The sequence below is a fragment of the Lepus europaeus genome, chromosome 8, assembly GCF_033115175.1.
Source record: "Lepus europaeus isolate LE1 chromosome 8, mLepTim1.pri, whole genome shotgun sequence".
Taxonomy (NCBI): Eukaryota; Metazoa; Chordata; class Mammalia; order Lagomorpha; family Leporidae; genus Lepus; species Lepus europaeus.
In genome coordinates this window covers 66,807,805-66,951,983 of record NC_084834.1, presented here as the reverse complement: position 1 = coordinate 66,951,983, position 144,179 = coordinate 66,807,805, and the positions used below count along the sequence as shown (strand labels likewise).

The 144,179-nt window shown below is 41.4% G+C and overlaps 1 protein-coding gene across 1 annotated transcript; it reads left to right on the top strand.

Moving 5' to 3' along the window:
* Window positions 1-30,580: 30,580 nt before the first annotated feature.
* Window positions 30,581-111,918, top strand: ENPEP (glutamyl aminopeptidase). The gene is made up of 20 exons (XM_062199737.1): window positions 30,581-31,485; window positions 46,432-46,573; window positions 48,518-48,649; window positions 62,167-62,287; window positions 67,249-67,403; window positions 69,212-69,325; window positions 73,372-73,506; window positions 76,453-76,518; window positions 83,288-83,353; window positions 83,479-83,630; window positions 89,625-89,704; window positions 97,075-97,211; window positions 97,340-97,395; window positions 99,399-99,549; window positions 101,212-101,285; window positions 101,395-101,499; window positions 101,592-101,762; window positions 102,637-102,777; window positions 110,629-110,707; window positions 111,572-111,918. The coding sequence occupies exons 1-20, from the start codon at window positions 30,845-30,847 to the stop codon at window positions 111,722-111,724; spliced, it is 2,871 nt and encodes a 956-aa protein (XP_062055721.1). The 5' UTR covers window positions 30,581-30,844; the 3' UTR covers window positions 111,725-111,918.
* Window positions 111,919-144,179: the final 32,261 nt, after the last annotated feature.

The following is a 144,179-nucleotide window of genomic DNA, read 5'->3' as shown; positions in this document are numbered from 1 at the left end:
CCATTGTTTTCCCAGGCCATTAGCAGGGAGCTGGATTGGAAGTGGAGTAGCTGGGACTCCAACAGGCACCCATATGGGATGCCTGTGCCATAAAGACTTAACCTACTATGCCACAGTGCTGGCCCCATTTTATAATTTTTTTAAAGATTTATTTATTTATTTGAAAGTCAGAGTTACACACAGAGAGAAGGAGAGGCAGAGAGAGAGAGAAGTCTTCCATCCACTGGTTCACTCCCCAATTGCCCGCAAAGGCCGGAGCTGTGTCAATCTGGAGTTGGGAGCCAGGAACTTCCTCTGGGTCTCCCACGTGGGTGCAGGGGCCCAAAGACTTGGGCCATCTTCTACTGTTTTCCCAGGCCATAGCAAAGAGCTGGATTGGAAGTGGAGCAGCCAGGACTCGAACAGGCGCCCATATGGGATGCCAGCGCTGCAGGCGGCGGTTTCACCTGCTAAACCACAGCGCCACCGCCTGCTCCCCCCCCCCCCCTTTTTTATAATTCTAACAAGAAGCTGAGTGTCCAGAAGATGCCATGGATACTGTTCCCTGTTCTTGCAACTGGAACAGGTGTGAGGAAATTCTCCATTCATCACAGCTGGCATGGTATCATGTACTGCAGCCCTCATAATGACTGTTGCCACAATTGTCAGAATGGTTCTTTTAAGATGCAAAATTATGGTAAACTTTATAGCCAAGAATATCAGAATCAATACTGGGCTGCGCCTCCAACATGACGATCCTTTGTTTCACTCAGACTTCCATTAAGTGCAAAGATTTTCCACCCTTATCCCACAAAAAAAGGTAGATGTCTAATTTGGTAGTGGTTCTAGTGTGTGGCACCCCATTAGCCCAAATTCATGGCTCCCCTGACTGCATGCTCAGAGCAAGGAAAAGTTTACCATTTTGTCTTTTTCCAGCCTCATGGAAACTTTTCTCCCAAGAGCTTAGTTTCAATGCTTTCCATGACCAAGTCAGGATAGCTAGACCCATTAATTTTGAGAAGTTTCTGTTGCCATGCCTTCACATTCACTGACCTTTTCTTTTACAATGCCCAAGCTACTATTAATCCCATTCAGTGTGTTTTTCAGCTAAGACATTATAGTTCAATCTCCAGAAGTTCAATTTGGATCTGCTTTGATTTCCTCCATGTTTAGTTGATTTTTGGACATGTGGAATGTAGTTATAATAATTATTTTAATATGTTGGTCTGCCAATTCTAACATATACAAGGGTTCTGGTTGGATTGATGGATTTTTCACCAGTTTAGGAATTCTATTTTCCTGGCTTTTTGTATGCTTGCTAATTTTTGATGGTATGCTTGATGTTGTAAATTTTATCTTGTTGTATGCTGGATATTTCTGTGTTAAATGTTCTGGAGTTTTGTTCTGGGACACTAAGCAAATAGAAAACAATTTGATCCTTTTGTATCTTGCTTTAAAGATCCAGTATGTGGGACTGGAGCCATATTTAACCTCCGGCTTATTATTCCCCGCTGCTTAAACTCAATTCTTCTGAGCACTCTCTCCAACGCCCCGTACACGATTAAGTTTTCCAATCTGGTGAGTAGAAGAGAAACTCAGCCCAGTCCTATACAAGTGTTGACAATGTTCCCGCTAATCTTCTTGGGTGATTCTTTCTCTCATCTCTGACAGTTTCCTTACATGCATGCACTAATGAGTATCCCGCTGCAGTCAGGAAAGGGATTTTGTGCTGTCCGCTGCTCTTTGGTACTCTGTCCTACAAACTCTAGCCAGATTGGTCTCAATGGATTCTCAACTTTATCTGTTTGGCTCAGGAAGTCTGCCAGAGTTCTCCTATGTTCCCCTTTTTGGCACCACGGAGCTGGAAATATTCTCAAAAAGTAGGCTAAGACCAGCCTAGGGCTCGTCATTTGTTTCCTGTTTTTCAAAAATTTCTCTCCCCATTTTTTTTGTTTTTCAAGTGGGAGGCTAAATCTGGTCCTTGTTACTCAGTCTCGGTTGAAAGCACAAGTCCACCAAAATCCATTGAGACAGACTTCTATCATTTTCCATTCTGGGGAGAAGGATTTGGGTAAGTGATGGTTTGAGAATTGTCTAAATAAGAAAAATTTAAGGATGGCAATATCAGGGAAATAAGGAGATTAAGGCTTTTGAATCATATTTTATCAGAATATTTGCAAAAATACACATTATATCAAAGAATGAGGGAGATAATGGGAAGGGGGCTTGGTATTGCCATTGGGTTGGAGTCCCAATCTCTTTTCTGCTAATAAGGCTCTTAGGATTCTCAAACAAATTTATCCTAAATATGCACAGCAGATTCAAACACCATATTTGAAAATTTTTTATTAACACATACTTAAAATCCTCCCTACCTCTTCTCATTTCTTCTATCCATGGGAAGGAAAACACTTGGCAAAAAAAATTTATTTATAAATATGTATATTTAATAGTAGATCATTCTGCTTTGGAACTTTGTATGTTCTGGCAGCTTCTTGTGGATCTGGGATGGAATATGCATGGGAACGCACTTAGGGGTAGGGCAGGAGTGGGATAAAACTACACCCCAATGATAACAGGTAATTACATTTGGGAAACTTACTGCACTATCTTTATATCATGTGAGTACAGACTATGATGTCTAGGTGCTTTCCCAGAGTAGGGTTATAGGGACCATGGTAGAAAGACACAAGGCTTACTCTCCCTTCTATGAGTGAGAATGGACCAACCTAAGAAACGCTCACCTCAGTTCTGAAGGAGACCACTGTTTCTGGCTCCTCCAAATCAGAGATTATATGTTCAAGAACCTACACTCCAGTCCCACGTGGAAATAAATTCATATTTTAATTTTTCAAGTAACTTTTTTTTAAAAAAAGGACAGCTTTAGATGCTGCAAGGACTACAGAAGTGCTTGAACTGGAAGTGCTTGTGATCTAGTAGGGATACACACCATGGATTTATTAAAAGTCACATGGGGAGAGGAAGCGTAAATAACAAGATCGAGAGCTAGGAGAACTGTCATGAGATTATCAAATGAAGAGTAGGGAAAGTCAATGGTTTTAAGTTCAGAGGAATTGCAGCACGTGCTATCACTAGTCTGGGATGGGCTAGAATGGCCTCAAGACCTCGCGGAACCTGGGGGACTTGCACTGTGCATGATGAAGTCGCACTCAGCAGATCTGGAATCCTCTCACTCCGTTAGATTCAGTGTGGCTTATTTTCATCTAACTTTATTTAAAAAAAAAAAGATTTATTTATTTGAAAGGCATAGTTACAGAGAGAGAGGGAGAAAGAAAGAAAGAGAGGGAGAGGGAGAGAGAGATCTTTTATCCTCTGGTTCACTCCCCAAACAGCCACAACAGGCCAAAGCCAGAAGCTAGGAGCTTCTTCAGGGTCTCCTACATAGGTGCAGGGGCCCAAGCACTCAGGCCATCTTCCCCTGCTTTCCCAGGCCATTAGCAGTGAGCTGGATTGAAAGTGGAGCAGCTGGGACTGGAACTAGTGTGCATATGGAATGCCAGCATCACAGGCAGAGGTTTAACCCTCACCTAACTTTCCCTTCATGACATCACTCTCGGAGGTAAAGTAAAGTTTCAATAAAGGTAAGGTGGCAACAAGTACAATATTCAACATTCCTCTCTGCAAACATGGCAAAAAACGACTTCCCAGAAAAAGCTGAATCCCAACTTCTCCTGACTCCTCCAAGTAGGCTAATGCCATAAAATTGCTTCTAAACTCTCCTTTCTCCATGGTGAGGAGGGAGAGCTGTCGTTCATAACTTGGGCACTGGTTCATTGAGGAGGTGATGGCAGGCAGAGTGCCCATCGTTCAGGTCATTACATGAGCCGGTGAGCATGACTGCTGGACAAGACACAGGCTGCTTCACCTGCTGGGTTCATTCACCCATGATAGGTAGCATCTTTTTCTGCTGTCTGAAGTATCTTACAGGCTGACGTTAGGAAACATGCTTACCAGTGAAGGAGAGGGTGGTAGCTATTCCCACTGCCCCCACCTCCTGCCTAGAGCACACAGAACAGCAATCATGCTCCCTGTGGATCAAGGGAAGTGTTAAACAGAGGTAGCAAAAGTGAGGACTTAGGAAGTGGACAAATGAAAAGTAAATTCATGAAGAGGGAGCACAACCCCATGTGACCTCCTTCAGCACAAAAATAAAGCTGGGCAAATTAGACAGATACACATCCCAGTGGGGGAGATGGAGGGTAAGGGGTCTTTACACCTGGAACTTTATACTGAAAGCAAAAACACTTCTGCAGTGTTTGTTCATATGACTTGATCATCCCCTCAAGAGATCATGACTCGAGATATCACCCAGGCCATGCCAGCAGGAAGTAGCTCTAGGAGAGAGATCATCATCCCCCCACCTCTCCTGGACTTTGGGGGCTGATGTAATCCCATGCAACTCTTGCTTTATCAAAAAACAAAAGGGGGGAATGTTAGTGACATGGTGCTTCTTATCTGTGGTGCTAGCTTAAGTCCCAGGTGCCATTTTAGGCTCTGGCCCCATCGCCACCTTGCACAGGAAGCTTCAGTCCTAAGCCCAGCCTAGCTGGCTAGAAGTTAGGTGACCAAATGACCCCACCACCAACGTCAGCTCCATCCCACCCTAACGGGATTCACTGTTCCCACTCCCTCCTTACCACCTACAAGACTATAACAGGGCCTGCTTCCTGCACAATGCTCTCTCTCTTTCTCTCACTCTCTCGCTCTCTTGCTCTCTCCCTCTGGCCTATCAAGTTTCTCCCACTCAACAATAAAACCTTTAACTCCAGTGTATGGTGTGTTTTGTTGTAGCTGTACAATGCCGTGTCACAAGCAGAGGCTTAATCCACTGTGCTACAAAACTGGACTCTGGGTCAGCGCCGCGGCTCACTAGGCAAATCCTCCACCTGTGGCGCCGGCACCGCGGGTTCTAGTCCCGGTCGGGGCGCCGGATTCTGTCCCGGTTGCTCCTCTTCCAGTCCAGCTCTCTGCTGTGGCCCAGGAGTGCAGTAGAGTATGGCCCAAGTGCTTGGGCCCTGCACCCGCATGGGAGACCATGAGGAAGCACCTGGCTCCTGGCTTCGGATTGGCGCAGTGTGCTGGCCATGGTGGCCATTTGGGGGGGTGAACCAACGGAAAAAGGAAGACCTTTCTCTCTGTCTCTCTCTCTCTCACTGTCTGACTCTGCCTGTCAAACAAACAAACAAACAAAAAAAAAAAAAAAACAAGAAAAAACAAAACTGGACTCTGCACATGGCTCACAATTTTTTGCACAAAAACAAACTTTCCTCTTAATTCCATTTTCCATGGACTGTTTGAGGTGCCTCCATACAGACAGTTGTGTTATTGTGACAGTCAGATGGGCTAAACCAAGCTAGAAAGGGGTCCATTGAGACTGCTCCTTCCCGGGGCGGGCATTGTGCCTCAGCAGGTTAAGGCCCTGGCCTGCAGCGTTGGCATCCCATATGGGTGCCCGTTCTAGGCCCAGCTGCTCCTCTTTCAATCCAGCTCTCTGCTATGGCCTGGGAAAGCAGTAGGAGGTGGCCCAACTCCTTGGGCCCCTACACCCATGTGGGAGACCCAGAAGAAGCTCCTGGCCCCTGACTTCAGATCAGCTCAGCTCCGGCCATTGCTGCCATCTGGGGAGTGAACCAGCAGACGGAAGACCTCTCTCTCTGTCTCTACCTCTCTCTGTAACTCTGTCTTTCAAATAAATAAAATAAATATTTAAAAAGAAGATTGCTCCTCCCCTTCTCAGTGACTAATGTATAACCACTACCTTTGTTCCTTGGAGATAAAGTGTTAAGGACATACAAATACCCCTAGACCGCGAGACCTCGGTGGCAGCTTGGTCTTTCTTTGTACCAGCCCCTCCATTTGTTCAGAGTTTTTATTCTTCTTAGTTAAATAAAACGTCCCTTCTATTCTCACTGCTGTGTCCTGTCTTGGAAATTGTCATCGACACCAGGACAGGAACTTGGACTTAGCTCACAAGTGTTCCTGCAACGGTCTGTTTACGAGTGTACAAGAAGCTCGCGTCTCCCCCAAAGCTGCCTTTAGCAAGACAAAATGCCAGTCCCACTCCTCTGAGTCTCCAGTTCTATCACTAGAACAGCAAGGAAGTTGTGATTCTACTCTTCTGAGTTTTTGGTTTATCATGAGACTAGAAAGGAGAAGTTATGAATCACACCATTCTAATGGCTTTTTTTTTTTTAATCATGAGCAGGCTAGACAAGATTGTAACTGCAGCCCTCTGATGGGTTTTGTCCATGCCCTTTGATTGATTGTTCCCTGAATTATGCTCCACTTCCACCTGTTTCTCAGACCCTTCTCTCTTGGATCCCCTCTCCTGGCTGCTGCAGAAGGGCGTTTCTGACTTCTATAAATCTTTGCTCACAGCCATGTCTGCATAGAAATTCTTCTTCTAACCTGTGAGACAAGAACCGAGGTCTCCATCAGATGTGAGCAAAGCCAGGAAGATAGTTCATGAGCTGGAGGCCACACCTTCCCCTCCCCCCTGCAATCCTGACATCGATCAGATGACCCCTCCCCAGGTTGTACCTCTTACCTGGGACCTGGGGGCAGTACTGTGTAACCACTCCTCTTTTCAAAGCTCATAAAAAGCGTGGTGAAGGGGAGGGGGCTCTCCTTCTCTCTCTCCACCTCATGGACTCAGTACAAGCAGAGCAGGGTATGAAATTCCTCTTTTTACCTTTCCTGGCCCCCTCTCCCTAAAGGAAGCCCTCACGTGCCTGTGGAGTCTTCTCACATTCTAAATAAACCTTACCATGCTGCATGCTGTGTTTGTGTCTATGCTTAGAATTCTCTGTGCAACAGGCAAGAGCCTGGAATGTTCATTTAAGCCCAACCTAGCCCACAACACCTCCTTCATCACCATCTTACCCCTAACATTAGGAATCCCCACATGGATTCCAACATGGGGGCACAGGATGTGAACATCAGGCAGAGCTGCCTGGGGAAGGAAAAATGAGAGAGACGGCTAATCATATAAATTAATACTTCTGAAGTCACTGCGTATGGTAGTCATGGTTGTGTTTTGTATCCTCAGACTACAAAGATAAATGAAAAGCACCAAAACTTTATAGTCACAGTTTGAAATGGAAGCCAAATCTATAAACTTAAAAATGTTTTAAAAAGCTTTGTATCAGGGCCGGCGCTGTGGCGCAGCAGGTTAAAGCCCTGGCCTGAAGCACCAGCATCCCATATGGGCACTGGTTCTAGTCCTGACTGCTCCACTTCCCATCCAGCTCTCTGCTATGGCCTAGGAAAGCAGTAGAAGATAGCCCAAGTCCTTGGGCCCCTGCACCCACGTGGGAGACCCAGAAGAAGCTCCTGGCTCCTGGCTTCGGATTGGCGCAGCTCCGCCATTGCGGCCATCTGGGGAGTGAACCAGTGGATGGAAGACCTCTCTCTTTGTCTCTACCTCTCTCTGTAACTCTTTCAAATAAAATAAAATAAATCTTAAAAAAAAAAAAAGCTTTGTATCAACTGTTTGTTCATTTATTGCCAATGTTACCGGTCACCTTCCATGTATCTGGCACCGTGACAGAGAAGCAAATATCAATATTATAAAATAGTTGAGCCTATCTAAACATTCCATTTCATTAGATGTATTGGGAAGAGTGCTAGACTGGGTGTCTAAAAGTGGCTTTGCCTTTTCATGTCTTGGTGACCTTTGGAAGATTCCACAGCCTCACCGGGGTTTTAGTTGTGTTAGCTGTTAACCAGATGATATCTAAATGATACTGCAGTTCTCTGTTTCAGTGTTCTTATTAAATACAAATTTGTCTTATTTTTAAATCAGTGCAGGCATAATTAGTATGGTTGATAAAATTTTAGGATAAGTTAGAACAATCATGTCTCTAGCTCTCTCTGTAACTCTGTCTTTCAAATAAATAAAATAAATTTTAATGAGCATGCTGATGCAGCCATGCTCAGAATCCCCGTTTTGCCCTAAGTTTGAAGACACTGCCCGGGTCCTGTTGCCCAGCCCTGCAGATGAGTGCCCTGATTCAAGGTTAGGGCAATGGTGTGGTAAGTGTTATGACAGCAACTTGGCTAGATAAGAGATAATTCTACTAAAAGCACATACTCTGCTGATGATAACACTGTGACCTTTGTAGATCAGAGGTCAGTATAGATATATTGATAAGGCTGATTGTCTTTTACAGGAACTACTCGTGGGTGGGTGGGTATGGAATCCATGCCATCGGCAGTTTAGTTTGAGAATCTGATGAAGAGAAACCAAAGGGACTGGGAGAAAGCGCGTTCTCTGCTCCAGGAGGGAGGGTGGGCTCCTCAGGTTTCTGGACAGCAGATCATGCTCCCTTTCAGGAGCAACCCAGGCACTGGTACTGACTGTGACTCAAAGATAGTTTTTATATAAACCCTCATAAAAAAGGCATTTATGATGTGCCTACTAAATACCTGGCACAATTGTCACCTCCTCTCCCCCCAAGAAACCTTTTGTTAAAGGAATACAAGCTTCATGCATTTCATAAGTACAACTTCAGGAATACAGTGATTCTTCCAACCACACCTGCCCTCCCACCCACTCTCCCATCCTTCTACCTCTTCCCTCTCCCATTCCCAGTCCCATTCTCCATTAAGATTCATTTTCAATTAACTTTGTACAGAAGACCAACTTTATACTAAGCAAAGAGTTCAACAATTTGCATGGGAAAAAAAGCTGTTTCTCAACAAGGGCTGTTGAAAGTTGTTGCATCTTGAAGTTCATTTCACTTTTTTTTTTTTTAAGAAAATTAAACTTAAAGAAGCACCAAAGAATGACACATCTTTTGCAAGCACTTAGAAATAACTATAACACAACTCTTTGAGGACTGAGATCCTACATGGGAAGTTAGTACACAGTGACTCCTGTTGCTAATTTAACAATTAACACTCTTTTTAAAATTTATTTTATTTATTTGAAAGACAGAGTTACAGAGAGAGCTAGAGACAGAGAGAGAGGTCTTCCATCCGCTGGTTCACTCCCCAGATGGTTGCAACAGCTGGAGCTGCGCCAATCCGAAGCCAGGAGCCAGGAGCTTCTTCTGGATCTCCCAAGTGGGTGCAGGGGCCCAAGCTCTTGGACCATCTTCCACTGTTATCTCAGGCCATAGCAGAGAGCTGGATCGGAAGTGGAGCAGCCAGGACTAGAATTGGTGCCCATATGGGATGCTGGTACTTCAAGGAAGGGGTTTAACCCACTGCGCCACTGCGCCACAGCGCCAGCCCCAAGGGAAAAAAAATTTTTTTTGGCAGGCAGAGTTAGACAGTGAGAGAGAGAGACAGAGAGAAAGGTCTTCCTTCCATTGGTTCACCACCCCCCCCCCCCACATGGCTGCCATGGGCAGCACTGCACTGATCCGAAGCTAGGAGCCAGGTGCTTCCTCCTGGTCTCCCATGGAGGTGCAGGAGCCCAGGCACTTGGGTCATCCTCTGCTGCCCTCCCAGGCTGCAGCAGAGAGCTAGACTGGAAGAGGGACAACCAGGACAGAATCTGGCACCTCCACTGGGTCTAGAACCCGGGGTGCCGGCGCCGCAGGTGGAGGATTAGCCTATTGAGCTGTGGCACCAGCCGAACGATTAACACTCTTAGGTATGATATCAGTGATCACCCAAGGCTGTTGAGATGAGCTACCTAGGCTATGGAAGCCTTTTGAATCCACAAACTCCGTCAATATTTAGATAAGGCCATAAGCAAAGTGGGAGTTCTCTCTTCCTTTCAGAGAAAAGTACCTTCTGCTTTGATGACCCCTTCTTTCCACTGGTGTCTCACCCACCAAGATCATTCACGTAGGACATTTTTTGCCACAGTGCCTTGGCTTTTCATGCCTGAAATGCTCCCATGGGGTTTTCAGTAAATACCTTGCACAATTCTAGGGATACAAGAAACAGGTCTCTGCTTGGTAGAGCTTACATTCTAGTTAAGGAGAGATAATCTGCATTCACAAATAAGTGAAACAGATTGGTCTGGGGAGAAACCTGTGGAAAATGTGAAGTAATTTAATGGGATGAAAATGCTAAGGAGGAGGAGGGCAGTACCTGGGAAGTTAAGGGAGTCAGCAAAATCTCCTCAGTGGAGGTTACATTGCAGATGAGATCTGACTGGTGAGAGGGAGACAGCCTTGCAAAGATGTTGGGGAAATGTGCTTTTAGCAAGCAGAATAGCCCAGAAATGGGACTCCAGAGAGTTCCAGGGACAGAATGAAAGCTTAAGAGAATGAAGCCAAGAACACAGGAAGAAAAGATTTTGTAGGTATTTGTAGCCACAATTTACATTGAAAAGCCATTCAAAGTTTTAAATAGGAAGTAATGTCATTGCTCTTTTTAATAGATTACTAAGGCTTCTGTGTCTACTGTATTTTTCTAGGTAAAGTTTCTTTTTCCTATAAATATTACATGGAAAAATGTCATGAAGTTTTCTTGAATAAAATATAAAGTCAGACCAAAAATGTGAGACCTTTGCTTTATCTGCATGTGTATCTGAATGCCAGACGTATTTGATAAAGCCTTGATAAGGTGTATTGCCTGTCCTACAGTCCAGGGTGTAAAGACAGCCTCCAAGGGAAGAAGTAACATGTAATAATGCCCTAAAGGGGGCCAGTGCTGTGGCGCAGCAGGTTAATGCCCTGGCTTGAAGTGCCAGCATCCCATATGGGCGCTGGTTTGAGACCCGGCTGCTCCAACTTCCGATCCAGCTCTCTGCTATGGCCTGGGAAAGCAGTAGAAGATGGCTCAAGTCCTTGCACCCCTGCACCCGCATGGGAGACCTGGAAGAATCTCCTGGCTCTTGGCTTCAGATCAGCACAGCTCCAGCCGTTGCGGCCAACTGGGGAATGCACCATCTGATGGAAGACCTCTCTGTCTCTAACTTTCCTCTCTCTGTGTAACTCTGACTTTCAAATAAATAAATTAATTTAAAAAATACCCTAGAGGGTCTTGGGAGAGGTAGGGTGGATGGGAAGTGGAAAAGATGATTAGAGGGGGATGGAAAACACATGCATTGAAAATCTCAGCACAAAGAGGTCAACAATCTAAAACAATGTGTGTGCAGGCCGTTGGCACAGCAGTTAAGATTCTGCCTGGGACACCGGCATAACATCCTGGAGTGCCTGGTTTGAGTCCTGGTCCATCCCCGTTCCAGTTTCTTGCTAATGTACACCCTGAGGGGGCAACAGGTGATGGCTCAAGTCACCCATGTAGGAGACCTGGACTGTGTTCCCAGCTCCCAACTCTTCTGGGCATTTGAGAATCAAACCAGCAGATGGGAGTTCTCAGTCTCTCAAATAAATAAGCAAAATTTTTGAAATACAATTTATGAAAAATTGAAAAGGAGGAATTCAAATAAGGAATTAAACTGGCAATAACTTAAATATATGGGAAATAGACCTGTGCTTTTTAGGGACAGCATAAACATCTTCCTTTAGTTCATTGAGCTTACTGGATTGAGATTTGGAGGAGGGCTGTTACTATAGTACAGGGAAGAAACAAATGCTTATAAATACCTAGATTTTTTTTTCAGGTGATCTTCGATCCAGTATAATGTGAAGTGTGTGTGTGTGTGTGTGTCTGATTATTTTTAATGGAACTCTAAAGATGTGCACCTCCAGTAAAACATTCTAAACAAGAACAAAATAAAAAACAATACTATAAAACTGCAAAAATTTTCCCATAACTCTACATTGCCAAAGAAAATAATTTTAAGATTTTAATTTATTCTTTCCTGTCTTTTTTGTATACATGAATATGTCAGTATTTTTGTAACAGCAGTTTCATAGAGTACATGTCATTTTGTTATTTGCTTTTCTAATTTTGTGAAAACTTACAAGAAGATACTTTAAAAAGTTTAAAATGGAATTAAAAGATGTTTATTTGGTCAAAACAATTTTTAAATCTATACATACAAGGTATCTTTAAAAATTCATGAGAAATGCATATTTGAAAAAAACTATGCATGGATTTCAAAACTGTTTTGTGTAAAAGTAGAGTTATCTTTAATTCTGCTTTCCTATGAACTTTTTTCTTTTAAGATTTATTTTATTTATTTGAAAGACAGAGTTACAGATAGAGGTAGAACCAGAGAGAGAGAGCGCTTCCATCCACTGGTTCACTCCCAAGATGGCCACAACAGCCAGAGCTGAGCTAATCCGAAGCCAGGAACTTCTGAGTCTCCCACGTGGATGCAGGGGCCCAAGGACTTGGGCCATCTTCCATTGCTTTTCCAAGCCATAGCAGAGAGCTGGATTGGAAGTGGAGCAGCCGGGACTAGAACTGGCACCCATATGGGATGCTGGCACTGCAGGCAGCAGCTTTACCTGCTATGCCACAGCTCCAGCACCTCCTATGAACTTTTTGAAGGATCCCCATATTACATTATTTTTATTTTCTTCTTTTTCTGCAATGAATCTCTATTGGTTTAATTGAAAATCTTAATTAGAATAATTAAGTACAGCATCATAATAAGAATCAATTAATATATTATAGAGAAAACATGGTTTAATACTATTATATGAACATAATGTTAAATATATAATTAGAAGAGGAAATAATCTTTTCTTTCAACTTAAATTTTACCTGGACATAATTTTATCGACTCATTCCATCTGCTTTATATCTTTTATGAATTTGGTGCCATATGATGCAACGTGGGGAATACAAAGGGATGAGAAAACACAGTCAATGATCACAAAATACTGTCTTCAGGGGGAAAAGATACATATTATGTCGAGAAAGTAGAACTGATTTTAAAGCAGCAAATACAACATGCCATGAAAATTCTGTAGCACTCTCGAACAAACAGAAACCAATTCCATGAAAGTGAGTTTAGTCTCTTTGACCAAATACACGTGTGTGCCAAATTTCATGAATACAAACAAGCATGAGATAAAGTTCCAGAGCTCTCTAGAGTTCTGCCCATAGCCACCTCTGATAATGATTCCTTGGAATGGATCCAGTCCAAATTGAGATGTGCTATTACCCTAAAACATACTGGGTTTTGAAAGTATGATAAAGTGTAAAATATATTACCTGTTTCTCTATTAAGTACTTATTTTTATCTTGCACACGTTAAAAGGTAATATTTCAGGTATATTGGTTTAAATAAATCATATTATTAAAATGAATTTCAACTGTTTTTTTCATTTTTAATTTTTTTATAGAAAGTTTAAAGTTGCATATGTAGCTCATCCTATATTTCTATTAATCAATACTGCTCTGGATTTTAAAAACCTAGATAAGAATATGGCAAATTAAATCTGCACAAGATACTAAGCACCTAGAGATTGGCAATCAGAGTTGTAGATTACCTCTGATTGACAAGCCCTGACCTCAGGTAAAATTTCAGTGACTCAGTAAAGCTCACATGCAAGGTTAAAAAGTATTAATTAGCGGTGGGCTTCATGGTACAGCAAATTAAACCACCGCATGGCATACAAAGTGTTGGTTTGGGTCCTGCCTCCATGGCTTCTGATCCTGTGAAGTAGTGGATGAATATCTACGTACTTGGGTCCCTGCCACCCATATGGGAGACCAGGATGGATTTCTTGGCTTCTGGCTTCAGACTGGCCCAGCCCTGGCTGGTGTGAGCATTTGGGAAGAGAACTTGTGGTTGGCAGATCTCTCCTCTCTCTCTCTCTCTCTTTGTCTCTCTCTGTCTTTCAAGTACATGAAAATATGTAAGTAAACATAGAAAGGAGTATTAGCAAAATCATGCTAGATGGCCACTCCTTCAGTTCATGGTAACTCGATACCATGACTATTTCATTATTGCTCACATAAGGATCAGTCAAGGGTGTGGTGTTGGGTTGTGTTCATTTGCAAGTCCAGACCCCTTAAATCTGGTTGTTCAGTGTGTGGCCTTCGCAGTTTCCCTGGGTGTTAACATCTAGCTGCAGGCAAAGGTGAGTTTTTGTGGATGAGATGGGGAAAACAACACATATATATGACTTTTCTCACACATTCTACTAGCTGAAACAAAATTACATTTTCCTGACAAAGAAGGATAAGAAACCCTGTCCAGCTATGAGTTCAGGAGGAGAGGAAACACACTTTAAGAACAGCTTGCCAGGAACTACAATGGGCTAAAAAGCTTATACCCCACACAGAATTTTGCCCTTGATTATCAAATTTGAATGTCTATGTAAGTCAAATGAGTAAAATTGCCAGGTGACTCTCCATGTTCTTATGGCCATGTATAGGCATTCTTGCTTTAGAGTCAGCAGTATGGAGTTTCAATTGCTGAGAAAACGACGTAACAAAGAATTCTGAACCAAAGAACACACACTGATTATGCAATTACTTTATAAGCAGTTGAGGGGAGGGATGGGTCAGGAATTAGCACTGCTAGCCTTGAGTGACACGCAGAACAGAACAATTAACTGTTGATAGAAATCACAGGATTTGTTTAGAGCTTGAACTGTACCCAGAGTTACCACTGGAAAAATGACACAGTCACCTCCCTGAATGTAGACATGGGTGAGGTTCCATCACTGGAGCTAAAAATGAAAATTCAATGAGAAAGAAAATGAAACAACCTTTGTTAAAGTCATCCAAAATGATCACTCACTCAGACCTCATAGTCAGAACTTAAGGCATTCTGATCAGGCTGAAAAACCTACAAGAGCATTTCAGGCATAGAAAGCCAAGACACTGTGGAAAAAAGTGTCCTACATGAAGGACCTCGGTGGGTGAGACCCCAATGGAAAGACGTATGATGTCATGAATACGAGTCTTAATTATTAAATTAGTAACAGGAGTCACTGTGCACTAGCTTCCCATGCAGGACCTCTGTCCTCAAAGAGTCGTATTATGAGGGTTAATAATAAACCTTGTTCTTAAAGAATTACTTCATTTTAGTGTATTAAGTAGAGGACATTCTTATGTCTCAAGTTACAGTTATTTCTAAGTGCTCGCGAAACATGTATCATTGTTGGGTTCTTCTTTAAAGATAATTAAGTTCCCCCCTCAAAAAAAATGCTTAAAAAAAAAAGAAGTGAAATTAACTTTGAAATGCAATGACTTTGAAGTTGTCTGGACTGTTGAGGAACAGTTTTTTGTTTTTTTTTTTTTTTCTTTTTCTTTCTCATACAAAGTGTTGAACTTTTTTAAAAAAAAAGATTTATTTATTTATTTGAAAGTCAAAATTAACACAGAGAGAAGGAGAAGCAGAGAGACAGGTCTTCCATCCACTGGTTCACTCCCCAACTGACTGCAATGGCCAGAGCTATGCTGATCCAAAGCCAGGAGCCAGGAGCTTCTTCTGAGAAGTACCATGTGGGTGCAGGGGCCCAAGGACTTGGGCCATCCTCCACAGCTTTCCCAGGCCATAGCAGAGAGCTGGACCAGAAGTGTAGCAGCCAGGACTTGAACCGGCACCCATATGGGATGCTGGCACTGCAGACGGCATCTTTACCTGCTATGCCACAGCACTGGCCCCAGTGTTAAACTCTTTACCTAGAATAAAGTTAATCTTCTATGTATAAAGTTAATTGAAAACAGATCTTGTAAAAAATAATACAGAATAGGATAGGGAGGAGGAAGAGAGGTGGGAGTATGGGTGGGAGGGCGGGTATGGGGGGAAGAATTACTATGTTCCTAAAGTTGTATTTGTGAAATGCATAGAAATATAAATAAGTAAATTCGACTTTTCCTTATACAGTTTTCCTTATACAGCAGCAGTGTATCACACTTCCCTGTCTTACTCTTTGGTTCTTAAGCGAGCCTAACATTTGCCATAATTTCTGTTATGAGAGCAGTGGTACTGAACCTACCTAGATTACAAGAGTGCTTTCTGAATTTCCCAAATAAATTGAAGATCCTCCAGGATGTAAGGGGATAAAACATAATGCAGTGGAGCTGGTGCTGTGGCGTAGTGGGTTAACGCCCTGGTCTGAAGCACCAGTATCCCATATGGGTGCCGATTCTAGTCCTGGCTGCTTCTCTTCCAATCTAGCTCCCTGTTATGGCCTGGGAAAGCAGGAGAATATAGCCCAAGTCCTTGGGCTCCTGCACCCACATCTGGCCATCTGGGGAGTGGACCAGCAGATGGAAGACCTCCCTCTCTGTCTCTACCTCTCTCTGTAACTCTTTCAAATAAATAAAAATAAATCTTAAAAAAAAAAAAACAAAAAAACAACATAATGCAGTGTTGATCCCAGCTGAGCACATTTTTGGGAAAAGACACTCCCAGTGTACTGATCAACTTAACACCCCAATAAATATGTCTGGTATGTTGCATCTTGGAGTGTATTTCCTTTTAGAAACAGTATTGGCTGGCACCGTGGCTTAACAGGCTAATCCTCTGCCTTGCGGCGCCGGCACACCGGGTTCTAGTCCCGGTTGGGGCGCCGGATTCTATCCTGGTTGCCCTTCTTCCAGGCCAGCTCTCTGCTATGGCCCGGGAAGGCAGTGGAAGATGGCCCAGGTCCTTGGGCCCTGCACCCCCATGGGAGACCAGGAGAAGCACCTGGCTCCTGGCTTCGGATCAGCACGATGAGCCGGCCGCAGCAGCCATTGGAGGGTGAACCAACGGCAAAAAGGAAGACCTTTCTCTCTGTCTCTCTCTCTCACTATCCATTCTGTCAAAAAAACAAACAAACAAACAAAACAGTATTATAAAAGTGATTTGTTGGCTGAGTTATCTACAAAGGTTTGTATAGCCCATAATGTAGCTAATGTACCCAGTTATTCATGGAGAGGTCTGGGTTAGGCCATAAATAGTACCAAATTCCTTCTATTAGATTTGAAGGCAGCATAGTGGTAAGTGGCAGCTGGGGCTCCCCATGAGGAGCTCAAAGCATCGTTGGATGCACTAAAATGACAACAAATAAAAGACATCTGGCTCCAAGTGTGTACCAGGAAGACCAGTTTTATTTCATTCCATTTCCTTCCTCTTTTCTTCCACCTGAATGCAATTACCTCTACATGCAATTGTTTCTATGGGCATTCAAATGTGCAAAGAAAATGGTCTTTTGGAAAATAAAACACAGTGTTGATTCTAGAAGGAGCATACTTTGCACGTCCTCCCCTAGTAGTAAAACAAATCTCCGGAAAAATAAGTTACCATGGATAACCAGAGCAGCCATGATGGGAAGCAAGCATAAACCATGAGCAAGTAGTCAAACAGTTTCCCAGGTGTGTCAACAGAGCAGATTTAGCCTTGGATACACTTAGGCTCCTATACAAATTTGAACAGCAACAGAACTTCTTTTTTTATGACCTGAATCACAGCAATGCACCAGCAAAATAAATCCTAAAATGTGGGGGAGAGGAAGGCAGTATAGGGCAGAGATGCTAGCTAATCACCAAGATGCCTGCTCCACCCTCGAAAGGTAGAGCTGTTGATGCCTGTGTGTCCCAGGCCCCTTGCTGTTAAGAGTAATTACGCAGGGGTGAGCAATTGTCCTAACAGTTATGACGCCTGCATCACATGTTGGACTGTCTGGGTTCTGCATCTGTCTTCGGCTCCTGCTTCCAGCTTCCTGCTACTGTAACTCTGGGAGGTAGCAAGGGTGGCTTAATTAGTGGGGTTCCTACCTACCACCTGGTAGACCTGGTTTGAGTTCCCAGAACTTGCTTTTGGCCTGGCCCAGCCCAGGCCATTGCAGGCATTTGGGGAGCGAACCAGTAGATGGGAGCTCTAGCTGTGTATCTATCTGTTTCTCTCTGCCTCTCAAATAAATATATTAAAAAAAAAAAAAAAAAAAAGAGCAGTCTTGGGGCCAGCGTTGTGGCATAGTAGTTTGGGCTTCTGACTCCAGTCCCAGATGCTCCACTTCGGATCCAGCTCCCTGCTAATGGCCTGGAAAAAGCAACATAAGATGGTCTAAGTGCTTGGGCCCCTGCCACCCATGTTGGAGACACAGAGGAAGCTCCTGGCTGTTAATTTTGGCTTTGACTGCCTGCGCCTCCAGGGTCTTTTCCAGGAAGTCTTTGCCAGTGCCAATATCTTGCAGGGTTTCTCCAATGTTCTCTAATAATTTGATGGTGTCAGGTCATAGATTTAGGTCTTTAATCCATGTTGAGTGGATTTTTGTGTAAGGTGAAAGGTCTTGCTTCATGCTTCTGCACGTGGAAATCCAGTTTTCCCAGCACCATTTATTGAATAGACTGTCCTTGCTCCAGGGATTGGTTGTAGATCCTTGATCAAATATAAGTTGGCTGTAGATGTTTGAGTTGATTTCTGGTGTTTCTATTCTGTTCCATTGGTCTATCCATCTGTTTCTGTACCAGTACCATGCTGTTTTGATTACAACTGCCCTGTAGTATGTCCTGAAATCTGGTATTGTGATGCCTCCGGCTTTGTTTTTGTTGTACAAGATTGCTTTAGCTATCTGAGGTCTCCTGCGTCTCCATATGAATTTCAGCATCATTTTTTCCAGATCTGAGAAGAATGTCTTTGGTATCTTGATTGGTATTGCATTGAATCTATAACTTGCTTTTGGGAGAATGGACATTTTGATGATATTGATTCTCCAATCCATGAGCATGGAAGATTTTTCCATTTTTTGGTATCCTCTTCTATTTCTTTCTTTAAGATTTTGTAATTCTCATCGTAAAGATCTTTAACATCCTTGGTTAAGTTTATTCCAAGGTATTTGATTGTTTTTGTAGCTATTGTGAATGGGATTGATCTTAGCAGTTCTTCCTCAGCCGTGGCATTGCCTGTGTATACAAAGGCTGTTGATTTTTGTGCATTGATTTTATATCCTGCTACTTTGCCAAACTCTTCTATGAGTTCCAATAGTCTCTTAGTAGAGTTCTTTGGATCCCCTAAATAAAGAATCATATCGTCTGCAAAGAGGGATAGTTTGAGTTCTTCCTTCCCAATTTGTATCCCTTTAATTTCTTTTTCTTGCCTAATAGCTTTGGGACTTAAAATACTCTTATACTACGATGTCAGCCACTCCAGATGCAAGGAGCCTAAGTGCCCGGAGTGCCTGCTTGAAGGAGTGTCATCCAGGAGACTTCCCCGACAAAACACCACTGAGGAGATGGCCCGGGGGAGAAACAGATTTCTATGGTTGTTCTGTCTCTCATGCTGGCACTGCTTTGGGCAGTTAGCCTACCCCTATATGCTACAGTTATATAGCTATGCTACACAGAATAATTAGGGGGCCGCTCTGTGTTGTAGTGCATTAAGCCTCCGCCTGTGGCACCAGCATCCCATATGGGCACCAGTTTGTGTCCCAGCTGCTCCAGCTCTCTGCTGATGGCCTGGGGAAGCAGTGAAAGATGGAGCAAGCACTTGGGCCCCTGCCCGTACTTGGGAGACTCAGAAGAAGCTCCTGGCTCCTGGCTCAGGATCAGCCCAGCTCCTGCCACTGCAGACATTTAGGGAATGAACCAGCGGATGGACGACCTCTCTGTCTCTTCCTCTCTCTCTGTTCTGTAAGTCTGCCTCTCTTATAAATAAATAAACCTTAAAAAAAAATGCACAGCATAGTTGACCAGATTGAGGTTGGTCTGATAAGTGACTAAGGAGTGAGATCAGGTACAAGTGTTTTCAGGAGTTTAAAGGAGCATTGCTCGTTGGGATCTGTCTGGATCACAGAGGGTTTTCTGGAGAAAGGTGAGCTGGGTCCTGAGACGGTGTTTGGAAGAGAGGAAGGGAGAGTGGTTACGGCCATTGTAATGTATGTTTGCAGGACAACAAATACAACAGTTAGGCTTAGGGGGGAATTTGAAAATGGATTTGGGCGATTACGAAGCTTTTGCAGAGGAGGGAAGTGGGACTTTCGACACCATTCAGGACCTCTGAGCTTGTCAGTGCAGTGCTTGCAAAGCGCAGCGGCACCATGGGAGATGGTTTGAGGGAGAAGGAAGATCAGAAACAGAAGAGGCAACACACACACACAGAGACCCCCAGCAGTGACGGTGCTGGGGAAGACGAGGAGCTGCTGGCCAGCCTCAGGTGTCTGCTCCTCCTCCCACATGTTATATATGCAGGCCACACTGTGCTTCCTGTAGGATATCAGCCGTCTTCATCGCCAACCACAGCCATATCCCCTTCTTATTTGCCAACACATATTTTGACTTTGTCACCAAATGTGCCTTTCTGGAGAGGAATTGGGGTTATTCAAGTTGAACATCTCTGTTACATTCCTCTCTACCAGTGGAAGCTCCAGAAGGAACATGAGTCAGACCGGGCTAAGCAGATATTAGGGGAAGCCTGATGAAGGCTTCTGGGAAAAAAGTTTTTTGTTGTTGTTGATAAGAGAAAAGAACTGCTTGAGGGAAAACGCTTCCTTCTACTTTCTACTTTTGGATTTTTGGATGTGATTGTGATGGCTGGAGCTATGGCAGCTAGTTTCGAATCCCTCAATAAAGATGGTGGAGTGGAAAGACAGATAGACCTTAGTTTCTTGATGACCTTCCCAAGCTGCCAAACTGTGTTGATACTCCCTATATCTAGACTTCTTTTTTTTTTTTTTTTTTTTTTGGACAGGCAGAGTGGATAGTGAGAGAGAGAGACAGAGAGAAAGGTTGGTTCACCCTTCCAATGGCCGCTGCGGCCAGCGCATCGCACTGATCCTAAGCCAGGAGCCAGGTGCTTCTCCTGGTCTCCCATGTGGGTGCAGGGCCCAAGCACTTGGGCCATCCTCCACTGCACTCCCGGGCCACAGCAGACTGGACTGGAAGAGGAGCAACTGGGACAGAAGAATCTGGCGCCACAACCAGGACTAGAACCCGGGGTGTCGGCACCGCAGGTGGAAGATTAGCCTAGTGAGCCGCGGCGCTGGCCTTCCCCCTGGATTTGTAACATTATTGACAAAAAAAGAAAAATCTCAAAGCTTCAAAATCAGAAATAAATATAAATTTTTCCCCAGACAGAAATGTAGTAAAGAATTCTAATAAAATCAATGGGAGTCATGTTGTTTGTACAGAATGGCATATATTATAGTCACTGAACAATTTATCAATCCTGTTAACAATATTTGCATGGTGAAGGCAATTGGAAAAGAAACAGATTCAAGTCCCTAAAATCCTAGAGCAAAATCTATTCAATACTCCCAAATAATAAAATCGGAATTCTTCAGTGTATCTTCCCAGAGTTAAAAGCGAATCAAAGAAGAGAGTGCGCTCTTGTGCATAAAGCCAATACTCACTGTAGATGAAGAACACTGTTCTGTCCTCAGACTATGTTTTTATTTAGTGTTTTTTTCCATCACCTGAAGTTCTTGGCATATTACAGTTCTCAATAGATGCTCATTGAATGACCATCTAAAATCTGCTGAATTAGTGTCCTGTGGCTGCTGTAACAACTTGTTACAAACTTGGTGGCTTACAATAACAGAAATATATACTTTCACATTGTTGGAAGCCAGAAGTCGCAAACCAATGTCCCTGGGCCCATAGTCTTGGTGTCAGCAGAGCCACACTGCCTCTAGGAGCTCCAGGGGAGAATCCACCCCTTGCCTCTCCCAGCTTCTAGTGGTTGCCAGCATTTGTCTGTGGTTGCACCAAAAGATCAGCACCTTGAACGCTCTCTCTGCTTTGTCCTCACATTGCCTCTGTCTACGTGCACAATCTCTCTCTGCGCCCCTCTGAGAGGAATACAGATTGCATTTAGGACCTACCTCAATGATCCAGGTAACCACCTATTTCAAGATTCTTAACTCAGTCACGTCTGTAAAGACTTTTTTTTTTTTTTAATCATGTAAGGTAGCACAGGTTTCAAGGATTAAGATGCAGATATGTTGGGGGAGTGAGGCAATATTGTTCAGGTTAACATAAAAAGATTCTATAATAGCGATCTACTGGAAGCAGATGAGGTGCAAAGACGAGAGAGCTCCAGGAAGAGAAGCAATGTTCCTGTTTCTCCTATGCATGACTTTGGTCATCTCAGTGCATCTACGGTCTTTTCTTCCAAAGAAAATAAAAAATGAGGAAAACTTTATCTGCTCAAAACTAATGTGGCCATGAAAAAACTTTCAGTTTGAACAATGTTAATAGATAAAAGCTGGAAAATTACAGGCATTTCTTCTGAATGAAATAATTAATATCATCTAAGGTGAAGAATAAATCTTTTAGGATTTTTATGAAGGAACTTATTCCAAAGTCATCATTGCTGGTCTAACTCACTTGCACTCTTTATGGAATGAAAAAAACACTGGGTGTGATAGTTTCCCTATACCAATTATATTTTTTGTAGACTTCTGCAGTTGGAAGAGAAAAGAAAATATTGCCAAGAATTCTGACACTACAAAGGCTCAAGTGAAATGTTGGCTAAATTAAGCTTTTTGGAAAGTTTTAAAACTCTCTCAGGATGCAAAGCCATTATTTAGTGCATTGAGAAAGTACAGGAAGATAATTTTGAAACTCTTAGACCAGAAATCTGGTTGATATTATCACTATTTGTTTTCTCGTGCTGCTTCAATATCTAGCCACTTTCTCCCAACGTGTTATTGCACATTTGGGAACTGCATTATAGAGGCAATTTAAAGTCATGGGAATAATAAATCTTTTAGTTTTATTTTGTTTGCTTTTCTGAACTTTTTTTTCAAAACTTCTACATACTGAGACCACAGCAGGGGTTTACATAAATGACTAGAAGAGTATTCTCTGATATTTCTTATAATGTCCCCATTTCAAAGTTTATCTTAGAATTGATTTCTTAATAAATATGTGTTGAAAAGTAAATATTTGGGGCTGGCGCTGTGGTGCAGCGGGTTAAAGCCCTGGCCGGAAGCCCCGACATCCCATATGGCAGCTGGCTTGAGACCCGACTGCTCCACTTCCGATCCAGCTCTCTCTCTCCAGTGGCCTGGGAAAGCAGTAGAAGATGGCCCAAGGCCTTGGGCCCCTGCACCCACGTGGGAGACCTGGAAGAAGCTCCTGGCTCCTGGCTTCAGATCAGCACAGCTCTGGCCGTTTCGGCCAACTAGGGAGTGAACCAGCGGATGGAAGACCCCTCCCTCTATTTCTCTCTCTCTCTGTTTCTCTTCTCTTTGTGTAACTCTAACTTTCAAATAAATAAATAAATCTTAAGAAAAAGAAAATTAAATATTTATGGAGTTATGAAAAATTTGATGACTGACTGAATGAATGAATGAATGGTGGCCTAGGAACTCATCTTCTTTGACATCTTCCTTATTCCTCCCTCTCCCCTTTGCCTGCCCCGCTCTGTCTCATTCTCTATTCCTCATATTCCCTACTATTTACCTTCCCATGGTGTGTTGTTCCCATGTGGAGAAAGACATCACTTACTAAGCAAGACACTTAATGTGGCATGCTGAACATTTTCTGCTTTCAAACTACTGACACCTGCAGCAGTTTTTAGCTGTTAGAAAAAGTTTATCTCTTTGACTTAGTTTTAAAACTAGATGAAGTTTTAAAAACTGTTACTGAGGCCAAATTAAAGATAAAGAATAGGGCGCAAGCATTGAAAGTACAAACTAATTGACTGGGCTCATAAAGAATGACCGGTATGGATTTAGAACTCAGGATGAATCAAGTCAAATAGAATGGTGCGCTCCTTTGTCAGCTCTCCACCTTTAAAATTTGGAGATGTCTAGCCAGCGCCGTGGCTCACTAGGCTAATCCTCCGCCTTGCGGCGCCGGCACACCGGGTTCTAGTCCCGGTCAGGGCGCCGGATTCTGTCCTGGTTGCCCCTCTTCCAGGCCAGCTTTCTGCTGTGGCCAGGGAGTGCAGTGGAGGATGGCCCAAGTGCTTGGGCCCTGCACCCCATGGGAGACCAGGATAGGCACCTGGCTCCTGCCTTCGGATCAGCGCGGTGTGGCCGGCCGCAGCGCACCAACCGCGGCGGCCATTGGAGGGTGAACCAACGGCAAGGGAAGACCTTTCTCTCTGTCTCTCTCTCTCACTGTCCACTCTGCCTGTCAAAAAAATAAAATAAATAAATAAATAAATAAAATAAAATAAAATTTGGAGATGTCTGGATCCATCGTGAGGATTTATAAATTTTCACACTTGCATATAAGGAGATTGTAGCAAGATAGAGAGACTTATTTAGATCCTCCTTGTTCCTGGATTAAGACAGCCCAGTTTGCAGGTTCTGCTTCTTTCATTGGGAATGTAGCTGAGCATTTTTGTTTATTTGTTATGTGGCTGAGCTATAGGGTGCAACTATCAGGAAAAAAAAAAAAAACAACAAAAAACTGAAAGGAGTAAAGGGCCAGCCAAATAATCAGAGTTGTGTTCTCTGCTGATACATTCTTATTTTATTTTATCTTATTTGACAGGTAGAGTTACAGACAGTGAGAGCGAGAGACAGAGAAAGGTCTTCCTTCTGTTGGTTCACCCCCAAAATGGCCGCTACGACAGGTGCTGCGCTGATCCGAAGCCAGGAGCCAGGTGCTTCTTCCTGGTCTCCCATGTGGGTGCAGGGGTCCAAGGACTTGGGCCATCTTCCACTGCACTCCCGGGCCACAGCAGAGAGCTGGACTGGAAGAGGAGCAACCGGGACTAGAAGCTGGCACCCAAAAAAGATGCCAGCGCCGCAGGCAGAGGATTAACCAAGTGAGCCACAGCACCAGCCCCCAGAGACATTTTTAGAAAAGGTTGTAACGCACCAGTGAGCCAGCAGCATCAAAGTCCACAGGAGGCCCAGTGGTTTCTGTGGAATGTATAATTCCTAGGACCCTGGGGAAAAGCTGGAACCTGAACTTCTGAGTGAGACTGAGAAGTACACTATATATTCATTTTTATAGATAGTTTTTATTTAATAAATTTCATAGGCACAACTTCTGGATTATAGCAGTTCTTCCCCCCAATACACACCCTCCCCCCCAAAACTGTCCCACCTCCTACTCCCTCTCCCATCCCATTCTTCATTAAGAGTCATTTTTACCTACCTTTATATACAGAAGATCAACTCTATGCTAAGTAAAGATTTCAGTGTGGATCTTCTGCATCAGTCTACCTGCCGTAGGAGGGCATTAGCCAAGAATCCCATCACTTACTGGAGATGAGGTATGATTTCCAAGTCTTTACTTTCAGGATACAACTTTCCAGTTTCTCCTGGGATTTGCATTGAGTTGATTTTATTCTAACATTTCTAGTATATTAGATCCATTGACATTTCCCATTCTGGGTTCGTGTTCTTTCCTCTCCTTTTTCATATCTCAAAACATTTGCTTATTCAATAAGCTACCAATAAATATTTATTGAATGTCAAATAGGGAACAGATATTAGACTTTGTACTTGGAATAGAGGATGATGATATACACTGTCAAAAGCTTGTGCATCTGGGGTGTGGTCTAGGATTTATAGCCAATGTCTGTCTATTCACTTGGTTCACTGATTTGGTTGGGCTTAGGAAGTGAAGTGACCAAGGTTGGCTCTTTTGAATTACTTATATTTGATGTAGATTCATTCAACATAGGATTATCAAATGTAAGCCTATTTTAGTCGAGGTGGGTTTCTGTGATGGCTTTCTTGTGGGAATAGAGTCTAATTTCCTCCTTTTCCTCCAGTGGCTGCCTTGATTACCACTGTGGATTGGATCTGGAATAAGGGTTTTCAAAGTCAAGAGCCTACTGCCGGACTCCATCTTCCAGTGTTGGTGAAAGGTAGGAGAGCAAGCCACAGGAGTAAGCACTGCATTATGAGAGTTGGAGGTTTTGTTTTTAGTGCATCCTAATATGTTAACCCTAGATGTAGTCAGTGCACCTGTGGTGCTGCTGCTTCCACTCATCTGCCTGTGTGTTTTGTCTGCATCACATTAGGCAATGCTGATGTGCTGAGTCTAGGAAGATGTGAGCCCTTTGCTGGACAGTCAGCTCTCATAGGATGGTACTAATATGAGACACTGTGACTAGAAGGGGCATTAGACACAAAAGTTACACACAAATGCCCCCCCCCCACACACACACACCTGGACTTAAAGTATTTTATTTCTTCTAGCAAAAAAAAATCATTTAAATAAAGAATCCTTTATGATGCAAGTTTAGGCATAGTGAAAGGGATAATCTATAGCATGTGGCCATTCTCAATCCTCCTTAAGAGTACTCGATCTTTGCTCAGTACCATCTTTGCTCAGTCCAGCCCAGGCATATGGCCTTGTAATAAGACTGCTGTCTTTTTAGACCAAGTTGAGCACTTATACATTTTTTCCTTATCTTAGACTTTTAAAAAAATGTTTCTGGAGGTACAGCAGTGGTCATTAGGAAAGCCTACACATCTAGTTCAAGGCCTGAGCTCTTCCACTACTGATACTTCTTGCTGCTGCTAGTGGTCTTCCTGGGAGGTAACCAGTGATGGCTCAGGTACTTCAGTCCTTGCTACCCTAATGGGAGACTCATATGGAGTTCTGAGCTCCTGACTCCAGCCTGGACTAGCCCTGGCTGTTATGGCATTTGAGAAGTGAGCCAGCAAAGGGAAGATCGATCTCTCTCTCTCTCTCTGGTTTCAAATAAAATAAAAATAAATAAGTCTTTTAAAAAAATGCTCTAACACGGGGCTGGTGCTGTGGTGCAGTAGGTTAATCCTCCGCCTGCGGCGCCGGCTTCCCATATGCGTGCTGGTTCTAGTCCCAGCTGCTCCTTTTCCAATCCAGCTCTGTGCTATGGCCTGGGAAAGCAGTAGAGGATGGCCCAGGTCCTTGGGCCCCTGCACCCACATGGGAGACCAGGAGGAAGCACCTGGCTCCTGGCTTCGGATCGGCGCAGCTCTGGCTGTTGCGGCCATCTGGAGAGTGAACTAACAGATGGAAGACCTTTCTCTCTGTCTCTCCCTTTCACTGTCTGTAACTCTATCAAATAAATAAAATATTGAAAAAATGCTCTAACATAATTTTTATACATTTTCCCGAACACGTTTCTTTTTCATTTTTTCCTTATATTGAGGTAGATTAGATTCACATTTGCTGTTTGTTTTTGAGAATCACATCAAAATATTTGACCCACCAAATAGTTAGTGCAATGTCTGATGATCTTCTCAGTAAACGAGGGCATTTCAATGACTGACCTGAGGAAGTTGATTTGCCAAGTTTTAACAGATCATGATCTCAACAAGTTTAGCTTTGCTTCTGAATGTGAAACTGACAAATACAAGGTGGACCTGTAATCTAGAAAAGTATCTCTCTCTCTTCTTTAACTCTTCTACCTCTATTTTATGAGAAAACAACAGAAATATTACAGATGAAAATGGGCCCTTTTGCCTTTAAAGTGTTTTTTTCTCTCTGTTTGTTTAGTTTTAAGTTTAGAGCAGTTCAAAGCAGAATCTCTTAAGAGCATTCTCCGTGGAACACAGTGCCTCTAAAGAAACCTCACCAAAAAAAGTTCTCCCATCGACTAAATGTGGAAATTACTCCATGGTGTTTCCTTTCTGGGAGTCTTACAATGTGTGTCACCATCTGGAGGTGCTGAGAGAATGGTGGGCAGGGTTTTTTTTTTTTTTTTTTTTCTAGTTTATCTAATCCAGCATTGCCTGTTCTGCAAGCGTATCTATTAATAACCATGGATTGTACTTTGGGAAATTCTGACAAAGTTTTTCATTGGTACTTAACCTTGGAATGTCCCTGCTCCTCAGAGCATGGAGGCACTGGAATGTAGTACTTTTGGGTGCATGGAATTTCGATTCAGATAAGTGGTTCAATCGGCCTTTCTGCTGTTGATCAAATGTGTGACTTGGATCAACGTCAGTCTTTCTATGTCAGTCTCTCCATGTCTAAAATGGGTATCACAATGTTGTGGAGACTTGGGGTCCCCAACTAATTTATTCCAGGTTCTTGCATCTGTGTGAGATAAAAATTCAAGGCAGTAACATAGATAAAGTACAAGAATGGGAGCAGGATTTACTTAAAGAGGTAGAGGTAGAGAGAGAAAGGGATAGAGAGAGAGCAAACTCAAATGTGAACGCAGCAGCCCCATGAGGTGGGATGTGTGCCATGAGGAGAGAAATGAGCCATTCCCCAGTTCAGTGGTCACCTTGATTGAGTAGGGTGGTGGTGCCCTAATTGAATAGACAAGCAAGGTGGAGTTTGGTGCACATGATGATCTCTGGGAAGGTTTTCACGGCATCTCCAATTGGAGATCAGGGTGCAAGGGTCATAGTGTTGCAAACAATAACTCAAACTAGTTGGAGGTACTTATATAGAACCCCCAAATCTGGGCCTGCTCACCCAATGTGCAGAAAGACAATCACTGACAACAGGGTGGTTGAAGAAAGTAGGTATTTTTTTGCAAGAAGCTGGGCAGCTTTTGCTTAATTCTTGGTATCCCCAAGGAGTTAGGGGTAAAGGTTCTTATAGACTAAAATTGGGGCTGAGAGGTGCAGATCAGCTCATGTCCAAGTTCACTACTGGTCAATGGTACTCACGACCTTCCTTTGATGGTTGGTGATGCCATGCTCTTTGGGGGATTTATGATGGTCAGTGGGATTCAGTTGGTCTGTGGGGGTGGCATGCCTTCTGCTCCAGACCTTGACTTTCCCTGCCTGGACCTGGAATTCTCATAAACAACCCCTGCTAAACTATACTTGCCAACAAGATTTTGCTATTGGAGAAGCAACTGACTTCTTGAGTCCAGCAATTAGAACCCTCTTGGGCCAGCTGTATCACTCCCTCAGTTTAGTGAATTCCTGTTGATAAAGGACAGATAAAGATATCTTGGACTAAGGGAGAAAGAGGAAAGCTTGGATCCTGTCTTTATATTATAAGGGTTCAGTCTCAATGGCATCTTCATCATAAAGGAGACACAGGTGCATTGTGGGAAAGGGGACATGCTGAATTTGCATGCAAGGGGGTGGAGTTAGTGCCTCAGGGCTGTAAGACATAGAGACTGCTGGAAATCACCCAGCTCCTCTCTTCAATAACTGACTCCTTGCCTAGCCCATACCAATCAGTAGTACCAGTATTGTTGGGAAGCTTTAAATAACTTCTACAAAGTACTTAGCATGGTGCCTAGCACATAAAAAGCTCTCAATATTTTGATAATTATTTTTATATTGCTACTGTTAGAGGTGGCTTGGGAGCCCACACCTAAGATACCCACAAGGGGATGGAGTTGTGGCTCAGGGTATTAAGCCCTGTATCAGAGGCCCTGTTGAAGTCCCAGCTTCTCTGTTTCCACCCAGCTTCCTGCTAATGTGCCTGGGAGGGTAGTGGAAAATGGCCCAAGTACTTGGGTACCTGACACCCATGTGGAAGACCAGGATGAAGTTCCTGACTCTTGTTTGTGACTTGGTTCAAACCAGGCTATTGTAAGCAACAGTAAACAAGTGGAGGCCAGCGCCGCAGCTCACTAGGCTAATCCTCCGCCTTGCGGCGCTGGCACACCGGGTTCTAGTCCCGGTCGGGGCGCCGGTTCTGTCCTGGCTGCCCCTCTTCCAGGCCAGCTCTCTGCTGTGGCCAGGGAGTGCAGTGGAGGATGGCCCAAGTGCTTGGGCCCTGCACCCCATGGGAGACCAGGATAGGCACCTGGCTCCTGCCTTCGGATCAGCGCGATGCGCCAGCCGCAGCGGCCATTGGAGGGTGAACCAACAGCAAAAGGAAGACCTTTCTCTCTGTCTCTTTCTCTCACTGTCCACTCTGCCTGTCAAAAATAAAAAAAATTAAAAAAAAAACAAGTGGAGTAAATAAGTGGATGGAAGATCTCTCTCTCTCTTTCCATCCCCCTCTGTTGTGTCTTTCAAATAAGCAAACAAGTCTTTTTTAAAAATAAAAAGGAGGAGGGGGAGGAGAAGAGGGAGGAGGGGGAGGAGGAGGGGGGAGGAGAGGGAGGAGGGGGGGGGAAGGACAAGAAATGGCAGGAAGAACTGCGCCCTTTTCCCTCATAAGCCCCAGGCTGAATACAGACTGCACACTCAGCACTCAGTTCTCTGCTGAGCCGCCTGCCTGGCCTGCCTTAACCGTATCACCTGGCTTTCCCCAGTCTGCGTGACCGGGCACTCTTCTCTGATTCTGTCCCATCCATTGACGAATGCCCTACCCCAATACACCTTGCTTCCTTGCTTCCCACTGTTCTCTGTCTCACGTCTGAATCCTTTCTTGCACGAAGACAAAAACCTACCACCTATCTCCCCCAACACTTGGACTTGTCCTTTTTTGCTTTCTCCCTCATTTCCTTTTCCCTTTCCCAGCTCTATTGTGAATTTGGCTCGAATCTTCAGCCCTCCCCCACTCCTTTGTCATCCAGTATTCACTGAATTAACTTAGGGTCACCTGGCTATGTTTTACTAATCTGCCAGTTCAACAAATACCGACAGAGTACCTACACGGCCTGGAATTCATGTCTCACTCTCAACACCCATCTCCAGGATATGACTTCTCCGAAGGGCAGAATTGGGATGTTTACAGAATATGAGAAAAAAGGATGAAAGCAGCCTCTTTGGCAAGCTACCTGATAACACAGCTGAAATTCAAGAAGCCTGTTCTGTCCAAGGGAGGGAGACAGTATGAACACAGCAGGAAGAAATCTGAACGGGTAGCAAAGGTTGAGTTTTTCTATGGCCAGCACACCTCTTACCCAAGGGTTTTCTCCCTCAAAGCTGCTGACAGAGCTTTGGCAGAAGATCGTCCTCCCCTTGGCTGATAAGCTAAACCCTGATTTATATTTAACTCACTGCAGTGCAGGAGGGGTAGGGGCGGGGACGCCTTGTTTATAAGGGGAGCTGCGCCGATCTTCTCGGCAGTCCTCTCCTCCAACTCAGCCCTTGTCCCACCCCCTTTGTTTCCTTGCTCATCCCTGAGCAGCTGGCAGGATCCTGCAGAGATCGAGCAAGACGCAAGAAGCCCGAGAGAGAGGTGTGGGGAAAGCCGAAAGGCGTCTGCCAAGCCACGGGACTCCTTCCAATTCCTTTTAAAAAGGAAGTCAGCTGACGGGAGTTAGTTAAATTGCACATCCTCTTATGTGTAACTCTCGACTTCGGACACAGAAATGAAGTTTGCAGAGGAGGAGAAGGCCAAGAGATACTGCATCAGAGGAAAACATGTGGCCATCATCTGCGGCGTGGTGGTGGCTGTGGGACTAATCGTGGGACTTTCCGTGGGCTTGACCAGATCCTGTGACTCCTCGGCAGACTCTGGGCAGGGCTCATCCCCATCTCCTTCCCACTTTCCAACCTCTGCCAGTCCTTCCGATCGGCCTCCACAGGACGAGGGGGTCTGCCCTGCCAGTGAAGATGACAGTGGAGAGTGGAAAAATTTCAGGCTGCCGGTGTCCATCAACCCAGTACACTATGACCTGGAGATGAGGCCCCAGCTGGAGGAGGACACGTACACGGGCACAGTGACCATCTCCATCAACGTGAGTTTGCCCACCCAACACCTGTGGCTGCACCTGCGGGAGACCAGGATCACCCAGCTGCCGCAGCTGAAGAGACCCTCCGGCGAGCAGGTGCAAGTTCGGCGGTGCTTCAAGTATGAGACTCATGAGTACTTGGTCGTCGAAGCGGGGGAACAGCTTCCAGCCACCACTGGCGAAGCTTACTACCTCTTGACCTTGGAGTTCGCTGGCTGGCTGAACGGCTCCCTCGTGGGGTTTTATAAAACCACGTACACGGAGAACGGACAAACAAAGTAAATATTAATTTTTGTATTACTTGTCTTAAGTTCACATGTCTGCTTTCCATTTCTTTTCATTCTCCACCTTTTAATTATTTCCTTGGTCTGATCTTTATCTGCCCTGGGTTTCAGTTCTGCCTGTTTGGAAGCAAAAAATTCTTGCCCTGTTGTATTTGCCAAACATATCATGAAACTTGAAAGTAGTGAATGAGCTGGATGGGGTCAAAAATCAGCGCTGGCAGACACCACCACACAAAGCATCCTACGCTTAATATTTACATAAACTGCTCCAGGCTTTAAAAATAGATGTGTTTTGGACTATGAGGCAATGATTTTTAACCTGAACTTTTAAGGTGATATTACACCAAGTGAAACAAAATCTGTAAATGTCAATGATTATTTCATCCACCTTTTTGGAGAAAAGAGACACTGAAAGATTACATGAGATCTTCTAGGAAAGAAAGCTGGGTTGGTTCTTTTTTTTTTTTTTTTTTGTTTCTTAGAAGTGTGTTTTACACACAGGCTTTCAGGAGACACTCATTGGGTCCACACAGTGGTGGCAGCACATGGAGGAATTTTGGGGTCATGCAATATGCAATAATAATCCTTTTTTCTTTTAAGATTTATTTTATTTATTTGAAAGACAGAGTTACAGAGAGAGGTAGAGACACACACACAGAGAGAGAGGTCTTCCATCCGCTGGTTCACTCCCCAAATGGCTGCAATGGGCGGAGCTGTGCCGATCCGAACCTAGGAGCCAGGAGCTTCCTCTGGGTCTCCCACATGGGTGCAGGGGCCCAAGGACTTGGGCCATCTTCTACCGCTTTCCCAGGCCACAGCAGAGAGCTGGATTGGAAGAGGAGCAGCCGGGACTAGAACCGGCGCCCATATGGGATGCCGGCGCTTCAGGCCAGGGCGTTAACCCGCTGCGCCACAGCACCGGCCCCGGCAATCATAATCTCAAACCTTCTGCAACACACAAGCTGTATTAAGTAATTAAGTACATACAAATATTTTTTCTCCTCCCAGTCCTTCAAAAAATTCTCCCTCCCTCCCTTCTCTTTCTTCTATTATCTTTCTATCTATCTATCATCTATCTATCTATCTATCTATCTATCTATCTATCTATCTATCTATCTATCATCATTTCTATCAAGCAGTGACTGTTACTAGAGCTGTGCTAATGGCAAAACCTCTCTTGTTGCACTTCAAAACCTTCAGCTTCATGCTGTGGATACAGCCGGTGCATCTGAAGAGGGAGGCTACCCCATCCCCGAGCTGTGCTGGGCTTGCAACTACTCTGACCTTTGCCTGCTTGGATTCTGAAGGGGTAAATGATTAAGACAGCTGAGTGTCACAGTTTGGAAATGTGAGCCGGGCCGGCCCCTGCATAGCCCTTTCCTTTCTGTTTTATGGATCTTCAGAGAAAAACAAACTTTTTGGTTCTATTGTTTGTCAGAGAGACCCAGAGACTAAAAATATTTAAGTATCTTTGTGTTACTCTGTGGTACACTGATAAACTGAGTAGACATGATTCAGAAAATATATTTTGAGGGCTCCTGCTCCTATAAATTCTGTATCTTAATATTGTAAGCAACAAAACAAGTTTATTTGTTGTTTACATAATTTTTCTGTTGCTAAAAATTACTTTGTTGAAAGCATAGACAATCACTAGAAAGGAAAATCAACACAGATTTCAAATAACTTCACCTAGTGGTAATCCCTGTTAAGGTATTAATGTGCATTCTAAAATTCTTCCAGGGCAAATAGAATTGTAATTGCACTATGTCTCTCTGTCTCTCTGCCTATCTGCCCTTTCCACTTAGTATATCATAAGCATTTTCTCTCATTCTTAAATATTTTCAAGAATCTGATGTTAAAGATTGCACGATACTCTAGTGCATGGATGCATTGTCATTTTTAACAGCTGATCCCTGTTGGTAGGTATTTAAGTTGCTTCCAGTATTTTATTATTATTGACAAGTCAGAAAAGAACATAGTTTAATATGTCTTTATGTGTACATCTATTTATTTCCTTGGGTTAGGATTTTATCCTACAAACAGAATTTCTAGATCAAAGAGTACAAATATATCAAGAAGCTTGCAGCATTTACTTTGGTTATTTAGCATATAAATTATACACATTCATCTCAGGAAACTCAGAAAACAGAGAAGATTGTAAGAAAAGGTAAAAATCCATCTGTATGTTCATCACTCAAGTAAACCCATTGTTAACATTTAGGCAGATATTCTTCCAATATTTTTTCTGGACACAGTTAAATGTGGCTTTATTATGTTGTGTGTAGTGTTGTGTAAGATGCTTTGTCAGTATAGCTCCAAAAACTTGAACATAACATTTGCTATTCTTCCACAAATAATTTGATGAATACATAATAGGCCATTATATCACTATAATGCAATTTATTCAACTTTTTGATTAAATATGAGTATTTAAGTTGATCCTGCTTTTTCCCCTGTAAGCCCTTAAAAGAATGCAGGGAATATCTTTATAGAAAACTATCTAGGGAGATTTTCTAATATTTTTGTAAGAAAATTCCTAGAAAATTGTCCAAAACTACATATGAATGAATGCATGTTTGTATGTATGTGTGTATACATGAACACTACAATATGTGGAACTTTCAAAAAATATGTCCTAAATTACATTTCTGCCAACAATATATAAAAAATGTCTATGATTTTACAAAGTGGATGTAAATTTGGTAGAGGAAAAATCCTGTTCTGAAGAATATCCACCCTTAAAGAGACTAAAAAAAAGATCCTTAGTGTGAAGTGAAAACAAGGATCAGCCGGTGCCGTGGCTCACTAGGCTAATCCTCCGCCTTGCGGCACCAGCACACCGGGTTCTAGTCCTGGTCAGGGCACCGATCCTGTCCCGGTTGCCCCTATTCCAGGCCAGCTCTCTGCTGTGGCCAGGGAGTGCAGTGGAGGATGGCCCAAGTGCTTGGGCCCTGCACCCCATGGGAGACCAGGAGAAGCACCTGGCTCCTGCCATCGGATCAGCGTGATGCGCCGGCCGCAGCGGCCATTGGAGGGTGAACCAACGGCAAAAGGAAGACCTTTCTCTCTGTCTCTCTCTCACTGTCCACTCTGCCTGTCAAAAAGGGGGAAAAAAAAAGAAAAGAAAACAAGGATCAAAGTTTAAATTATCATTGCTAAAACTTTAAATCTGATTCTTACGTTGACAAGATGATAGAAATTTCATCTGAGTAAAGCTATCAAAATATTTATAAAATAAATAGAAGCGCCGGTGCCATGGCTCAACAGGCTAATCCTCCGCCTAGCGGTGCTGGCACACTGGGTTCTAGTCCCGGTCGGGGTGCCGGATTCTGTCCCGGTTGCCCCTCTTCCAGGCCAGCTCTCTGCTGTGGCCAGGGAGTGCAGTGGAGGATGGCCCAAGTGCTTGGGCCCTGCACCCCATGGGAGACCAGGAGAAGCACCTGGCTCCTGCCATCGGATCAGCGCGGTGCGCCCGCTGCAGCGCACCAACTGCGGCGGCCATTGGAGGGTGAACCAACGGCAAAGGAAGACCTTTCTCTTTGTCTCTCTCTCTCACTGTCCACTCTGTCTGTTAAAAAAAAAAAATAAAAATAAATAAATAAAAGCAAGTTTTAACCCTACAGGAAGGCCCAAAAATATGAAACAAGTTTTCATTCATGAATTCTGTTATGTAGTCGGTATGTTTAAAAATGTGCCTGGGAGGCAGGGGATGATGGCCCAAGGACTTAAGTTCTTGCCATTCAGGTAGTAGACCCAGCTGGAGTTCCTGGCCCTTGTCTTCAACCTGGCCCAGCCCTGGCTGTAAGGGCACTTAGGGAGTGAGTCAGAAGATGAGATTTCTCTCTCTCTCTCTCTCTCTTTCACAAAAACAAATACATCTTTATAAAACACGCACCATACACCCAAATACATACTATTCACTCTGATTCTCTGGATGACTTGACTGTGCCAGTTAATCATTACCATAAAATACATACCCAAGGGCCACCATTCTGAGACCCAGCTCACCCAATTTGGGGCTGGAAAATACTCATAGAAAATCACAGGGAGATTGATAAGGCCAGGGCTCAGTTGGGTTCTCATTGAGGGCTAGTATTCCTGAGTTTGTCTGTTTTCACTGAAAGCAATTGAAGCTCTCACATTCCACAGTTCTGCCAGTTCTGTACTGCACACTTGATGTTAGGAAAGTTCTGGCATCTGCTCAATAACTTCACTTAGGACAAGTAGAAGATATGGTTTTGTTTCCCAAGCCTGTGAGTAGCATTTTGACAATGCAGGCTCTAGGGGCTCTCATCTACAGAGTCCATAGAAGGCCTGCAAGGGTGACTTCAGGGGGACAGCTCTATTCTCTTGTATTACAGAACATCATCCTATATGATGTTCATACAACTTTTAAAAAATCATCATAATGGTGCATCTTCAGGATGCTATAAAAATTATACTTTCTGACCTTCCTGCCTTGATATAAAATTTATTTATTTGTTTTAAAGATTTTTATTTTATTTATTTGAGAGGCAGAGTTACAGACATAGAGAGAGGTCTTCCATCCACTGGTTCACTCCCCCAAAGGGCCACAATGGCCAGATCTGGGCTAATCCAGAACCTGGAGCCAGGAGCTTCCTCCAGGCCTCCCATGGGTGTGCAGGGCCCCAAGCACTTGGGCTATCTTCCACTGCTTTGGGCTATTTTCCACTGCTTTCCCAGGCCATTAGCAGGGAGCTGGATCAGAAATGGAGCAGCTGGGACTCCAATTGGCGCCCATATGTGATGCTGGCTCTGAAGGCAGAGGTTTAGCCTACTATGCCATAGTGCTGGCCCCAATGTAAAATTTAACACCAGGATTAAATGTGATCAATGTGGTATCTTAATTGGACAACCACAATGAAAACTAAACATCATGGCACTCAACAATAACTTGATTTCTACAGATACAACCACGATTTAAACTTCACAAAGGAAACAACTATCTGAGATTCTTTCCCTTGAGATTGAAAGGCAAAGAGAGAGGTAGAGAAGAGAGGGGAGCCAGTGTATACTTTCTTAGCAATGCCGTCCGTAGCCAGTGTATACTTTCTTAGCAATGCCGTCCGTAGACATAGTTGCAGTGAGGGCTGGAAACAGTAAGAGGCCCACATCTTCTTTCTTTCTAGTCTTTGGGGGGTCTGAGGAATCCTTCTTAACAGGATTGGAACCTTTAGAATGTTTCCTTGACCACACCCCCTTCTCCCCACCCCTCCTCATTGTGTTATGTGGGATTTCCAGTCCTCTTCCCAAATGGTTTCCCCCCACTCAGTGCTCCAAGATATGTATTTGCTCCTCTCCAAGGCTCAGCATTTTCTTTGCAGCATTTGAATTACTCTTCCGTGGTATTTTCCATAGTATGTTCCAGGGGGTCCTAGCTGTCTGGGATTTTAGTAGATATTATCAGAATAGCAGAGGAGGGATTCTATGGCCAAATTAGTTAGGGCAATGCCATAAATACATTTTTTTAGTTGTTGTTTTGTTTTAATTAATTTATTTCTTTGAGTGGGAGAAACAGCAAGCTTCCATCCCTCTTTTCACTCCTCAAATGCCCACAAGAGCCAGGCTTGGGCCAGGCTGAAACCAGGAACCAGGAACTCAACTTAGGTCTCCCTCATGGGTGGTGGGGACCCAGTTACTTGAGCCATCACCTGCTGTCTGCCAGGATGTGCATCTGCAGGAAGCTTGAATGGTGAGTGGAGCCGGGACCTGAACCCTTGCGCTCTGAAAAGGGTGCTGACAACCCAGGCGGTGTCTTAACTGCTGTACCAGCGCTCACCTGTAATTCTTGTTGTTTGACCGTGGGACTTTTCCAAAGCTTTTCTGTGATGACATCATTATGGCTTTCCAAGGCACTGGCACAGTATGCAATTTCCCAACTCTCTGTGAATGCGAGACCTTCTCTGAGGTCCCTGAGAATAAGACTGAGTTTCTCTTTTACTGCCCACCACACACTGAGCACTCAAATTTTTTTTGACTGAATGTGTGGAAACATTTAATATAGGCTCCCCTTCATGGCTAGGGTTCTCTGGCACATGCCAGGCCAGGCCACATTGCCACAGCTACTTTCCCACTTAGAGTGGAAATTTTCCCGAAGCTCCTCTTCTACCCACCCTGTGGAGGGGAAGAGTTGATATAATCTTTTTGGACTTAGGAATGCAATCTTCATACTTTAGGGACTGAGACTTATTGGGATTGACAGGAAGTACGAGAAGAATTTAAAAGAGGAACAGATGATTCCTGGTTTGGGTTTTCAGCGTATCCTCATACCATTGGTAGGATTTAAGCTGAATTTGGACATTGAAATGGGATACAATAGGCAAGGCAAGTGAGAGAGTTAAAACGGGCCACAGTGAAAACCACCACTTCAGAAAAGCATAGTAGAGACAAAGAAATTCGTGTGTAGGTAGGGGTTCCAGTGGAGGGTTTAGCTCGAGATAGCTCTGGAAAACCTTAAGGGAGGAAAGAGAAGATCAGCTATGCTAGGAGTTAGGAAGGAAGGATTTACTGGTAACTCTTTGGATGTAAGTGGTGATGGAAAGAGGTGAGTCAATACCTGTATGGGAGCTAATGCAAGGATCCAGGAAAGAGGAGATAAGGATCAGATAGGGCAGTGATTTCATGGCAGAGGGTAGAAGAGTTTGGAGGGAAACTAGACAAGATTTGCAGGTTCCCTGCAGGGAACAGAGAATTAGAGTTAGGGGTGTAGACTTCCCCAGATACGTGATCTGAGAGATTGCACTCATCTTTAATCTGTAACACTGGAAACAGAGTAGAAAGAACTGGTTTAGAAGGGGAAGACACAAGCTTAGTGTCCTGCCTGTTGAATGCCTGTCAGGCAGTTAGCAAGAGCTGACAAGCAGGCATTTGGACAGCTAAGTCTCAAGCACAAGGTTAGAGTTTGCGATAAAGATTTAGGAGTTGAGTGGAAGTATTAATGAGATGGCCTCACTTGGTGCATGTGTGTGCATGTGTGTGTGTGTGCGGTGTATTCTCACATTCATGGATGTGTATACTCAAGCTTGCATAATTTTGTTTTTTGTTTTTATTTGAGAGAAAGAAAGAGAAAGACAACTTGTGTCTGCTAGTTGTTCCCCCCAAAACCCGCAACATACTGCCAGCTATGATGAAGCCAGAGCCAGGAGCTGAGATTACATCCAAGTCTCCCATGTGGGTTGGCAGGGACCCAATTATCTGACCCATTAACCTGCCTCCCAGGGTCTTCATTAACAAGAAATGGGAGTCAAGAGTCAGAGTGGGGAATCAAACGTAGGGACTTGAATGTGAGAGGCAGGCTTAACCTAGCATCTTAACTGCTAAGCCAAATGCCCCTCCTCATATGTAGTTTTGATCTTGCAATTTTAGCTGTTTCTCAATGTATTTATTATGTCCTTGGATCAATATGTTAAGATATTATTCCATTATCAACAAAGAACAGATTTCTTTTTTGTATCATTAGTAATTTCTTTCTTTTTGTGTTGGCAGCAAGGAAACAAAAAAAGTAATTTTTACTTGACCTTAAATATTTTTTGCTTGGGAGAAAAGCAATTGTTTGATAAAATTAAATAATTTACTGTTTCATTCAAATCACCAGAAAAATACACTAAGATCTGGATTGTCTTGGTGGGTTGTCTTGCATGGGCCAGTTCCCCTACATAGTTCTGGAACTTTTCACTTGGTCTGCCCAGGTCCTGAGCAGTTGTGGCTGCCTCTATGGAATGGGGAGCTCTTTAAGATTTCACCCAGCTCTGCTGTTTACTTTGTTGGCTTGAGTTATGAAATTACTGGAATAGCCTGAGAGTCTTCATTGGAAATAGCATGCCAGATGATTTATAAGATACTAGGTAGTTTTTTGGTTTTGTTTTTAAAGTTGATTCACAGCAAACTGAGCTGTGGCTCAATTTTCCCTAAAGTCGCCTTGATCTGATGCACTCACAGGAGTCAGAGGTTGTTCTTCCCTTGGTTAGATTAATAAACTACATGGAATATTTTTTTAGTGTACTAGGTCTAGTAAGTGACTTATTAACATAGCATGGAAAGGCCCCTATGTTAAAGTGGTTGACCTCAGCACATTTGTGTGGCATGATAATCATTCAGGACATACCCTAGCGCCACTCCTGGACATACTGTGCTATTAGTCAGGCTTTTTCCATTAAGTTGCTACACAGTTCATCTGATTTTAAAAAAGGAATTAAGAAAAGTACTTATTTGAGAAGCAGAGAAACAAAGAAACACACACACACGCACATGCACACACACAGATCCCATCTACTATTTCACTTCCCCAAACACTTGGCAGTGGGAACTCAATCCAGGTCTTCCACATGGGTGGCAGGGACCCAATTACTTGAGCCATCATTGCTGCCTCTCATGGTGCACTTTAGAGGAAAACTGGAGTCATGAGCCAGAGCCAGGAATTGAGCCCAGGCACTCGGGTGAGGGATGTGAGTGAGCCAAACACGTGCCTCAGAAAGACCTTTTAATCTCTCAGTCTAACATTCCCAAAGTTGTGATCTAAAACTGTCTTGTATTGCTCTCGCACATGTCTTGCTCTCTAATTTGCATATATTTCGAGAAGTTTTGTGACTATTGACAGAATTTAGCATGCTTACATATATGAGGTCTCTGGAAAATTCATAATATGAAAACAGCATGCATAGATTTCAAAATCTTTTGGTACCAAAATAAACATTTTTTTAATTCCACTTTTCTGCACACTTTCTGAAATACTTCCTTAACTAGGGGATTTTTTTAATTATTCAGAATTTCATGAGAAAAATAACAGGTTGCAATTTAAAAAAAAAATTCTATTGCTGATAGTATTTACACTCCAAGTAACTCTGATCTAGTCAAATTCCAGCCAAATTAGTGAGCTTTAAATATGTTCAGTTGTGGAAAGTGCTATGTCCGAGAGCATGGATAGCTTCTAGATTTAAAGGAAATAGAACGGGGTTAAGTCAACCCCACTGTGTAAATGTCAAGGGAGTTTCAAATACACTAGTATCACCTGATGTGACCTGTTCCCTCTCCTCCACAACCCCGAGAGGAAGCCACTTATGCTCTGGGCACCATGTGCTACAGGGGAAGACACAAGTCAGAAGGGTTGTGAGCCAATCAAGAGCACAGTGTAGTTAGAATGCCCACATTTTTACTTTTAGAAGAAGGTTTCCCCCACCGAATCGTATGGGCTCCGCAGTTTTACCAAGTGCACATTGTGCGGCCCTTGTGGTTGTTGAGTGTCACGTTCCCCCCACCAGCGTAAGTCCCTGTGATTTACCGCCAACTCTCTTCTGTTGCACATGCGCAGGGAGCTCAGCAGTGCTCCCTTTCAGAAGGCACCTTCGTCTGCAGTCAAGCAGAATTCTCTTTGAAAACGGGAAAGTGAGGAAAGGACTGACAATTCCTCTCTCTCCTGGTTCCCAGGAGCACTTACTGCAGCATCTAGGAGAGAGTGGAACACAGCATTTGAAAACCCTACCTGATGGGGATTACTTAGGAATGTGTAACCCCACTCCCTGCTTTCTCTCACCCCCACACCCAAAGGCACACATGTGCTCACACGGGTACACACACACACACACACACCTTCATATTCCTCAGTCAGCTGGTGCTTTTCTGAGGTTGACTAAGCTGAAACATTCCTGCAAGGAGTGATCTTTTCTTTTCCTCTGCCTCTAGAAGAAATCAGAAACCAAACGAATCCAAAAGAAAAAGGCAGCTGACTAAGCATGGAGTGGGAGTTTGGTGGATCTTATTGTAAAACCTTAGTATCCTGTGAAAAGAGTATTAAGGAGTTTCTCTATATACTGATGTGTTTGCAGCTTACTAGAGTCTGCAAAGTTTTTAGAAACCTCAGTTGACTAAGCTGCTCATGTCACAAACTGATCAGTAACTATTGTATTGCACAATAAGGTCATGGCTGAGACTTTTTCTGATTAATTTTTGAATTTCAAGTCATTCAAACTTAGAGAAAAGTTAACAAGAATAGCATGAGAAACTCCTAGAAATAGCTTACCCAGATTTACCAGTTCTCTCTCTTCCTTCAGAGAGTACATTGTGACATCATTTCCTTTCACCTCTTGCTATCTCTAACATAAACACAGTGCAGTCATCAAAATCGGGAAGCTTAGCATTGCTGTGATATAATTATCCATTCCATAGGTCATAGTCAAAATTCACCAACTGACCCAATAATGTCTTTTTTTTTTTCTCCAGTGCGCTGTCCAGTCTGGAATCATGCTGTGCGTGTAGCCCTTTTAGATTCTTCTAAACTGGAACAGCCCCTTAGCCCTTCTTTGTCGTTCTCAGCCCTGATATTTTTGAAGAGCACAGGCCAGTTATTTTGAGAATGTCCCTCAACTTTAGTTTGCCTGACTTTAAAATGCAAATGTAAGTTTAGCATTCATCAGGAATTTCACAGAGCAATGCTATGTCCCTCTCAGGAAATCACACCAAGAGACACATCCTGTTGGTTTGTGCTATTATTAGTGATGTTGCCTTTCATTGCTTGTTTAAGGTAGTAGCCCACAGATTTCTCCATTGTTAAGTTATAATTTTTCTCTTTGCAGGCAGTTTCCTGGAGATTCTTTGAATTCGTGCAAATGTCCCTTTCTCATCAAATTTTTACCCTCTTGTTTTGACACACACTGATGGTTGTCTAAATCCAGATGATTCATTTTAAAACTATTAACTTAAAAAATTAAAATTATCCACTGTAAGAAAGTTTCCCCTCATTTATTTATCTACTCATTTTTTTTGATTGAAGAAGCATTTGTGTATTCTTATTAAAGGAGTTTTAGCTTCATTATTTATTTAGTTTGATATTCCAATACCCCAGATTTGACCAAGCATAGCCCCTCAAGCAGACTCCTATGTACTTTTGACCTGTTCCCATGATTCTTTGTGTGCTTCATACTTTTAGCCACAGCAAGACATTCCAGGATAATCTTGGTCTTCTCCTGATCCAGCACTGAAATCATTCATTTTTCAAACAAGTCCTGGTTCCCTTAATGGACAATGGTAATTGGAAAGTCTAATTTGGGAGCTAAGTGTGCCCATTACTGAAAACGTTTCATTTCTTCTGATCTTGTTTAGCAGACAGAGCTAGGAAAAGTATGCCTCTTTGTGTGTATTTCTGTATCCATACATCTATAGCTTTTTCAAAAATCATGGAGTTCTTAATTAAATATGTAATTACAATTACAATTAAATACCATAGGGCATGTTCTAGTTTTCCTTTACAAAAGTATAGCTCCTTGGGGCTGAAGCTGTGGCATAGTAGGTTAAGTCTCCACCTGTGGCGTTGGCATCCCATATGGGCACCAGTTGGAGTTCCGGCTGCTCCACTTCCAATACAGCTCCCTGCTAATGAGCCTGTCCAAGTGAAAGACAGTCCAAGTGCTTGGGCCCCTGTACCCACGTGGGAGGGCTCCTGGTTTTGATCTGGTATAGCATGGCCATTGTGGCCATTTGGGGAATGAACCAGTGAATGGAAGACTTCTCTCTACCTCTACCTCTTTCTATCTCTGTAACTCTGCCTTTCAAATAATTAAATCATTTTTAAAGAACAGTATAGCTCCTTTCCTTAAAAGTAAAAAATCTTCCTTTCATTAATCTTAATTTTTTTATTTGTTTATGCACAGGAAGCAGAAAAAAATGTTTCTGAATTACTAGCACATAACATTGCAAAAATACAAATCTACTTACAAGAGTTCAATGTTTATTTACAGGGAAATGTGCAAATTTATTTATATATTTTTTGAAGATTTATTTATGTATTTGAAAGGCAGGGTGACTGAGAGAGAGGGACACATACACACACACACACACAAACACAGAGAGAGAGAGAGAGAGAGAGAGAGAGAGAGAGAGAGAGAGAATCTTCCAACTACTGGTTCGCTCCCCCAAATGACTATAACAGCCAGGGCTCTGTCAGGTTGAAGCCAGGATCCAGGATTCAGGAACTTGATCCAGATCTCCCACATGGGTGGCAGGGGTTCAAGAACTTGGGCCATTATTTACTGCCTTCCAAAGCACATTAGCAGGAAGGTTGGATTGGAAGTGGAGCAGCTGGGATTTGAACCATCACACCAATATGGGATGCCGATGTTGTAAATTGAAGCTTAATCTGTTGCCCCACAAGGCCAGTCCTGCCCCTGCAGTTATTTTTATGTAGGGAAATGCAAAAATCTAATGTGCACAATTCAATGAACTTTGACAAATGCACACACCCCATGACATTCTACTTATTTTATTAATTTATGTTTCAATCATCCATGAAAGTTCCCACTTTGAGTCAACACTCTTCTGAAAGACTTCTACTTTTCTCATTTTATATTTTTACATAGATTAATTTTCTTGGCTGAGTTTTTAACAAATCATTTTTATATCTAGAGAGTTCTTGAAAAAGTTAGTATTGTGATCCCTCATAAGTAGTTGTTGACCTATGGCACGTTGATTTTAGAAAAATTAATGGCCATAACAAATTCTTGAATCAAAATAAAATGCAGAGTCTTCTAATGGTCTGCAATACCTGGCCTTTACTGACCTCAACAAACCGCTCTCCTGCCCAAGTCCCCTGCTTCACTAGAACCGTTCAGTTCCTCAGCCACATCAAGTTCTCTTCCCCTTAGATACTATGCACTTACCATTCTCTCTGCTAGAGCACATTTTCCTTAATCTTCATCTGGCTGGCTTCTTCTCAGTGCTCAGATCTCAGCACACCATCATCTGTTCAGAGAATGTCTCTAAAGTCGCTTTCCACTTTTCCTGGTAGTTCTCTATCATCTCCCTTGTTTTGTTTTATAAAGCTTTCACCATTCTCCTGTTACTCATTTATTTGTGTCTATTGTCTATCAATGAGTATGAAATTAGGGACCATATCTATTGAGTCTTTGTTTTCTCAGCACCTAGAATAATGACTAAAAGTTTGTGTGTGCATGTGTGTGTGTGTGTGTGTGTAGGGTACAGGAATGGTCTTGAAAAATATTTGTAGGGGGGTAGGTCTTGTGCTGCCTGGTTAAGCTGCTCCATTTCCCATTCAGCTCCCTTATAATACACCTGGAAACGCAGCAGAAAATGGCCCAAGTGCTTGGGCCCTTGCCACCTATGAGGGAGACTTGGACAGAGTGCCAGGCTTCTGGTTTTGGCCTGTCCCAGCCCTGTCATTGTGGCTATTTGGGGAGTGAGCCAGCAAGTGAAAGATCACTGTCTCTCTCTTTGTCTCTGTCTCTCTCCCTCTCTCTGTAATTCTACCTTTCAAATAAGTAAAATAAATATTTAAATAAATAGTTGCAGGATGAGTGTATGTTCTAATAATTGATCCTGGTATTCTGTATATTATGCCTTTTTTAGTTTCTAAGAATCCTGCATGACAAAACATTTTTGTTACATTAATTATTAATGAATATAAATCAGGATTACATTTCCTTTTATGCTTTTTTTAACTCTCTTTAGTTCACTAATGAGTCAGTATTCAACAATACTGTCTTTCTGTAATATCCTTACATTAAAAGTGTGTTTATTAATTTTTTAAAATAATTACTCAGAAAAAATCATTTCACTTTGAAATTGTGGAAATGCTAAATATTAACATTTTCTTTAACTCAAGCATTTGCCTAGTTAGAACTGTAAAAGAAGTTTGTTGTCTCTGGCTGGCGCTGTGGCTCACTTGGCTAATCCTCCACCTGCTTCGCCGGCACCCCGAGTTCTAGTCCTGGTTGGGGCACCAGTTCTGGTCCCGGTTGCTCCTCTTCCAGTCCAGCTCTCTGCTGTGGCCAGGAAGGGCAGTGGAGGATGACCCAAGTGCTTGGGCCCTGCACCCACATGGGAGACCAGGAGGAAGCACCTGGCTCTTGGCTTTAGATTGGCATAGTGTGCCGGCTGTAGTGGCCATTTGGGGGGTGAACCAATGGAAAAAGAAGACTTCTCTCTCTCTTTCTCTCTCTCTCTCTAACTCTGCCTGTCAAAAAAAAAAAAAGTTTGTTGTCTCTTTTTAAATATTGGCTTTAAATCAGGCCAAAGATGATTTCACCTGGGGGATTACTCAGTGGTGCCTTTGGATGGACATGAAGAGGGCAGGGGGAGTTTGTCCCTGGTGTAACATAAATAAGAAGGAATGTGCCACTGGGGATAGGAACCGGGGACTCTGCCATATACTCTTTCCTCTGTGACAGAACACAGCTGTCGACTTGTCATGGGCACAGTTAGAAATAAGCCTGTGAACCTGCTTTTGTGTTACCTACTTGTTGCTTAGTGGCTTAGGGGTGGAGAATAACAGCTCACAATTGGATTTATTTTTCTCATCTATGAGTTTCTAGTTATGGTACCAAAATATCTCAATCTTTGAATAAATATCTGAAGTAGTCTGCCTCAAAGTTTTCATTATGTGCTAAGCTAAAAATTCCAGGGGGGATTTTGATGGCTAGCCTTCTAGATGGAACCCCGTTTTATGAAATGTCATAGTTGGAGGTGAGCTTTTTTGTGTAGCAGTTAAGATGCTGCTTGGGATATCCAGAGTCCATATCAGTGTCTGGGTTACGGTCCCAGCTCAGCTCCCATTCCAGCTTCCTGCTAATTTGCACCCTGGGAGGCAGCTGATTGGCTCCAGTGGTTGGGTCCCTTCCTCCTGTGCAGGAGACCTGGATTGAGTTTCTGGCTCCTGGCTTCAGGCTGGCCCAATCCTCACTATTGCAAGCACTTAGGGAGTGAAACAGCAAATGGGAAATCTCTTTGTCTCTGTCTCTCTCTTTCTCTCTCTCTCTCGCTCTGCCTTCACTTATTTATAAATAAATAAATAAAATGCTTAAAATGTAATAATTATTTTGAAATAGTAGATCTTTCCTCCTAAGAGTGGAAAGAAATACAAGGGCTATCCAAGGGGCAGCATGCATTTGGCTTGTTTGTGTGTTTGTTTCTAAGGAGCATAGCGGCCACGGATCATGAACCAACAGATGCCAGGAAATCCTTTCCCTGCTTTGATGAGCCCAACAAAAAAGCAACTTATACAATATCTATCATCCACTCTGACGAATATAGAGCACTTTCAAATATGCCAGTAGCGGTGAGTATTCTTTGCATGTTTAGTTTATATTGATAACCTGTTGGTAATATCAGGTCATTTTACCTTATTTGCTATGGAAGAGAAACTGTTTAATTCTAAAACTAAATGTGTGCTCATACTTTATGTAGAAGATGGAGAACACATTTTAGCAATCTCTTTTTTTTTTCAGTCCTAGAAGTCTGTAACCTAAAATATCACAGTCTAGTTTTAAAAGAATGCCACCATGGAGTTTTAAAGCAAGAGAACATGCAGAGAGACACAGTCACTGGGGTGCTGCTTACCAGACAGAATCCCTTGAGCTAGACAGACTAATGGAATTATAGACTTAAAAACATTCCAGGCCCTACTCACTATATTTCGGTTTTGGTTGAATATAGGCCTAGTTGTTAGAAAGGTAAAACTACTAATTCTGGATTTGTTTTGACCAAGTCCAGGCAACACCATGCCCATAGATTTTTATGGTGAGCAGGAAGTACATAGTAAATGTTTATTTAAAAAAAAAAGGAAATAAAAGAGCCTGCACTAACTTCTACTGTATGATTATTAATGAGCATGAAGCTCTTTCCCAATAGGCTCCTCAAGTCCGTAATGGGTGATGCACTTAACTCTTTACGCCAATGGCATTGCCTCAGAGTTGAAGTTTACCATACTTTTTTCCATTTGCCAAGGAAAAGGGTCAGGCTCATCCTTAGGTCTAAGTGTCACCTTGCACCAGAAGGAAACCCATCTCCAGACTCTTACCTCCCAGGTTTCTGACCGCTAGCTGAGAGAGCATCGCTGAAGTTCATCCTTTTCAATAAAATATTCCTTGAAAAAGAAAAAAACAGATGAAAGTGTAAGAAGGTCCAGATAGTAAACTCTGGTCAGCCATTCATGCCTCAGTGTGAACTCGTTCCTTCACTTGTTTTCTTCTGGTGTCAGGTACTGGAAAAATGAAGTTTCCATAGGAGAAGAAAGAGGAAAGGATAGATAGAGAGTGTGACACTGCAGGCCAGAAGATTAGAGCAGGGTACAATGCCATCAGGATAGCTTGGTGTAAATGAGAGGACGTGAGTGGGCCAACCCCTGCCTAACTAAGATCACACCTCTGACTTTCCATTTACCAGTTACGCTTTTCACCTTCTGCTACATCCAGATGCCAGTCCTGGAAGAAGGTGAACATTTTGTGTCATTGGGAGATCAAAACCAATACTTCTAGGCTTTGTCATAGACTAACTTTCTGGATCTTCAACGCTTTTACCGAAGCACACACACACACACACGCTTGCCGTGTTAATCTTGTATCAATTCTAGTCCAGCTTCCTTTGCTTAATCTTTCAAAGCTTCCCACTTAGTGATTTAGAGAGTATCTGCAGGGGATGCCGGGATATCCAAACAATGGTAACAGGAGCTGAGTGAAGATTCACGGTTGAAATATCAGAATTGGTGACTGACAGTAAGGACATTTAAATTGACATGGACCAGAAAGTCCAGATGGATTAACAATTACGTCAGGCAGTGGAATGTTTCTCTCTGTGCTTAGCAATCAAGGCACTGACTTTAGCAACCCTACCTGGGGTCTTCTACACACAACGTTCTGCTCTGCCCGATACAGCTGCTGCCTTCCCATGCCTAGTCAAGGCAGCAAACATCTACTCGGTTTTATCTCTGAGACTTTCCATGAACAGATCACAGCATCCCCTCAAATATTTTGGCCAATACTGTGATCTCACAGATAAGTTTTTTTTTTTTCTCTCTGATAAATCCAATCCAGTGGATATAATCACTCTCCCACAGTACTGACAATAAAATGAATTTTTGTTGAGTCTTTTTAACATCGTCACAATTCTATCCCAAAGCTCTGACAAAGGACTTTTGACTAGAAAACCAGATTTGGGGCAACCATTTGTTTGTCCTTATGTGATTGCTCTTTGGTAAATAAAGATTATCTTCTGTTTTCAACAGGAACAAGTGCCAGTGGAGGGCAACTGGATTCGAACAACTTTTCAGAAGTCTGTCCCCATGAGCACGTACCTGGTCTGCTTTGCTGTACATCAGTTCACGACTGTGGAGAGAAGATCAGAGAGTGGAATACCTGTGAGTTCCATCATGTTTTTAAAATGTGCCATCCATGCCTTTCTGATGAACTTGCTTCTGTTTCTGCACAGTTTCTGTCTTGTTGTTTTGTTTTTTCACAAAAGAGGCCTGAAAAGCCCATTAGGGCCAGAGTCTGTAAGCTTGGTAATACATTAAACAATATAGAAAATTATAAGTTAGGGGCTGGTGCTGTGGTGTAGTGGGCTGAGCCTCTGTCTGCAAAGCTGGCATCCCATGTGGGCGCCAGTTTGAGTCCCAGCTGCTCCAATTCTGATCCAGCTCTCTGCTATGGCCTGGGAAAGCAGTGGAAGATGGCCCAAGTCCTTGGGCCCCTGAATGCATATGGGAGATCCAGAAGAGGATCTTGGTTCCTGGATCAGTCCAGCTCCAGCCGTTGCAGCCATTTGGGGAGTGAACCAACAGATGGAAGATCTTTGTCTCTGTCTCTCCCTCTCTATGTCTGCAGCTCTGCCTCTCAAATAAATAAAAATAAAAATCTTTTTTTAAAAAACAGAAAATTGTAAGTTAAAAGTGCACAGATAAAAAAATAAGTAAACACAACAAACATGTTTGAAGTAGTAAAGGAAAACAATTCACTATACAGTGAAAAGCTAGATCCTAAGTACACAGTACAAATGCATTAAAGTAACTGGCATACACCATTTAATGAAATGTCTTGGCATGAGGTCCTGGGGAAAAGACCAGAAAGGGAGGCAGAGACCAGAGTTAGATGAGTATCTTTTGAGTAACCAAGCACCGAGAAATGTGTGGTCCCAATCCTCTATATAATCCTGAACAGAAGAATAACAAAGGGTCAAAAAGCATTTTTTAAAAACAGTGTGAGAATATATAATTTTTTAATCAAGATGACTAGGTCACTAATTTCAAGAAATAGAAATATATTTTCCTAATCAATATTTTTCATGGCAGAGGTCTCCATGTCCTTATGCTCTGAAAACTAGCTTCATCTGTGATTTTAGCCCGTTAGTCCACCTCTGTGCCATGTATTTTAAATATATTTAGACCTCATTTGTTTGCAATATAATTACACAAGGAAGAACTCACCACCCCTATTTTACAAGTGAGAAAATCGAAGTTAATGAGTTGCAGTCATTTGCTTAAGATCCACTGGCAAATGGTAGAGACACAAATTTCAAATATTTTCCAAATACTGCTGAGCCTTCTTAAAATATGCTTTTTTACAGATATCTTTACCTCTTCACAAATCTTGGATAGAATAGAGAGGTACCTCAATTACCTGTGAAACAGGCTCCCAGGAAATTTTACTTTCATTTTAGAAGAGTAGGAGTTGAGACCGAGACATCCAGTGAAAACACTGAGTTTTCAGCAGGCTACCTATCCTGTATCCAAATTACAGTGAATGGAGAACTGTCCAAATGCCTTTTTTTATTTTTGACAGGCAGAGTGGATAGTGAGAGAGAGAGACAGAGAGAAAGGTCTTCCTTTTTGCCGTTGGTTCACCCTCCAATGGCCGCTGCGTCCGGCGCATCGCGCTGGTCCGAAGCCAGGAGCCAGGTGCTTCTTCTGGTCTCCCATGCAGGTGCTGGGCCCAAGGACTTGGGCCATCCTCCACTGCCTTTCCGGGCCATAGCAGAGAGCTGGCCTGGAAGAGGGGCAACCGGGATAGAATCCGGCGCCCCAACCGGGACTAGAACCCGGTGTGCTGGCGCCACAGGGTGAAGGATTAGCCTGTTAAGCCACGGCGCCGGCCCTCCAAATGCCTTTAAAAAAAAAAAAAAAAAAAAAAGATTTATTACTTACCTGAAAGTCAGAGTTACAGCGAGAGGGGGAAAGACAGAGAGAAGAGAGATCTTCCGTCTGCTGTTTAACTCCCCAGATGGCCACAGTGACCAGAGATGGCCCAGGCTGAAGCCAGGAGCCAGGAGCTTTATCTGAGTCTGGGAGTTGGATTGAAAGTGGAGCAGCTTGCACTCACACTGGTGCCCACATGATGTTGCATAAGTGGCTTAACTTGCTGCGCTATAACACTAGCCCCGCCAAATGCCTTTTCAAAGGGGCTGTAGGTCATGATGACTTATCCAACTTTTGTATTTATTGCAAAGCACAGAGCAAGGAGCCAGGCAGTTATTGCTTAGTTCTTGGGCTCCCTGAGGAGTTACGGGTGAAGGTTTTTATAGATTGAAATTGGAGTTGAGAAGGTGCATGTTCAATTCATATCCAAGTTCCTGCATAGTTCATGGTGCTCGTGACCTTCCTTTGGTTGGTGATGCCATGCTCTTCAGGGAGTTTTATGATGGGCACGTGGGCTTCAATTGGTCTGGAGGGGTTGCATGCAAGTAGTAGTTACCTTCTACCTCGGACATGGAATTTCCCTGCCTGGACCTGGAATTGCCCTAAACAAATCCCTCTGGATAATCCTGGCCAACAAAGTTCTTGTCTATTGGAGCAGAAAATGACTCCTTGAGTCCAGTAATTAGAACTTTGTAGGGCCAGCTGCATCACTCCCTCAAGTCAGTGAATTTCTTTTGATAAGGACAGAGGACAGGCAAGGACACCTTGGGCTAAGGGAGACAGAGAAGAGACTGGGTCTTCCCTTTATATTATAGAGGTTTGGCCTTATTACCACTGGCTAACAGATAATATTAAATATGAAAAAGAACTGGCATTGAGCGAGAGAGCTGTTTATTCAAGATTGTGCTCAATGAAGTTGGTAGTACTCTTCTTGCTTAATTTAGAGGTGACAACAGTAGTCAAGCTTGCTTTTTCTTTCAATCCCAAAGCCAATGTGAAGTTTCCGTCTGCATATACTTCATCACCTAGAATTTAATTGTATGCTGTCTTCCATCACGTGCAGGTGATTGCCACACCAGTTTTCAAAAATTATGGTTACACTCTGGGAAAATAAAAATCTATAGTAATGCCAAGACAAAGCAGACAAGCTAAACAGTTCTACTAATTAAGATACAGTTTTGTAAATAAGAACACCGTACCAATTAATGGAGGGCCTTATCTTTGGAGTTATTTTCCAGTAATAAGAATGAGCTCGAATCTCCAATATGACTTTGTGACCCGGCCCTCTGACTAAGGACCCTGACTGCAAAGGTAGTTTCATTAGGTGGGTAAGCCCTCAGGCCCTGGACCAGTTAGTTATGTTGTAAGGATGGAGTTACCTAAAGGAATTTTGGTAATACAATGGAAATGCATTTTGACAAAAGTTCGCAAAACTTCCTGTACATGGTAAATATTTCTGTACTGGTTCTTGAAGAGAAGATGTGAGTATAATGTTCTAAGCCAGTGAAATCCTCATCTGGAAAGGAAACTAAGCTAATGCCTTCATATTACTTTTTGACCATTTGTTCAATAAAAGAAAAACAGAGCCAGATTCCTGGGACTGGTGGCTATGCCACCAGCTGAGAATCACGTTTTGTGCCATACCGGAGTACTTGGCTCTGATTCCCAGCTTTGGCTCCTGATGACTTCCTGCCATTGCAGATCCTGGGAGGCAGCGGTGATGGCTCAGGTTAATGGGGTTCCTGCCACTCACAGGGGAGACCTGGATTGTATTCCTGACTTCAACTCTAGCCAAGTGCGAGACACTGCAGACATTCGGGGATTGACCCCTGTCTATCTGTTTCTGTCTCTCTGCCTCTTAAATAAATAAGTCAAATTCCCTTTTGAAACTTCCCAGAGGCCCTGCATCAGAGGAATTCCCTGAAAGTGAGGCATGAAACTGAACACAGTGAGGGCCCCTTCCTCCTTCCTCACCCCTTCTTCATAAGACAGGTGACCAGAGCCCTCTCCCCCTGCAAAAACGTGTGGTGGCGTTCCCTTCAAAAGTGGAGCACAAGGGTGAATGTGCTGGCCCGGCAGGTCTAACTGCCGATTGGGATGCTTGCTTCCATATTGGAGTGCAGGGATTGAGTCCTGCCTCTGTCTCTGATCCAGCTTCCTACTAATGCACACCTAGGGAGTCAGGTACTATCCTCTTTAGAGACCCAGATGGAGTTCCTGGTTCCTGGCCTCATCCTGGTCCAGGCCCAGCTGTTGCAGGCATTTCAGGAGTGAACCAGTATATGGAAGCTCTCTTTTTTCTCTCTGTCACTCTGCCCTTTAGAGAGGTATATACATAGGTAGATGATGGATAGAACTGCTGTAAACACAGTTGAACAGAATCTTACAGGGGGAGTGTAGAGCACCTGGTGTGAATGTTAATGCTGCACAGTAAACTCCTCTTCTTTGGCATTTGGGAGCTTCTCCCACCTGGCTCTTTACTCACTCACTCTAAATTGAAATATAATAGTTGACACCCAAGTACAAATTGATCCCAGTAGGAATTCCCACTCTGGAGAGAGATTTACAGGAAAAACAACCTACTTAAATCTTCATTGAAATGGAACATCAGAGGAAACCCACACCAGGTTCCTGAGTCCTACATTCTTAGAGCTGCATAGAGAGCCTAAGGCAACCAGAGACAGAGGAAAACAAGTCACACCAAAGAGAAAGTCCAAGACAAATAAAAAAAACACAGTGAGAGAACTGGTGGTAATTGGAGAAACAAGAAAATTCCCAAAAAAGCCGTAAAAGGTTCAACATTCACATGCACACATACACTTTAATTAGTACCAGAGATTCAAGAAGATGTGACCATCCTAAAATGAAAACAAAAAGCAGTGAGAAAACAATCAGAAATAGTAATTTGGAGTTTAAAAATATGTCTTCCCAAGCATGACCTGGACCTGACCTCAGGAACGTTTTTCTGATCGGTTCCTTCCCACACTAGATACCAGCAACCCTATAGTTTCAGTTCTTACCCACAGCTTTGTATTTTTATTGAGAAAACTCTGTAGAGAGTTTTTTACTTTTTTGATCAAAAACATAAAACTGGAAAACAAGAGCCAAGCAGTTGCACACATCATTTTTAGTAGAAATTTCATGAATCAGAAGATAATTCTTATCTACTCTGCATCTGAGAGTATTATTATGGTACATTAATCGCCTGCTATTCATAATCAGATTATACTATGCAATCCAAGAACCTATAATACCCTGATCAAATTCTCCTGGGTATGTTCACCTCTCTGACAAAATTTCTTTTATTTCAATAAACACAGAATCAAGGCTTAATTTCTTAATTTTTTACTTGAAGGCAACATAGCATGTGTTAGTATTGAATTCTTCATTTTATTTATTTATTTATTTATTTATTTATTTATTTATTTATTTATAGTGGGAGGTAAAATAGCAAGGTTTATTAGGGCAGGGACATCCGTAAGGACGGATGGGCACCTCTCCAGACAGAGCCTGAGAGACTGGGGGGAGGGGGGGTGCAGGAAGGAGTGAGGTTACTGTTGAATGGAGAGATTACACCTGGCCAGACCAGGCGGGCGACTCAGCAGAGAGGCAGAGGGCTGAGCACACAGTCCAGTTGAGGCTGGGGGTTTGAATTCTTCATTATATTTAAGATATTCGTGCTGCTCGTGAAAAACATTAGATTGCTTTTGAAGCTCAGAATATTTTTGACTCAATATATTTTCTTTCTTGTAGACTTTGCACTACATTTTGATTCAATGCTGAAAAAAAGATGGAGTAATTTGAGGACTTACTTAGAGTAGTTTAGCAACAATTGAGATACTGATGGAAGTAGTTTTCACAATTCTGTTGGCAAATAAATCTACTCTTGAGGTTTCTTTCAGATTTAGTTGTTTGGTTAAACATCTAAAAATAAATAAAATCACTGAATTCCATCCTAGAAAAACAACCAAACTCTGAACTGCACAAAGTGGAAAGAGATTATATGACTTTTTAGTTATGTGAACCAACTTTTGAGTTACTGACTTAAAAAAAATACAATATTATTTTTCATGCAGGAATTATAGGAAATAATATCCCGGTAAGCACATTATTAACTTGATAGTTCAGCTTGGAGTCTACCATTGGGGCATACAGGAATTCTTTTTCACATCCAAAACAATGTATATTATAATCATATTTTAAAATGTTTAGGTATAAGTTTAATATATGTGCATTATTGAACATTTCAAAGAGAAACAGGAAGCAGGAAAAACAAAAATTTATGCATGTTATCATTATAAAATCATATTACGTTACTAGGCTTCTGAAGGCTTCTGAAGGGTATTTGACTTTGCTGGATGATTAGCTCTGCACCAGTATTCAAGGAGTAAAATTCAGTACAAGTTAAAGGGTAATCATATTCCTGAGAAAAAGGAAGTTCTAATTAGGCTTTGAATTTCCTTGGGACACTTGGCCTCTGTGTTTGGAAAGGATGTGCAAAAAGAATAATTACTATATTAGAGATCATTTCAACTATAGTCAAATTCTCCTTATGTTTCCTGATCACAGGAAGAATTTGGGAAGAACTGCTCATGAGAGAATTCTGGTGGAAAGTATTATCCAATTGACTAGGTTTATAGTATAACCATGTTCATTCTAGTAAATAAAAGAGATTGCCCTGTGCTTTCTTTCCAAAAGCCTTATAAGATAATTCCTGAGTAGCTGCTCCCAGACTTATACCCGTGAATGAATCCTTCCCACTTGACTATGAATTTTTCCTCGTTTCCATCTTCCTCCATTGCTTGTCTGGATTAGAAAAGTTTGATCTAGGGCAGAGAATATACCTACTATGATTTTTTAAAAAAATCGATTTATTTATTTGAAAGTCAGAGTTCCAGAGAGAGAGGGAGAGATAGAGATTTTCATCCACTGGTTCACTCCCCAGATGGTTGCAATAGCTGGAGCTGGGCCAAGCCAAAGCCAAGATCCAGGAGCTTCTTCCAGGTCTCCCATGTGAGTAGCAGCAGCCCAAGCACATGGGCCATTTTCTGCTCCTTTTCCAGGTGTGTTAGCAGGGAGTTAGATGGGAAGTGGAGCAGCTGGGACTCAAATCGGTGTCTCTATGGGATGCTGGCTATGCCAAAACTCCAGCCCCTACCGTGGATGTTTTTAAATTTGTATTTATTTTATTTATTTGAAAGGCAAAGAGACAGACAGAAAGAAAGAAGAATAAAGTGATCTTCCATGTCCTGGCTCACTCCCTAACTGCTCACAACAGCTGAAACCAGGAGATAGGAATTAAATTTGTGTCTCACACATAGGTGGCAGACACCTAAGTCCTCAAGCCGTCATTGGCTCTCTCTTGTGGTGCACATTACCAGGAAGCAGAAATCAGAACTGGAGCTGAGACTTGAATCCAGGCACCCCATTATGGGATGCAAATGTCCTAAGTGGCATCTTAAACATTGTATCAAGTGCTTATCATAGATTTGTTTAAGTAGACTTTATTTTTTATGACAATTTTAGGTTTTATGTGAGGGGTTTTAATTTATGCATCCTCTGCATGGAATTTTCTTATTAGAAAAAAAGTTTTATATCTGAGGTATATTTTCAAACTTCTTAGTTTGAAATGATTTTCATTAACAGTGTTGCAAAGATAAAACAGAATCCTTATGTAAACTTATCTTCATTTTCCTTAATGTTAGCATCTTATATATTTATTTAATTATGCATTAATTGAAACTAATAAATCAATATCTATATAAATTATTAACTAAACAACAGATTTGGATTTCACCAGTTTTTCCTTTCTTTTTTAAAGATTTATTTATTTGAAAGGCAGAGTTGCAGAGAGGCAGAGAGAGAGAGGTCTTCTATGCTCTGGTTTACTCCCCTAATGGCCGCAATTCCCAGAACTGGGCCCATCCTAAGCCAGCAGCCAGAATCTTCTTCTGGGTCTCCCATGGGGGTGCAGGGACTTGAGGCATCTTCCGCTGCTTTACCAAGCCATAGCAGAGAGCTGGATCGGAAGTGGAACAGCCAGGTTTCAACTGGCATCCCTATGGGATGCCAGCACTGTTTTTTACTTGCTAAACCACAGCGCTGGACCCTGATTTCACCAGTTTTTCCACTAATGTGTTTTCCTCTTCCAAGACCCAACAGATGATACATGTATATTGTGTTCAGTTTAGAATTAGACATTTCCCTAATTTCCTCCGATCTGTGACATTTTCTCAGTTCTTCCTTAGATTTTGTGATCCTGACTTTTTTGAAGAGCACTGGTAAGGTATTTTCTAGAATGTGCCTCTGTATTTTTGTGATGTTTTCTGAAGATCAGAATTTGAGCAAATAGTTACTACATTACCTGAAAAAAATTCAAGTGCCAAATAAGGGTAACAAGTAATCACAATAATTGCATTGCTGAGCATTGAACTTGAGTTTGCTTGCAGAGACATAAGTAATCATTGAATTTAAAGATGGTACATGGCATCATTAAGTTGGTCTAAGGGAGGTTGATCTAGTGGATCTAGTCATGACAGTCAAGGAATATAAAGTGTAGCAAGGGGACATATAAATGGAGTGACAGCAACCAACTAGGAATCCGTTTTCGTGAACTGACATCCCATCTCTCAAATTGTTTGAGACACTTGAATGAAGGGATAATACTAGGAATTCCCGGGGTGGACAGTCAACCTAACAGTAGAAACATCTGTCAAGATGCCTGTGTCCCATATTGGAGTCCTGGGGTTGTATTCCCAGCTCCGACTCTGAACGCTAGCTTCCTGATAGTGTAGACTCAGGGGGGCAACAGTGGTGGCTCAAATAACTGGGATTCTGCCACTCCCCTGGGAGACCTGAATTGTCTTCATAGCTCCCAGCTTCAGCCTGATCCAGCCTTGGCCATTGCAGGCATCTGGGGAGTGAACCAACAGATGGGAGCTCTCCCTCTCTCCTTGTCTGTCTATCTCTTTGAATCTCTGTCTATGCGCCTTCTAAGTAAATGAGAAGTCTAAAAATCTCCTTTGCAATAAGTTCCAGTATGATGACGAAGGGACCAAAACAGAAATGATAAAGCAGATGTATGGCATCTCCTAGAATAGTCAGCTGAATACAGACTCAATAGATTCAGTGCTGTGAGATGTGACTAAGAGTAGCCCCTGGTGGTTTATCCAGGTAAGTTAATTTGTTTAGAGAACTTGCCATCTATTTTTTTTTTTAAAGGTTTATTTATTTATTTGAAAGTCAGAGTTACACACACAGAAAGAGAAGGAGAGACAGAGAGAGAGAGAAAAAAGGTCTTCCATCTGCTGGTTCACTCCCCAATTGGCCGCAACAGCCAGAGCTGCGCTGATCCAAAGCCACGAGCCAGGAGCTTCTTCTGGGTCTCCCATGTGGGTGCAGGGGCCTAAGCACTTAGGCCATCTTCTACTGCTTTCCCAGGCCATAGCAGAGAGCTTGATCAGAAGTGGAGCAGCCGGGTCTCGAACAGGCGCCCAAATGGGATGCCGGCACTGCAGGCAGTGGCCTTACCTGTTATGCCAGAGCGCAGGCCCCGAACTTGCCGTCTTTAAGAAGACACAAATATATGCATAAAAGTTAGGCTCTTGAAGACTTACAAACATCGTGTTTACTTTACATATAAAGTTACAAAATTTGCATATAAGTTTTATTTTTAAATTCTAATAAGATCCTTGAATAATAAAGGCATATATGACTCTTTCAAAAGATAAAAAGAAAGTAGCTGTTATGTATCCCTGGGGCCTTGCTCCAGGCTATTTCAATATGCTTAGTTGTGTACTTAAAAAAATCATCTCAGTAGAGCAAGCACATAAACTATAAAGATAGTGATTATTATTAAAGAGTAATGACAATTCAGGGGCAATTTACTGGACTCTGGCATGGAAAGGAACCCTGAGGCTCATTTGGCGATGCCAAGGAGCTAATCTCCTCTGCCAAACTTGGAGAAAGGAGAGGCAGCACAGATGAGCATGTGTGGGGGTGAGGTTGAGAGTGGGACAGGTGTGTTGGAGACTGAGTGAAGGTGCTGGCAGAGGGGAGGAAGTACTGTTTTCTAAAAGCAGAGAGAGAGATAGAGAGAGATCGCCTATCTACTGGTTCATTCCTTAAATGCTCCTAAATGCCCTCAACAGCCAGAGCTGGGCCAAGCCAAAGCCAGGAGCCCATAATTCAATCCAGGACTCCAGCGTGGGTGGCAGGGACCCAAAGGCTTGAGTCATTATCTGCTACCTCCTGAGGTGCACTTTAGCAGGGAGCTGGAAACAGGAGTGCAGCAGATGTTGAATCCAGCAACTCCAATGTGGGATGCTGGCGTCCCAAGCTTAACCACTGGGCCAAATGCCTACCCTAGGACACTTTTTTAAACAATGACCAAGTCCCAATATCACAGGTATACTGCTATTAAATAGATGCAACATGAACTACTTTGGAATTTCAAACGACAGATGATGCTGGCATTTGGCTAGTCTTTAATGTAAACACATGTTTATGACATATGATAGGATGCACGCATAGAAAAGCTTTGGCTAATTGCATTACAAAATTACTGGGCATGGGGCCGGTGCTGTGACTCAGCAGGTTAAAGCCGCAGCCTACAGTGCCAGCATCCCATATGGGCACTGTTTCGAGTACTGGCTGCTCTACTCCTGATCCAGCTCTCAGCTATGGCCTGGGAAAGCAATAGAAGATGGCCCTAGTCCTTGGGCTCCTACATCCTCATGGGAGATCCAGAAGAAGCTCCAGTCTCCTGGCCTTGGCCGTGGCTGTTGTGACCATTTGGGGAGTGAACTAGCAGACTGAAGCTCTCTCTTTCTCTCTGTCTTTCCTTCTCTCTCTATAACTCTGCGTTTAAAATAAATAAGATCTTTAAAATCTGAAAAAATTATTGGGCAATATATGTCTATTCTGTAACAGCTTAGCTCAGTAGATCAAAGCAGTGTTTATAGAATTTGCTCTATGACCCTTCAAAGTTAGGGTCATAGATCACAACTAATTTGCAGACTGGCCAGAGACAGACCATACTTCATGAGGTTCTGTTTCTCAGAAACAGGAGGCGAAGAGACTGCTTTCATGTGGACTGAATTTACAGTAACACCAATCTTATTATAGAGCCCATATTTCTGTTGCTGTCACCAACAGAAATAAGGGAGTAAGAAAAGACACATTATATTGCCTCAGGAGTATATTGCTTAAAGGGGCATGGGGAAGGAGAAAATAGTAGTAGAAAAACTCCACCAAGTCTGTTTCTTTCCTGTTGTTCTAAGTACTCACTGTTATCTGTTCTTCCTCTTTCCCAACCATCTCTCGTTCCCTAGACTTAGATGCAAGAGAAAAGCACAGAATTTACAGGCAACAGTGGAATGAGTCAAGAGAAACTGCCCTTCCTGAAATTGGCATGGTAGAGAGCAGACGTGGTAGAAATGCAAACGGAGTTTCAACACACTAATTAGTTTGCAGATGAAAAATTCCTGAGACTCTGAGTTTATGACGTGGCAATCCTGGAAGATCATATGGTCAGTTACCTTTGTTGTGTCCAGGGCCCCTCCATTGGAACCTTAGTTTCACTTCTTGAAAATGCATGTCATTGTTCATGCAGAAGACAGGAGGGCAGTGAGGAATTGTGTCACCACTCCCAGCAATTAAAACCAAAAGGCAACCTCAAAGAATGTTGAGATGCTAATTGAGTAAGTTGTCCTGTTTTGGAGCACATGATTATTCATTCAGAGAGGGTAAGAATGTCAGTTACGCAGTGGCCATGAGAGCAGTTGAGTCGGTGCTGACAGTTTAAAAGATGTTTTTATTGTCTTCTTAAATTATTGGGTCTTTCTACTTTTCTTTCTTTCTTTTTTTTTTTTTGAAAATAGATTTAATTACTGCATTTCTTTTTTTTATTTTCTTTTGTGATTTTTATTTGAAAGACAGAGTTACAGAGAAGCAAGAGGTAGGAAGAAAGAGGTCTTCCATCACTCCCCAAATGCTGCAGTGGCCAGAGCTGGGCTAGGCTAAAGCCTGAAGCCAGGAGCTTCTTCCAGGTCTCCCACATGGGTGCAAGGGCCCAGGGAATTGGGCCATCTTCTGTTGTTTTCCCAGGCACATTAGCAGGGAGCTGGATCACAAGTGGAGCAGCCAGAACTTGAACTGGCGCCATATGGGATGCCTGCTATGCATTAGCACTAGTCCCTCTACTTTTCATTTCTAAGAAATTATGGCTCGGCCAGCGCCACGGCTCACTAGGCTAATCCTCCGCCTGCAGTGCCGGCACCCTGGGTTCTAGTCCTGGTCGGGGCACCAGAGTGAGTCCCGGTTGCTCCTCTTCCAGTCCAGCTCTCTGCTGTGGCCCAGGAGGGCAGTGGAGGATGGCCCAGGTCCTTGGGCCCTGAACCCGCATGGGAGACCAGGAAGAAGCACCTGGCTCCTGGCTTCTGATTGGTGCAGCACACCAGCCACAACACACCGGCCGTAGTAGCCACTTGGGGGATGACCCAACAGAAAAAGGAAGACATTTCTCTGTGTCTCTCTCTCTCGCTGTCTAACTCTGCCTGTCAAAAAAAAAAAAAAAAAAAAAAAAAAAAAAAAAAAAAAGGAAAAGAAACAGTGGCTCAAGATGTATACTTAATTGAGTAGCAGAAGTAGCAATGCACTGAGAATACTAAAGGAAGAAAGTAGATATTGTTCTTTTTTTCCTTTGTTTTTTTAAATCTTGAATCACATGGCAGTCAGGTGGATGAGCCTGTACTTCCTAGATGACTGTGTCTTTAGCTTTTCTTCAGGATTTTGAATTAGTCTTAGCAGTGTTTCATTTGAACTTCTCACAAAATTTTAGTGGGCACTGGTTGTCTGAAGCACCTTTTCCTTTTTTATACACTGAGAAGTTCCCGAACACCTAAAGGTGTGCGGGTGCACACTCCAGTCCCCAGCAACCATATCTGCTTGCACAGCATTATTTTTGAGAGGATTGTTGATAATTTTTATAAAGTCCTATGTGCTAGGAACTAGGGAAAAGTATATACTTAGTTTGATTTATAAATTATGTCACTGAGGCATAAAGTAAAACCCTAGTGAGTTGGAGAATTGATGTAGTTTACCAAGATGACCAATTCAGGAAACTTTCAGATCATTATAGTGTAGGCGCTGGAGTAGAACAGTCAAAATATCAGAAGGGTAATTTGTAAGAGCTAGAAAGAATGGCAAACATGGAGTGCATGTATTCAAGGGTTCTTTGCATGAGAAAAATTGCATGCATTCATTTCTTCAAACTTCACACACAGAAAGGGAGTGGAGACAGAGGGAGAGATAGAGGTGGGTAGAGAGATGGATAGATCCATAGATTCATCGATATTAAAAAGACAATATATTTTCCAATTAAAAAAAGGTCATAGTTTTTGATGTCTGGAATGCTGTGCCAACTATTGTATCTTACATTGTTTCTAGCCTTTAGGGTCACTCAGTGAATGATGTAATTTTATTTTTCTTTTGCACAAATCTTAGAGATGTGATTTGTCTGAGACCACACAGCCTGTATGAGGGACTTCAAAATGTTCATGAAAAAGCCACAGTATATTTCAATGGAATTGTACACAAAACTTTGCAGCCCATCCAATGCAACAGAGCTGAGATCCAAACCAGACTTACCTGACTCCAAAATCCACCCCTTTTCAACTATATTGTGTATTTTTGTGTTTTAACAAATAAATAATTTTCTCTGAATTTTTTGTTTTGTTTTATAGCTTACTATTTATGTCCAGCCTGGGCAAAGTCATACAGCTGAATATGCTGCAAACATAACTAAAATAGTGTTTGATTATTTTGAAGACTACTTTGGTGTGAGCTACTCTCTTCCTAAATTAGGTGAGAATCAATTTTTTATTTTCATGTTTTTAGTATTGCTTTTGTTTTACCTAACTCATTTCTTCCAATTATGTCACCATCAGTCAATGCTGTAAGCCCTAATGCTTTTATTATAGGACTACAATATGTGTCTTTTGCTTACAGAGCCATTCTGAATCCCTGCAAGATCAATGTCATTTCTCTGTTCTCATCTGATATGCATATCATCTTTTGTTTCCAAATAAAATGAAAGTACGTGCACACAACTGCAGAGCTTGACAGTGAGGGAGCCAGAAAGAGCAACCTAGATCAGTTGATTTCAAAATCAGAACCCCTTCCCATGGCTCCCATTGTCTTCCTATCATCAGTGGCTTGGAAACTAATAGGGCCCAATGATATTGTAAGAGTGCCATGTGCTTCCAATCTTTCCATTCTTGTGCAAGACTACTTCTAGATTGTCCAGCAGTTAAAATCAAACCCTGGTGCTCCTTTCAGAAATATTTTTTTTCACATATGAGAAGAAGATATGTTTCCTTTTTAAAACAAAAGTGGGGCTATGATCAAAATGGTGTGGGTATGATGCTTCCATCAATAGCAGAACCACTTTATTAACAAATTTGAGTGGTATTGGCAAAACTTTAAATGGAGTATTCATATAGATTTTTGTAGGAAAGAAATGAAGGTAGTAAGAAAACAAAGCAACTGATGATTGGCTTCCCTATTTCTGCCCTTACTTTATTTTTTTAGAAAGCTTTTATTTAATAAATGTAAATTTTATAGGTACAGCTTTGGGAATATAGCAGTTCTTCCCCCCCATACCCACCCTCCCACCCCTACTCCCTCCCACCTCCTACTCCCTCTCCCATCACATTCTTCATTAAGATTCATTTTTACTTATCTTTATATACAGAAAATCAACTGTATACTAAGTAAAGATTTCAACACTTTGCACCCACATAGACACACAAAATATAAAGTACTGTTTGAAGACAAGTTTTACTATTAATTCTCATAGTACAACTCATTAAGGACAGAGGTCCTACGTGGGGAGTGACTCCTGTTGTTGATTTAACGATTGACACACTTACTTATCACATCAGTGATAACCGGAGGCTCTTGTCATGAGCTGCCAAGGCTATGGAAGTCTTTTGAGTTCACAAACTTCTTCAGTATTTGGACAGGGCCTCTGCCCCTATTTTAACACAACATCAGTGAAAACCCAAATTCTCTGAATGAGGTTTTCTTACCAATGGAAGCAGTTCCATTTGTTGATGGCTTGACAACTATTAGAAAAGAAGATAGAAAAAGAAGCAACTTTTTGTGAAAGTCAGAATGATATTCAGTAAAATATTGAGCACGTGAGTTTTAAGGTCTTAACTCAGTTGTACTACCCAGCATAACCTAACAAGTGAAAATATCACAAATTTATTTCTCTTTCCCCCACCTCCCACTCCTTCAGTACACTTTATTATGTGCACTTTCAATCTTTGCAGAAAGAATTAACTCTACATAGACTGCTTATAAATGACTTCAGTATTTATTATGCTCCAAAAGTCAAATATACTGGGGTTGATTAAGAATATTGCAAATACTCACCAGAAAAAAATGAGAGTGCCAAAGATTCCTTTTGTTCACGGATTATGTACAAGTTATACTCTACAACATTATGGAAAATGTTGGCCTATGGAGGAGACATTTTGCCCTTTTAAGCCTAAAAATGGAGATAATATGAAAAGGAAACTACTACTGTCATCTTGACCTCTAAGATATTTCCCTTTTCATGCTTTTATAAGGAGCTTCTAAAATCTTTTACCAGTACAAAAAGTCCTTTTTCTTTATCTGTTAGGTGAAAACTCGATTTATTTGCATTCCTGTACCTTATTTAAATGATATATAATAAAAAGAAATTACATTCTGATTATGGTTTGTTAACTGTGGAAGCTGTGTTTTGTCCACTTATCAAGTGAGCATTTTCTATTTGAGAACTTAATGTAGAATTTGCTGAACACTGCCTGTTCCTGTTAGATAATATGTCTAAGAGTATAAACTCAATTAAAAATAAAGAGAAGGAACTCCTCACAGAATGCAACATTTTAGGTCTGGAAGGGAATTTAGATTGAACGTCCTCAATTCCATATTTTCCAGCTTGTTCAAAATACATAAGTGAGCGCTGGCTCTGTGACATAGTGGGTAAAGCTACCACCTGCAGCGCTGGTATCCCATATGGGTGATGGTTCAAGTTCTGGCTGCTCCACTTCTAATCCAGCTCTCTGCTGTGGCCTGGGAAAGCAGTAGAAGATGGCCCAAGTCCTTGGGCCACTGCACTCGCGTGGGAGAACCAGAGGAAGCTCCTGGCTCCTGGCTTCAGATCGATCCAGCTCTGGCCATTGCAGCCATCTGTGGAGTGAACCATTGGATGGAAGACCACACCCCCTGCCTCTACCTCTGCCTCTCTGAAACTCTGCCTTTCAAATAAATAAACAAATCTTAAAAAAAAAAAAATAAGTGGACAGTATGCTATTAAATTGTTAGGGATCTGGTTGACTTAAAATTGTATAGATTTGGGGGGAAATGGAGGTTTTTTTTTTAAGATTGATTTATTTGAACGGCAGAGTTACAGAGAGACAGAGGCAGAGAGAGAGGTCTTCCATCTGCTGGTCCACTCTCCGAGTGGCTGTACCAGTCAGAGCTGAGCCAATCCAAAGCGAGGCGCCAAGATTTCCTTCCAGGTCTGCCGCACAGATGCAGGGGCCCAAGGACTTCAGCCATCTTCTGCTGCTTTCCCAGGCCAATAGCAGGGAGTTGGATTGAAGTAGAACAGCTGGGACTGGAACCGGAGCTCATATGGTATGCTGGCACTGCAGATGGTCATTTGTAACAAAATGGAGGAATCTGGAAAACATCATGCTGAGTGAAATAAGCCAGTCCCAAAGGGACAAATATCATATGTTCTCCCTGATCTGTGACAACTAACTGAGCACCTGAAAGGAAGCATGTGGAAGTGGAACTGACACTATGAGAAGCAATGACTTGATCAGCCCTTATCCTGACTGTTGAGGAACAGCTTACTATTTTATTCTTTTTAGTATTTTCTTTTTCTACTTAATACCATTGGTTGAATTATTTACTTATCACAGAGTTATTCTCAGGTGTTTAAATCCAATTGAAATTTGATCTTTGTTAAAAATAAGAGTGGGAATAAGAGAGCGAGGAGATGTACAGTTCAGCACACGTTCCCTCGGACTTACCCCTAAAGGTAAAGCTAAAAACTTGCCATGGGACTCCAAATCCCATTAAGTTGGCAGTTACTGATGCCATCTTACTAGTTAAAGTGATCAGTTTAGGTTCTTAACTGATCATAAAGATAGGATTAAGTGTCAAAGGGATCACATAAATAAGACCAAGTGTCTGCTAATAATAATTGATATAATTAAAAGGGAGAGAATGATTCAATATGGGAAGCAGGACACACAGCAGACTCATAGAATGACAAATGCCCTAAACAGCACTCTGGTCTCAGAATCAGCCCTTAAGGCATTCAGATCTGGCTAAAAAGGCCATGGAAAGCCAAGACACTATGGCAAAAAATGACCTACAGGAAAGATCTTTGTGAGTGAGATCTGGGTGGAAAGAAGGGGCCACCAAAGAAGGAGGTACCTTTCTCTGAAGGGAGGAGAGAACTGCCACTTTGATTATGGCCTTGTCTAAATAAGGTTAGAGTTTGTGGACTCAAGAGGCTTCCATAGCCTTGCCAGCTCATGACAAGAGCCTCAGGTGATCACTGATGTCATAAATAGGAGTGTCAATTTTTTTTTTGAAAGATTTTTATTTATTTGAAAGTCAGAGTTATGCAAATAGAGGAGAGGTGGGGAGGGAGTGTCTTCCATCCTATGGTTTACTCCCTAATTGGCTGCAACAGCCAGAGCTGTGCCAATCCAAACCAGGAGCCAGGAGCTTCCTACAGGTCTCCTAAGAGGGTGCAGGGGTCCAAGGATTTGGGCCATCTTCTACTGCTTTCCCAGGCCATAGCTGAGAACTGGATTAGAAGTGGAGCGGCTAGGTCTCAAACTGGCTCCATATGGGATGCCGGCACTTCAGGCCAGGGCGTTAACATACTGCGCCACAGCATTGGCTCCAAGGGTGTCAATTGTTAAATCAACGACAGGTGTCACTGTGCACTTGCTCCAATGTAGGACCTCTGTCTTTACTGTGTTGTACTATGAGAATTAAAGGTAAAATTAGTCTCCAAACAGTGCTTTATACTTTTTGTGTTTGTGTGAATGTAAACTGTTGAAATCTTTGCTTAGTATAGAGTTGATCTTCTGTACATAAAAATAATTAAAGATGAATCTTAATAAAGAATGGGATGGGAGAGGGAGTAGGAGGTGGGATGGTTTGGGGGGGGAGGGTGGGTATGGGAGGAAGAACCACTATAATCCAAAGTTGTACTTATGAAATTTATATTTATTAAATAAAAACTTTCTATAAAAAAAGAAAATGGAGTTTTACATTCTCTAATATTCTGCATCTTTAGATAGAAGTTTATTTCTGTGTACTTAAAAGCTCTATACTCGAAGTCCTCATATAAAAACTTAATTCTCTTTTTCATCACGGCTTAATCCCACAAACAGATGCTTTCTATTCCTAAGTGAAAATCATGGAGGACAGAAAGCTAATGAAGTACCATATAGACAGAGAAACAAAAGACAAGAAGTTATGAAGGCCTGTAAAAGAGCAGTGCCATGAGCATCCTTCTTGGAATAAAAAGGAAACACTGATATCTAGAGCCAACCGGAAAACCACCATGGAAATTTTGAGTGCATTAGGACTGCAATGTTTGCACAAATGATTACTGTTTTTGACTCTAAGAAATTATTTTTAGCCTTTTAAAAAACATTCATCCAAAGAACTTAATTTGGTAAGAGCTGCGGTGAAGAAATGGAAAGAATGTATGTCTCACTGGACTTTTTCTTTTTCCATAGATCAAATCGCTATTCCAGACTTTGGCACTGGTGCGATGGAGAACTGGGGACTCATCACTTACAGAGAAACCAACTTGCTTTATGACCCGCAGGAATCAGCCTCATCAAACAAGCAGAGGGTGGCGACTGTGGTTTCCCATGAACTTGTACATCAGGTATAGGAGCTTGACTTCAAAATAGCTTGTTTTAAAAAGTGGCTTAAGGAACAGGCATTTGACACTGCAGGTAAGACATGGCCTGGGATGCCTGCATCCCACATTGGAGTGCCTAAGCTGAGTTCCAGCTCTGCTTCTGATTCCAATTTCCTGCCAAAGTGCACCCTGGGAGGCAGCAAGTGATGGCTCAAGTAGTTGGGTCCCTGCTACCCATATGGGAGACCTGGATTAAGTTCCAGGTTCCTGGCTTCAGCCTGGCCCAGCCCAACCTAGCCCCAGATACTGCAGATATTTAGGGAGTAAACCAGCAGATGAACATCTTTCAAACAATAAAATGAAAATAAATAAATATAAATAAAATAAAATATATAAAAGTGGCTTAAGACCACAGAGGTAATCCAGATTATTCACAGTGTAGCAAATAAGGATCAGGCAACCCAGAAAATTTTATGGAAATCGTTCTTAAGACTAATAAACATTTAACCATAAAGAAACTGTAAAACACATTGTGTTGCTGTTCGTAATTACACAGGAAGCCCTCCTATAACGTAATATTTCCCATAATACCTTTTTATAAGACTTATTTACTTATTTTGAATGTCAGACTTAGAGACAGAGAATCTTCTATCCACTGGTTCACTCTCCAGATGGCTGTAATGTCTGGTGCTGGGCCAGACTGAAGCCAGGAGCTAGGAGCCAGGAGATTCACCTGGGTCTTCCACATGGGTGGTAGGGACACAACCGCCTGTGCCATGTTCCACTGCTTTTGCCAGGCTATTAGCAGGAGGCTGGATGAGAAGTGGAGAAGTTGGGACTTGAACCTGCAACAAATGGGATGATGGTGCTCTGGTAGTGGCTTTACAGTTACACCACAATGCTGCCCCCTCCATAATATCTACATAAAGTATTAAAGTAAGGGGAATTTAATAACATTTAAAAATTTGGACAGAGATGGCTGTTTGGCCTAGTGTTTAAGACACTGGTTAAGATGCCTATGCCTCACATGGAAATACCTGGGTTGATTCCCCTGCTCTGATTCCTGACTCCAGCTTCCTGCTAATGCAGATGGTGGGAGGCAGCAGATAGTGGCTCAAGTACTTTTGTTCCTGCTACCTACATGGGAGATCAGAATGGTGTTCCTAGCTCCTGGCTGTGGCCCTGACACAGCTCCAGCTTTTTTTGGTACTTGGAGAGTGAAACAGTGGATAGGAGCTCTCTGTTTCTTTCTCTGTGTCTCTCTTCCTGTCAGATTAATAAGTATGTTTTTAAACTTAGTTTATCTATTCGGAATGCAGAGTAACAGAGAGAGAGAGAGAGAGAGAGAGAGAGAGAGAGAGAGAGAGAGAGAGAGAGAAAGAGATGTTCCATTCACTGGTTCAATTTCCAAATGACTGTGACAACCAGGGCTGGGTCAGGCCAAAGCCAGGAACCAGAAATTCCAACTGGGTCTCCCACATGGGTGGCAAGCACCCAAATAGATCATCATTTACTCTCTCCATGGTGCATTAACAGGAAGCTAGGTTGGAAGTTGAGAAAGGACTGCATCTCAGGCTCTCCAATATAAGATGTGGATGTCCCAAGCAGTGGCTTAACCCACTGCTCCACAGTGCCTGTTCCAATAAGTAAAACCTTTAAAAAAAAAAAAAAACTGAATAAGCAAAGCAAGAAATAAATGTTCAGTACCATGCCTACCACTTCTGTGTTATGGTGACCAAATTAGCAGGGACAAATAAATATTCTGTAATTTTCTAGATCTCTCTAACATAAATATGAGAACTTACTAATCTCTTTGTTGCTTATAATTTCAGTGGTTTGGAAATATCGTGACCATGGACTGGTGGGACGATTTGTGGCTAAATGAAGGATTTGCTTCTTTCTTCGAGTTCCTAGGAGTAGACCATGCAGAAAATGATTGGCAAATGGTGAGCTCTGAACACATAAACTCCTAATATTTCTTTTTCCTCATGTAAAGCAGATTGAAGCCTTTAGACCTATATCAGGGGCCAAGCTCAGTGCTAATTGTGAGAAAAGAGTGGAGTCAGCTGGTTTCCAAGGGACATTACCTAGCCCACAGCTTTTGCCCAGTCTCTAGATGCCAAACTGTCCCCCACAGTCTGAAGTTACCCTTGACAGATTTACTCAAAACTGATGTTAAGGCCAGAAAAAAATAGCTACTATAGAAAATTACAACCGTTGGTGGCCGGCGCTGTGGCATAGTGGGTAAAGTCAACACCTTCAGTGTTAGCATTGCATACAGATACCAGTTTGAGTCCCCACTGCTCCACTTCTGATCCAGCTCCCTGCTGGTGGCCTAGGGAAGCTGAGCAAGATGGCCTGGGTGCCTGGGCTCCTGCACACATGTGGGGAAGAAGCTCTTGGCTCCTAACTTCAGCCTGGTTCAATCCTTGCCGTTGCAGCCATATAGGGAGGAAACAAGCAGATGAAATCTCTTTCTCTCTCTCTGCCTCTGCCTTTCCCTCTCTGTGGCTCTGCCTTTCAAATAAATAAATTAAAAAAAAGATGACAATCCTTTGTTCAAGAAAGTATAGCACCAACTCTTTGAAAAATGTCTGTCTTATAAGACAGGTTGCTGAAATAGTATGGTAAAGAGATAAGAGCATAAGCTTAGTAGTTAGACTCAAGTACAAATTCTGAATACATCATTTCTTAGATATATAACCAGGAAAATGACCTTGAGCAAGTTACATAATCTCTCTGAGTCAGTTGTCTCTGTGTTCAGCAAGGGCATTGTCCTTTACTTTGAAAAAGCTTAAAACCTCCCCAAGTTTACACTTAGTGACTGTTAATATATAGGGTGCACCTACAGGGCCTGCAACAAAACTTCTATGAACTCTATAATTTTTTTTTTCCAAAAAAACTAGCTTTGTTATTTATACTTAGATTGTACAGGCATTTTAATCTAATTGAATACATGGGGATACTTCAAAAAACTTGTGACAAATGGAATTAAAAGATAAGTTTATTTTCATGTAAGGTATTTTGAAATCCACACATCTGAATACCTATGAATATATAAATACATAGATGTGTGAAAGTAGAGAATTACAAGAGGTTGTGCACTGTGTAGAATACTTCCCCCTACTGGACAAAATTTTAAAAGTTAAGTGCTTGAAGCCCTTGTAGTTTCCCTTTGCTTATTTTAAAAGGTTAAAAAAAGCTAATTTGCAACATTTGGTTCTTGAAAAATTTAACCATTCAACAACTGAGATTGAGGACAAGATAATCCTTTGTGTGGGAGGCCGTGCAGTTTAGAATGTTGAACACCAGCCCTCCTTCTTACTACTTCCTAAATGCTAGTAACCCTCTGGCCCAGCAGACAACCAAAAATGTCTCTAATCATTTCCAAATGTCCCCAGGAGGACAAAAATCTTTCCTGAGAACCACTCATCTATACTGAAAATGAGTGATTTTATGATAGAATGGAAATAAACCATAGAAGTAGAAGTGGAAAATATTTTTGCTTTATTTTCCCAAAATATAATTATAAGAAATTCTAACACTTTAAAATTGTCTAGGGGCCAGCATTATGACATAGAAAGCGAAGCTGACACCTGCAACCCCAACATCCCATATGAGTCTCGGTTCAAGTCCTGGCTGCTCTGCTTTTTTTTTTTTTTTTTTTTTAGACAGTGAGAGAGAGAGACACAGAGAGAAAGGTCTTCCTTCCATTGGTTCACCCCCCCAAATGGTTGCCACGGCCAGCGCTACGCTGATCCGAAGCCAGGAGCCAGGTGCTTCCTCCTGGTCTCCCATGGAGGTGTAGGGGCCCAAGCACTTGGGCCATCCTCCACTGCCCTCCTGGGCCACAGCAGAGAGCTGGACTGGAAGAGGAGCAACCGGGACTAGAACTGGTGCTGATATGGGATACCAGCGCTGCAGGCGGAGGATTAACCAAGTGAGCCATGTCGCTGTCGCTGGCCCTGCTCTGCTTCTTTTTTTTTTTTTTTAATTTTAATTTTTTATTTTTGACAGGCAGAGTGGACAGTGAGAGAGAGAGAGACAGAGAGAAAGGTCTTCCTTTGCCATTGGTTCACCCTCCAATGGCCACCGCGGCTGGTGCACCGCTCTGATCCAAAGGCAGGAGCCAGGTGCTTCTCCTGGTCTCCCATGGGGTGCAGGGCCCAAGCACTTGGGCCATCCTCCACTGCACTCCCGGGCCACAGCAGAGAGCTGGCCTGGAAGAGGAGCAACCAGGACAGAATCCGGCGCCCCAACCGGGACTAGAACCCGGTGTGCCAGCGCTGCTAGGCGGAGGATTAGCCTGTTGAGCCACGGCGCCGGCCCTCTGCTCTGCTTCTAATTCAGCTCTCTGATAATGACTGGGAAAGCAATGGAAGGTGGCTCAAATGTTTGAGTCCCTACCACCCATGTAGGAAACTTGGATGGAGGTCTGGACTCCTGGTTTTGGCTTAGATCAGACTCAGCCTCTGCAGCTATTTGGGTAATGAAACAGTGGACAAAAGATCTCTTTCCTTCTATCCCTCTTCCTTTCACACAAATAAATAAATAAATATTTTTAAAAATTATCTAATATCCCCATTTCAGTGTTTCAAAAACACTGATTAAATTCTGGAAAAATTTGGCACGCAGTTCTTGATATTTAAATGAAATTTGAATATAACGTACAACACATTCATACTTTCCTTCATCCATTCATTTTTTTTCTTTATTCAACAAATAGTAGAGAAGATCCACAAATGAAAAAAATATACTTCTTGTCCCTTAAGGAGCTCTTAATTTAAAGTGTTATGGGTGAGGAGATTAAATAAATAAATATAGAAGATAATTTGGTAAGTATCAGAGTTTTCTCTTAAAAAAATCTGAGAGTGGAAATGATAGTGTAACTTGTCAACATTACACAGACAACTGGTAGCAAAATCAGTTACAACAATCAAATTTATTGATGCCATGAGCAGTATTTTTTCTACTTATCTAAACCTCTTGAGTACACAAAAGTCAAAATCCAAGTCAAAATTACCTTGATTGGCAGTTATCACGTGACAATAGTACCTTGTCTATTATAAATGGAAATAATGAAATTGGAAAATGTAAACTAATACAGCATGGTTTGTTTTAGAAATATTTTTAATTAAGTAGGACCAGTAAAGCTTCTTTTTAAATCAGTAAGGACTTAACAGAGTTAGATTTCAGGATCTTATCACTTAAGAACCAAATAGTAACTCATTTGTTAGGCTTCCATTCTGTGCCAGGTGCTATGCCAAGAGTTTAACATGAATTATATCATTTAATCCATGCCATTATTACACTTAAGGGTTAGGGGAACTTGTTTAAGCTTCCATATCCAGAAAGTGGAAAGATCGAGCTTTTACCCAAACAAGTCTGACTAGATTGCTGTACTTCTTAACCACTCTTTCTTTTTAAGAAAACCTAGGACTGAAATGAGAGGCAATTATTAGAACTAATTTTTAAATTAATTTAGACTCATTCCAATTGCAAATTGACATTAATTTAAAGCTGAGCATCAAGTTTTGGCAAATTGACATGTCACCTCACGTGATGCTCAGAACAAATCTGTTGGATGCTGTCATCATGCCCATCACACAGTTGCAGGGCTTGAAAATTCACACAGAGGCAGCAGAAACAGAATTTGTACATGCTGCGTCTTCTTGGCCTGTCATACAGGGGAAGAAGTTAAAGGAGTTATAAACAGAAGAGGGGAATGATAACTCTATAGATCAATCAGTGTAAAATATGACTGATTTGAAGTCTTGTTTGTTTTAAATAATTTGTGTCATTTATGTTTACTTTTCCTCTATTTTATTATATATGAAAGTTCATATATATTACATATTCTCTTATATATGATAAATATAATCTTATATATTATATATATAGCCTTATATATGGTATATATAAGATTATATATATTATATATGAATCAGTATTTTAAAAGTACTTATTTCTTTTGTTCCTTCTGCCTTTGCAGCGTGACCAGATACTAACTGAAGATGTATTACCTGTACAAGAGGATGATTCTTTAATGTCATCACACCCGATTGTTGTCACTGTGTCAACCCCTGCTGAAATAACATCTGTTTTTGATGGAATATCCTACAGTAAGGTGGGCAAGATAAAACATTCTTTTGAATATCTTCCTATTCAGTGTCTTTTCTTTTAGTAAGTCCCAACAGTCAGAAGAATAGTTAGACTGTGCTAGTGGGTTCTAGAATACAGTGCAGAATTTATTGAGTGCTAAACATTCAATAGTTTGTGCTTCCAGTGGAACTGGTAGTTATTCACATGAGATTTTGAATTCAATTCTTAAAAATTTTCCCTTTTCACTTTTGTTTATAACTGTTTTAATTCTAATCATTTGGGGCCGGTGCTGTGGCATAGAGGGTAAAGCCGTTGCCTGCAGTGCCAGCATTCCATATGGGTACCGGTTTGAGTCCCAGCTGCTACACTTCTGATCCAGCTCTCTGCTGTGGCCTGGGAAAGCAGTAGAAGATGGCCCAAGTCTTTGTGCCCCTGCACCTGCATGGGAGACCCGGAGGAAGCTCCTGGCTCCTGGCTTCAGATAGGCACAAGTCCAACCATTGTGGCCAATTGGGTAGTGAACTAGCAGATGGAAGATTCTCTCTCTCTCTCTCTCTGCCTCTCCTTCTCTCTGTGTAACTCTGACTTTCAAGTAAATAAATAAATCTTTTAAATAAATAAATAAATATTTTTTAAAAGTTATAATCATTGAACATTTAGAATTTAAGCATCAAATTGTAAATTGTTTTATTTAAGATTCTTTTGAATACAGGAAATCTTTTTTTTGCCATGCGCTTAACAAGAAATACTACATCTGGGTATACCTTTTTCTAGTAGAATCCTTTATGGCTGACATGAAATACTGAAATACTCAGAAGAAAAGACTTTTAACTATCTTTAGATAAGATTGAAAGGTGACTTTGTTCATATGATATAGATGAAGTATTTTTATCCACCAAAATTTTTTGAGAATTTATTAGAATTCTATAACCCAAAGCTTTATGTTGCCCAGTCTCTCCCACAATACCTCCTACAGTCTCTCCTTCAAACATATAATGTACTTGTGGATAACATAATTTAAAATTTGATTCTAGTCATTTTCCATGTCAGTTTCTCATGGTTTGCCTACTATACTATATTGCTCAAAGGCTACTGCAAACTGATACAATTTGTTATCATAGGTGATATCTAAAATTTTATTCAAGTCAAACATATTATAATTATGAAAATTAATTCTAGATAAAATTGGCTTAAATTGGATGAAATCTTCTGTACATTAGTATTTGAAATTTATAACATATACTTTTTGGCTTTACCTCTCATATTCTTCTTATGAGGTACTTTCAATCTTTTATTCATTTTCATTTTAATGATTATCTTCCTGTTGAGATGAAAAATTTCTTTTTTTTTTTGTTCTAGTACTAATGCTTGAACTCTGTAATTAACACACAATTATTCTAATGTAGTAAATTTTATTTTATTTTATTTTTGACAGGCAGAGTGGACAGTGAGAGAGAGACAGAGAGAAAGGTCTTCCTTTTGCCGTTGGTTCACCCTCCAATGGCCACCACGGTAGCACGCTACAGCCGGCGCACCGCGCTGATCCGATGGCAGGAGCCAGGTGCTTCTCCTGGTCTCCCATGGGGTGCAGAGCCCAAACACTTGGGCCATCCTCCACTGCACTCCCTGGCCACAGCAGAGAGCTGGCCTGGAAGAGGGGCAACCGGGACAGGATTGGTGCCCCGACCGGGACTAGAACCCGGTGTGCCGGCGCCGCAAGGCGGAGGACTAGCTTAGTGAGCCGCGGCGCCGGCCGAGATGAAAAATTTCTTATCTACTTTACAGCCCATTCCAACGACTCACATGGGAGAAGTTTGCATTTACTGAATCAGTTTTCTCCTGAGCCCTAGATACTCCATGGATTAAGATATTAGGTCAGGGACCATTATTGTGGCATAGTAGATTAAGTCACTGCCTGCAGCACTAGCATCCCATGTGGGCACAGGATCAAGTCCTGGCTTCTCCACTTCCATTCCAGCTCCCTGCTGATGTGCCTGGGAAAGTAGCCCAGGATGGCCCAGGTCCTTGAGCCCCTGTACCCACATGGGAGACCCAGAAGAAGCTCCTGGCTCCTGCCTTTGGCCTGGCCCAGCCTCAGCCTTTGTGGTCATTTGAAGAGTGAACTGGGGGTGGAACACCTCTCTCTCTCTGTCCCTTTCTCTGTAACTCTACCTTTCAAATGAATAAAATGAATTTTTTATATATATATAAAAAAGATATTAGGTCAGAAAGAAATAAATGTTTCTAAGCCTTTAGCTTTCTTAATAGGCACAGAAGTGTTTAGAATATTTAATAAATTTTAGTAAAAGTTACTAACTGAAGTGGGAGATGTTGTTTTTCTGATCTGTTACTTGAAAACTGACTTAAAATTTCATAAGTAGTGCATTTCAGTACTACTTTTATAACACATGAAGGAAAGGTGGAGGGCAGATAGTCATCAGATTGTTCAGATGAAAGAAAACCAAATGATACAAACCACTCAAATAATTTTGTGCCTAAATTATTTATCTATATATTAATTTTTGATGATGTATTTACATATGCTAAATATAATTATTTTCCATAAGGAAATGTATTTAATAAATTGCTTGATTTTTACCCTAAACAACTTTCTTATTCATCAAAGAACATTTTTTTACTGTTTATTTTTCTTTCATTAGGAAAGCTCCATCTGCTGGTCCATTGCAGAAGTGCAATAGTTATTTGAGCCTGCAGTCACAAAAATGATGACCCTTTAAACGATTTCTCCTGTTCTTTTAGTATTTTAGTAACATCGATACAGAAGAGTGCCAAGTGATATTTTTACCCTAAAACCATAGGTCTATAGCCCTATAATTTATCAGAATAGTCTTGAAGAAATAATTTCATAAATAGGAGCATGAAACACTCAGTATAGTGGGAACTGATACTTGTCCCTTACATAATAATATGTAATATTGTACTTTTAACTTTTCATTTTTTTCCATCTTAGGGAGCTTCCATTCTGAGAATGCTTGAAGACTGGATAACACCTGAGAAATTTAAAGAAGGATGCCAGGTATCATTTGTTACTTCTAGTGGTATTAAAAGTAAACTTGCCTGTAAAAAAAAAAAGTAAACTTGCACTAATATGTGACTGGTGCATGTTAAGGTATGTGATTGATTAAGGATCATTTTCTTATTACTTTCCTTATTCAGAAATAGATTATATAGCAAGTGATGAAAGGTGACTTTGTGTCTGGTAATGTGCTTCCGTTGTGTCTGTAATCGTTAAGCAGAGGTTTCACGGAGAAGCTTGAGCAGCTTATGTGGTGATGTTTGGAAGCCTCTGTATATGTGGTAGTCACCTGGCTTGGGCTGCTGTAACACAGCGCAGTAGGCTTGGACAACGGGAGTTGCTTTTTCACAGTGCTGCAGGTTGGGATGTTTAGATCTAGGTGCCGCTGAATTCAGGTTCTGGACAGGGCCTTCTCTGAGCTTGCACATGCTTGTCTTCTCACTGTGTACTCACATGACAGATATATATATATATATAATAAAAATATTTTCATTTATTTTATTTTTATATATTTATAAAAATGTATAATGTATATATATGCATATATATGTATATAATGTGCACATATATATATATATATTTATACACACATTAAGGGTGAGGGCTCCCCTACAGGAGTTTCAGGGGAACACAGTGTGATAGGGAAATTTAAATCTACCTGTAAGGCTCTTCCCTTAGAGTGAATAGAACATTTTTCCTTAGATTGGATTGGAAAATGCTTCCTATGTAAGAGTGACATATTATCATGATGGAGTCAGTGAATGAAGAGGACTGCTGCTTCTTTTGTTCTTTTAGAATATATCAGTTTATGTAAGTAAACAACACACTGTACATGTTTTACATGGATATTCACAGGATTGTACTGATAGGTCTGCTCTAAATTATTTCATTGCAAAGGAAATTTGCCATTGCTGGAAGAATTCACTGGCTTTAGACAACAAAGCAAAATAATGATTAGTCAAGTGACCTTTGCCCAAGATTTCAGATCCATTAAGTAGTAATGTGTGGCACCATCTAATTAACACTCTGAGATGAAAACTTCTAATGAGCATCAGGTATACTAGACTAGGAAATGTTAAACTCTGCCAGGCATTTTGTGGTACCTACAGGGCAGTTACTGAGATGTCTCATTTTCCTCCCCACAAGCTTGTTTATTTTTTTTTAACTTTTATTTAATAAATATAAATTTCGAAAGTACAACTTGTGGCTGCTTCATTTTGAAAACAGGAAGGACAGCAGCTCCTCTACACTTCCCACTCCGGGGGCTTTCAGCTTCTTCATTTTTGTTCTTCTGGCAAACACAAAGCTGATTGCCTCAGGCTTGGTTTTTATCAAAGCAACTACAATGGGGCCCTGCAAATGTCCTGTCAGCAGGTTGGACCCATTCCAGCCTAGAAATGGAATCACCTTCCTTCTCTTTCCCTTCCACATCCATCGTCCCTACTGTGTTGATGGGGGAAGTTAGGCAGAGCAGTGCTGATGGTACCCAGTCCATCAAGTGGGAAACAGATGGGGCCAGCACCCCACCAGCTTTCCCAAGGAGAACTAGTACTTCTTACAGACATGACTCCTTGGGAAAGTGCTGCCGTTCCAGTCTCCTTATGATGGCCACATCCAAATGTGTCATCTTGTTGTCTCTGTACTTCCCCAAAGGGACATGGTCTCCTTCTATCCAATACTAAAATCCCCATGTAATGATTAAAAGTAACAAGACGGGGCCGATGCTGTGGCGCAGCAGGTTAGTACCCTGGCCTGAAGCACCGGCATCCCATATGGGCGCCGGTTCGAGACCCGGCTGCTCCACTTCTGATTCAGATCTCTGCTATGGCCTGGGAAAGCAGTAAAAGATGGCCCAAGTCCTTGGACCACTGCACCCATGTGGGAGACCTGGAGGAAGCTCCTGGATCCTGGCTTTGGATTGCCACAGTTCTGGCCATTGTGGCCAACTGGGGAGTAAACCAGCGGATGGAAGACCTCTCTCTCTCTCTTTCTCTCTCTCTCTGCCTCTCCTCTCTGTGTAACTCTGCCTTGCAAATAAATAAATAAATCTTAAAAAAAAAATGTAACAAGACCAAGGCTAATATTTAGGGAGTGCACTGGTACGTTGTACAGCTCTGTCCATTAGTAGACATTCTGTGGCACTGGGAAGGAGTGCAAAGGAAGAAGCCATATGCTGTGCTTACACGTAGGTGAGACGTTGGTGACTTTTTCTTCAGCTTCAAATTCAGATTTCATCAGCTCTTATCATAAGCACCTGTAGTGAGGAACCCTGTCCTCTAGTTTTGTATATACATCAAAACTGCATACTTACAGGCCTAGTAGTATGCACCACACACACAATTATTAGGTGACCCAGAAAATATCTTGTGAATGAATGAGTGAATAGCCTGCAATAAATAAAATAGAGCATAGAAATACAGAAAATCCATGGGGCCGGCACTGTTGCACAGCAGGTTAAAGCCCTGGCCTGCAGTGCTGGCATCTCATATGGGTGCTGGTTTGGGTTCTGGCTGTTCCACTTCTGATCCAGCTCCCTGCTAATGTCCTTGGGGAAGCAGTGGATGATTGCCCAAGTCCTTGTGTCCCTGCACCCATGTGGGAGACCCAGAAGAAGCTCCTAGCTCCTGGCTTTGGATCGGCTCAGTTCTGGCTGTTGCAGCCACTTGGAGAGTGAGTCAGTGGATGGAAGACCTCTCTCTCTCTCTCTCTCTCTCTCTCTCTCTCTCTCTCTGTCTTTACCTCTCTAACTCTGTCTTTCAAATAAATAAAATACATCTTTTTAAAAAATAAGATTCATTTTTAAAACCTACATTAAAATTCCATTGAGTAGTTTCATTCCAAATGAAACTGTAATTGATAATACATTCTTGATGTCTTCAGAGCTGACTCCAAGTTAGTGATATTTCATATTAACTTCTTAAGAGAAGGATCAAAATAGTTCTTAAAAGAAATAGATTTTTTATTTTTTTGACAGGCAGGGTGCACAGTGAAAGAGAGAGACAGAGAGAAAGGTCTTTCTTTTCCGTTGGTTCACCCCCCAATGGCCACTGCAGCTGGTGCGCTGCGGCCGGCGCACCACACTGATCTGAAGCCGGGAGCCAGGTGCTTCTCTGGTCTCCCATGCGGTTGCAGGGCCCAAGGACTTGGGCCATCCTCCACTGCACTCCTGGGCCACAGCAGAGAGCTGGCCTGGAAGAGGGGCAACCGGGACAGAATCTGGTGCCCCAACCAGGACTAGAACCCGGGGTGCCGGTGCTGCAGGTGGAGGATTAGCCTAGTGAGCTGCAGCGCTGGCCAAAAGAAATAGTTTTTATAATAATTTAATAATACTCTCACACTTCCTTTAACTCAGTATCTATGTTATAATTACTGTTTAAAAAAATCTTGTCTAAAATTAATGTTTATGAAGTTAAAATAGTTTCCCTGTACCCTAAATCTCTGTGGTCCTGGAAGCTGGAGATGAATAGATATAAATTTGTCATACCATTATTGCTCTACGGAATAAATTTATAAAAAAATAAAACCACCAAACCATTCACTCCTTTCCTTCAACCATCAAATACTAGCTAATATCTGAAAATAAGATATGATCAATGTAGGCCATGTTCAATCAGCTCTTAGGACAACCAGAACATTCCTTCACAAAGTTCAAGCATCCAAACAGTATCTTCCTTAAGTTATTATAAACAAAGTATAATTCTTGCCCTTACATTCCACAATCCATGGCTCTGCAGTAGCTGACCTGGTCAGGTATTGAATCTGGTGATGGCTGGTTGTCCATCCCTTTTTTGTTCTCATTGCCTTCTTCTAAACCCAAGCTCAGATAGCAAAACAGATACACAGTTGAGGGAAAGAAGAGCTAAATCAACTGGGAAATCCTTGATCCTTTGGCAGTTCATAAAGAGTAAAATAGATAACAGGCCATTCATAACAGTATAAGGCTACCAAATAGAAACTAAAAAATCTATCCACCCTTCTGCTTTTCTTTTGGTATCAGAGAGGGCAGGAATGGCTTGGGTGGAAAGTGTTCTTTCCCTTTCTGGTATGACTTCATCGTGATTATGCAAGGTGGTGAAGAAGGAAATTTCCTAATGTAGAGAATTCAGAAGCACTAATATCGACAAAACGAAATTAGTACTGTTTAACCTAATGTTTATGTAAACTCCCATTCAGCCTCTAGTTCAGAAGAAGCAATGCACTGCAATTTAAAAGACAAGGACCAAGATATCATGGAAAAAAAAAAAGACCTAAATGAATGATCTCTGTGAGTGAGATCCCAGTGGAAAGAACGGGGCCATCAAAGAAGGAGGTACCCTTCTCCGAAGGGAGGAGAGAACTTCCACTTTGACTATGACCCTATCGGAATAAGATCAAAGTCAGCGAACTCTAAAGGCTTCCATAGCCCTGGCAACTCATGACTAGAGCCTAGGGAGATTACTGACGCCATGAACAGGAGTGTCAAATTGTTAAATCAGCAACAGGAGTCACTGTGTACTTACACCCCATGTGGGATCTGTCCCTAATGTGTCGTCTAAAGCGAAGTGATGCTATAACTAGTACTGAAACAGTATTTTTATACTTTGCATTTCTGTGTGGGCACAAACTGATGAGGTCTTTACTAATTAAAAACTGAAGTGATCTTCTGTATATAAAGAGAATTGGAAATTAAAAAAAAACAACCTGGTGTTAAAATGGAAATGGCATAGAAAATTAATTAATTTTTTAAAAAATATTATATAGGATCTCTGTCTTTAATGTGCTGTACACTGTTATTTAATGCTATAACTAGTACTCCAACAGTATTCTTTCACTTTGTGTTGCTATGTGGGTGCAAACTGTTGAAATCGTTACCTAATATATACTAAACTGATCTTTTGTATATAAAGAGAATTGAAAATGAATCATGATGTGATTGGAAGGGGAGAGGGAGCGGGAAAGGGGAGGGTTGTGGGTGGGAGGGAAGTTTTGGGAGGGGGAAGCCATTGTAACCCATAAGCTGTACTTTGGAAATTTATATTCATTAAAAAACCTTAAAAGAACTATAAAAAAAATAAATAAATAAAATGGAAATTGCATAGAAAATTAATTAATTTGAAAAAAAATTATGTAGGATCTCTGTCTTTAATGTGCTGTACATTGCTATTTAATGCTATAATTAGTAATCCAATGGTAGTTTTTTCACTTTATGTTGCTATATGGGCAAAATGTTGAAATCTTTACCTAATATATACTAAACTGATCTTCTGTATACAAAGAGAATTGAAAATGAATCTTTACATGAATGGAAGGGGAAAGGGAGCCGGGAAAGGGGAGGGTTGCGGGCGGGAGGGAAGTTATGGGAGGGGGGAAGCCATTGTAACCCATAAGCTATACTTTGGAAATTTATATTCATTAAATAAAAGTTTAATTAAAAAAAAAAAAGACAAGGACAACAAGAATGATGACAAAAACCAAAAACCTTGATCTGAGACTGAGAATTCTACTCAATAGTGATCTCAGGCAAATCCTTTTACCTTTGCAGCCACCCAGGTAGCAGATTTCTTCACCTCAAAAATGTATGAGTTATATTAAATAATACAAAGAGCCCTCTAGTCCCAAGATAGCAGGTTGCTCAAGACATTATAAAATATCTCATTGTAAGATAATCTCTGCCACATTATTTTTAAGATGATACTATTCCATAGAAATTTTCATTAACACATGATGATAATTATTACTATACTATGTCCAAGTATTTTATCAAGATACAATGAATGACACATGGACCCTCTGGATCGCTTACCTAAAACTGACACATAGAACAGTATTTGCTGTTTCTGCCTTCCTTTGCCTGCCCTCTGGTGGTGGTGTTAAGAAGTGAATTAATCAAAAGAACAAACATGGAGATAACATTCCAAGCTAGCCTCAACCCTGCTCAAAGTCTCTTGGAGACTATTGTTGGAGTAAATATTGTTCTCGCTAATACTGTGTGCCTGAAAAGAAAAGGAATTTAGAAGATAACATGACTTGGATGTGAAAATTATAGCAACTCAGACTAAAAATGATATGTTCAAGGTTAACCAGTAAGAACACTTATGAAGTTTCTATCCAAAGCTTCCATGTTTTAAATGTGACAATTCTAGAAAGTAACAAGAGTGAGACAATAAGAACTTTGGAAAGGTTCCTGGAAACCTCAGGTAGCATCTAGTTACAGGATTAGAAGACAGAAAGTTCCCCCTGAGGATTTATTACACCATATCTGAAAACCCCAGTGTTGAGAGAGGTGTTGTGAACAGAATTTCCCAAAGCGGGAGCCTTCTATTTGAAAGTTTCATATTTTAAAAATATTTGAGAGTAAAGCCTTTGTTCTGTAGGGTAAATAGTTTCCCAGTTCATCCATCATCTCATCCATCTCATCCATCATCTCATTATTCATTCATTTCTACAGAGCAGAGGAGGGCAAACCTCTAGCTACAGATCAGATGTGGCCCAAGCATCTATGTTTTAAGATCCAAGAACAAAAAAGTTTCCACCTTTTCCAGTGGTTTGGGAAAAATCAAAAGAAGAATATTTCATGACATATAAAGCCGATGAGACTCAATAATGGTTTATTGGAATAATGGTTTATTGGAAGACGGCTCTCCTGTTCATTCACATATTGTCTTTGCTGGCTTTGGCCTGGAGGCAGGGGCTGAACTGAGTAGCTGTGAGTGGGGGTTTGGTTCATGTTGTGGAAGCATGAGAAAATCCAACTTTTATTTCTAAAATGGTTGTAATCTTTCACATTCAGATTTACTTGAGAAGATTCCATTTTCAAAATGCAAAAACTTCAGATTTTTGGAAAGCACTGGAGGAGGTAAGGAAGAAATACTTTTCTTGTCTGACTTACAAATGATTTATCTGTCATTTATCTGACTATCCTATTCTTTTGTTTTCCCTTTCTTATTAATTAGTCAATCTCTACTTCTTTTTCAATTGTAGGCAAGTAACCTTCCAGTGGGAGAAGTGATGGACACTTGGACCAGACAGATGGGTTATCCTGTGCTTAATGTGAACAATGGGAGGACCATCACACAGAAGCGCTTTCTGTTGGACTCAAAAGCTGATCCTTCCCAGCCACCTTCAGATCTTGGGTAAGGCATAGGATGCATTTCAAAAGAAAACAGAAATATAGTAGAAATACTGGTCATTAACTTAGATCCTACTCTTGAGGACATGACTGATGGGTGACGGTATAATAGCACAGTACCTTTATGGAAACAAAGAGATTCAAAAATAGCCAAGTGGTCTCCAGGTTCAATATGGTAGCTGCACACACACATGCCTATGTCCTGTTTTCCTTGGGTATCACTGAAGAGAGAAACAGAGCACTAAAAGAAATAAGCCTGGAGGCACCAAGGAAATGAAAAGAAGGGGCCATATGCATCATAGAATTCTAGAAGAAAAGTGAAAGGAATATTGACAGAAAACAACCAACCTGAAGATGTAGCCAAATAATAATAATGCAGCAGGCTTAGGGCCCAGTGCAGCATGAGAGTGAAGGACAAAGATGAGAAGTGAGACTGGAATAGGGCAACTAGTTGGAAGTATACATTCAGGACAATTGTGCCAGTGGGGCATGTCCATCCCACTTTCTCTCCATTCCTTTCTCCATACAGAAGTCTCAGAAATCTGCCCAGGACTTCAGGCAAAAAATCTAGAGAAGTTGTTTCCTAAATAAATGGATGAAGACAGTGGAATTAAATTGTGGTTTTCCCTTTGGTTAGGACCCCCACAGTAAAGTCACCTTCAATGTGGCATTTATGGCACAAGTAGGCAGCACCCTCAAGCATGGATGGAGTGCCCAATCAGACTTGCTGTTCAGCTGGGAAGCTTGTTCCCAAAATCTATGTTGCATCTCAATGGTACAGAGATTGCATACCAGCCATTAAGAGTAAACAATTTAGTTTTATCCCTTTTATAATGATTTATTTATCATTTATTTATTTTGTAATTTATGTGAAAGACTTGAGACAGATAGTAAGAGAGAGAGAGAAAAATAGAAAGAGAGAGACAGAGAGACTTCAGACAGAGATCTGTCTACTGTTTACTCCCCAGATGCCCACAACAGCCAGAGCTGGGCCAGGCCTAAACCAGGAGGCTGGAACTCAAATAAGATCTCCCACTTGGGTGGCAGGGACCCAAGTACTTAAGCTACCATCTGTTGCCTCCCAGGGTGTGCGTTAGCAGGAAGCTGGGATGGGAATGAGAGGCAGGACTTGAAGCTGAGCATTCTGATGTGGATGCAGGCATCCCATGGAGTGTCTTAGATGCTGTGCCAGATGCTCACCCCTGGTGTTTTCTTAAATATGAAAGGACAATTGAGGATCACAAGATGCATGGAAAAATCTGGGAGGATAAAAAGCTATGTCAGCAAACGAAAAGCCCTAACTGTAAGAAGCATAAATGAGGAAACAGAAAATACATTTGTGAAATATATTCAGATCAAAGAAGCAATTATACTCCTTAAGAGCAGAAGGTCTTGGAAAAACCAACTGAAAATACAAAAGAGCCCTAGAAGACTAAACCTTTGGTTGTCAAAAAAATTAATAAGCCAACTAGAAATAAATTTGAGAAATTCTCAAAAAATGTAGGGCAGGGGCTGACGCTGGGGCTCATTTGGTTAATCCTCGGCCTGCGGTGCCGGCATCCCATATGGGCGGGGGGTTCTAGTCCCAGTTGCTCCTCTTCCAGTCCAGCTCTATGCTGTGGCCCGGGAGTGCAGAGGAGTTTGGCCCAAGTGCTTCGGCCCTGCACCCGCATGGGAGACCATGAGAAAGCACCTGGCTCCTGGCTTCGGATCGGCGCAGCTCCGGCTGTAGCAGCCATTTGGGGAGTGAACCAACAGAAGGAAGACCTTTCTCTCTGTCTCCCTCTCTCACTGTCTATAACTCTACCTGTCAAATAAATTAAAAAAAAAAAAAAGAGGAGAGAGATCTCCCTTCCACTGTTTTACTCTCCAAATGCCCACAATAGCCAAGATAGGGCCAGGTTGAAGCCAGGAGCTGGGAACTCCATTCAGGTCCCTTACACGGATGGAAGAGAAGTTGGAATCAGGAGCAGAGCTGGGACTTGAAGCCAAGCGCTCCATCTGAACAGTTGGGCCAGGTGCTGGAAGGATTTTAAAGATAGAAATGGTAGCATCACGTTTACATTGTTCAAAGTGCCCCTCTCAGCCGGGACAAGTGTGGAAGCAGGGAGGAGACCCATGTGAGAGTTGATGGAGCTGACAGGCTGACATGGGCTTGGGCTAGAGGGGTATGGCAGAGGTTCCAATGACTTGAATGGAGCTAACATTTTTAAGAGTACGCAGCCTGCAGAGAATTGAATCAGGAGAATTTACTAAGAACAATCTGCTCTGAAGTGCTTGCCAGTCTCTTTCACAGTCGTGGTCAGGCGTAAGTCCAGAGAGCTGCCAGATGTGTGCAGACCATCCCAGGATGCGTGCTGCAGGAGTTGGGTGATGGAGCCTGTTTTCTGGGTTACAGTTCCGGGCTCGGGGGATTAAGTCACATTAGCAACACATTTAGGTGCTCCCCAAAGTGAAAGCAGATGAAGCACTTTCGCATGCAAGGCAGTAGAGAATGAAGAGCCCTCAGGATTATTGAATGAGCTACTTTCTAGAAGACAGTTGGCACCTGAACTGGCGAGGCATGGAGAACACCCGCTGTGCTCAGCTTGTGGGGGCTCACTATGGGCCTCTCCTAGAAACCTCGGGTTCTCAGAGCCCTCATAGTAAATGCAGTTTGGAAAAACTGGGTACCTTGCTATAATGCAAGTTCTGAAAATTAATAGTTCACGCCTGAACAAAGGACACTTTGTGTGCCTTGGATGATCTGAAGTAGCTATAGACAGAGTGTCTTCACGATGAATGAATTGAAATGTAAATTTTTTTTTCAGGTGATTATTCAGTTACAAAAGCCAATGCAGTAATCTTTGTAATCAGTGTGGCAACAGCTATCAACTATTCTTTTCATAGTTACTGTTTTATATTCTAGTAAATTAGATTGGCCATAATCAATGCTTTTAGAGCTTTTGGATATTATTAAAACTTTTAAAAAAATCTCTCTTGGGGAATAGATGTCTGTGGGGAAATTTCCTAGTAAGTATCCCTGCCTGACTGATTTATGAAATCAAAGCCATTAGCACTGGTTTTGAGTCCATGGGACTGGGTTTTCTAACTATTCCTTGGTTGTGAATTCCTCTCCACAAAGAAACTTTTATTACCATGGGAACTTAATATATCCTCTTGTATAAAATCACTTATTGTGACAAAAATCTTTGATTTTTATTCACCAAAAAATAGGACATAGAACTACACTGATATTTACACTTTTTCACTTTCAGGTACCATTTTCATTTTATTTAGATGCATAGAGACAGAATTCTTCTGATCATTTGTCATAAAGTCAATATACTAGTCCCATTTATATATATAAAAAATGACAAGTGCCTAGGAAGAAAATTGGAAGATATATTCTTCACTGCTGAGAACATTTGTTAAGTCAGCGGTAGCTCTTGAATAAATGAGGGAAACCCACATTGCAGCAAAAGTGATCCTTGCTTTCTGCTTTGAAAAAAAATGTGATTAAAATAAAGCCTCATGCATCCAGAAAGGAAGTAGTCCTTTCCCAGCCCCCATGTTCATCTGTTGTCTGTCCAAGTATATTCCCATTTGGTAGCCATCGTGGTCAATGAAGTTGTGCTATGAGTTGAATGACCTGCTCTAAATATTTCTTACTGTTTGAATAATATAAGAGTTGGGAAATCTCACTGACCAGAGTCTTTTTATAATTCAAACGGCCCACTCATGCATAAGTTGTTATTTTTAACTAGGACCTCATCCATCTCTTAGAAATGGGCCAAATGGATATCTTCATCAGGAATCTTTCTCTATCAGGCAAACTTGCATGGCTTTGACCATCCACTCAGTGTACACAGGAAGGAGAAAGGAAGTAGGAGAATTGTATTGGTGCCTTCAAAGCCAGTTTCCTGAGAGAAAATAGATTGGCTGTATTTAATAATGCTAGAGACTGTTTGATAGTGAATTTTACCTTTAAAATATGAATTTGATACTCCTAAATTTTAGATAACATACAGGAGATTCTATGATTTCATTTATGTAATTTATATTTCTTGACATTTTATATTCCCCAAAATGATACTTGACTAAGATTAGCTTAATCCTATGACTCAAAATCTATAGAAGTGACATCTTAACCTGCTACCATTTTTGTCTTGTGAGACTGTCTCAAAGACTTTGGGGCAGGATTTCTGTACATGACTTAGAAGTAGAGCTTCTGCCCACATTTAGGCATGCTGTAGTCCCAGAAACCATGTTTGCGAAGGAACAAGGTGGGAAATCTTGACCATGCGTGTAGCTCATCTAGACACTGCCTACTCTGTTGTTTCAGACAGGTTAGTAATGGGGAAAGAACAGGAAAATGAAATCTTATTCTACATGGAAGCCCTTAATCATCAGGATGGTGAAAAAATGAACTCTATTGGTAGAATGTGGAGGCTTCTTTTAATCCTATTTTGTCCATCATTTGAGAAGTTGTAAGAGTTCTCAAGTTCACTTCCCTAAAAGCAGATTCCAAGGTATTCAACCAAGTGCAAGTGGCTCCCAGGGAAGTGGTTCTAGGAAGAATGGCAGGGGTGTGGGAGTTGGACCAGGCAGGAAGAAAGCCCAGTGAAGGGGCAATGTGAAGCAGATGTGGCGGGGTAATTTGGGCTCTGTCCTGCAGGGAACTCTTGGAGCTGGTGCAGATCATGCTTCAGAGTGATCTTGAGGTACCGATCAAGAACAATTCTCACACCATTGGTCTTTGCTAATGGCCAGTTCCAGAAGAATGTAAATTCTTGAGATCTTCCAGCTTTACTTGCTTGGGGAGCTTGAAACCAGCCTTCTTTGACAGAGATACCTGGGTGTTGGTCATTGGGAGCAAAGCGCACTAGGATGTGGATATACACAGATGATAAAGGGATTCAAGAGATAAGGGTGAAGCACCAGCAATGTCTGCTGCAGGGCCCAAGAAACGATTTATCTGTTGGTTTTATGAAACTGATAGCCAAAAACATCCCACTGCAATAAAATACTCCAAAGGAATGAGAAAAACCTCTATCCAGTAAGGTACTTCAATAGTTATAAAACAAAGGATTACTTCTTTCATGTAGATAGCAAAAATATATTCTCCTCGATGACACAAATTTTATTACATCTTGAAAAGGAAAAATGTCAACCCTAATTCTCTGTTAGAGGATTGCATGTCAACAGATAAAACCACTTGTGTTGAAACCAAACCAGTCACCAGTACACAAATTCATCTTCCCTCTATAACACCTGCATGTTCTGATATATGAGCTGATGGGAGAAAAAACTTTCAAAAAGACATTTAAGATCTCCTTTATGAGATTTTGAGACTAAAATGTTAAGTAAATATTATATCAAATTGCAAAGTTAACTGCCCCCCCTCTGCTCTGTGGGAAATTCTAAGCAGCCAAACAGAACAACTGTAAACCCCAACACGTTTATCTGATGGTCTTTCCTTTGTAGCACCCTGCTTCTCAGAAGATGGTAAATAAGAGGTATTTAGAGAAGAGCACAAGATGCTCTGGGGGATGGTGAGGTGGTAGAATTGCCATGTAGTTTGTAACGGGGTCATTTTCTTCCCAGTTTTCCAGGTTGTCTTTGGAATTCTTAAAATCTTTTCTATTCCTTGAGAGAAACAACGTTAGAGTATGTGTGCATCTGTGTGTGAATGTTCATTATTGTATTTTAATGTTTTGTCTATGCAATTTATGCACTATCTTTATTCCAAAGCCTCAAAGCATTTTATTGAAATAATCCTCTTCATCCTTAGCTAATGCTATGTTAAAAATGGTTACTTTTCGTAGATTTATAGAAATTGAGGGCAGTTATACAACCTGTCTTCATCACTACAGAGTGTTGTATTAACTGTATGAATTGTATACCATCCACTAAATTATAAGTTATAAGGAATATGTGCTTTTCTATTGTTTTTTATACTTTGAATTTTTCATCTTTAAGCAATGTAAGTTAAACTCTGTTCTTTTACAAATTTTAGTTACACATGGAATATTCCTGTTAAATGGACTGAGAACAATGAATCAAGTGTTATAGTCTACAATAGATCAGAAAGTGGAGGTAAATATTATCAATTGATTTATTCTTCTTTGAATTGATCTACATTAAACTAATATAAGTTTAAAAAAGCAATAATAAAGCTGGAGCTTATGTAAATTTCAGCTAAAGGCATCTATTAAATGATTTCTTGATGATTCCAAATCTTCATCTACAATGAGAACTTTTCTACCTTGAGATATTCTGTCTAATGACTTACTATGACTCACACAATAATAAATGCCCATACGGCAAGAAGGATCGACATGCAACCATCAGAATATTAAAGTGCTCCTTTTCTTCTCTCCCTCCTTCTCTTCCTTCCTTCCTTTCCTTTCCTTTTTTTTTTTTAACTTTTTATCAGATAGGTAATTCACTTAATTTATTAAATTGCTATGTGACAGGCCTGAGTTTTTTTTTTTTTAATGCTCTCATTAAATCAGACCAATCACTTTCTTAAAATAAGTTTCTTTATTTCATCTCCATTGGTTTGTCTTTTCCTTACCCGAGAAATCTTGGAGTTGTGTAAAAAATAAAAATGACCTCCAGGTTATTGAAAAAATAATCAACAAGACAGGTGTTAACACCAATTCCATTAAGAATTCTGCTATTTATGCTTTTACTGTTATGCTTTTTTTTTGTTTTGAAGCTGTTTATTATTTAAGACAACCTAGACTTCTTCACTAAATCCCATGACGACTTGGTTTCTGAGCACTACGTGGTGGGGAATCTCACCCAAGGTTTCTTAAGGATAAAGCAGATCACATGGCCTTTACTTATATGTACTCCTGCAAAATGTTCTGTAATAATAATTTGATAGGATTTCTCCTGGCAAGTAAATTTTTATCCTGATTCCAGTAGATTGCTTTTTCAAAACTGCATTATTGAGATTTAGTTCACATGCCATGCAATTAACCCAGAAAGTATACAATCTGATGATTCTTAGTAAATTCACCGACATGTCAAATCATCGCCACAGACGATAATAGAGCATTTTACCGCCTCAGGAAAAAAATCTCATACTCTTTAGCTCACTCCCACACCTCAGCCCTAAGCAACCACTAATCAGTCTACTCTACGCCTCTATAGGTTTGTCTATTCTGGACATTTATATTATAAATGAAATGATATATATATATATATAGTATTTTATAACTGCCTTTTTGATGAGCATGTTTTCAGATTTCATCCATGTTAGAGCATTATCAGTACTTAATCCCTTTTATTGCAAAATTATACCCCACTAGGTGTATAGAACATCTTTTGTTTATCCACTTGGATCATCTCCACTTTTATTCCATTATGACTAATGTATCTATAAGCATTTGTGTGAACATTTTTCTATGGATTCAACAGAGTTTTTTCACCTTTGGATTTTCTTTTGTGATTTTTTTTTAAATTTTATTTTACTATAAACTCTGCCAGTTTTGCTATTATTGAGTTGGGATTCCTATCTGGAGCTCTTCTTGACAGGATTGCTATTAAAATAAAACTTCCTGTTGATCACTTATGCCAACAGTTATTGTAACAAAACAGCAAACAATTCTCCTGAATTGTTCCAAAATCCCCAGATTCTACATGTGTTTATGTTGTGTTTGAGTACCAAAATTTTTCCTTTGTGGTTGTCTGCTGATCATTTTCTTACTCATAAACACATTTGCCAAAGGAAATTGGAGAAGACAGAAAAAAGACATTTAAAAATGTCTAACAGCACTGACAAAAAGGCGTAATGAGCAGGTTAGGATTCCAGTGGGAGTTTTCAGTGCATTTAGTTTAACTATTGCAACATGTTTTCCCCCACTGGTCACTGTGGTTAGCTGAGGGTTCAAAGAATGTCTCAGGAGCTGCTGGATTTTCTGTTTACAAATTTAGAAACATGAATAATTCATCCACCTTAACACAATTTAACCAATATTTTCATGGAATGAAGTTTCTGTACAAGCCAATTTTTCTTATAGCTAGAATTTAGTCAAATACCTTGTGAAATAAATTTCAAGAGTTCACAATAAATATTGTTCTAATCATGGACTTATTAGGTGGAACATTTTGGATAATTAATTTGATCCTTAATGAGTTAATTAATTATTTTAAATAATTTTTTTAAAAAACTAACTCACATGTCAGACACAGGAAGTGGGCCTGAAGATAGTACTGAAGAAAAAAACAAAAAACACAAAGCACAGTCCTTATCCTCCTGTAGATTATTATCTAGGGATGGGTCAGTAGGCAGATAAAACACCATCATAAGTACCTGGGACAGTAATACAGATGGCCAAGGACACTCCCAGAAGCACTAGCCCAGATTTGAAGCCCAAGGAAAGTTACTAAAGAAAACCAAAAAAACCTGGGCCAAGAATTCAGGAGCTAAAGGTAGAGTGTAAATGGGTGATGAGACTGAGCAAGTTCAGAGGGATGCGAGCTCTGGACAGAGCGCTAGTATGAACGTGACAGAGCGGCGAGCTCGCAGCTCTCTATCCCTCTGAAACTGTTGACTTAGCTGTGTCTCCTCTCCCCACAAAATACTTACCGCCTGAGGAACTGGAGCTTATTTGTTATTGTTCCACATCTCCAGCAGGCACCTCATAATTGTCTAGTGAATGAATGCATGATGGGGTAACAAATCTACCTCTATCTGAAACTTCAGAATCATGACTGGTCACTTAGCCAGAAGCAAACTAGACAGCTCTTTCTACTTCAAAGTGCTTGCTCCATTTTTAGGCCATGCAGTAGGTTCCTGTTTCCTGTTTGACGGCATCTCCAGCTCTCAGCCAAGAGTGCAGATGACTAATGTGTCCTGAGTGTACTGAATGGGCAACCGGCTCGAGTTACCAGTCCTGCCTCCTCCTCTTGGTTTCTTTGATGATGATTCATCAGCTAGAAATCCCCCAGGCAACAGTGTGATTCCTCCCAGGTCTTTTATTTGCATTTGTATTGTACATGATATTTTAAGCATTAAAAAAACAACAGCATGTAATTTCCTAAGAGGAAGAAAAAATATCTTTATCACAAACCCTGTCCTGGTTATTTCAACTTGACCTGAAGGATCTCTCTTCCCATTTTTATAATATATTTTATGCTGCCAGTTTCATCAACCTTATTCCAAGTATTAGCCTTTATATTCTAAACAAAAATCATTATTTAAACTTAATATTTTCTCTCTTTCTTCCTCTCTCTCTCTCTCTCTCACTTTCACTCTCATTTCAAGTAAATTGCGAGCGTCTTGAAGATAAGGATATTTCTTACCCCTGCCTGCCCTATTACCAATAAGATGCTATGTGCATCCTAAGATCTTACTAAGTCTTTGCTTAATGAAGGCTTGTTTGCCCCAGACTGCTATACTTTCAGAAGTTGCCTGTGTGTGTTTTACTCTGTCTCTGTTTAGTATTGCCTACTATTTTTGGCTATTGTCAATGAGTCTACCTTTAGTAGCATACCATCTTTTTGCACTTAAAAAAAAGACATTTATTTGAAATATACAGAAACAGATTTAGACAGATATTTTTCTATTCTTTGGTTTGCTCCCCCAAATACCTGCAACAGCCAGGGCTGGGATCTCAATCTGGATCTCCTATGTTGGTGGCAAGGATCCACTATTTGAGCAAACTCTTGCTACTTTCCAGCAGTATGCATTAGCAGGAAGCTGGAATTGAGAGCAGAGCTGGGACTACGACCCAGGCACTCTGATATGGTATGTGGGCATCCCAAACAGCGTCTTAACTGCTAAGCCAAATTCATGCCCCTTCTTTGGCTTTAATTCTCTGCTTTCTAATATCTAGACAGATAAAAGGTTGTCACACAATATAAAATAACCAATCTTATTAAAATACTGTGTTTTCAAGTAGAGTCCCTAAGGGATAAGGTCTGGAGAGGGTCTAAGGCCTACAGCACGGTACCAACTTTGTGAAGGCGATTTGAATTTCCAGATTTGAGGCTGCATTCTGGATAGTTTAGATAACACCCGAATTCTGACTACCATAAAAATAAGACCTACTAAACAATTAGGGCTTTTATACTTAAATATTTAATACAGAAACAATGATGAACATAGATTTTTGCATATGAAAACAACAAGGGAAGAACTTTATTTTTTTCAAGCTAAGCTTCATGGAATGTGCAAACTTTGATTAGATGATGGTGGATTCAGTTGTACTGGTTCATGAGTTCATCCCCGGTCAGTGAAGTCTTGCAAGATTTATTCACCTAAACCAAACATGCAAGAGATTAACCAAGAATGCTAATTTGTTAATTTACACAGATAAAACATACTGGCCTTGTGAACCAGAATACTCATGTCAGCCAATAAGGTATCTCTTCCCAGAAAGAAAGTTTACCTAGTAAGGATTAGAGGAGAGTTCAGGTGGATCAATTATTTTACAGATGTCATCAATCTGTGATAATGTGACATATTGTGTTAGGTAGGTGAGTCTAATTGTTGCAGTTAGAAACTGTCAACAATAGCTTGATGCCATAAATGTTTCTTGTTCATGGAATAGTCCAAAGGAGGTATTCTTGACCTGCCATCCATCCTATAATAGTTCCCCATCAAGTAGTGACTTAGAAACCCTGTCTTCTTCCCTCTTGGGGTCTCAACACCTCCTGGATATACTGGAATCCCTTGCTTGAACTTTTGCATCTGGGCAGAATCAGGGGAAGATAATGCAAGGACTGACCCTAGAAGTGCAGACATTACTTCTGCCCTGGTTTTATGGGCAAGGCTCAGTCATACGCTACTACCACACCACAAGGGACGCTAATACAGAAGATCTAGCTCTGCACCAGGAGGAGAAGAGAACTTGTGGTAAACAACTAACGGCGCTCTCCCACACGCACTGCTCTTTCTATGCCCAGATGACCTGTCAAAGGCCTGGAACACATGTGCAAACTCAGCTGGGCACTCGCTTCCCTGGGCGTCAAATTTTTATTTTTAAATAGATAAAATGAAATTGCAAGATGTTCACAATATAATTACAAATAAAAAAGGATTATTAATCATGAAGAGTAGGTTCTCATTATGTGTGTGGTGTGTGGAAGATGAAACACAGAGAGATAATAAAAACAGATTAATTCGATGAGTGATTTTGATATTGTTCTTTATCTTGCTTTGTATTTTCTAAGCACTCCATGAGGATCACATACAATTGTCACAGTCAGAAAAAAAAAAATGGTGGCAAATGAAGAAACAAAAGGAACCATACACCTTTGCTTCTCCGAGCCACCAGGAACAGGCATTGGTATTTTAGTCCTACTTACTTCATTATGTAACTAAACAACCCAACAGTACTTTGCTGTTGACAACTGTTCTGGAAAGTCCTTAACTACTGACTTCCTGGATCTCAGCTTCCTCATCTATAAAGTGAGAAAAATCACAGTAACTCTAGACAGGCTTAACTAGGTACATATAAAGCACACTAAAATACTGCAGTATTTAGATGGATTGCCAGGAACTTCTCAATGTTATTTATATTTGCTTCGCTATTTATAGATCTGGCAACGTATCCCTTTTCATAGTAATGGGGACAGCCACCATCTGTTGGATACATAACACATAACTAATCCGACCAACACTTTACCTGTGTTATCTTATTTAATCTTCACAACAGCCCTGTGAGGGATTTTTATCCTTGTTTCTCTCGTGGCAAACTGGGACACCGAAGGGTCAAGTGATTTGGCCAAAGTTCCACAGCGAGTAAGGCACAGAGCAAGGATTTTATCCTGGGTCTGTCAGATGCAAAAGTTCATGCTCTTTCTCCTATAACATATAGCTCTATACTTAGCAGGAGACTCTCCTCCTGATACAAACATTCCAAGTGTAAGGTTGCCAAAAGATTAGCTTCCTTTCAACAACCTGTCCATGGGAGAATGACAAAGAAAGATAAATACTACAGGAGTGAGGTAAGGGTTTATAATTTGTCAAGTACCTACTCGGAAAGTTCCTAAAGAAACTTATTGTCTTGTTGAAGAGCTTACTCATATATTATGAAAAACTACTGTGTCCTGGATATCTTCCAGGCCTTGCAAACACTTCCAAAATTTAAATCATCTTTCCTCTTGGACTGACTTCCCTTCCTCTGTCCTGCAACGGCAACCCCATTATTCCTCCAACCACGCAAGCCAGCTTCCCTGTCTCTGTGCCCATCGAGTCTGTAGAGGGCTTCTTGTAATTTTGTGTGTGAAAGTCTCCCAGACACATCACCTGCCTTCTGATTTCATCATCTCTTTCCCCAGATAGATGATTATAGCACACTCTGAATTAGCCTTCCTGTCTCTAGAATCTTCTCCAAAATGTCTCCCATCTCACTATCAAAATTAGTTCTTCTTGAAGACAGAACTGATTACATTGTTTCTCTGCTTCAAAACTGTCCCTAGTTCCCACTTTTCTGAAGATGGGTTCTTTAGCATGGCATGAGGTTCTTCACACTGAAGCTCTATTGATGTCCAGTGCTTTATTTCCAGCTCAGCTCCTATTTCCCAAAATCACACGTTATGCGGACACAACATTAAACTATTTGAAATTCCTCATTCCCACACCAATATTTACATTGTATGTATCCAAGCAAACAGAAGAGCCCATGAATTGAAAAGTGTAGGAGGATTGCTAGCAAACACTGGTCATGTCAGAGCACAGCTATTATTGTAATTGTGTATCTTTTACCTAAAACATAAGCCACAGTTCCTTCAGTCTTGAGTTTCTAGAATCTATGTACTAAAACACTATGTAAATATTGGATTCTACCTTAGGAAGAAAGTTAATGCTACAAATCCGTTGCTGAAAAAAAAAAAAAAAGTTGATGTAATGATTGAAAAATGAAGTAGAAGAGCGTAAAAAGGTAAATACAATTGGAAAAGCAAGTATGAAACGAATTACAAAATTGGGAGTGTTACATTTGCATTTCAGTTCTGTTGCAGGCCTTTTTGACATTTTAAAAGCATTACTGATTTTCAAATCTTATTTTGCTTAACAGTAGCCACTTCTATTAACTTCAATGTTGATTCTAACAAAGAATTCTTTTAAATGTTTACATTTTACTCCTCCCCAGACTTCCCCAGTGAATATTCTTTGTGTAATCAATTCATTATGATCAAGAATATAGGGACTATCCTAGAAGACACAGACTTCTCTTTCTTTAGGTACCATTTCCTTTTATTGAAGGATGACCGGCACAGAATCATTTCACCCATTTGGCAAGCTTCTGCCAGTAAGAAGTGGAAGTCACAGACGACAGGACATCTATTTCCATTACTTGTTTATTTTTCAGCTCACCCACTCCAGTGACATACCAGTGTTAGGCAACAAAATCAGAATTAGACTTTGGGGCCACATCACACTTTCTCATTTCTCTGGGTTTACAGTATCTGCACTTGTGTGTCTCATTAGTGTTTATTCACTACTACAGGAATTATTTTGAATTCTTCTAATTCTGGTGGAAGTTCTTTTGCCAAAATAAACCCAGATCATATTGGGTTTTATCGTGTAAATTATGAAGAAGGAACTTGGAACAGGATAGCTGAAAATCTTTCCTCAAACCACGTGGTAAGAAATAGCAATGGTTGTGAATTGTTTTATTTGTGTTCTAAGAACAACATCCTAATGACATTATTTTTTCAGTATGCTTTGCTTTAAGAATTATGTTTCTTACCTCTTTTTCTTCCTTTTCCAAGGACTTTTCCTCTGCTGACCGTGCGAGTTTTATTGATGATGCTTTTGCCTTGGCAAGGTGCGTTTTGGAAAGATGTTGGATCACTTTTTTAGTACCATAGGTTTTGTCATAAACCTTTCTTTAAGTGATAAATTAGAATAACATTTAAGTATTGGTCAATGTTAGTTTAAAATATCTGAATCCATTATTTAAAGCATTATTGTTTTTCTTAGCCCTCTTTTTAAAAGCTTGTATGCACCTCACAGCCAGAATACGGATATTAACTGTTAACATACGTGTAAACACTCACCCGCTCTATTGATTGTGAGTCCTTGAGGTTATTAAGAGTGGCATTTACAAATGCTCAGAAGTGCACCTTCATAATTTGATTTAATAAAAAGTCATCAGTAGATTTAATTAATTGAATTTTGTGAGTCCAAGCTTACTGTAGGATTCCATGACTAGAACTCTGAAATCCTTTTCAGGTCACAAGGGTAAGAGAAAGAAGCCATGGTGCTCCAGGACTGATCAGAGCTAAGGTGCCTTTCAGGGAATTTGACTTTTTTTCCCTATAAAATGAAGGTGACTTACACTTAGAAAAAGATAAAATAGATTGGGGGAGCAGAGGAGTACTCACCACAGTACCTCTAAATTCTTTAAAATTTTTTAAGGTTCTATTTATTTACTTGATAGAGTAACAGAGAGAGGGAGAGACAGAGAGAAAGGACCTCCATCTGCTGGTTCACACCCCCAAATGGGTGTCCAATCTAAAGGCAGGAGTCCCGAGCTTCTTCCGGGTCTCCCAAGCAGGTGCAGGGGCCCAAACACTTGGCCATCTTCCACTGCTCTCTCAGGCCATAGCTGAGAGCTTGATCGGAAGTGGAGTAGCAGGACTTGAACCAGTACCCAAATGGGATGCCGGTGCTGCAGGTGGAGGCTTAGACTACTATGCCACAGTGCTGGCCCCAGTACCTGTAAATTCTTATCAGGAAACCCACATCCCATAGAGGAGTGTCTGCTTTGAGTCCCAGCTACTCCTCCTCAGATCTAACTTCTTGTTAATGAGCACATTGGAAAATAGCAGACAATGGCTCAAGTACTTAGGTTCCTGCTATCCATGTGGGAGACTCAGATATGACTTCTGGGCTTTTGGTTTTGGCCTGGCCCAGCCCTAGCTGTTTTGGGCAACTGAAAAGTGAACCAGTGGATTGAAGATTTCTGTCTGTGTGTCTCTATGTGTGTCTCCCTGAGTTTTGAATAAAAAATAAAATTTTAAAGAAAAGATTTTTTAAATGACTTCAAATATAAGAGCTCCTGACGCATCCATCTTGCTAAATTGAATAATTTTAACATTAGTCTTTAATCTTTCAAAATGTGGTTTGGAAAAAAAAAAAGATTCCCTTCGAAGATTTTTTTCCAAAAGCTATGCTAAAATTTGAAGTAGAACAGGATCTCAAAAGCATAATTTCAAAAAGTTCTACAATTCTTTTGAAGAGGGAAGAAATAGGACTATTTAAACTTTGAAATGGCAACAGTATCTTCAAATTTTTCAGAAGAAAAAACCCACTTTATTTATAAAAGTTAGTGGGGAATGCATGGAAAGGAGATATTTTAAAAGAAAATATAGATTTAATTGTAATGTTTTTGGTATTTGTGGTTCATGAGTACTTTTACTCATGTTCCTTCATAAACAAATGTAAATAGTTTCAATAAACTGATACTAGTTCATTTGCATATTACGATCCATTTATGAACCTAAAATTTTAAAGTTACTATTCATCAATATTACCTGTATGTCAAATGGCTTTTGTTTTATCTGAAATTTGGCTATAATGATTTCCAAATGTGTGTCTTACATTTCTGTCTTTCTCAATACTAGTGAATATATGGGGGCACTAATCAATTTAAATGAAACTTTATGATTGGACCACAACACCAAAATGCTATTTATTAATTGTTAGTAAAAGAATCCTCATTAACATGGAATGTTAATCCCCATATTAGTACTTCCAGCTGAATGAAAACTAAAGTCTATGATTTTTGATTAACTGTGGTTTTTTTTTTTTTTTTTCCTTTCTCAGAGCTCAACTCCTAGATTATAAAGTGGCTCTGAACCTGACCAAGTATCTCAAAATGGAAAGAGATTATTTGCCATGGCAAAGAGTCATTTCGGCTATAACCTACATCATCAGCATGTTTGAAGATGATAATGACATCTACCCACTGATGGAGGTGATGTGAATGCTATGATATATTATGCAAGTAAATGTTTAGTCATTAGTGGGCTGGGATGGTTTCTGAGAGAAGGAGCACCTGGGGAACACAAAGTCTATGTACTGCCAAGTGAAATCAAAAGAAAGTGCAGGGGTGTTGCTGTGGCTTAGTGGGTAAAGCTGCCACCTGCAGTGCCAGTGCCCCATATGGGTGGCGGTTTTAGTCCTGGCTGCTCCACTTCCCATGTAGCTTCCTGCTATGGCCTGGGAAAACAGTAGAAAATGGCCCAAGTCTCTTGGGCCCTGCACCCATGTGGGAGACCAGGAAGAAGCTCCTGGCTTTGGATCAGCCCAGCTCCCACAGTTGAGGCCATCTGGGGAGTGAACCAGTGGATGGAAGACTTCCTTCTCTCTCTCTCTGCCTCGGCCTCTCTGTAACTCTGTCTTTAAAATTAATTAATTAATTAAAAAAAGAAAGTGCAACAAGCTGAGTAATCAAAGTGAAGAGATGCTAGCTATTTTTTTTCAATTTGAAGCATATTTTTTATGGTTCTGTATTAACACTTGAAGGTATATTTTAGTGTTAAAAGGAAAACAACAATATTTTACTTAAAATTATAATATTTTAAACTACAGATTTTTTTTTTGGACAGGCAGAGTGGACAGTGAGAGAGAGAGAGACAGAGAGAAAGGTCTTCCCTTTTGCCGTTGGTTCACCCTCCAATGGCCGCCGCGGTAGGCGCGCTGCAGCCGGCGCACCGCGCTGATCCGATGGCAGGAGCCAGGTGCTTCTCCTGGTCTCCCATGGGGTGCAGGGCCCAAGCACTTGGGCCATCCTCCACTGCACTCCCTGGCCACAGCAGAGAGCTGGCCTGGAAGAGGGGCAACCGGGACAGGATCAGTGCCCCGACCGGGACTAGAACCCGGTGTGCCGGTGCCGCAAGGCGGAAGATTAGCCTAGTGAGCTGCGGCGCCGGCCTAAACTACAGATTTTAACTAGATTTTATTTTCAATGTTGAGATGAATCTATTTTTTAATGAAATATAACATTACACTTTCTTAGTTTTTGTGCTGAGAGTTACACATTGGGATATTTATAATACTGTCATTCTAAATATTTTTCCTTTGCTTTATGATTTCTGTAACACATTGGCAGGACATTTACAATTATTAAAAATTCCAGATTCAGATCTCTAGCTCTTTCACTTACTGAATGAAAGATCTTAGACAAGTAATTTAATATTTGTGGGTTTTTTTGTTAACCTTTGCATAGTACAAACATGAACACTTATCTGCCTGTAGTAATGAGATAGTGAGTGTAAAATAATACAAAAGTCTGCTGTAGATCTGAATTATCAGTTATTTTTATTATTTCATCAACCTGTGAATGATCTTGGTGCAGGAATTATGTCACATGTTTTTCTATTTATTACACATTAACTAAGAAAGTGAGGTCAACAAGAGCTTACCCAAAGTCTTACAAGACATTAGATCCAGATTCAGGATGGTTCTGTATCTTCAGGATTGAAACAGAATCACAATGTGGTAAAGACTGAATACATTCTTCCAAAAATTCTTCCAAGTAGTAGGAAAAAAGATTGCAATAGAGGATTTCAGATTATAAGACATGGGAGTTGGTTAATAAATAGTATTACTCATTGTGCATGTGTTTTTATTTTAGGACTACTTCAAAGATCAAGTGAAGCCTGCTGCAGAATATCTGGGATGGGATGATACTGGAGACCACCTCACAAAGTTATTTCTCACCTTTTAAAATATAATATTCATTTGACATTTGCTTGTGTGTTTTAAGGCATGTGGAAAATGCTAAGGCCCTGGCTCTGTGCTTTCTTTCCTTCCTAAGGTTATTGCGTGCCTCCGTGTTAGGGCTGGCGTGCAGGATGGGCGATACGGAAGCCTTGAACAACGCCTCCCAGTTATTTCAGGAGTGGATAAATGGGAGACAAAGGTGAATGACTTTTCACTCTATTTTCATTTCTAGAAGACTTTGAACTGAGAAATGAGTAACAGAAACCTCTGCAACACTGTTTCTTCTTCCAGTCTTCCCGTCAACCTCAGACTCCTGGTGTATCGCTATGGGATGTACAGCTCTGGCAATGAGACTTCCTGGAACTATACTCTTGATCAATACCTGAAAACCTCCTTAGCACAAGAAAAAGAAAAACTGCTCTATGGGTTAGCATCAGTAAGGAATGTTACTCTTTTGTCAAGGTAAGTTGGGCTTTTATTTTACTTTTGTAAATGGTATTTGTTTTTATGTCTCACTGTCTCTTTAAAACTCTGATTAAGTGTGATCTCTTTTCCAAAAAGAAAAAAAATCCATTAAAATTATTTTTCCTGTAAGAAACAAAACATCCAGGGAAGACTGTTTTAAACAATAAATAAATTTAATTTCATCTGAAAAAATATTCTGGAGGTAGTTTCCAGTTGTGTGCGGTGGTTCAACATTTTCACGCAGGACCGGGGTCCTCTGTTCCTGTTCTGAGTGTTGGCTCTCTCATGACTTCTAAAACCCCACAAATCTTGTCTTCACACAAATATGTTCAATGGAGGAAAGACAGGAGCCCCTAAATGTTTCTCCTCAAGGAGTGGCCATCTGGGGAGTGAACCAGCAGAAGAAGATCTCGCTCTCTCTCTCTCTCTCCCTGTCTTCTCTCTCTCTCTCTGTATCTATCTCTGCCTTTCAAATAAATAAATAAATCTTTAAAAAAAACAACCTTCATTTAGAAAAAGAAATTCAGTGAGATAATAGGTAAGTGGATAAAGGGCTTGTAGTCAATAAAAGCCATTACATTAAAAATTAATGGCTAAAATTCTATTATTAGTACTTCCAAAATAATTGAATTTTAAATGTCCCTATAACTTACATTTCACCAATCCTCAACATCACATGTTATTCTTTCAAAATGGTTAAGTATATTAGAAAATTTTAAGTTGTTTGCCATTGCTTGCCAATTTAATTAACTTCAGCAATTGACACTTAAGAATTGAGTTGCTGGAATGAAAGCCATGTGGTACTGGAATTTAGGTAATGGTATACATTAAAAGTTCATTTTGAGTTGTTTTTCTGTTTGGTTTCTCTTAGGTATTTGGATTTGCTCAAGGACTCAAACTTTATTAAATCTCAGGATGTGTTTACAGTCATCCGATATATCTCCTATAATAGCTATGGGAAGAGCATGGCCTGGAACTGGATACAACTCAACTGGGAATATCTGGTTAACAGGTGGGATGATCAGATAATGATTCCTTGTCTTTGGTACCATCTGTAAGTTCCTTCCTTATCTCTTTGGCACACTTTCTCTGATATCCATACAATATCTGAGATGGCATATTATTAGAGGTAAAGGATCATAATATTTTACCTCCAGGGATGAAATGCATTAGTTAATTTTAAGCACAATCCCTTTTCTGGAAATTATTGTTTCCAACTATTCTATAGGACTCTGAGGTGTTGATAAATGATCAAATTACATTAATATAGTTTGGTTAAAACAAGTTCATCTAACTCTGCCTGTAGTGATGGTACCATGCATAACTCTAGGCACATATTTAGTTCTCAATTAGTGTGTGGTGAAAACTGAGAATTCCTGGGTCTGAGATCAGATTAGAGCTCTATATCTTACTGAACTTAAGTGAGTGATAACTTTTATCTCCCTTGCCCTGATAATTAATATTCAAGAATTTCCAGTAGTCTGTAAAAGGGAACTGTATTTTCCAAACATCAGCAATTTTAAAATGGTAAATAGCAAAGACAGGAGATGAGCAAAGTCAATGAAAGAGATACTTTCCCAAACTTCTGATTTCTTCAGAAGAACTACTACTCTCCTTGGTTCTGGTCCTTTAAATTTGGTGTTCAATTTCCATTAAAAAGGCATATTCTTAACACAGTATAAAGTAGAATATAGAATAAACAAATATAAACATTGACAAAAAGATTGTTCCCATCGGTAATTCCATATCCTGATATCACCACTGGTGCCTCCTGTCCATGTCTCCTGTCAGCCTAGCGGCACTGCCTGGTCATTTATGGCTGCCTTACAAGAAATGCCAGCTGCAATGACAGCTTTTTTATTTGTTTTCTTTTCTGCCCTACAATTCACAAGAGTATCACTGTGTCTGTGTATGTATTTCTTTTCCTTTTAAGATCCAGATTATATCGCTAACTCTCAAACAAAATTTTCTACATTGCTTTTGTCTATTTGTGATTTTTTTTCTTTTTCTATTCTTATGCCTACTGTTTACCCATGACTGGTGTGCGTGCATGTGAGTGTGTGTGTGTGTGTGTGTGAATTGGTCAGCTGTTTATAAATGGGTTTAGAATGAATAAATCTGCCTGTAAACATGTTGAAAGATGTATGCTTGATGACATGTACTGTGTGTTTTGTTTTAATCAAAAAGAACACAAATCTTTTTAGGGGGCAGATGTTATATGCTACATGAAACCTATGTGGATGAAACACAATGCTTATTTTTAAATTATTTTGCAAAGATAAGTAATAGTGTTCTATATTGCATAACAAAATGGCCATTAATTCATTATTTATTAAGTAAAGTATCCATTAGGCCTATTTGAGCAGTTCTGAAGTAATTTATACAAATAATGCATTTCTCACTTTTAAAAATGTGTTTATTATTATGCTAAGAAATTAAGAAGTAGAAAAAAATAGGTTTCCCTTTGTTATAAAGTTCAGAAACATCTAGCCTTAAAATAAATGTATGAGACTTAACAAACTGAATTTTTAAATAAAAATAAATTGATAAACTATTTCCAGAACTAGTTTGAAAACTTTCGCCAAGGGCATTTAGTATTTATCCATTGTCTAATGATCTAATTTTCATGTTATTAATTCAAATGTCCCCAAATATAAAATTATATAATAACCACATGTCTAACACAAAAACCCAAATATTAGTTATGTTGGTTTGAATAAATAGAATTTCCTCATGAAAACTGGAGAAGGCAAATTAAACAGAAATGAACCAATTGTATCCAAATATTTTCAAACTCTTGTACATGTTCCAAATTTCAGGATGAGTGGTTTTACTGACTCCATTCTGAAAATTTTATTGTCACTCTAAAATAAATAAACTACTATTTAATAAAACTTTTTGTCATGTGACTTTTATGACAACTGATGACCACAGCATTAATGTCCTTGCCAGTTTGAGACTTAACCACAAGTCCCCGAAGATACTTTGGAAATTATTCCTTGTTATTGTTTCTTTCATTAAATTCTTAGATGAAACTGAAGTTGAATGAACCCAAAAAAGCAATAGTTTGCTGTGATAAAGTTTTATTTTTGTTGTGATTAGATGAAAAATTGACAGGGCATACCTAAATGCTACTTCATAAACAAAATAATTTAATAAGCACTTAATTAAAAGTTTTGCATGCACACAAAATAATTTCTTTTGGGTAACCCAATAACTCTTACATAAACATTAAGTCCAAAAATATTTCATATAATTATTTTCAAAGTAAAATATAAATAAATCCCTATTTTAGTTTTACAAACAACTAATGTGATAAATACACAGCATATTTCCCTTTTCCTTTTTAAAATTATGTATTTGAGAGATAGACAGACCCACCATATGTTGGTTCACTCCCCAAATGTCTGCTACAGCTGGGGCTGCTTTGGGGTGAGGCCAGAAGTCTGGAACTCAATCCAGGTCTCCCGGGTCGGGGCAGGGACCCAGTGACATGCTCCGCTGCAGACTCTCAGGGCAGGAAGCTGGAGTCCAGAGCAGGAGCTGGGTATGGACAGCAGGCGCTCAGAGATGAACGAGTTTTACCTGGTGTCTCACACTACTAGGCCAAATGCCTTCCCTCCCCTTTATTTTTCTACACTTGACATGATATTAGGATCTGGGGATGAACATGTTTGGTTCTCATAGTTTTAGTAGGTACAGAGGTGGTTGCAATTTTCATTCAATGTCTTCCTTGGTAGTTCTCAAATAAATTTTTAAAATTTTAGTCATTATGAGAACAAAACAAAGAGGAAAATTACAGAAACTATACGTTGCTGAAAAAATTTATTTTTTTACCTTCAATTAGATTTCTTTGAATCTGTATTACAGCAACTTAGCATTAGTTCCCTTTCAAAGTTCACATTTTATTACAGATATGTGTGTTTTTGCAAAAACTTCAAACAAGCAAAAATAAAAATACCAAAGTTACCTGTAATGCAATATCTAGAAATAACCTTTATTATCAGATTAGTAGAGTTACAAGGTCATGTTAAGATTTCAGCTTTTGTCCTAAAAGCAATAAGTCACTATGGGGCTTTAAGAAAGAAAGTCAAGGACGGCACCATGGCTCACTAGGCTAATCCTCCGCCTGTGGCGCCGGCACCCCGGGTTCTACTCCCGGTAGGGGCGCCGGATTCTGTCCCGGTTGCTCCTCTTCCAGTTCAGCTCTCTGCTGTAGCCTGGGAAGGCAGTGGAGGATGGCCCAGGTCCTTGGGCCCTGCACCAGCATGGGAGACCAAGAGGAAGCACCTGGCTCATGGCTTCGGATCCGCACAGCGTGCCGGCCACAACGCACTGGCCATAGTGGTCACCTGGAGGGTGAACCAACGGAAAAAGGAAGACCTTTCTCTCTGTCTCTCTCTCTCTCTCTCACACTGTCTAACTCTGCCTGTCAAAAAAAAAAAAAAAAGTCAAATGATCAATTTTACTTTGAAAAAGAGGTTCTGGGGGTAAGGTGAAGGACAGATTCCTATGGGGGCCAGAGTAGATTTGGGAAAACGGTTTAGCTGCTGCTATAGTCCCAGCAAAAGATAACAACAGATTAGCCTACAAATGCAATGCTGAACATGAAGAGACAAACCTGACGTTGAGAATTTTGGTGATAGATTGGAAATGGGACATGAAAGTTAGGTGACAAGGATAATGCCTCAGTTTCTAGAAAGGATGAAGTCTGCAGGGGAACTCCAAGTTCAGGTTGCTACATTGAATGCCTTTGGGTCTCTTTCGAGGGATGACAGTAGGTTGTTTCATGGAAGCGCTGGTCCTTGTCAGATAGTACCTAAAGTTTGAGTTAATAGGAGACTGAGCAATGCCCATCTGATTTACTGTCACAGAAGTCACTGGGAACTCTGTCAGTGATTTTTAGTGGAATGAGGGAGGCAGACCTCCGATGAAGCAAGTGAGTAAATGAGTCAGTGGTGAGGACACAGAGACAAGAAATGAAAGGAAATTACTCGGATTTGACCACGAGTGGTGAGGTGAAATACAGCACACTAAGATGCCAAGTCAAGGGGGAGCTTATTTTTTGGGATTTATATTTAATAGACTCACTGTATTTAAAAGCTGATGAGAAAATCCACTGGGGGATAAAACATTTAATATGGCAGACACAATAAAAGCTTTTTTAGGAAACAAAAGTTTTTGAGAGAGTAATAAGCAAAGTACAGGTGATAAGAGGAAGACAGGTATATTTTTATGTTGGTAAGCTAGAAGATGTAGGAGTCAGTATGTATTTTCACTGTGAAGTAGAAGCAAGGACCTCTTGGAAGGGAGGGGGGAGGCAAAGAGGCAAAGAGTTTGGCTGTTGCAAGACATTGAAAACGTTTGAAAATTTAAAGAATGAAAGAGGGGCTGGCATTGTGGTACAGTGGGTTACATCAGCATCCTACATGGGCGCTGGTTTGAGACCAGGCCGCTTCACTTCTGATCCAGCTCCTGGCTAATGCTCCTGGGACAACAGTGGAGAATGCCCCAAGTGCGTGGGAGACCTGAATGGAGTTATAGGTTTCAGGCTTTGGTCTGTCCCAGCCCTGACCATTGAGGCAATCTGAACCAGCAAATGGAAGATCTCCTTCTGTCCCCCTTCCTCTGTGACTCTGCCTTTCAAATAAATTTAATAAAGAAATTTTTTGAAAGCCGCCACCGTGGCTTAACAGGCTAATCCTCTGCCTTGCGGCGCCGGCACACCGGGTTCTAGTCCCGGTTGGGGCGCCGGATTCTATCCTGGTTGCCCCTCTTCCAGGCCAGCTCTCTGCTATGGCCCGGGAAGGCAGTGGAGGATGGCCCAAGTCCTTGGGCCCTGCACCCGCATGGGAGACCAGGAGAAGCACCTGGCTCCTGGCTTTGGATCAGCGTGATGCACCGGCCGCAGCGGCCATTGGAGGGTGAACCAACGGCAAAAAGGAAGACCTTTCTCTCTGTCTCTCTCTCTCTCACTATCCACTCTGCCTGTCAAAAAAAAAAGAAAAAGAAATTTTTTTAAAAATGACGATGTTTCAATCACATCTTTTAAAAAAAGAGTAAGAGAGATGTGGGCATTTGGCACAACAGCTAAGTCACCATTTAGAACCCTAGCATCCATTTCAGATTGCTTGGCTGGAGTTGCAGTTCCTCTGCTTGTAATCTCGCTTCCTGCTAATGTACACCCTGGAAGGCAGCAGGTGATGGCTCAAGTACTTGGATCCCTGCCAGCCGCAAGGGAAACCCACAAGGAGTTCCAGGCTCCTAGTTTCAGCCTAGCCCAGGCTTTTTTTTTTTTTTTTTTTTTTTTCTGACAGGCAGAGTTAAACAGTGAGAGAGAGAGAGAGAGAGAAAGGTCTTCCTTTTCTGTTGGTTCACCCCTCAAATGGCCGCTATGGCGGCGCGCTGCCGCCAATCGGAAACCAGGAGCCAGGTGCTTCCTCCTGGTCTCACATGCTGGTGCAGGGCCCAAGGACCTGGGCCATCCTCCACTGCCTTCCTGGGCCACCGCAGAGAGCTGGACTGGAAGAGGAGCAACCGGGACAGAATCCGGCGCCCTGACCGGGACTAGAACCCAAGGTGCCGGTGCCGCAGGTGGAGGATTAGCCAAGTGAGCAGCGGCACTGGCCCCCAGTCTTGGTTTTTGTGGATAATCTCTCTCTTTCCCTCTCTCTCTCTCTCTTCCTCTGTGTGTGTATGTGTGTGTGTGTGTGTGTGTCTCCCCTGCCTTTCAAAAATATAAAAACAAATTTGCTATTAAATTAATTAATTAAACAAATTAAATTAATTTAAAAAGAGAGGGTATTAGTTCATTGATAATCAATGCTGATCACTAGGACATTTTATGTTTTTCTCATTGCTACATTTTCATTCCTTTATTCATTTCACATCAGCACACTTCCCCCTTTACCAATTTGCAATGATTTTTTATATAGTAAACATGCTTGCTCTTTATCATATGAGAGGATTTTAAAAATCTGTGAAACTGGCGCTCTTATGGGATGCCAGCTTTGTAGACGGCAGCTTTATGTGCTGCACCACATTGTTGGCCCTACTGTTAATATTATTAATGGTAGGTTTTCTTTTTAGTATAAAACCTTATGGGGCTGGCACTCTGCCAAAGTGTGGTAAGCTGCTGCCTGCAATACCGGCATCCCGTATGGGCACTGGTTGAGTCACAAATGTTCTACTTCCAATCCAGCTCCCTGCTAATGGCCTGGGAAAACAGTGAAAGATGGTCTCCCATGTGGGAGACCCAGAAGAAGCTCCTGGCTACTGGCTTCATGGTCATTTGGGGAGTGACCAGTGGATGGAAGATGTTTCTCTCTGTGTCTCCGTCTTTCTCTGTACCTCTGCCTTTCAAATAAATACTTCTTTTAAAAAAAGCTTTAAATTTTCTGAAAAACAAAATTTATCATCCTGTTTTCTGCTTTTCCATGTGATAACTTTTAATGTAAAATTTCTCCTACTGCTTTATATATTGATAGTTTCCTGCATTTCTCTTCAACACTCCAGTGATTCAAGTTTCCTCGAATATTGTTGTACTTTTCTTGCACTATGATTAGTTGTGATGAGATATTTGCCGATCTCTCTGAACTGTTTGCACTGTCATTTGTAAGAACACATCTGATTTTTGGCAAAACAGCCTGAGAATAGACTGCTATCACTGAAGTTCTGTCTTTGTGCTTAGCTTTCCGTGGCTTTGTTTAGTCAGCCTGATACAGATCATGAAAGACATTGGCAATGCTTTCTGAAAGCAGAACAAACAGCCTATATTCAAATCTCTGTACTGGTGGGAAGGTTCATAAGGTATTATGATAATGGTGCTAAAGTGATTCTTCCATAACAGAACACAGCAACACAGCAGCTGGAAAGATGTGCATCCCTAATTATTTCTACTGGGGCCAAACTCCTGAAGCAAGAAGGTCAAGTCTGTAGAGCAGTTCTACTGCATGAGACCTAGTATCACTGTGGTTGAAGTTGAATCACTTGGAGGTCCATGTTCCAGCTTGGAGAAGGGGGTGGGAGGACAAGAAGTCTAAGGCAAGTAATTTGCCTTTATTTAAACAAGGACTGAGCACACCACTTGTGCTCATGTGCTATTGATAAGAATTTGGTCCTTTGTCCACACTGACCTGTGAGAAATGCTGAGAAATTAGTCTCTAGTTGACTGTTCAGTTGTGCAGGGCAAAAGAATCAGATCTGGAGAATACAACAGGCAGTCTTCCACTTCTAAGTGATGTGATTCTGTCTATATAGGAAGTGCAGAAGGGCCGACATTGTGGCACAGCAGGTTAAGCCACTATCTGCAAGGCTGCAATCCCATATAAGTGCCAGTTTGAGTCCTGGCTGCTCCACTACCCATCCATCTCACTGCTAATGCACCTGGGAAAGCACTGGAAGATGGCCCAAGTACTTGGGCCCCTGCCTCCCACATGGGAGACCCTGATGGAGTTCAGGGATCCTGGCTTTGGCCTGGCCCAGTCCCCACTGTGTCATTTGGGGAATGAACCAGTGGACAGAAGATTTCTCTCGCCCCCTCTCCCTCTCTCCCTCTCTCCCTCTCTCTCTCTCTCTGAGTGTGTGTGTGTGTGTGTGTTTCTCTCCCTCTCTCTTTGTAACCATGCCCTTTGAATAAATAAATAAATCTTTAAAAAAAAAGTACTGAATGTCCTAAGAATTTTGGCTAAACAGAATTAGTTTAACTAGCATATGTTTTCTGTTTTTAGCTTATTCTGAAAATTACTTTGAAACACACACACACACACACACACGTTTATGAAACAGAAATGTCTGCATCTAGAAAAAGACTTGAAGTTCTAGGAACTTATACTCCCTTTCACTCCTCTAAATTTCTCTTCAGATTCACAATCAATGACAGAAATCTTGGCCGGATTGTCACCATAGCAGAGCCGTTCAACTCTGAACTGCGACTCTGGGAGGTACGGAGATCAAGTCCTTCACGCTTTTCTGGGAAGGAATGTGGTTAAGCCCAAATAGAAATAGAATGGTCTCCATTTGAATCACAGAAGCACAGAAGACAATGAGAAAAACAATAATTATTGTATCTAATAAAGTCTACACCTCTTTCATTCCAAACTGGAAAAAAAATTCAACTGACCATGAAGCAAAGTTTCATAGTTGAGAAAGCTTGGAGACTGTTCGGTTCACCAGAGCACTAGTAGTGTATCTCCCTTTCCTGGTAAATCTAACTCTAGAATAAATCGGTCAAGATGTTATTCCACTTGGAATGCATAGTTTGGGACTTTCAAAAGTAATTCCAAATCTCTCAAGTATCCAGAGGGGAAAATGTCCATTAAAACTGGACAGACTTACGACGTTTCCATACCTGTGTGTTAGATACTGTGATTTTAAGATCTTGTAAATGTTAAGAGACAAAATACTTCTCACTTCTATAAACAGCAAATAGTGATATAGTTGAATTGGAGGGAAAGAATGTGCAAAACCGCTATTCTGCCAGAGTTTCCAGGGAACACCTTGGGGAAAACCCAGGAAATAAAGGAAGCAGCAGCAGCAGCAGCAGCAGAAATAGCGGTGCTGGCCTCTGGCACGTTGCCCTCCTTCCCAGCACATCCCATGCCCGTTAGCTTGATGTCAGCAGGAGTCCGACAGCCAGGGCAATGGTGCTAATCTGAGAGATGGGCTCAGTCTGAATGCTGGGCCAAGAATGTATCTCAGTATTGAATTTCCAGATGAGAAGGAAACAAATCCAGCTTGCAGATGAAATTCTTGAGGAATCATTGAGCTTGGAGTGACTTTCTTGATTATTTCCCTTTGTTTTCTAGATGGAGAGCTTTTTCGCAAAATACCCCAATGCGGGAGCAGGAGAAACACCTAGGCAACAAGTACTGGAGACGGTGAAAAACAACATTGAGTGGGTCCAACTCAACAGAGGCGCCATCAGAGAGTGGTTTACTGACTTCGCTAGGAATGAATAGTGTGTTCAGATGTCATGTGTTTGTGTGAATCTGCAGTTTCTCCTGTCAGGCATTTGGTGGCCTGATTGACGAGCACTACAGAGGAAGCCTTATCAACAGATACTGCTTTCCTAAGTACTGTATTTATGTGTCTTGGAAAGCTTTCAAATTGTCCCTCTCTCTCTCATTCTTTTTTTTTTTTTTTTTTTTTTTTATGAAGGAAGATACTAATGGAGTATTTAATACACTCAGGGATTTCTTCTAAGTGTACTTCATGGGAAACTCTTTACCAATGGAAGAGAATTTAATAGTCATTTTAATGTCTTTAAATATCATCCTTTGTATCTTAAATCTGTGAAAAGAGAACAATTTGGTCTTAGCTTTACGTTTCTAGGTTTCTAGTACCAAAGAAACACCACTTAATCTTCTGTCTTGATTGATTTTTAAAGTTTAAATACCGTACTTGAGGGACCAATATTACCATCTTAATCTTTATTTTATCATTCAGAATTACACAGACCTAATATCACTTTATTCACATATGTCTTACTACTTTAAATCCTACCAAAGTAAGCTGGGCTTAAACTTTGCTTGAAGATTGTGTGAATTAGCCAAAGAAATGGCTGACTGTTGCCTTTACTCTGAAAAAACCAACAAATGAACTCCTCTCTTTTTTAAAAATAAATCTGAATGATTATCTTTTGAAAATTCTGTTATCCAGTGTCACTTTACTCTTGAATAAAAATGACTATGGCATTCCCCCCAAATAATTTAGCACATTGCAAATATGATTGAAGAACCCACCTTTTCACGCCTGGTACTCTGTCATCTTGCTTATTCCTTACAAAGCTCCTCCGGATATGCTATGAAATTCGAGGGACCACAGTGCTTAACTTGACTCCATGGATCTTAGAGAAAAAGGGCAAATAATTGGAAAGTGTTCAAGAAAGAAGGAAAGTAAATTTGTACATAAATCTAAATGGAATTATAATTTAATTTGGACCTCATCTAGCAAACAAAGTGTGAAAATAGGGAAACTTGTGGATGTCTCCAACATGACTCCACATGTAAGGCTATCTTCTTACAGATACATTTTATGTATAAACCTTTGCATCCTAATCCATACAGATTAGCACTGATCAAGTTTATATGCAAGACGTGATTAAAGAAATCACTTTTCTAGAAGCTTTAGGCAAGAATATGTTTAATATGGGACTTGATGCCTGACACGTCTACAGTATGAGTCAAATAGGCAGAAAAGATGGCAGATTGCTATGTTTCAGTCTACTGTCTCTAGAAAACCTGAATGATTTGAAGTCATGAAAACAAGACAATTTAGATCTGACTTGATGAGAATCAAAGCACCTGGGAACCATCAAAATCTTAGCTTTGACTTCATTTATGCAGCAATACACCCTAATCCTGTGTTCTGAATCTGTAGAACCTTTCCTACTGCTTTTTCCTAATTGTCACTTTCTCAATCTGTACATCCAACCTAGAAGATTCAAATATAGACTGGGGAGGAAAAAAGGCAATAAAGAAAGGAAGAAAGGAAGAAAGGAAGGAAGGAAGGAAGGAAGGAAGGAAGAAATTTCCAGACATTTAAAAAAAAATTACTTGAAATTATTTCAGAAGCAAAAGCCTGTTAACATCATAAATCATTAGGAATTTTTTGGAGGGATGATACTTATAAATAAAAGAGATTCTGACTTTTTTATAAGTGATTCTGCCTCATTCCATTTCATTCTGAATTCTGTTCATCCCAATTTAAGCTGAAAATTAGGAACCAATTCTGGAGTTCTCCTTACCCCATTAGAAAAGTGCTGTGTGTTCTTTCTCACCATCAGTCTACTAGATCATCAGGTTCTTCTCAAACAGCCCATGATTTTTAAAACGCTGATGTCCAGTAGGTTAGATCTATAGTATTGCCACAATTTTCACAGGGAGGTGAATTTAATACTCTATGTTGTTTCCAAAAATTAAGTCATAATACAATCATCAGATTTTAATAATTCACTTGAAAATATGATCAACAAGATCATGTAGCAAGAAACAAGGCTGGTGTTACTGTGTCCCCTCAGGCAACCTACTTCTGTATTCCAGATCATTGCTATGCACCCACATAAATATAAACTGGGAGTTTAAATCATAAACCAAAAATGGAAAACTGACCATTTAGGAAGGTTTGAGAAGCAAAGGTGAGACGTACAGCCAGGTGGAAGGCAATAGTGTTCTTGGTTTACTCTCCAGGTTGATGAAGTGATGGTCCAGGAATAGATAAATACAGGTAGAGACAAAAATCTGGAACAATAATTTTCTCTGAGGAGAAAGTAAAGCGAAATGATTTGAATTATCAAGAAAGCTTTCCAAAACATGGCTTAATAATAATAGGAATGATAATAGTAATAATAATATTCAATAATATTCAGCAAATATGTGGATGGTTTGGGTATTTTTTCACCAAGCACTATTAGCACTAAACAGTAGCACTCAACATACATTAATTTTAATATTTACTCTTTAGAAAAACCCCAGGAAGTATACCATGTTGTTATTCCTGTTTTGTAGACAGAAGAAATAGATGAATAAGTTACAGACCTTGCCCAAGGCCATAAAAGTAGTATCTGGCATTGGCCAGGATTTGAACCTAGGCAGTTAGTCAGCAGAACCTATGTTCTTAATCTATGCTATAGTAGAAACAGAAGATTTACTTGGGTTTGAGTTTCTGCTTCTTGGTAGTTGAGTGTTTTAGTCTCTCTGTTACTCAGTTTTCTCATCTATAAAGTGGGGATAAAAGGGATGACTATCTCAGCGGGTTGTTGTTGGGATTAAATGCAAAAACTCAAGTAGAGATGGATGTATGGAGAACAGTAATCACTCAGTAAACATTAGCTGCTACTATTGTTACTCGAAATCTCTCCATCCTTGCGTAAGATGCTCATTTGAAGAATATGGCCAACCTGGGCTCAGGAATAATTAACCTTAAACAACAAAAGGCATTGTGTTAGACTTGGTTGTTCACAGTCACTGCCTCTGCCTGGGAGAAGATTCTACTGTCCACCCCATTGATGTTTAGCATAGGTTTGTGACTTGCTTTGGGCAGTGACATATGGGAGAAAGTGATGTGTGTCTTATTTTAGGCAGAAGTGTCCAGAGCCAACATCTGGTGTGCCATGCTCTCTGTTTTGCTTCTGCTACCAGATCCAGCAATGTTCCAGAGGGAGGCTACCCTCCCAGCCTGAATTCCAGGATAAAAACAGCATGGGGCAGAATTTAGCCAGTGCATAGTACACATGTATTGTGAATGAGAAATCCACCTTTGTAACTGTAAACTGCTGAGAGTTCGAGGTTGTTTGCTACTTGAGCATAATCCAGCCTAACCTCGCGGCTGCAGACACCAAAGTGCTGTGGTGCTCTGACATAATCATTTATTCCCCATTCTCTCTCTTCCTTTTTCCTCTGTCGAAGCGGTTAGCAGAGTTTCTGCCAGTCTGCAAGCTGCAGCTAGATTTTTACATTTTCAAATGGTTGAACAAAATCAAAGAATGAGTAATAATTCATGACATGAAAATGATATGGCTTTCAAATGTCAATGTCCTTGAGGTTTCACTGGTCACAGCCATGTGCACTCATCTGCGTACTGACTATGGCTCTTTCCTGCAACAACAGCAGGGCGGAGTAACTGCCATAAAGATGTGAGTTCTGCAAAGCCTCAAGTATTTGCCACTAGGTCCTTTCCAGAAAAGGGTTGTCAGCCCTATTGGGTCCTTCCTCCTTTTGCATTCAATTCCTCCTCCCCTCCCACATTTTTTTTTCTTCCTCCGTATTCTAACCCAGGATTTCTCAACCTTTTGGAGACTTTGAGGTGACACTTTGAGGGCTATGCTACAGAAGGGCTTTCCTATTGTAGGAAGTTGAGCAGCATCTCAGGCCTCTACTCTCTATTTGCAAACAGCACCTCTCCTAACCCAAAACGTCTCCAGACACTGCCAAATGTCCTCTGAGAGGCCAAAGAGTTCCAATGGAGAAATGAACTATGAATGGATGTATCGCAGGTGTTACTTGGCCACCTTGATGAAAGGGAAAGAGAATGCTGCTGACTTAAATCAGTACCGCCTTGGATTATGAAATTGTGAGGGAAATAAGAAGGGAAAAGGAGCAAGAATGAAGAGAGTATGAGTAACAGCCAGGGTTCTCCAGAGAGCAAGAATCAATAGACTATATATTATAAATGGGGATTTTGTTTATTTATATACGAAAGGAGATACAGGCTAAATATCCCTTATCCAGAAGTATTTAGGATTTTGTATTTTTTCCAGATTTTGGAGTATTTGCATATTGGTGAGATATCTTGGGAATGGGACTCAAGTAGAAACACAGAAGTCACTTATGCTACATACACACCTTATACACAAAACCAGAAGGTAATTTTATGCATATTTTTAGTGTGCTTACTTACATTTTAGCTTCATAAGATCCTATGAGATCATATGTGGAAGTCTCTGCTCATGGCATTGTGTCAGTGCTCAAAGACTTTCAAATTCTGGAGCATTTTGGATTTCTGGTTTTTTGATCAGAGATGCTCAACATGTATGTAATATATAAAAGGAATATTTATTGTGAGGAGTTGGCTCATACAATCATGGAGACGGAGAAGACCCATGGTTTGCCATCTGCCAGCTGGAGATGTAGAAGTCAGAGGTTGTAGTTCAGCCTGATTGAAGGCCTGTGAAGCAGGGAGCTGATGGTGTAAATCCCAGCCCAAGGGCAAGAAAAGATAAGATGAAACATCTCAAGTAGAGCGGGTGGCCAGGAAAAAAGGGAGAAATTTCTTTTTCCTCCACCCTTTGCTCCGTTCAGGTCCCCAGTGGATCGGGTAGTACCTGGTTGCATTGGAGAGCATAATCTATTTTACAGAATCTACTGATTAAAATGTTAATCTCCTCTGGAAATACCATCACTCCCTCACGTCTGTCTACACTCAGAAATGGTGTTTCATCTGGGTGCTCTGTGGTCCAATGAGGTTGATGCAGACAAGTCACCATTAAAGGTGCCATTGTTGTGGTGCAGCCCATTAAACTACCACTTGCGACATATTGGAATACCAGTTTGAGTACTGGCTACTCTGCTATTTCCAATTAACTTATTGCTAATGTGCCTAGGAAAGTAGGGGATGATATGCCAAGTATTTGAGTTCCTGTCTCCCATGTGGGAGACCCAGATGGAGATCCTGTTTCCTGGCTTCAGCCTGGCCAAGACCTAGCTTTTGTAGCCATGTGGGGAAGTGAACCAGCAGACTGAAGACCTCTCTCTCTATTTCAAAGAAATAAACACATCTTTAAAAAATCATTACACCTGAATAAGGTACTCACTCATTCATTCAAATAACTAGTATTTATAAAGTTTCTATTATGTAATAAACTCTTTTCTAGGTACTGGTTGTCATAAATTACCTAATGGAATCTGGAGAACAATGGGAAAAATTGAGTTAAGATGGTAATGGGGTAGTATATTAGCTTTTGGTTGTCTTAATTAAAATACTTGGCAGAGTTTAACTTACAAGGGAAAATGTTTACTTTCACTCATGATTTTGGAGGTTCACAGTCTAAGATTGGGTGGTCCCATTTGCCTGGGCCTGTTGAGGTTGGTAGATGATGGAACTATGCAGCATTACATAGAAAGCCAGAAAACAGAGGAAGAATAGCTGAACTGAACTCAGTTTATATAACCAAACGTCTCCTGAAAACTACTTTCTGAGGGCGTCCCCCAGTGACCTAAGGATTTCCCATTGGGCCCATCTCCTAATTAACAGCATTATTGTATCAAGTCTCCACCATTAATCCATTAGTCAATAACATTAATATATCAACAATTAACATACTAGTGTGAAGACCAATCCTTCAACACATGGACTTTTGGGAGACATCCAAACTATTATCCAATCATAACAGGTAGGATGAGACAAACAGGGCAAGGAGAATGAATGTTGACCAGGCTTAACAATTAATAACACTTTGATCTGAAACTTCACTAGAAAGTCCTTACATATTAACATCTCTGACACACATAAATAAAAAGCTTTTAACATAATGGCAAATTAGATTGTGTTATTTAAAGATCACTTAAAGATGCAGTAGATATTGTCTCTTGGCTCTACTGCACAGTTTCTGCAATGTTCTATGTCCCTTCTTCCTGTATTGCAGGGCTGGATTGCTAACAACTGCACTTCCACATGATTTAGGTTCTACCAATGATATGCATTTACATTATTTGGGAGGAAAGGAGAGAAGAGACCCTTCTTTCCATGATAGTGTAGAAGGGAACAGTTAGGGTAGGAATGAGTAGGTAGCCTTTGCACTCATATCCTTATTTATTTACCATCTCTGAGGTTCAGGTAAGCTCTGATGTGACTTTAGAAGTACCTATATGTTTATTTTTGTTTTATTTGAAAGGGAGAGGGGAGAGAGAGAGAGATGGAGAAAGAGATATTGACCTTCCATCCACTGGTTCACTGCCCATATGCCCACAACAGCCAGAGATGGACCAGACAGAAGCCAGGACCCTGGATTTTGGTCTGGGTCTCCAGGTGGCAGGGACACAAGTACTTGAATCATCCCCTGTTACCTGCCAGTGTGTGCATTAGCAGGAAATTGGAATCTGAAGCAGAGCTGGAACTCAAAACTAAGCATCCAATATGGGGTGAGGGTATCCCACGTGGCATATGAGCCACTTGTCCCTGTAATAGCAGTTTTTAATCTCTGGATCAGAAAGATGGTGAAATGCAATCTTGACAGGGCTGGTGCTATGGTGTAGCAGGTAAAGCCACCGCCTGCAGTGCTGCCATCCTGTGTGGGCACTGGTTTGAGTCCTGGCTGCTCCTCTTCCAATATTGCTCTCTGCTATGGCCTGGGAAAACAGTAGAAGATGGCCCAAGTCCTTCAGCCCCTGCACCCACATGGGAGACCTGGAAGAAGCTCCTGGCTCCTGGCTTCGAATTGGCCCAGTTCCAGCCATTGCAGCCATCTGGGGAGTGAACCAGTGGATGGAAGACCTCTCGCTGTCTCTCTCTCTCTGCCTCTCCTTCTCTCTGTGTGTAACTCTGACTTTATAAAATAAATAAATCTTAAAAAAAAATAAGAAATGCAACCTTGAAACCAGAATCCTGGCACTGATACTCTAATTTCTATTCCTGAAGCCCTTTTCAAGGAGATTTAAGAACATAATTCCCTGTATTAAATCCTTTTCTGCTTGGACTGCCTAGAGTATTTCCTGAACAGATCCCTGAAAGATACTGATTTAATTTAGTTTTATATTTTACTTTATATTTTTTTAAATTTATATAAATCCAGTACTCTTTTCCCATTCATTGTCTTTAACATATTAAAATCTGTAAGTTGTGTCTTTTGCTTAGAACAGGCTGATGGACTGAAATAACTCTCGGAGAGTCCACTCTAGCCCTTATTTGTTAGGTATGGGGGAAATTATGACAGGCAGCATTTAGGACAGATTATTTCCTGTGATAAAGGAAAAAGAGGTGGAGTATGTCTTCCTCTTTCGTGTTAGGATGTGTAACCACATTAGACTGGACCATTGGCAAAGTTATCAAAGTTGACTTCCTTCGTTCCTCAATTGTTAGATGCAATTATCAAATGACATAGCAGTTCCACTCCTGGGAATACACTCAAGGAAACTGAAAATAGACGTTCGTACAAAAAACTTGCATATAAATGTTGAAATACACATTACTCATAACAACAAAAAGAGAAAATAACCCAAATCTCCATCTACTGATGAACAGATAAATAAAGTATAGTTATAAAATTGAATATTATTTAGCCATAGTAAAGAATGATGTGACGGTACATATGTTACCATGGATGAACCATGTAAACATTATGCTAAGTGAAAGAATATGGTCACAGAAAGACACATGTTACATGATTCTGTTTATATGAAGTGTCCTGAATAGGAAAATCTATGGAAACAGAATGTAGATTGTCCATTGTCAGGGCACAGGAAGGGATCATGGAGAAGAACTGCTAATTTAAATTTCTTTTCTTCTCTTTTTTCCTCTCTTTTTTTTTTTTTGGACAGGTAGAGTGAGAGAGAGAAAGAGAGCAAGAGCAAGAGTGCTCTTCCATCTTCTGGTTTACTCCTCAAATGGCTGCAATGGTCAAAGTTGGGCCAGGTTGAAGCCAGGAGCCAGGAGCCAGGAACTCCATTTGTGCCTCCCTAGTGGATGGCAAGGACCCCAAGTACAATGACTTCCTCCCAGGCACCTCAGCAGGGAGCTGGATCAGAAGCAGAGCTGCCAAGACTCAAACTGGTGTTCCGATGTGGGATGCTGCCCCCCTAAAGCCTCTTTTGGAACAGATGAAAATGTTTCAAAATTAGACAGTGGTGATGACTCCAGAATTCTGTTAATGTATGAAAAACACTGAAGTGTATACTTTAAGAGGGTGACTTTATGGCATATGAAGTATCTCTCAATAAAGCCATCATTTGAAAAGTTGCTGCTCCTCCTTGGAGCGTCAATGAACTAAATCACAGGGTAGCACTGGCTCATGAGGAAGCCTCGTCTTCCCTGCAAAGCAAGTGACAGTTTTCCTCCATCAAGGTGCTACAAAGCGTGCCTCCTCAAAATTGTCTCTACTTCTACATGCAGGACTTTTGCCACTAACTCCAAAAGGCCCTTCCGTTTTGATCCAAAGATTAGACTGACTCTTGTGTTCCCTCCTTCATCCACAGGACACCTCGTGGTCTTGGTGGAACTGAAGCCACGGTGCTTTATTTCCCCCACTTCCCACCCCAGGGTCCCATCCCCAACACACTGCGAAGCTCAGGAGTGACAGCTAGATCTAAGCAGAGCAACTGGATGCGCCCAGGGTTGTGATCTATGGACACTGAGGGTGGGGGACTTCCTATGTCCGCTGGGATCATTAAGCTGGGCGATGCCTGGCACTGTGGTTGGCCGTCTTACTACCACATGGACAGAAGCCTGGCAGAAACAAGCGATGTTGATAGAGGAAGGATCCAGAGGCCTCACTACACTGTTTGAGCCTCTAGCTCTTGCTTCCTGTATACGGACATCCTTGGCCTAGATCTTTGAAATACAGGAGCTTCTTAATCGCTTCTCCTAACCTAGTTTAAGTTGGTTTTCTTTCGCTGTCAATGAAAAAAGACTGCCAAGGTGATGTTTCTGTATTTTCTTCCAAGGAAAATGGGTACAATTTGGGGAGAACATTATGGAAGAAACTGCTGAGGCTAAGGAATAGAGCCAGTGGGTGTTACTGGAAGGAAAACAGGAAGGGAGAAAGTGAGTAAAGGAGAGAGGGAGGAGAGCAGGGCGGGGGAGGATGAGAATGAAAGGAAGATAATAAAATCATCATAATTATGTCCATTTGTCGCATGTGAATGGAAGGAATCTTCTCATTTGTTTTCCAATAATTTGTCTCCCAAAGGGGAAAATGACAGGAAATTGTTTTTCTCCATTTGAAAATTGAGGGATTAGAAAAATTAAATAAACTCCTTATAGTAATAGTTCTATTCATTATCATTAAAACAAAGGCAATCAATCATTGAAATTCCAGAGCCATGTGAAAATGAAATAAAAGAGCCCTCCTTTCCTTCCACCAATAAACTGAGAACAGTACGGAGAGGAGAAGCCAAAGCACACGAAGACAAAAATACAAACAAAATGCAGCAGGGTGAAGCACATGGCTTAAGGGACATTGTTTCGTACTTTAACCATGCCCCATAGTAAATTATGTATTTTTAAATGGGTACCAATTAAAACAACTTTTTTATTGTGTGTTACTTTCAAGAGAAGGAAAAAGTTTGGGGCCAGCAAAGCCTCATTCAGTAACCTTGACTCCTCGCCCTTTCCTGGAATGTGCAAAGCTGTTTAACAAAAAGAACCCTGGAGCAGGTGCTGTGGCGGAGCAGGTAAAGCTGCTGCCTGCAGCACCGGCATCCCACATGGGTGCTGGTTGGAGGCCCGGCTGTTCTTCATCCAATGAGCTCTCTGCTATGGCCCGGGAAAGCAGTAGAAGATGGTCCAAGTGCTTGGGTTCCTGCACCCGTGTGGAAGACCCGGAAGATGCTCCTGGCTCCTGGCTTTGGATCAGCACAGCTCCAACTGCTGCGGCCAATTGGGGAGTGAAGCAGCAGATGGAAGACCTCTCTTTCTTTCTGCTTCTCCTTCTCTCTCAGGATAACTCTGACTTTCAAATAAATAAATAAATAAATCTTTAAAAAAAAAATAGCAACATGCTCTGATAATATCCTCAGGGTCCAGAGATGGGGAGCATATTTTTGGGAACATAATCACAACTATTTTCTTGCTTCTTATGCATGTAACTTATATACAGTGTTTCTCTCAACCAAGGCATTGCTGTCTATTTTTCTCAGTCTAACACACACTTTCCTACATCAAAAATGATGATATTCAATACAATGACTCAAGTGACATGTATAGAACACTGCAGCCTACAATACGTTAATACACATTCTCCTCAGGTGCATAGGCGACCTTCTCCACTTATGCACCACGTCCCGTCATTATTAACGTCACAAAGCATTGCACTGGTGGGTCTTCCTCCTCTTTTCCATCATCATTGCTTCCTTCACTTCTGGTTCTTCACATCAGTAGAGAAACATGCCGTTATTTCCTCCTCCCCCAAATAAAAATCTCTTGTGACTCCATTTCTCTTTCCAGATCTTTTCTTATTGTTACTGTAAAAACTGATTTAAGAGTTACCTATGCCAACTAAAATGTCACCCTTGAGTGACATCCTATTCTGACTTTCATCACTACTGTTCTGCTAAAACTGTACTTGCTTGTTGCTGTGGATTCGTTCTGAGAGGAGGAGCATGGTGGGGGCAAGAGGCGCAAAGTCACCACACAGACCCCGGGAAGTTGGGTGAAAGCAGCCAGAGGGAGCAGCCCTCAGACTGGTTTATTTCAGTTGGTACAGCAGCTTAAATAGCCAAGGTAGCCAATCTGGTCAAGGGGCGGTTTATGCCCTAACCAATCACAGCCTGTTGCCAGGCAGGCTCCTTTGCCATGTGGTTTCCAAAGCCATCCAATCACAGCCTGTTGCCAGGAAGGCTCTGTTGCCAGGTGGTTTCCCAGGGGGTTTCCAAAGCCACTCCTGAGTAATTGATGCTCGCTTGCCAGTGGCCATCTTGGCATGGCCTTCTCATTTCACCACATTGCTGAGTTCCCTTTTCTAAATTCAATTGTCAATTCCCAAAACAATGCTATAGAAAGCTAAAATATTGGTATCATGTACAGATCTCATTGATAACTGGCTTAATCTAAATTTTAGAATGCCTATTTGGGACATTCATTTTACTAAGTATAATGATTTCCAAGATTATTTAAAACCTATGATCAACATTCACTTGGCCTACTGCTCACTCCTCAACCCATCACATCATGATTTTTGCATCTGAAATCATTCTTTCTTGCCTACCATCAAACTATTAATAACTACCTCACTGGGCACTTTTCCCCTTTCTTATCTAACCTGAACAATAATTAACAGCCAAGATGATTAACCCCTCCCTCCTATTCTTTAGAGGGGGCTAACAGGAGACTTCAACTAGAGCAAGGCATGGCCTTGTGGTTCCGGAGGCTAGCAGTCCAAGTGTTGGCAGCGTGGGTTCCCACTGAGGGCTGCAAGGGAAGAACCTGTTTCGGGCCAATCTCCTTGGCTTGTAGGTGCCCATGCGGATGTTCCCATGGTGTTCTCTCTGTACTTGCATTTTTGTATTGAATTAGGGCCCACCCTAATGATCTCACTTGGATTTCATAATATCTGCAAAGACTCTACCTCCAAATATGGTCACATTCTGAGATACTGGTGGATGCAACTTCAGTATGTGAACATACAGAGGCTCGAAATTCAACCCTTTATATCCCCCGACTTGGGATTTTCCTCTTCTGACTTCCTCAGAGCTCCTAACACATCTTTGACCATTCCTTTTCCTTTTCTTTTTCTGCATTCTCTTTGTGCACTTGCCCTTGAAATGCTGATGTTTCCCAGGATTCTATACTCCTTCCCCTGCTATTTTTATCTCACATACTATCCCTAGGACTCCATGCCTGCATGTTTTTAAATATCATCTGTATAGTGATGCCTCAGTAATCTGTATTTGGGTGTCTTTACCTTGCTTATGTCTCACCTAGACTTATAAATGCATTCATTCATTCAATACATGTTTATAAATCACTTATGTGTGTTACATACATACAGTGGGTGAAATAGACAATGCCCCTGCTTCATGGCAAGCAGAGAAAAGTCTTTCTTAATGAAAATCTGACCATGCTATTCTTCAATTCTTTTTTTTTATTATTATTATTTTTTTATTTTTGACAGGCAGAGTGGATAGTGAGAGAGAGAAACAGAGAGAAAGGTCTTCCTTTTTGCCATTGGTTCACCCTCCAATGGCCGCTGCGTCCGGCGCATCTCGCTGATCCGAAGCCAGGAGCCAGGTGCTTCTCCTGGTCTCCCATGCCGGTGCAGGGCCCAAGGACTTGGGCCATCCTCCACTGCCTTCCTGGGCCATAGCAGAGAGCTGGCCTGGAAGAGGGGCAACCGGGATAGAATCCGGCACCCTGACCGGGACTAGAACCCGGTGTGCCGGTGCCACAAGGCGGAGGATTAGCCTGTTAAGCCACGGCGCCGGCCAGCTATTCTTCAATTCTAATAGCACCTCCTTTCTACCCTGTCCTAAGAACGGACTTGAAAGCATGAGACTTGACCCTCATTACTCCCCAAAATCTGTACCCCTCCAGCTCTATCCCTACTGTCAAACCATTGCACCCTAAGTTCCAAAAGTGAACTCATCAAACACTGCTCCCACCTCAGATGCTTCTCCAGGTTTTATCCCTGAGCAAGTATTTATATCATTTCTATGACCCTGTTTCCTTGCTCTCTCTGCAAAACTACCTACTTCATCATTTTGTACCCATGAGATTGTAACACTTATCATATTGCTTCTTAAAAGCAATGCCCAGGTCAGCTGCATTTTTGTAAATCCTTTATCTACATAGTACCAGGTATACAACAATGAATTTGTATTGTTTTTGTTTGTTTGTTTGTTTGTTTGTTTTGACAGGCAGAGTTAGACAGTGAGAGAGAGAGAGAGACAGAGAGAAAGGTCTTCCTTCCTTTGGTTCACCCCCCAAATGGACGCTACGGCTGGTGCGACGCGCTGATCTGAAGCCAGGAGCCAGGTGCTTCCTCCTGGTCTCCCATGCGGGTGCAGGGCCCAAGCACTTGGGCCATCCTCCACTGCCTTCCCGGGCCACAGCAGAGAGCTGGACTGGAAGAGGAGTAACTGGGACTAGTACCCGGCACTCCAAGCGGGACTAGAACCCAGGGTGCCGGTGCCGCAGGAAGGATTAGCCAAGTGAGCCACAGTGCCAGCCACAACAATGAATTTGTAACTCAGATTTCATAGCTATGGAAAAAGAAACAAAGGAATATCTAGATAAATAGATATCTAGAGACTCCACATTTATGGATTACAAGACTCAGCATTGTTAAGATGACCAGCCTCAGCTTGGCCTATAGAATTTCAGCATAATGCCAATCAAAATCCTAGCAGGCTGTTTTATAAATGCTGTTACACTGATTCTAAAGACAATATGGATGGCAAAATGCTTGGAATAGTTCACTTTACAATGCTGAAGTACAGAACAATGTTGGAGAACTCTACTTAATTTCAAAATTTACTATAAGGGGCTGGCGCCGTGGCTCACTAGGTTAATCCTCCGCCTGCAGCGCTGGGTGCTAGTCCCGGTTGCTCTTCTTCCAGTCTAGCTCTCTGCTGTGGTCCGGGATGGCAGTGGAGGATGGCCCAAATGCTTGGGCCCCTGCACTCGCAATGGGAGACCGGGAGGAAACACCTGGCTCCTGGCTTCGGATCAGCACAGTGCCAGCTGGGGCAGCCATTTTGGGAGTGAACCAACGAAAGGAAGACCTTTCTCTCTCTCTCTCTCACTCTCTCTCTCTAACTCTATCTGTAAAATAAATACATTTTAAAAATTTGCTATAAAGATATAATCACTGGGGCACATATACGGTGCAATGGTTGAGCTATTGGTTGAGAGATGGACACGGTGGTGCAGTGGGTTAAGCTGCAGCTTTAGATGTCCACATCACACACCACAATGACCAGTTTTGAGTCCTGACGGCTCTGCTTCTGATCCAACTACCTGCTGATGCATCCTGGGAGGCAGCAGGTGATGGCCACTGATGGGGGTCTGGGCTCCTGGCTTTGGCTTGGCCAAGCCCTGGCTTCTGCAGGCATTTGGGGAGTACGCTGATGGACGAGAATTAGCTCTTGCACTCTCTCTACCTCTCTCTCTCCCCCTCTCTCTATTGGTTCTACCTAACAAGTAGATAAAAATAAAGTAAATGAACACTTAAACAAAAAGATACCACTTAGGATATCTGCATCACATATGAGAGTGTCTGGGTTTGAGACCTGACCTCTGCTTCTGATTCTAACTTCCTACTAACACATACCCTGGGAGGCAGCAGGTGACTCAAACACTTGGTTCCTGCCACTCAGGTAATAGACCCAGATTGGGTTCTGGGCTTCTGATTTCAGTCTGGCCCAGCCCCCACTTTTGAGGGCATCTAGGGAGTGAACCAGTAGACAGGAGACAGGATAGATTTTCTGTCTATCTGTGTCTGTCTCTCTCTTTGCGTCTCAGATAACTAAAAATAAGCAAAAAATTTAAAAATACACTCATCAAAACAGTATAGTCGAATAAAATATAGATCTCAGGTTTGTAATGAGATTTTAAATACAATAATAAAAGCATAATGCATGAAAAATCTCTGTGAAAGGCACTTACGAAAATGAAAATACAAGCCACTGCAAGTCAGGAAAAAAACACTTGCAAGACATGGTAAGAGATGTACAACACTTGCCATAAGAAGTGGAAGTCACAAAAGGCAGTTCTTGTATATTATGCAGAAGGCTGAATGTTTATTCTAAGTCTCCCATCATAGATTAATACTTTGCCATTTTGACACTAAGGGGTGGGCAAAGTTAGCAGAAATCAAATATTTTGAATGCAATATGCCTTTGCTAAGAGATAAAACCTCCATCAGCTATTGAAACTTTTCATAAATCTTCACTTTGTACTCATCCTATATTTGCTTATTTGAGACCTAATTATATATTGTCTATTTGAAATATCCTTTCTGAATATTCCTCATTTTATTAAAAAAAGAGAGTGGGGAAAAGAGAATGATCATTTAATTCAGTATAATGATTAACAAGAGAAGGGACAGACACAATGGATTTTGATCATGAATCATGGCTTAATAAAAAAGGTGAGTTTTCTTTCTATCATAAAAAAAGAAAATTTAATAACAGCAACCAAAAATACTCCCAGGGCAACATACTATGCTGAAGTACTAAAACATAAACCCAAATAAAGAGTGTTTTTGTCTTTTATTTGACTATCAACAAAAACCAAACAACCACTATGAACCAAAGGAAAGAAAAAGAAGAGAATAAGAGGAGAGACAGGGAGTGAGCGAGACAGGGAGAGAGAACTGTTAATGGGAAATAAACCAAGTTGTGAATGGCAAAGTAATTTAACTTCCAAAAGTAATTTCCTGTTCTTCACTGGCTGGAAAAAAGCTCTTTTTACTGGATTAGTCCTCACGTATTAAGAATTAAGAGCAGCCCCTAGTGGCAGATTAAAGATTTTACAAAGTGGCCTAGCAGGAACCAAAATGCCTTCCATTTCTTTTACTACTTGCTCTGAGCAAGCTGAAAACCAGATTTACTAATCACCTGTAGCAATTATGTACCCCTTCACCCGACTGTGAATGTCCCTAAAATTTACATTATGTTTGTGTTCTCTATAGGTAGTTTCAAAATCTCCTCTAAATCCTTTGTAGACAGCTGGGGGTTATTCGCTGAATCGGCTGTTAGGTAAACCATAGCGGGGGCGGAGTAATATTTTACTTTTAAAGAACAAACCAGCCACTAAAACCTAAATGAAGACAGAGAGATGAGAAGAATAGCAGTTGTCACTTAACTTCTTCTATCTTAAATGAACGCTCAAAAGTAGAAACCGAGGCAAACAGCAATAGCTAAGAAACAGGGCCCTCACTCCCCTGAACTTCATCTTTTCAAAGGAAGTGCTTTCTCTCACACTGCGAACACGCCAACTCAATGGTTTCGCATTTTGCACACCTACTGTTCTGCTTCCTCTGAACTCTGCCTTCCAGACCCTTGGTTTCCCACCTATGACGAAATGTAAAATCAGTGAATAAATAACATGTTCATCCTCGTTAGCACTGTTATAAAAGACACGGGTGTTACCTCTGCATAAAACTCACCGGAGCTGCCCAGGATTGCCGATCAGGGCAGCTGGACTACCGTGGTGCACACATCCGCAAACACCACACGCCACGCACAGAGCAGCCAGAAAAGCGTCAAGGACGCCCAGGAGCACGTGTTTTTATTTTCCACGAAGATCGGCGTCAGGGAGTTGGGAAGCGATGGCTGAGAGCTGGGACGCAGCGGACACCGAGGAGTGTCGCCCACCACAGCCTCCTTGGACTATTCCCCAGGCCCCACCTCGGGGACTGCGCGGGCTGGGAACCGCCGCAGAACCGGCGCGTCTGCCGCGCGTGGGCACACCCTTCCCTGCTCTCAGAGGATCACCCGCTGCGCTCCTGCGCTGGTTCTGCCCGGCGAGGGTCGCCACGCGCCACCTGAGCAGGGACGGGGAAGCAGGGAGACCCTCGGGCCGGCCTCTGCAGCGGGATTTTCCCGGCCTGCGGCTTCCGGCCGCTTTCTCCTCCAGCTCAGAGCGTCGCTGCCCCTCGGAGCGGAGAACCAGCGAAGCGCGCAGAAGCCCGGGGGCCTTGGAAGGGGTAGGAGGAGGACTCCTTTAAGGCGTGAAAGGGACGGAGGCCGTGACAAGCACCAGAGTGCGTCCCGGGGCCGGATCGTTGCCCCGGGCAACTGGGGGGCGTGCCTAGCGTGCGGGGGGCGGGGCCTCTGCTCCGGGGGCCTCGCGAAGCCCGTCGGAGGCGGCTCTGGGTCCGAACCAGGCCGGGGGTACATGGGGCAAGGGGTGTGCTTTGCATAAGACTTAATCACGTCTCTGTGGGAATATTGCAAACTGTTCCCTCACCTGAAAAATGAGACTGGGAAAAAAAATAAGTGTAAACCTTGACTGACCTCTTACTCCCATGGGTTCCTCCTAGAATTATTTGGAGGGAGTATGAGCTATAAAATAATACTACCTCCTTTCATATAATTAATATGATCATTTAATTTTTTAGTTTCGCTGCTTGATTTACACAGGTGCTTTCAAATGCATTCATCTAAATTATATTGGATTATTATTTTATTTATTAAAAATCCCTGCCTCTACGTAGGAGTGTTGCAATGAAGAATTAATATTTGCTAAGCACTTGGAAGGTGAAAACTACATAAAACTTGATGGAATTACTCTATTATTATTGATGCTGAAAAACAATAACTTGATGCAGCTGGAAACAAGGGCCATCTGCTATGTTAACTGAAATTATATTGTAAAAAGGCTTTGCCTAGTCAAGCAAAGTAGTGAGTACAGAAATAATTATGTAGGTAATTCAATTTCCCAGAAAATGGAATCCTACTTTGAAGGAAAAATGAGTCTTTTGCCTGATTTCATTTTGTTTTGCTCTATTTTTATTGCCACATTTAAATAAATCGCTTGCATATATGTAATTACTTGGATAACTTTTCAATTTTAATTTCTCTTTCTTGCAATTTCAAATGAATTATTCTAAGGCTAGATCTGCATTAACAAGCTGAGAGTTAAATAATATTCTTTCTTTTATAGCAACCCCACTAGTTCACTTTATATTTGGGTATTGTGGAAGAAATTTCAGTAAAACTCCAGAGAATTACAAATACTTGAACATCTGTATCATTGGTTGCTCGATATTTCTGACTATTACAGTCAGATAAGGTTGCTAATGTCTTATTTTTTTCTGAGATATATTGCAAAGGCAGGCATTATGTTTAGGTATAGATTTCCAAACATTTCTACTAGCATAATCTTTTAATTACTAGGACAAGTGCATTAATTCTCCTCTTTCTTTGCTAATGTCAACTTGGCCATAGCCTTCAAATACCATGGTAACAACTGTGTTTCAAAAGTAATCTCAAGAGGTTTAAAAATAAATTACTTCTTCAACACAGAGTTCTTAAATGTAATATTCTAAAATGTCTGGCAAGCATCTCTAATCAATCATTATGAAACCTCTCTATTCAAAACATTAACATTTAATATCATAAAAGTAGGCTACCAGTAGCATCAACATGATAATCATCATTCATATCATTTATTAAATTAGTCAGTGGAGTGCCCAAAAGTGAAGTAATCCTGTGAGTTCACTAGAGGGAGCAATTCCTGTTAGTAAACCAGAATGGCACAGTTCTAGATATTCAGAACTCCTAGGGTGGATCTAGACATTTAACATAATTTGAGAATGAAAATGTGCACAGTTTGTGAGCACGGTCTCAGTGAAGCTGTCCTGGCACTTCACGAGTTCTTCAGAGCTTTCCTGAAAGCTTTTGAGAACATGACCTTGAGAGCAGATGAGAGGAAGCCCAAAGTAGTGATACCTCAGTTGACATTTCCATTTCACTTTAATTTTCATACATGTGTACTTCTAGGTGAGGAATTACTGTCCACCAAAATTGGCCCCGCATCTAGTCCAGCAAAAACTTAACAACAATCATGGGAACCATCGCTGGTTTATGTTCTGGAATGAATGTAAATAAACCATGTTCAATAGACTTAGGAGACTTTAGTTAGCAACCTAAGTGACAGATGTTCAGATCTATTCATGTTTCTACTATACTTTCCTATTTTTAGCTGTTCATGACTTAACCTCAACAATTTGTTTAGGTTTGTGTTCTGTTTGACATATTTTTAATACTTTGGGTAGTAAAACATTTTTTAAGCAAAAGTTAAAATGAGACCAACAAACAATATTGTTACAGTTACGACTAATTGTATTATTTTGATTACCTGTGAATCTCAGTGTTTAATGGCATGAATTTGTTCCTTGAAAATAAAAGGTAATTTGGGGCCAGTGCTGTGGCACAGCAGGTTAAAGCCCTGGCCTGAAGTACAGGCATCCCATATGGGCACCGGTTCTAGTCCTGGCTGCTCCTCTTCCTATCCAGCTCTCTGCTGTCGCCTGGGAAAGCAGTGGAAGATGGCCAAGTCCTTGGGCCCCTGCACCTGCATGGGAGACCCGGAAGAAGCTCCTGGCTCCTGGCTTCAGATCAGTGCAGCTCCGGTGGTTGCAGCCATCTGGGAGTGAACCAGTGGATGGAAGAACTCTCTCTCTCTCTGCCTCTCTCTGTAACTCTGTCTTTCAAATAAATAAAATAAACCTTAAAAGAAAAGAAAAGGTAATTTGAGTTATTGTCATTGAATTCATGCCAAATTGGATAATATAAAATGTTAAATTTTTAAAATTGCAGTTTTATTTTTGAAATATTTCCTTCATGTGGATGAGTATGTAGTGAATTTCTACCTGGTGTGAGTTACTGTTAGGAACTGAGTACACAAAAATAAATAAACTCTGACTAGGCTCATCACTTAACAGTGATTCTTTTAAAATAAAATTGTTCTCTAATAATTTAGCTATATTTATGTATTCTCTTAAAATGCATTAAAAAGGTTCTTCAAGTCCTTTACTGAAAGAAGTGACATTCCCTTTTTTTTAAATTCCTGGGACATCATAACAAGTGCTTGAAATTTAAAGAAGGTTTTAGGGTCTTCAAATCTATGTGACATGTTTAGAATATAAATTGCCAGATCTGTCAGCTCCAAGTCAAGAATTTACTACTATTTGTTTGTATGTAGATGGACTAAAAGTTCTCCAGACCACACTCCCCAAACTCTTTTCTCTAAAGCACTTCTAAGAAATGCAATCTGAACACTTGCACTATTTTGCATTGATGGTTTCAATATTGTTTTTACTTAGGAATGAAGAAAGAAGACAGGTGATCACGAGTTTCTGGGAAGAATTAGTGTATTCTGTACAATTTCTTCTTTCCTCATTATGCCATCTAAAATAGTAGGTAGCTCTACAGTGTGAATATGGAGATGCATATCCTTTTTGAATTAATAATATCACTTCAAATGTTTTAGTACTATGAATTAAAATATAAATAACAGAGACGTAAATGAAAAACCATGACTCAAATATAGTAAGCCTGAGCATTATACAAATTGGAGATGGATTTATTTTCTTTTAAATCAACACTGTGAAACTTTACTTTAAACTGTGTAAGAAAAGGATCATTGGACTTTGATGAATGTTCTGTATACCAACAACAATGAGATATTTTGACATTGGCAAAAAATTTATAGATATGATAAAATAGAAATCCACTTATTTATATTTTATAGCTTATTTTCTTTTTACAATTATATAACATGAGCTCCCATTATAGAAAATAAGTAGATAGCAATAAAAATTATACTCCATTGTCTAAGATATTCTGACAGTGTTTTACTTGTTTTGTGTTACAATATCCTTAAAATGAAATCTTCAAACATAGTCTAACAGTGCTTTGCAATTAAAAAGCAGCTTAGCCTTTGTAAAATGGAACTGAATACGTTAGTTTTTCAGTATTTTAAATATTTAACATTAAGTCACATACAACCATGAAAAGTGAGTAGTCCTATCATTATCGGAAATATATTTCCTTATACATTGTCAAGATTCTACACTCAGACGATCTAAATTTTCAGAAAAATTGAATTTAGTTTCAGTATACATTGAAAATTAGAGTTTTCCATTGCCTTAATAAAGAATAGGATTACCTCATCTTCCGTTGCAAGGAAGCTTGTTTGTATGTATTTGGAAATTCTTGGCTCTTGGCATTTTGTGTATTTGCAGTTTATAAATGTTAATCCTGGTGGATCTCAGGGACCGGTGAAGGCTCATAGACTGGGATATGTGTTTTGTAAGAAGTGAATACCGGGGACATTCCCATTGCTATAAAGCCAAGACTTGAAGAACTTTGAACTGCAATCTGACAATCTTGGCATAGTAACTTAAGATTTTGAAAGGCAGATAATCATGTTAGAATGTTGATGTTTTCAGCACACTTTGCCATATATATGTTTTCCATTTAATCTGTATTAATAGAAAACAAAAATAATGTTGATGAAAAATAACTTGAGCAGCTTAGCCAAGGATAAGAAAATGTCTTGAATGTAACATTTTCTTTTTTTTTTTTTTTTTTTTTTTTGACAGGCAGAGTGGACAGTGAGAGAGAGAGACAGAGAGAAAGGTCTTCCTTTTGCCGTTGGTTCACCCTCCAATGGCCGCCGCGGTAGCGCGCTGCGGCCGGCGCACCGCGCTGTTCCGATGGTAGGAGCCAGGTGCTTCTCCTGGTCTCCCATGGGGTGCAGGGCCTAAGTACTTGGGCCATCCTCCACTGCACTCCCTAGCCACAGCAGAGAGCTGGCCTGGAAGAGGGGCAACCGGGACAGGATCGGTGCCCCGACCGGGACTAGAACCCGGTGTGCCAGCGCCGCAAGGCGGAGGATTAGCCTGTTGAGCTACGGCGCCGGCCTGAGTGTAACATTTTCTAAGACTGCAACTGAAGAACAGGCTTTGACAGGAGCCAATCTCTTTCAGAAGATCTCAGAACATTCGGGCTCTATCAATATATATAGATAGAGCCCGAATATATATATGAAAAATATATATATGAAAAATAATCATTTTAATATAAATTATTCTAGTGAAAATATGATTACTATTTTTAAAAACTTGAAATAAAAAAAGATTTTTTTAAAATTGATTTGAATGACATAGTTACAGTGAGAGGTAGAAACAGAGAGTCTTCCATCCACTGGTGCACTCCCCAAATGGCTGCAATGACCTGGGCTGGGCCAGGCTGAAGCCAGGAGCCAGGAGCTTCTTCTGGGTCTTCCACTTGGGCCATCCTCCTCTGCTTTCCTAGGTGCATTAGCAAGGAGCTGGATAGAAAGTGGAGCAGCCCAGACTCGAACCAGAGCCCATATGAGACACCAGCACTGCAGGCCAGGGCTTTAACTCACTGAGCCACAGTGCTGGCCACAACAACTTTTAAAAATATTATACTTAACAGGCTCTTCATATTCAAAAAACAATGGGTAACAAACCAACATTTTTATAACATTCAAATATGTTCTATGCAAATATTAGTCCCAATATATAAAAAAGTAAAACTGAGAAAAGACTCTTTTTTCTTTTTTGAAAGATTTATTTATTTGAAAAGCAGAGTTGCTGAGAGTGAGAGAGAAACAGAGAGAGAGAGAGAGAGAGAGATCTTCCATCTGCCAGTTCACTCCCCAAATGTCCACAATGGCCAGGACTGGACCAAGCGAAGACTAGAGCCAAGAACTTCATCTGAATCTTCCATATGGGTGCAGGAGTCCAAATATTTGGGCCATCTTCCTTTGCTTTCCCAGAGACATTAGCAGGGATCTGGATCAGAAGTGGAGTGGATCTGTCAGGACTTGAACCAGTGCTCATATGGCTCCATCTTATATATATAATATATATATAATAACAGATGCTCATATCCATCCCATACGCCATGCCAGTCTCAGAAGATTCTTAACTTCAGAAACACTTGGTACAAGACTTTGATTTTCTTTTCCACATTTCTGTTTAAGGAAATATTATTACATTAAGTTAAATTATTTAATAACATGTTACAGAAAAATTGTTCTCATAATTGTAAATATTACACTAACAATACTTTCTTTTTTTAAAGATTTATTTATTTGAAAGTCAGAGTTACAGAGAGAGAAGGAGAGGCGGAGAGAGAGAGATCTTCCATCTGCTGGTTCACTCCCCAATTGGCCACAATGGCTGGAGCTGCGCTGATCCAAAGCCAGGAGCCAGGAGCTTCCTCTAGGTCCTTGATGTTGGTGCAGGGGCCCAAGCACTTGGGCCATCTTCTATTGCCTTCCCAGACCACAGTAGAGTGCTGGATCAAAAGTGGAGCAGCCGGGACTTGAACCGTCACCCATATGGGATGCCAGCACTGCAGGCGGCAGCCTTACCCAGTACGCCACAGTGCTGACCCCAACTAACAATATTTCCTAAATTATTTTTTTAAGGATGACATCAACTCATATTTTGTAATTTTTTATTACTCAAGAAAAATTACTATATCTCTGAAGAGACTCCAAAATTGTGTTACCTTGAGAATTAAGACATAAGGATCCTCAATTTCCTTCCCAACTCTGTCATCAAAAATTATGGGATGTGGGCTGGTGCTGTGGTGTCGTAGGTAAAGCCTCTGCCTGCTGTGCTGGCAGTGCCCATGTGGGCACTCGTTCAAGTCCCAGCTGCTCCCATTCTTCTATCTGCTATGGCCTAGGAAAGTAGTAGCAGATGGCCCAAGTCCTTGGGGCCCTGCACCCACGTAGGAAACCTGGAAGAAGATCCTGGCTCCTGGCTTCAGATCGTCGCAGCTCCGGCCATTGCAGCCATCTGGGGAGTGAACCATCAGATGGAAGACCTCTCTCTCTCTCTCTCTCTCTCTCTCTCTCTCTCTCTGCCTCTCTGTAACTCTGCCTTTCAAATAAATAAATAAATATTTTAAAAGAAAATTATGGGACATGAGTTATTGGACAAAATCTACACTTATATGTATGGCACATCATGTGCCTGATAAACCCCCAACAGTAGATGATGAAATTGTTTCCAGTGGAGAAAATGATTTATGCTTACCTTCATTGTACTTTGTGATAGGCAAGTAAATTTTAAATCTTGTAAATCATTCTAAACCACAGTGTTCTGACTTTAAAGTGAAGCTAAGGCTGATTCTGAATCTTAACTTCAGAAAAATACATCTCTTCCAGAAAAACCTTCTTCCCACCCTTGAACTTGAGATCAAATAAGAAGAGATGTCTTCCTTCTGCTGGGTTTCTGCTTCCTTTCTAGATGCTTGTGTCACTGGAGAAACAGTAATTGCGTTCTGTGTATCTGCAAAAAGTCCACTGTGCCAACTAAGATGGTGCTTCCATAGACTTCGAAGGTTTCTGTAAGGGAATTCCTATAAATCTGCTATTTATTACAGATAGCTGAATACGTATATTTCAGATCACACTGGAAAGCAGATTTTTTGCTATTGTGCAAAATTGATCCAACATTCCAGTTTAGGAGCCTCCTATAGCACTTTTTTTTTTATGGGTGATAATTCAGCTTATATTCCAACTCTTCCAATGAGGAAGTCATTATTTGTTAGAGAATTTGAAGCATCAAAAATATTTCCATATATTTAGTTGAAATATGCCAGTCTATAACTTTTAGTCTTTTGATCTTTTTCTCCCCCTTTGAAGGAACACAGCGTATGAGGAATATATCCATCGCATCTTCCTTGTAGTACTGCATTTAACACATGTACAGATACCATGTGCTCTTAAGTCTGCTCAGGGCTGAACTTTGTCAGTTGTCTCAAGCACTCATGTGGTACAGATGCCCCTCCACTTTCAATGGGGTTATCTCTCGATCAGCCCATTATAAAGCTGGAAATATAGTGAAGTCAAGACTGCACCGAATCATCTAAGCTACTGAACATTGTGGCATTGCTGTACAGTACACTGTAGAGGGTTGGATGTTTGCCTTCGTGACCTCTGGCCTGCTTGGGAGCTGTGGCTTATTGTCACAGCATCATAGGGAACTATCATCATACCGGATATCACTAGCCCAAGAAAATATTAGAATTCAAAGTTCAAGGTATGGTTTCTATCCAATGTGCATTGCTTTCGCATCAGCATAAAGTAAAAAAAAAAAAAAAATGTAAGTCAAAGCATCCTAAATTGGAGACCGTCTGTATTTTGTTAAGTCTTCATCATCCTGGTAGTCATTAGATGTTCTGAATGTCTTTTTTTTAAAGATTTATTTATGGGGGCTGGCACTGTGGATTAGCAGATAAAGCCGCTACCTGCAGCATCAGCATCCCATATGGGTGCTGGTTCAAGTCCTGGCTGCTCCCCTTCCGATGCAGCTCTCTGCATGGCCTGGGAAAGCAGTAGAAGATGGTCTTGGGCCCCTTCACCCACATGGGAGACTTGAAAGAATCTCCTGGCTCCTGGCTTCGGATTGGTGCAGCTCTGGCCATTGCGGCCAACCGGGTAGTAAACCAGTGGATGGAAGACCTCTCTCTCTCTCTCTCTCTCTCTCTCTCTCTCTCTGCCTCTCCTTCTCTCTCTGTGTAACTCTGACTTTCAAGTAAATAAATAAATCTTTAAAATAAATAAATAAATACTAGGCATTTTGAAAAAAAAGATTTATTTATGTATTTGAAAGCCAGAGTTATGGGGGGGTGGAGGGAGAGAGAGATATACTCTGCTGATATACTCCCCAGATGGCCACAATGGCCAGACAGAAGCCAGGAGCCAGAGGATTCATCTGAGCTTCCCATGTGGGTGGCAGGGGCCCAAGCATTTGGGCCATCTGCTACTGCTTTTCCCAGACCATTAGCAAGGAGCTGGATAGGAAATGGGGAAGCTGGGACTGGAAATAGCACATCGACATTGCAGGCAGTGGCTTTACCCGTGTGCTACAACACTGACCCTGTTATCAGTGTGTTTGCGCTGTCTTTCAAAGAATGTAACTCACATTTCATACAACATCCCAAGCCGGTAAAAGTCTGGAACTAGACTGACACCATAAATGATATGGAGATTTTATTCAATTGATGCAGCCAAAAAGCACATAACATTTGTAAGCAATCATGTCATACTCTAGCCTCATACTGAGGTTGTAGTTCACCGACTAGTTACCTATTGCTGCAGAACAAATCACACCAAAAGTTAGCAGCTGAATACAATAACAAACATTTATTATCTCACACAACTTCTGTGACTCAGGAATTTAGGATTGGCCAGCTGAGTGATTCTGGTTCAGTGTTTCATTTGAAATTGTGGTTAAATCTTAGCTAGGGCTACAGTCCTCTGAAAGCTTGTCTGTGACTGAAGGTCTGCTTCTAAGATGACTTAAACTCACATGGTGGTTACATTCTTCCTACCTCAGGTCATCACAGGGACTTCTCTGTAGGACTGCTTGTGTGTCCTCATGACATGGTGTGACAACTGGCCTCCTCCAGAGTGATGCAAGAGGCAACAAGGCTCAAGTCACAATATCTTGTATATACCAGCCTTGGAAATCACATATCATCCATTCCAGTTGGGTGCTCAGGTTAGCTCTATCCATACACAGTTGGGTGCTCAGGTTAGCTCTATCTAGTGTGGGAGGCCACTGAACAGAGGCATGAGTACCAGGAGGTAGGGATTATATGGAGAATATCTAGGAAGCTGGTTCTGGAGTCCATGCTACAGCCTCCAGTGACTAACCTCCCTCCTTCATACAAAGTATACTTGTATTTCTCAGGGCCACCGAAAGTCTCACTCCATTACAGCATCGCCTCAAAGTCAAGAATCTTGCCATTCCAGCTAGGCCCAGATGTAGATGAGGCATTTTGAGTTCCTCAAGTACAACTCCTTGAGTAAATTCCTTGATCTGAAGACCTGTGAACAAAAGAGATAAGGTAGATGCCCAGTGTTCCCCTCCTACACACACACACACACACACACATCCAACATACTATGGTGGGATAGAAACAGGGTAACTACTAAAGACTTTCCTGTTCAAAGTGTAGAAAACATGGAACCTATAGAAGTCATTGGGCTATAGCCACTCTGAAATCCAGCTAAGCAAACATTGGAAATGCTTCACTTCTACTCATTCCTGCCGCTCCCTAGGGATGACTTTCTATGATTCTTGCCTCTGATCTTTGGCCTTTTAGTTCTGTCTTCCACATCAACTCCTTTTTCCATGCAAGGTAGCCAAGGTTTCCAGTGGTGCATTTTTCATTTTTTTTTTAAGATTTATTTATTTACTTGAAAGAGTTATACAGAGAAAGAAGGAGAGGCAGAGAGAGAGAGAGAGAGGTTTTCCATCCACTGGTTCACTCCCCCAGAGGGCCGTAATGGCCAGAGCTGTGCCGATCTGAAGCCAGGAGCCAGGAGCTTCTTCAGGTCTCCCACGTGGGTGCAGGGACACAAGGACTTGGGCCATCTTCTACTGCTTTCTGAGGCCATAGTAGAGAGCTGGATTGGCAATGGAGCTGCCTGGACTTGAACTGGTGCCCATATGGAATGCCAGCACTGCAGGCAATGGCTTTACCCACAACACCTCAGTGCTGACCCCATGGTGCATTTTTCTAAGTCTGGTTTCCGCCTCTAGAGATTTGGAGGTCCAAAAGCTGCTTTTCCTTTTGTTCTGGCCAGTGCCGTGGCTCACTTGGCTAATCCTCTGCCTGCGGCACCGGCACACCAGGTTCTAGTCCCGGTTGGGGTGCCGGATTCTATCCCGGTTGCCCCTCTTCCAGGCCAGCTCTCCGCCGTGGCCCGGGAGTGCAGTGGAGGATGGCCCAAGTGCTTGGGCCCTGCACCCGCATGGGAGACCAGGAGAAGCACCTGGCTCCTGGCTTCGGATCAGCACGGTGGGCCGGCTGCAGTGCGCCAGCCGCAGCAGCCATTGGGGGGTGAACCAATGGAAAAGGAAGACCTTTCTCTCTGTCTCTCTCTCTCACTGTCCACTCTGCCTGTCAAAAAAATACTTTTTAAAAATTTTATTTATTTAATTGAGAGGTAGAGTTACCAGCAAAGAGAAGAAGAGACAGAGAGAAAAGTCTTCCATCCACTGTTTCACTCCCCAAATGGCCACAATGGCCGGGGCTGGGACAATCTGAAGCAAGGATCCAGGAGCTTCTTCCACGGCTTCCAGGAGGGTGCAGGGGTCCAAGGACCTGGGCCATCTTCCACTGCCCTCCCAGGTCATTAGCAGAGAGCTGGATTGGAAGAGGACCAGCTGGGACACAAACTGACAACCATATGGGATGGTGGTGCACAAGCGGAGACTTAGCCTACTATGCCACAGCACCAGCCCCTAAATACACTTTAAAACCTTTTGAGTCTTCTGTGAACTCATCTCGTATTGCGGAAGCCACACTCACATATGTGTTTGAGGTAAACACTTCTCTGTAGAGATTTCTGCTTGGATCTCTGTGGGACGGTACCCCTAAGATTTCTCAAAGTCCTGATGTCTGCCTCTCTGAGATACAACAGTAGAGCTTTCCAAGGTCATAGCTAAAGATCTGACAACTATATCTTCAGTTTCATATGTACAGCCTGCCTATCTGGCAGTCTCTGGGTTTGATCTTGGCCTGAGCCAATTCTTGATTTTAGCATTGCTTCTTGTCTCAAGGGACAGGTAATTTTAAGGCCAAGTCTTGGCCTCTCTTGGTTTAAGAATCCTTCCTTGGGGGCCGACATTGTGGTATAGTGGGTAGGGCCACCACCTGCAGTGCCGTCATCTTATATGGCCGCCGGTTTGAGTCCTGGCTCCATGTAACTCTGCTATGGCCTGGGAAAGCAGTGGAGGATGGCCCAATTCCTTGGGCCCCTGCACCCACGTGGGAGACCTGGAAGAAGCTTCTGGCTCCTGGCTTCAGATCAGTGCAGCTCTGGCCTTTGCGGCCAATTTGGGAGTGAAACAGCAGATGGAAGACCTCTCTCTCTCTGCCTTTCCTTCTCCCTCTGTGAAACTCTGACTTTCAAATAAAAAAATTAATAATAAAAAAAAAGAATCCTTCCTTTAGCTTATGTTTCCTACCTTCCCATGTTTTACTATAAAAGGAAGCAGCAGCAGCTCTGTGCCTTCCAAACTCTACCTGGAAATCCCTTATCTAAGTCATCCATTTTTATCAGGCACTTTCCAGTTCCACCCAACTTCAGGTGACAGTGTTGCACAACTTTGTGCCACTGTGTGAAAACGAGGCTACTGTATTTCAGCTGTGCGCATGTCCTCCAACTCCGGAGAACATTCACATCTCGGCGTGGCCTCCTCAAAGGCCACTGGGCTTATTAGCAGCAATCTGTTAAGACATTTTCAACTTTCACAAACCTTCTCTTCAATGTACTTTCTTTTTCTTTTTTGTTAAATTATTAGTTATTTTATCTGAAAGGTAGCGTTACAGAGAGGCAGAGGCAGAGGCAGAACCATTCGCTGGTTCACTCCCCAGATGGCTGCAATGGGCAGAACTGGGCTGATTCGAAGCTAGGAGCCAGGAGCTTCTTTTGGGTCTCCCATGTGGGTGCAGGGGCCCAAGCACTTGGGCCATCTTCTACTGATTTCCCAGGCCATAGCAGAGAGCTGGATCGGAAGTGGAGCAGCAGGACTAGAACCAGCGCCTATATAGGACACTGGTGTTGCAGGTAGTCACTTAACCCGACGTACCACAATGCCCATCCATGGATTTGTTCAAAGGAGAGCACATTACCTCCAGATCTATTCGTTTCCCATTAACATGTAGCAAATTACTGCAAAACGTGGTGCCTCAAAATGAACATGAACATTTATTATCTCAATTTCTGAGTCAGGAGTTTGCAAGCAACTCAGCTCCATGGTACTGGTTCACAGCCTTTCATGAAGTTGGATTCAAGAGACTGGTTGAGGTTGTAGCCACATAAAAGTCTGACAATTGCTGGAGGTTCTGGGGCCAAGACACTCCATCCCACGGCTGTTAAGTTTATACTGGTTCTTGGCGCGCAGCTTCCATTCTGTGCCACATGCACCTCTTCACAGGGCCGCCCGAGTGGCCCTATAACGGGCAGGCAGCTGCTTCCTTCGAGAGTAAGCCAAAAGAAAGCAAGAGGACACTTGCTGCCTTTCCGCTCTTAGCCTTGGAAGCTGCACATCAGCATTTCCACAACATCCTGTTGGCTGCATAGGAAAACCTTATTCACTGTGGGAAGGGATGGCAAGCGAATGTGAATTTTTAGAGCCTGAAGTCACTGGGACCATTGTGGAGGCTGGTTACTATGTCTACTATAACCTCTGGTAATTTTAATTTGTAGGACTTTCTATTAAGCTAGCTTCATCCCTTTGGATATTTATTGATATTTAAAAAAATAAAACCTAGCCGGCGCCGTGGCTTAACAGGCTAATCCTCCGCCTTGCAGCGCCTGCACACCGGGTTCTAGTCCCGGTTGGGGCGCTGGATTCTATCCCGGTTGCCCCTCTTCCAGGCCAGCTCTCTACTATGGCCTGGGAAGGCAGTGGAGGATGGCCCAAGTGCTTGGGCCCTGCACCCGCATGGCAGACCAGGAGAAGCACCTGGCTCCTGGCTTCGGATCAGCGAGATGCGCTGGCCGCAGCAGCCATTGGAGGGTGAACCAATGGCAAACAGGAAGACCTTTCTCTCTGTCTCTCTCTCTCACTATCCACTCTGCCTGTCAAAGAAAAAAAAAATGTTGGGGCCTTCACTGTGGTATAGCAGGTAAAGCCACTGCTGGCATCCCATATGGGTGCTGGTTCGAGTTCTAGGTGCCCCAGTTCCTATCTCTGCTATGGCCTGGGAAAGCAGTGGAAGATGGCTCAAGTCCTTGGGCCCCTGTACCCATGTGGGATCAGTGCAGCTCTGGCCTTTATGGCCAATTGGGGAGTGAACCAGCAGATGGAAGACCTCTCTCTCTCTCTCTCTGTCTCTCCTTCTCTCTCTGTGTAACTCTGACTTTCAAGTAGATAAATAAATCTTTTTAAAAAATGTTTATTTATTCAGGCTAGGCATTTTGGAGTAGCAGGTTAAGCCACCACCTGTAATGCTGGCATCCCATATGGGCACTGGTTCCAGTTTTGGCTGCTCTATGTCCTATCTGGCTCCCTGCTAATGCACTTGAGAAAGCACTGGAGAATGGCCCAAGTCCTTGAGCCCCTGCACCTATGTGGGAAATCCAGAAGCAGCTTCTTGTTCCTGACTTCACCTTGGCCCAGCTCTGGCCATTGTGGCCATTTGGGGAGTGAAGTAGCAGATGGAAGATTTCTCTCTGTGTCTCATCCTCTCTCTAACTCTGCCATTCAAACAAACAAACAAATAAATAAATAATACAAAGTTTATTTATTCTTTTACATCTTATTTGAAAGGCAGAATGCCACAGGAGAGGAGTCTCTTCCATTCACTGGTTCACTCCCCAAATACCTCCAACTAACTGCAATACAACACCACCCCTTGAATTTTAATTTTTCATATTGATAACACTCCTGATCTTTGAATTATTGATAAGCATGCTAAGTTTTGGGCTTTACAAAATCCAATTTATTGATATGAATGTTGATAAACATTTATTTATGTACTTGTGTACTTCTCTATGTACCTTATATGCTTATGTACCTTATGTACTTTCTATGTACCTTACCTACGTACTTCTCTATGTACCTTATATACTTATGTACGTTATGTACTTCCAAGTTGGTAAATACATATATCCTCATATGCATCATTATAGAAATGACATGTATGTTAAATTCATTTTCTGCCAAGTATAACCAGGGTCCAATTCTCCCATACACCATGATAATATAGCATACTATGTGCTGTATAGCTCCAACTTCATCAGGAATCTTTTTTTTTTTTTTTTGAAAGACTGGATTAGACAGAATCTTCCAAAAGTGAGTACTAATATCAAGGTCTACATTTTATACTTTTGAAAACTGAAACATAATTGAATTGCTAAAGTTGTCTACAAAATACCAGTCTCTGCAAATTATGAAGTAGGATAAATTCTTTATCCTTTGACCATTAATTTCTTAAGAATAGAGAAAATATTTTATAGTTATTCTTGTTTTGTTCTATTGGATTTAGGAATATGCCTTATGTCTCATAGATCATTAAGGAGTATTTCTTAACTGATACCCTGGTTAAGTATATTATTGATAGGGGTAGGCTTTGTGGCACAGCTTGTTATACTGCTGCTTGGGCCACCCACATCCCATATTTGAGTGCCTGGGATCAGGTTCTGCCTCCCTTTCTAATCCAGCTTCCTGCTAATGCACCTGGGAGGCAGCAGATGGTGGTCCAAAGACTTTAGTTCCAGTACCCACATGGGAGACCCAGCTGGAGTTCCTAGTTCCTGACTTTGAGCCTAGCCCAGCCCTGACTGTTGCAGGCATTTGGGGAATGAGCCAGTTGGTGAAAGATTTCTCTCTCTTTCTCTTTCTCTGTGTCTCCCCCCACCCTGTTTCCTCTCTCTGTCACTCTGCCTTGCATCTTCCACATGGATGCAGGAGCCCAAGCACTTGGGCCATCATCTTCTGCTTTCCCAGGCACATTAGCAGGGAGCTGAATCTGAAGAGAAGCAGCCAGGACACAAACTGGTGCCCATATGGGATACTGGAGCTGCAGGCTGAGGCCATAACCTGCTGTGCCATAGTGTTGTTCCCCAAGATGGCAATTTTTAAAAATGTTCTGTTACCTACTCAGAATTTGACTATATTGTACAAGGAAGAAGTTGGGCAGGGTAATGAAATTCAGGGAGCATTTGTTGTCAATGCCTTAATCT

What these genes read in the sequence shown, in the direction of transcription:
- ENPEP (XM_062199737.1), top strand. Translation starts at nt 30,845, where the DNA reads ATGAAGTTTGCAGAGGAGGAGAAGGCCAAGAGATACTGCATCAGAGGA. An exon ending in CAGCCACCTTCAGATCTTGG is followed by an intron (nt 83,631 to 89,624) that starts GTAAGGCATAGG and finishes TACAAATTTTAG; the next exon opens with TTACACATGGAATATTCCTG. An exon ending in ACATCTACCCACTGATGGAG is followed by an intron (nt 99,550 to 101,211) that starts GTGATGTGAATG and finishes TTTTTATTTTAG; the next exon opens with GACTACTTCAAAGATCAAGT.